Here is a 144,179-nt window from a genome sequence, read left to right as displayed (position 1 = left end):
AATATTTCGGTGCTTCATTCAAACTGTACAGAGACTAAAAGGAGGCCCAGGGCAAGGAACGAAAGAAGTAGAAAGAGAAAAAATGGCACAAGAGAAGAAATAAGTTACTGAAAAAATTATGATAAGAGACCCTTTCAACCCGTGATGTAGGCTCACTGCCACTGAAAACCATTTAATCATTATTTCCCCCAAAGATGATTCAGCCTGCTGCCTCTACCTGACAAACAGGAAAATTACAGAGATAATTAAGCTATCAGTGTTAATCGTCTTATTGGAGGATGTATTAGGCTAGTCAAGATATGACAGGTTATGCTATAGTAACAAAGAACCCCCAAATCTTAATGACTAAAAACCATGAAGGTTTATTTCATGCTCAAACCACATGTCCATCTCAGGCTGCCACAGCATTCTGCTCATCAGAGTAACCCAAGGACGCAGGTGGACAGAAGAGCCGATTGCCCTTTTAGAAGGAGAATCTTGCATCAGCAATTACACATTCTGGTCTGGAATTGAAGAGCACTGAAGACTACCACAGAGGCAATGCTTAAGACAGGTCTAGCTTTGAATCCCTCCCTGCTTCTCATTAACCAAGTGAACTTGGACACATCACCTAAACTCTTGGAGCCTCAGATTCCTTATCTGAAAAATGGAAATAATACAACTTATCATGAAGTTGCTCTGAAGAGTAAATGAGATAATAAACATACAGAACGAGCACATACTTGGGGCTCAGTAAATGATAGGCTTTTGTTTTTCACTACATTAAAAGACTTCCAATGAACCCAGTGAGTTCACACAGATGTGTGCTTTTGCTCATTTGCACATTATATACAAAATTCTTTAAAATATAAATTAAACAATTATATAGATATAGATATAGATATATAGATATAGATATAATCTCAAGGCTTTCACTGTCACCTACTGTGGCTCCTAACAGTTCAGTTTTGTACATGGGGAAAGGTGATCTAAAGGTGTTTGAAGTATTGAGCCAAAGTTGTTCTACAGTCAAGGAAGTGTTAACATCCAACTTTGTGTCTCCTGACTTCCAGTACAATCTTATTATCTCACTGCTATCCCCTACCCTTTGTGCGTGGGGGACAGAGGGAGGAACAATAAGCTGCACCCCAGGATAGCATCTTTGGCAGCAAACTTTCAGACAAGGATCAGGTAAATCAAAAGATTATTTTCATTATTCATATACCATGACTGTGCTTCACAATGATATTTCACATAATAACTAAAGAAAATTAAAGAGATTTAAAAAAGATCAAAATTAAATTGTAAATAATTATAATGTTAGCCATAATAATAGCTAACATTTACTAAGAATGTACCCTGTGCCAGGTCCTAGTCTATAAACTTTTAGAGGATTACCTCATTTAATCTTCACAGTAACACTGTGAGGTAGGTAAGTAATATTACCCCATTTCGCAGGGAACTGAGGCACCATGAGATGAAATACCTTGCCTAGGTATCCTAAATAGTAAGTGGCAGATTCAGGAGTCAAGCCCAGACAATCTTTTTCTGAAGCACATGCTCTTAGCTTCTTCACTATGGCTCTAATCAATACAGAGTCATTATTTTTGAAATCCTGCTTACCAGAAAAAGGGACTGGTGGCTGAGGCAACTGCTCCGTAAGTTCAAATGCTGTGTTAAGAACTGCAGGTTAATTCAGACATACTGTTTTACTCTCGTCCATGTTTATACTCAGCATCTCCCTAGCACCAGACAATTAACCAACAGATAAGTTCTTGAACATATAAAGAAAGAGCAGAAGAAAAGCAGCAGATTGGAGCATAGAGAAGGTGATCAAGTGATAATTACTAAATGAGTAAATAGCAATTCATCATCACCAACTGAAGAAAATTCAAATTAATACTCTTCCTGTGCTAGTTAACAACATCCCCATCATAAATGAAATACGAAGTTCATCATTTCAAATCCGTCAGCCCCTTAACACAAAATATGTGTGCCAGATTCTGAATTTGAACCTCATTGCACCACTGCCTTTTTATAAGCCAAGGAAGAGGGTTTATGGAACAAAGTGTTTTAGGGAAGTGTCGTAAGATAGAGGCAGGAGAGGGAACTCATGCTTATCTCCAGGGAGAAGGGGGAGAACCCAGGGATGGAGCAGGCAAGCTCCATCAGGCCTGAAAGGTACTACTTCTGTGCTATGGGACCAAAAAATTGGAGAGAGAATTTAGTACCTATTATTTTAATGCTCACCTAAAGAAAATTTTAAAATTTCATGTCTATGAATTTTCACAGAGGACCAAGTGATCTATACTAACCCCAAGATGTCATGTTCTGTCAAACAAAACAAATCTCTCTCCAGATAAAGACAACAACATTAAATGTAATTCTCCGTGTATCTTAAAATGTATAACCAATTAGTAATCACTTAGTCATGAACTAATAGAACTTGCTAGGTTCCCCTTCCTGATTTCTCAGAAATATTTGGAAATTAATGGGATATGATTTATCAGACTAAGCCCGTAAGCTATTTTCAAGCCCTTGTTCCCTTTTTCTTTCACATGACAAAGTGGGTTACAATTAAGAATTTCTGTGATCATAGTGTACGATCGCTATTGCTAAGTGAAAGCTGCAAGGGTAACACCAGTTGGCCAGGGTAGGTTAGTGTCACATGTAAGGCCTTGTCAGTCAGTAACTCTCAGATCACACACTTGCACCTGCTGTCCACACCTCCTCAACTGTGCCTGATGAGAAAGGCTCAGCCCCAGCAAGTTGGTGAATGGTCGGTCCATGGCATGCTCTAGCAAAGGGGATCAGAAATATATGGGCATTGAAGATTTATGGGTGAGGAAGAATCAATCCAAACTCATATACCCTAAAACAATTATGTAAGTCACCAACGTTTTCAATTTGTTATCAATAACTTTCAAATCAAATGGAACAGACCAGCTTCACTGAACCAACAGAGAGTCAAGATAACCCAAAAGGAAGCCCTTTGACTTTCTGACTGTCCAGGAGCCTTGATTCAGAAATGATGGAAGGAACTCTCCTGCTTAAATGCTGAGCAGAGGTATAGCTCTCAAGACTACAAGTGGTCTTCCTCACATCTTCGGGGTTTTCTGGGCTAGGTCATGGTGGCCATGTTGGAAATGGGAACTCGGCACCACCACCATACATAGAACTACACGCCTGCTTTAGGACTTAAGTTGTTACTTCCCTCTAGGCAGAAACTAACTCAAACTCCCAAATGGCCTTGGCTGGGAGCTATAGCGCCTGTATCACCAATATCCAAAACTGCTTTTGTCAAACTGATGATACATATATTCTTTAACGGTATCATGATCTTGCCAATAAATACCAAATATATCAGCTCACACTTCCTGCTAGCATAGTATTTTTTCGCTGTTCCACAAAGTGCCGGGGTTTCCCGGAACGGCTCATAGACTGTTGCCAAGACAGGAAGGGAAAAAGAGAAGGTCAAGAAGGTGGCGCATCTAGCCCACCTCCACAACCAAGGCCTCTGCTTTATCTATTTCATACAGCGGGGCTACAGTTCTCCACTTGAGAAAGGGTCTGCATCTCTAAAAAGTGTGGAAACCACTGTTCTAAATGCCCAGGTTATCAGAAAAATCAGTATCTAGTGTGCCCCATCAAAGAGAAGCAGCTATGGCGCTTCCATGTTTGTACCTGCCTCCCAGGAAGTAAAGTTCACGTGGTAACGGCGTTTCCTCCATGCCCCTCCCTCCCCCTCCTCCTTAACACCTGGCTCCCCTCCCTCAGAAGCTCTTGGAGAACCTTCCCTCCCTCCTCCACGCCCCAATTCTGACCCGAGCCCAGAGTGAGGGGAAGCCGGGTGCCCGGGCCGGAGTCCCGCACCGGCTCCGTAGACAGCTCCGCCACCATGACTCAGATCAGCAAGGAAGAGGTGCGGCCCTTTATAGGGCAAAGGTAACCGAGAGTCAGCCACTTCTCCGAAGCCCCGGAACCAGGCCATCCTCCCCGGGCTTTTCTGCTCTTCTCCCCACAATGCAATGCCCCTGCTGGTGGAGGAGAATGGCGCTGTCCCCAAGCCCCCAGTCCAGTACCTGCTCCCTGGGGCCGAGGCCCAGGACGCGGAAGATCTGTGTGGTTGTCGCCCCTGGCACATAGCTGCTTCAAGCCAGCGAACAAGGCCGACTTCAGCCTCCCCGCGGGCGCCGCAGCAAAGCCACCTGGTCTCGGAGCTGGCGCGGCCCCCACGCGCATGAGTTCCTACAGCCAATGGGCGAGCTGTTTGAGCACGTGCCCCGTCGCCAGTGCGCAGACTCAGTAGCGGACCTGCGGGACGAGCGCGGGGGCTTTCCAGGCGCCGCTCTTTCGTGAGCTGGGTGTCTGCCACCCAGGGAACCAAGGTGAAAGACCTGGGTCTCCAGGTTGTGGCAATCTAGGCTGGTAGGGGAGGAATCAGTCTCCCACCGCCTCCCTTGGAACTGATACCGATCTCTAACTAGGCGGGCAGGGAGGGGAGGGGAGAACTGTTACCACTTGTGAAGGGAGCAGGGGTCTGTCCTTCTGGACCCCAGAGTCCAGCTTCTCTAGGCTTATGAGCAGCTGAAGGCTGCTCCTCACATCACTGAAGCCCTGACCCCTCACATCTACCTTGACCACCCCAAGGCCTTGGGCCTTGGCTCCCCCAGCTCCTGGTGTGGGGGCACAGGTAGGACCCCTTTGTGGTGCCACTTAAATACGTATATGTGTACATAGACTTCTAGGGGAAGGGAAGAGACAAGGGCTGGGGTAGAGACACCCTTCTTTCATCTCTTTCCTGGGCCCATAAATTGGAGGGAGGGAAAGGATTTTTACATTTTTTTAAAAGATTTTATTTATTTATTTGACAGAGATAGAGACAGCCAGCGAGAGAGGGAACACAGGCAGGGGGAGTGGGAGAGGAAGAAGCAGGCTCCCAGCGGAGGAGCCTGATGTGGGGCTCGATCCCAGAACGCCGGGATCACTCCCTGAGCCGAAGGCAGACGCTTAACGACTGAGCCACCCAGGCGCCCCAGGATTTTTACATTTTTTAAACTATTTTCCGAATGAAACAGTCTAGGCCAAGGGGCCCCCGGCCCTGTCCCTTGTCCCTCACACCCACTTTGTTACGTTAATTCAAAACACATTTATTGAGCATCTTCTCTGTGCTCAGCAGCTGAGTGGGGTGGGGGGTGTTTCTACACTTATTTGATGCTTCCCCCACCCACCCCATACTTAACCATTGCCTTTAGGGGAGCTGTGGGAACTGGGGCCCTTCTCGTGGGATTTGAGGGTCTCCAGGAAGCCTGACCAAGCTGTCCCCCTCCTCTATGCCTACCCACCCCCTAGCCCCCTGCCTTTCCCCCTGCTGGCTGGGGGCAGCTTCCAGGACATCTTACAGCTCTGACTTATTTATCTGGAACCCCTTCCCCCAAATGAGGAGTTTGGAAGTCAAGGCCTTGGACTGTCCCTAGGGCTTAACAGTCAAGGGGACCCACATACCAGTGCCAAGGAGGATGTCAAGTAGAGATGTCATTGCCCCTCTCTGCCAGAACTGGGCATGGGAGGGAAGACAAGTTTGGCCTAAATCAGGTGACCTTTCCCTGTAAGTGTCTTCTCTGTCACTGAGAGCCCCAGAGTATTATGAGAACTAAAGAATGCCAGCACCTCCCCCGCCCCCAAACAGAAGCAGCTATGTGTATAGCAGTGTTCTGGGTTTTCAGAGTAAGGCATTTTCCTTTCTCATCAGTGAACATTAGTTACCCTTCAGCACTCCAGGAGGAACCAGCAACCCTGAGTGCTTCAACAGCCTAATGGGGCCCCTACTTGATTAACCTTAAAAAAGAAAAAATAAAAAAAAAAAGACATGTAGAGGAAGGAGAAGAGATATGAACAAAACAAGTAGTAAAACAGAGTGATGCCACCATGGAAATACTATCTTGTCACCTTGTTTCATAGAAATTTACCCAGCCATCTTTAAAGAAATGGTTCAACCCAACTATTAAAAGCTTTGCCCAGACTGAAGGAAGTCGAGAAACCAAAGAACTTGAGTAGAGGCTATGTCTCCATTCAGAAAGCTTGTGATGGCCTATCAGCTGATGGTCCTGCTGAGCCTACAGAGCAAGGGAAACCAGACCCTAGGCTGAACTGTCTGTAGTCAATTCTGGATGCATCTCCAGACAAAACATCAGTCAGACACTCTGGCACCAAAGATATGACCAAGAAAACGCTGGGAAATGATCTCTGTATACAGGTCTGTGATCCCAAAAGAATCCTACAGCAAAAAGTCCTAGACTCCAAATGCATCAGACTGTTTTCATCCTGGTTGTCCCTGCAACAGACACATCCATTGATGAGCTCCTTTCAGTGCAGGCCTAGGTGATTGCTGCTTCTGAGGCCAGAGACCCAAGACACCCAAATGGAACTTCTTGAAAAGCCCAGAGAGGATCACTTTAAATGCCTTTTCCTCCAAACACTGACTCAGGGGAGAAGCTCCAGTCTCAGTTTGAGGGGCATAGACCTCACACAGTAACTCTGCATCAGGGCTGAGGATTTTAAGGTGGAAAAGGACAAAGCTGTGGATTATGCACTGCTGGGCTGCTTTCCCAGCCCCTCAAAGACCCCCCTCCATCTTAGCTGCAATCTGACCCAGCCTGAGGAACTCTGAAGTCATGAACTAATCCTTTCTCTTCTCAAATAAGGCAGCTTCTTTCACACTGACATTACCAAGGCAGCCCCTCGTCATTAGCTTGGAACGGAGGTTCAGCAGCTTTGCTATGGGGTGGCTTTGATCTGATATTTTCATTATGATATCTACAGAAGAATTTGGGGACATTTTATAAACTCTAAAGACTTAAATTGGATTTTTAGAGATTCATTAACTCATGAAATCTTAGGTTATGTCATTGTTGTATGAGAGCCAGTAGAGAGGGATCTGAAATATGTGTCTCTAGTGACCACATGGCTTCTCACAGTGAGACTTGTCTACAGACAGGGCCAACAGATGACCAAGTGACTGGCTAAAGGAGGTGGCATTGTCAGAGGACACCAGGACTTCTGTCAGCATTTTCTTAGTCCCTGTAGGGGAAAAAGTTCCAGTTCTTACTTCTTTGTTTGCCAACAAGATGCTTAGTTGTCTAGAATTCATCTGTGAAGAGTCCCACAGGAATCTGGCAGTCACATCAGAGCAGGAATTCATTCCAAGTGATTAGAATGGAAAGTTATAATAGTAACTTGCTAATATCATTAATTCACAACAGAGATTTGCAGTCTTTGGGGGCTGAGCCATCATTTGGTTTATTAGGAAGGAACAAAATCAGGCTCACTCAGAGGAATTTAGATCATCTAAGTACAATAGATTTATTTCATTTTATTTTTTTAGTTATGTTGAGATAAAGTTTTTTTAAAAAAGTACAAAAGATTTAAAGGCTGAAAGCATACCTGCCAGTGCATAGACAAAAGAGAGAAGATGCAGCCTTATCAAGGCAGGTCCAGGTAAACAGCAGGGAAGTGAAAGATAATGGAAGAGGTCATAATCCTCTGATTCTGAATTCCCCATTCCAAACTTGCCATGGAGACACTGGAGATCAGTCTCCCTGATCAGAGCCCACATCTCCCACATAGCTGCTGGGCTCTGCTTCCCGTACTTTCTAGTCCATGGACAGTCCCTTCCCTTAAAACTGAATGGCACAGGACAGTGGCCTACATGAAAAATTCAGAAGAAACTTCACTTTGAACTCCAAAGCCCATGTTAGAGTACTCTTAGCCTAGATTCCCTGGGCAAGGATTAAAGGTTAATACTTTAGTTGGGAAGTTCAATGCCAGGGCAATAAAGTAAAGGGAAAGAAGGGCGAGTTAGGGAAGGATGGAAAATAAATGCAAGCTCATGTCTTACTGTTTTGTCCACTGCTTCCTGACATGTCTTAAAGAGAGACAGCTATTGTCCAATGGCTGCTTGGCCACACACGACATCTCCATTCAGGCTATAAAGAAAAAAAATAGGGGCACCTGGGTAGCGCAGGCGTTAAGCGTCTGCCTTCGGCTCAGGGCGTGATCCCGGCGTGCCGGGATCCAGTCCCACATCAGGCTCCTCTGCTATGAGCCTGCTTCTTCCTCTCCCGCTCCCCCTGCTTGTGTTCCCTCTCTCACTGGCTGTCTCTCTGTCACATAAATAAATAAAATCTTTAAAAAAAATAAAGAAAAAAAATAAAATAATGTACCACAGGGTTGTCCATCAAAGGGAAGAATAGGGAGGGAATTTACCCATCTCCAGTCTCACTGGCCAAAATGTGGCCCATTTAATTTCCCTGCATTTCTGAGTTGCACTGAATGGCCCCTACCCCTGAGAAAGCCAGGACCCCACACATACACACACACCCACACCCACGGCATGATGTTCATTTACATCCAGAATTGCTGGAAGGAGCCAGAAACTCTGGGCATCAGAACCACACCAGCGCCTTGCCAGAGTCAATCCCCACCCCAACAGCTGAGATGGAGTAAGCAAGCTGCATCTACAAGGCAGATGAGGCCAGGAGCATCCTGAGATGTGTCAGATAAAATGACATGATACAAACTTAAGGAAATCCTTACTCTTTGCTCCTAATTTTCAACATAGTTCTCATCGATTCTGAACCCATCACTGCAGTTGGCAAAATCTGGAGGTTGTGTGAGAGCCAGCAGAAAAGGATCTGAAATATGTGCCTCTAGTGACCACAAGGTTTCTTACAGTGAGACTCCTCTACAGCCTAAGGTGAGGCAAGGAACTCCCTGCCCCCCCCCCCACCTCTCTAAGTGACTTTCAGGAATGGAAGACTTCTGATGCTTTCTTACACCTGCTGAGACAAGCTTTCCACTTCCCAGCCACAAACGTAGCTATTGTGGGACTCCTCTCTAGTTCTTGATTTGATGACGCATATCAAGAAGCCAGAAAGGAGTATGCCTGCCCTTTTCCATATATTGAGACAGGCAGCATAGCATTAGGCCAAGGGTTTTCAGTTGGACGCTGGAGTCAGCCTAATGTAACTGGAGCCACCACTTCCCAGCTATGTAACATCTCTGTGAGTTTTCTCTGTATAAAAATGAGCATAAAATTAGAACCTCTTCAGGGGCACCTGGGTGGCTCAGTTGGTTAAGCATCTGACTCTTGATTTCAGCTCGGGTAATGATCTCAGGGTCTTGGGATCGAGCCCCACATCGGGCTCTGTGCTCAGCATGGAGTCTGCTTGTCCTTCTCCCTCTGCCTCTCCCACTGAGAGAGAGAGAGAGAGAGAGAGAGAGAGAGAGAGAGAAAGAGAGAAAGAGAGAGAAAGAAAGAAAGAAAGAAAAGAAAGAAAGAAAGAAAGAAAGAAAGAAAGAAAGAAAGAAAGAAAGAAAGGAAGGAAGAAAGACAAGTGTGGGGAGAGGCGGAGAGAGAGAGAGAGAGAAGCAGACTCCCCAGTGAGTGGGGAGCCCAGTGCAATCCGAGGCTCAATCCCAAGACCTGGAGATCATGACCTGAGCTGAAGGAAGACACTTAACCATCTGAGCCACCTGGTGCCCCATAAATAAAATCTTTTAAAAAAAAAAAATTAGAACCTCTTCATAGACCTTGGTGAGGATGAAATGAGACGTTCTCTGGCAAGTGTCTAAACACCTAGAAGTCAAGAAATATTAGCCATTATTATTAATAAATAGAAATTCTCTTACCTGTTATTATACTTCATTTTTTGTCCTAGCTGCCAAAAAATTGGGAGGTAAATTGTGACCTCATCATTTACAATCTTGTTTATTCCTCCTGACTTCCTGCTTTATTGTATTTGCAATGTCATGGGAATGGCCTTTATAATACATTGCATCTTTTACCTCCTTTCCCAGGAGCTGTCCTCCTTTACCCAGCTTCATCCCATTCCCATTTTTCCAGGTAAAGAAACTGGCAGCTGGTTTGTGTCCTGCACCCAGTACCCTTTCTAAGGTAGGTGTCTGGCTGCGAAATGGCTGCTCCCTCCATTAAAAGGTGAGCGCAGGGAGGCAGGACCCGGCTGTCATCATCTGGAGTGCTGGGGGGCAGCAGAGTGCTGAGGAAGAGGAGCTGGAGTAAGTCCTTAAAAGTAGACAAATCCCTGGGGCGCCCGGGCGGTTCAGTCGGTTAAGCATCTGCCTTCGGCTCAGGTCATGATCCCAGGGATCGAGCCTCACATCGCAAGGAGCCTGCTTCTCTCTCTTCCCCACCCCCTCGTGCTTGCTCTCTCTCTCTCTGTATGAAATAAATAAAATCTTTTAAAAAAAATAGACAAATCTCTCCTCAGACAGCTGCAAGCCCCAAAAGCCAGCCTCCCACCCCATGACCATCCTTGAGCCATTCAGTACTGGCCAACACTCTTCTGAGGATGTAGGAGGCATCCTATTTTCTCCTCCCCAAACCGTGCATTCTGTTTCCCACAACAGTGAGTCTTTTGGGTAATGGACGACAGTTCATTACTGCAGATGTAAAACTCCAAGCTTCAGAACACAAGCAGAATTGCAGTTTCCACAGGCTACCAAAGCTACAGATATCCCCATAACTTCCTTGGGTCCCCAAAATTCTCACTCACCTGTGTGATTCCTTCGCAACTACCAAAAGGCACCCAAAGGCTCAGAGCTAGTGGCTTTTCTGAGCTGCAGCCTCCCAACGCAGCCTTTCTGCAGAGAGTTTGTACAAGGTGCCGGGGAGAGGAGGGTGGGAGCCAGCAGCCATGGCCTACGCCCACCCTGCCTCCCCCGCACTCCGTGCTGTCCCTTCCCCCCCGCAGGTGCTTCACGCTTCCCCTTTTCCCAGGGTGCACCATGCTCGCTGCAACTCCTTTGCCCAGTGCTCACGTCTGAGCACCCCCACCAGCCAGGAAAGTTATTTGCACTACTGAAAGAAAACTGCAGCAAATGCTCCTGCTGTGTGGGATGGAAGAGAACCTCCTGCTTCTTCAGGGCTGCAGACTTAAATGTGGGCCCCTGTATCCCCAGGAGCTTTACAGTCATATCCATCATCTGAGGCCATGGGGCAGACTGAGAATAGGGAGTGAGCCCCGGAAATGTGGAAGAAGATCCACTGCAAACCACTCAGAGCCCTTCTGTGTCAGGAATCCCAGACAGGCCAGGAGAACTGGGCTAAAATAAAGGGTCTGGCCTCAGAGTCCTGGGAAAGCTTTTAATCCAGAACACAGCAGGCAAAGAAAATTCAGATGCAGTCCGCTCTTGGTAACACCAGAACATTGCCTGCTCATTTCTCAGGCCCCAGCTAAACCCAACAAAATAAATATAGCCATTCGAATTCCATGACCTTGACTCAGACTGTCAGGGTATAACATTAATTTTATATAAAATATTTTCAGTATCTGAGCCCCCATTTTGCTGAAGGCAGCAAACTTAATCTTGTCAAATTTAAATCAATGTCAATGCACACCATGTCTTCATCAGTCTGGACCTCTTTCAGCCCTTCCTTGCCCTTTCAGGGGGCATAGGACTTTCGGTATTCGCATTGCACTAAGATGGGATGCCAGGACCCCACCAGGCTGCCTCAGGGTCCCCTGGCTATCCTCCTGTCACCTACGACTTCTCCACCTCTGTGGTCTTCAAGGACAGGGAACACAGGTCACCCATGCTCTGGGATCACCTAGACTTATCTGGTGTTTCTATCAACATCTCTCTTCTGCCGCTGGGCTCTCATGGTATGATCCTTTCACTGAAATACTCCTAACATCAAATTCAATTTATCTACTAACCCAAAAAACAAAACCAAAGAAATTTCTCCAAAGCCAATAAAAAGTTTGCATTTGTCATGAAAGACTGTCCTTGCTTAGTTACTCATCTTTTCCAATCCTATTGTTTATGAAGTCAATCTTATGCTCCTCCAGGTTTTTTGACTTTTGGAACTCAAATAATAATAACAGTAATAACAACACTAATGGTATTTTTAAAAAGCAACAGCGTTTCTCCTCTTGGCAAGGAGCTACAGGTTTCACTGCCCATGGTACAGCCCAAGGAACTATGCATAGGACCTATTTACAGAGCCTCCCTTGTTCCAGGCATCTGCCCTGGGTATTCAGCCTGAAAGAGCAAAGAAAGGAAATGCTGGGTTTTTTAAATAAGCAAGCTTTTGGAACCCAAAGGAAGTAAAAATGTCTTACCCCAAACCAGTGCTATAAAAGCACTCGTCCAACAAAAACAGAAAGGGCCTCTGCCGTCAAAGGCTGTGGCTCTCCCACAATTGTCTCTCTCTCTCTTTTTTTTTTATGGTCAGTTGGCCACTGTATAGTACATCATTAGTTTTTGATGTAGTGCACATGAAAAAATGCTCAATATCACTAGCCATCCGGGAAATACAAATCAAAACCACAATGAGGTATCACCTTACACCAGTTAGAATGGCAAAAATTAACAAGTCAGGAAACGACAGATGTTGGCGAGGATGTGGAGAAAGGGGATCCCTCTTACACTGTCGGTGGGAATGCAAGTTGGTGCAGCCACTCTGGAAAACAGTATGGAGGTTCCTCAAGATGTTAAAAATAGAGCTACCCTATGATCCAGCAATTGCACTACTAGGTATTTACCCCACAATTATCTTGAAGGGAAACACCAGCTAATAACCCAAGTTGCCCTTCAAATTGCCATTTCTTGATGATTTTCCCTCTTCTTTGTGAAATCCTTGTAACCAAAACCTAAATCAAAGAAAACTGAGAGAGAAGATCAGAAAAGGAGCAAGTAAAGATCACAGGAATATTTACCAGCCTATAAAATTTGGAGACTTAAAAAAAAAAATAGAGATTATTTTTCTGAGACACAAATGCATAAATAATGAATGATTTTTTTAAAAGATTTATTTATTTATTTGGGGTGGGGGGAGAGAGAGAACATGAGTGGGAAGAGGAGAGAATCTCTGGGCTAAACACAGAGCCCGACATGGGTGGGGCTGGTTCTCACGACCCTGTGATCATGACCTGAGCTGAAACCAAGAGGTGGATGCCCAACCAACAAAGCCACCCAGATGCCCCAATGATGTTATTTTATTTCATTTTACTTCTAATTTTAACTTTTCCACTATTATACAAATTATAATTTCTAACATTGATATAATATTACTAGCCACATTCAAATTTCCTCAATTATCCTAATGCTGACCTTTAGAGTCTAAATTTTTCCCCAATATCCAGGATCCAATCAAGGATCACACATTGCATTTATTTTTTTTTAAGACTTTATTTATTGATTTGTCAGAGACAGAGAGAGAGAGTGCACAAGCAGGGGGAGTGGCAGGCAGAGGGAGAAGGAGACTTCCTGCTGAGCAAGGAGCCCAATGCAGGACTCGATCCCAGAACCCTGGGATCATGACCTGAGCTGAAGGCAGATGCCTAACCTACTGAGCCACCCAGGCATCCCATGCATTTATTTTTTAAAAAGATTTATTTAATTTTAGAGAGAGGACAGCATGGACACGCAGGTGAGGAGTAGAAGGAGAGAGAGAAAGATTCTCAGGCAGGCTCCAGGCTAAGTGTGGAGTCCAACATGGGACTCCATCCCATGACCCTGAGATCATGACCTGCGCGGAAAGCAAGAGTCAGGCGCTTAACTGACCGCACCACCCAGACGTCTCCATACATTACATTTAGTTAAAATGTCTTGTTAACTTCCTTTACTCTGGGATAGTTCCCTGATTTGGATGTTTCTTTCTTCTTGATTAGATTCAGGCTCAGTATTTTGGGCAAGAATCCCACGGGGGTGATACTGTCTCTTCATGTGTCACACGAGAGGCCATGAGGTTGATTTGTCCATTATTGGTGATGTGGTTTGATCACTTAGTTAAGGTAGTGTCCGCCAGATCTCTCCATCATAAAAATGTCTTTTTCCCTCTGTAATTAGTACGTGATGTAAGGGATGATGCTTTGAGACTGTGAGCATATCCTTCACCCAGTAGCTCTAGCATCCATTAGTAATTCTTACCTGAATTAATTATTACGATGGTGCTTGGAAAATGATGGCTTTGTAATTCTGTCATTCCTCTGGATTTATTAACTGGCATTCTTCTACAAAGAAAGGCTTTTCCTTCACCCTCTCTCTTTTATTTAGTGTAAATGTAGACTGGTAGAGGGGCGCCTGGGTGGCGCAGCCATTAAGCGTCTGCCTTCGGCTCAGGGCGTGGTCCCGGCGCTCTGGGATCGAGCCCCACATCAGGCTCTTCCGCTCTGAGCCTGCTTCTTCCTCTCCCACTCCCCCTGCCTGTGTTCCCTCTCTCGCTGGCTGTCTCTCTCTGTCGAATAAATAAAAATAAAATCTTTAAAAAAAAATGTAGACTGGTAGATTCTTTTGTTAATGTACTACATTACTATCCATTACTGTCATTATTATTTTTTAAAGATTTTATTTATTTATTTAACAGAGATAGAGACAGCCAGCGAGAGAGGGAACACAGGCAGGGGGAGTGGGAGAGGAAGAAGCAGGCTCAGAGCGGAAGAGCCTGATGTGGGGCTCAATCCCAGAACGCCGGGATCACGCCCTGAGCCGAAGGCAGACGCTTAACGGCTGCGCCACCCAGGCACCCCTGTCATTATTATTTTGATACTCAAGTTGCCCAAATTTGGTTAAGGGAACCCCCTTAAACAAATTACGTGTCCTTTTGACATGTCCCCTTCAGCTTTTCTTTAAACATGTAAGAGTAGTATTTAAAATGAAAGAAAAATGGGGTGCCTGGGTGGCTCAGTGGGTTAAGCATCTGCCTTCAGCTCAGGTCATGATCCCAGGGTCCTGGGATTGAGTCCCACATCAGGTTCCCTGATCAGCTGGGCGCCTGCTACTTCCTCTCCCTCTGCCTGCCGCTCTCCCTGCTTGTGCTCTCTCCCTCTCTGTGTCAAATAAATAAAATCTTAAAAAAAATAAAAATAATTTTAAAAATAAAATGAAAGAAAAAGATTAAGGGAAATGTGGAAGAAGGAAGAACCATGAAGGACTCGACAAGAGGATACTTATGGTTTCAACTAAAACAGAGATCTTATCTTCAGCCAGAGCTTCCCATTGTCCACCACAGGGGTCCAGACATGCTCAGTAGCCATAGGAACCAGTCTAACAATAGTTTATGTGCATGGGACGTAGTCTTGTGGGAAGAACTCAAGATTTGTCCTCTAATAGGTTCAAAAACTGTGTTATACCTGGCAAATAACCTGTTTTCAGAGGGGCGGGAAAAGGTAGGAATCATCCTAAGGGGAAGGGGGGATTCAACACAACTGATTGGTCCTTGGTTGTTAAAGGAGGTAGAGGTTCTCCAGATAAAGGTGTGGGGGCTGTTATATGTATCCACTTCCAGGCAGTCCTGAATGTGAGAGAGAGGCAACTCTCCATGGAAGCTTTAACAATACTGCCTTGGGAACCTTCTAACAGGTGGTAACACAAAAGTAAGAGAGCCACTCTTCCCTTCAGCACCAGAGCCCCACGCAGCTTTGGTTCCAGGGAAGCCACAGAAGAATCTACTTTGGCTGAGGGATCATCTGATGAAACAGAATAGATACTGCAGGTGGGCTTCTTCATGAGTACCTGGGGACTGAGTCCCAGAACTTCTTCAAAGTAGGAGAGCAGGTGGACTATTCGGATAATTCTGCATAAACAGCAGAGACAAGAGCCAGGTTAATATGGGATATGGGTTACAAAATAAATAGTGCTTTACCTGGATGGCAAACATGGAAATTATAATTACTCCTGAAACAAAGGCTCAGTGGGATTCCACTATGTCTCAAGGTCAACTAGCTAGTAAGAGGAATTCACCAGGCTTGAACTCCTAGTCTAACATTTTTTTCCACCTAGCAGAAGGGAGTTGGAGAATTCTAGAAGAATGGAAAGAGAACAAATCAAAGAGAAAAATGCAGATGACAATGATATAGAAATAGCCATTGAATGGTCTATACACAATAGTCAAAAAAAACAGGCCAGCTCAGGAGAACACCATTAAAGGGATGGGAAGGGTCAAGAATGTGCCTTACTGCGGTGAAATGAAGTGGAGAGAAAGGAGGAGAAGCTGAAACTCAACAAAAACAAAAATGATCACAAAGGAGACAGAAGGCAAGAAGTCAAAGAACGAAGAGAAAGAGTCAATTCTTTGCCTTTAATATCGTCCATTCATTCTGGGGGGCAATAACCACTCTTCGAAAGCATTCACAGGAGTCTAGGATGCCTTTGTGGAAACACTTCAACAAAAACACAACATCAAACCTTGATGAGAATGGCTGCCGGTCCCTAATCAAACCTTTCCTTTTCTATTTTAAACCCCTGAGCATCGTTTACAAGAAAAATACACTTTCCTTCCAAGACTGTTTGCCTATATGCGTTGTCTGTTGCCTCCCCCTAGTGATTGCTTATGTGATGTACACTAAGAATCCATCAACGGAGTTGCAAAATTAAATGACCCAATGATCACAATAATGCTTCTTACTTGGATAGCATTGCACGGTCCTCAAACTGCTTCCCCACACGTAGTCACTGTATCCCGACCACAGCCCTGCGAAATAGGCGGGGTGTACTCTACCACCAAATTTGCCTCACACTGACCTTGCTTCAGAGCCAATTCATCAAAACGGGAAAGAGAGCAGCCAGGGGTTTAGAGTCAAACCTCCCTGAGAAGCCTGGTGCTGCCTCGCATCCCTTTGCGATTTCCACCGGTGGCTTATGTGCTGTGTCTGATCGCTGCATGTGTGAAATGGGCTTGAGATGCGGTGAGGACTTGGCGAGTCATATTTGCACTGGCTTGTGCATTGTGCCTGCGGTGAGCTAAGGCCTGTACAAATTTTACGGTGGTTGCTGCTGCGGCTATTGTTAACGGCATCTTGGAGGAGGGGTTTCCACTTCCTTAGAAATCCATTTATGTTTTCTGGACCTGCTCAGAGGCATTTCTTCCTTGAAACTGAAAAACATGTTGCTACTAAGTACTTAAATATATTTTCTTTTGTTCAGGTATCCTCATCTTCCAGTTATTTCTCCCTTTTGGGCCTGGCTTATGACCTGTTACACATTTTACTTCTAAAGAAGAAGGTTGGCATTACAAGAGTCCCCTTCTGCCATCCTTCACCTTTGGTCTCAAGGCTAGAGCCACATGCAAACCCACAGGACACTCTTTCCTGCTGTTCCCTCAGCTCCTATGAGTTTCTCTGTCTACCCCCCAGGCACCCAGTTCCTGAGCACAACCAGAAGAGCATATTCAGACCAGGCTTTGTTCAGAATGGACTGTCCTACCCAAAGAGAACGTATACCCTGGAGGATAAAGAGGAGCCAGTGATCATGAGGGCAGAAAAATACACAGGGAGCTCTTTAAGACTCTCGATCAGGGGCGTCTGGGTGGCGCAGTCCATTAAGCAACTGACTCTTGGTTTCAGCTCAGGTCATGATCTCAGGGTTGTGAGATCAAGCCCCAAGTTAGGCTCGGTGCTCAGTGCAGAGTCTGCTTGTCCCTCTCCCCCTGCTCGCTCGCTCTCTCAGATACATAAATAAATAAATAAATAAAATCTTGAGGGGGGAAAAAGACTCTAAATAAGACTTACTATCTGAGCAAGGTTATAAAGTGCATGTGCACACACATAAGTCCACAGAGGTTCAGCGCAGTCACAGGCTCAGGAGCGCTATTTGGGGACAGTGTGGAGTAACTCCTATAGCTGGCTACCAAAAATAGGTCCTGCACCTGGAATGAGCAGAGGTCAGGACGAAGAACAGTTTGTTCCTGAACAAACACCTTTGACACCACAGGACCCACCCAGGCAGCCACCTAAGAAGGGTTACCTTCTGTCTCTACTCCATGGCGGGGTCAAGACTTGCCAGGTCTCTCTTATCTCTATGAGACAACAAGTTGGGAAGAAAGAAAAAAGGGAAAGCAGGAACTACAGAAATGCTTTTATCCTGATGCCTCCTTCCTCCTGCTAAAGAAAATACCTCACTTGCCCGTCCAACATGCAGAGGACTGGAATTCTTTCTACAGCACAGTAGGAAGATACTTTCTAAAAATCATGCTCTGGGACTCAGAGACATCAGTCACACAACCAAGCCCATGCATGCTTCTCAGCAGTGAGGTTAGCGATCTCCTGCTCCCGTCCCTAAAAGGGCCAGCAGGAAACTCCATCATGGTCTCAACTCTTTCAAAGCTTCGGACAGAACTGTAACAAACCGGAGACCCACTCTGCAGACCCACCCCCAAGGAGCAAGGGTCACTTGGGAATCAGAAGCCATCTATTTGCATACAACAAAAGTCTGTTAGATTGAACTGAAGTATTCAATTGACATGTATTGCCCATGATTCAGACATGATACAGTGTTTCTACTCTGCCCTTTCTAGAAGTAAACTTCCGGATTGAGTATGAGCTGAAAAGCACCTCCTGTAAGACAGAGGCAAGGACGCCTCCAATAAAATTCCTGAGCAGCAGGGTCACGAGTTACAACACAGTGAAAAGGAAACAGCCAAATCTTGGCCAGACCTGGTTTGAATCCTGGTTCTACATCTTCCTGGTTGGTGGGTCTTGGAAATGTCCTTTAATCTCTTTAGTCCTCAGTTTTCTCATTCTTAAAATGGGCATAATAATAGCAACTCAGTCTTGCAGGGAGATCCAGAGGATTAGGGGAACGTGTAAAATACTGGACCCTCTTAGGCATGCAGTAAGTGGAGCTTTCGTCCCTGCTCCCTTGTAACCTAATCAAAGGCCCCTGGTCCCATCAGCGAGAGCGTGGTAGCTGCCCCGCCATTTCACCCTGCCTGATCACACAAGATCCTCCACTGCCTCGAGGCTAATGGCCCTCACGCGGTGCCTCTTGTATTATTCTTGCTCTTAGGCTTCATTAATTGTCTCAGAAATCTGTTAGGCACAACCCTCCCGAGACTCCTACTGTGCCCCGGAATAGCTTACAATTCTTCTTATTGAGAATGAGCATCCCCCACTCTTCATTTCTTACCCCGAGCCCTCTGGGACATGTTTAAAACAATAATCAAAGCAGCACGATCAGTTGACACAAGTCTTGAATAAAAGCAGGCTGTACCTAATCCCATTCCTCTTGAGCTCATTAAATGACTTTCAGTCCCGCTTTAAATAAAGTCTTTCTTTCCAGGGGCTGAGACCGAGAAGTGGCTGAACATCTTAAAGTCCCTGTGCTAGCTACTTGGGTCCTCCTCCTCATTCTTCCTGAGTGCCACCCCCCACCCCCGCCCCGGCCCCTTCCAGCTCATCCTCACCCTTCTCTTTCAACACCCTGCCTGGTTTCTTGCTCTCCTGCCCCAATAGCAGTTTACACATGCTAAGCCATTTGCCTCCTACAACAAACCGACATGTCCATTACTATTATCCTTATTTTCCAGACGAGATGACTAAGGCACCCACATGTCTGAGTAACCCAGGACCACAGAACCGGAGGACACCCAAATCCACCGTGCACTTAAGAGCTCTTGGCCATCTTAGAGTCCTTCCTCTTCCCCAAGCCCTGACCGGGTCCTGTCCCTTTGCCTTCTAAGCCAGCCGACTCCATCCTTTCTCTCATCTGCATCATCCTGCTTTAGCTTGGGATCTCACTGCCACTTGTCTGGACTCTTACTGCTGCTACCTCTCCACTGGCCTCACTGCCACCAATGTATGTCTCCTTCCCCACACCACCCTCCACATGGCCATATCATTCATTTGGTCCTTCGCTCATTTAATAAAATAGTACTAAGCAGCTGTCATGTGCCAGCCACTGTAATAGCTTTAGGGTCAACCAAATGGCAAGATAGTCCCTGACCCCAAAGGGCTCTCATATTGGGAAAGTCAGACAGACAAACCAAAAATACTACTCAGGGATAATGGAAAGGAAGACTGTACGATAGGTAAGGTGGAAACTCAGAGGAAGGACTACTAGGTTCTGCCCAGCATTGTGTAACAATTACAATTGATTTCTACTGCAAATCACTACAGTGGTTTAAACATAATTGGTGTTTTGTTATTGTTTTAAACATACTCAGAAGTCTGGAGGTGAGAAGTCACAGGGATAGGTCAGAGTTTCAAAGATCTGGGGGTTTCTTCTTCTGCTATTTCTTTGGTTTGTCCTGCATGCCACAAGATGACTGCTGCATCTCCAACCATCATGTCTGTGTTCAAGGCAGATTAAAGAGAAAAGGCAAAAGGACTAGATCAGCTCATGTGTTCCTTTTCTTTCTTAATTATTCTTGACTCAAGAGATTTTGCTTTCCTAGGAGTCCCTCCTGTAAACTTCTACTTAGGGTTCACAGCCCAGATTTAAGCTACACCACCACCCTTAGCTGCAAGGGAAGATGGAAAAGTGAATATTTGGCTTTTCAGCCTCCGTAATGGGAGGCAGCAAAAGGAGGAGGTTGCATGTGGCTGTTAAGTGGACAGGCCACATATGCTCAGAAAGTTTCAGAAGATTATTTGCTATGGTCTGAATGTGTCCTCCCAAAATTCTTATGTTGAAATCTGCCCCCCAGGTGATGGTATTAGGAGGTGGGACCTGTAGGAGGTAACTAGGTTATAAGAAAGGAGCCATCATGAATGGGATTGGTGCCCTTATGAAAGAGGCCCGAGAGAGCTCCCTTGCTCCCACTTCCACCACGTGGGGACACAATGAGAAATATGTGACCAGGAAGCCAGCTCTCATTCCATCATGCTGACACCCTGATCTCCAACTTCCAACCAACTTCCAACCTCTAGAACTACAAGAAATAAATTTCTGTTTTCAAGCCATGGCATTTTGTTATAGGAGCCCAAACGGACTAAGATATGCTTAAGCTGAGTCTTGATTCCTAACTGACACTCCATAAATGAGTGCCATGACGGATGTGCTGGTTCTCATTCAGAATGCTCTAAGAGTGAAACTTTACGGGCAGAACTGCCTTGTAATCATTATCATGTACCTGCTCAACAGTAGGAGATGAAAATGGAAACACACCTAACAGTATCCATCACCACCTCCTGTACCTCCTGCTCCGAACCCTCCTCCCACTCTGCCACTCCCTGCCCTACATTCCCTTCTTGCCTGTGCACAGCTGCCATAAACGTATTGTAGCATACCCATATTTACAGGAAGTGCCTTTATTCCTAGGGAATGCCAAAAAGCAAACAAGCAAACAGAAACCACCCAAGAAGTGAAGCCAAAAGGAATGGGCTTAACCTTGATATGGTCCAATACCAAGAGGCTACTTCCTGTTGAGATCTGTAGAAAATCCTAACACTGGAACCAAAATTAGAATAAGACAAACCAATCAATTAGGCTGAGAGATGGTGCTCTAAGGATCTAAATTGGTTTCCTGGCAACAAGGACCCAATTACCCTGCCTCAGACAAACCTCAGCGCACGTGCCAGCTCCTTGCAAGTGTTTACTATATGAGGCTGATCTAGTTTACCATGGGAGGGAGGAAGATTACCATCACCCAGGGCACTGCACACGTGGCATCTCACTTTCCCCACCACAACTCGGGGGTAAATGGCTGTGCTCTATGCGGGACTATGCTCCAAGGCTGTAACATGCTGTGGGAACAAATAAGCCCCAGTGGTTAAACTAAGATTATTTCTTGCCCACCCAGTATGCTTCTGCACAGTTCTCCTCCAAGCACGGACTCTGGGACCTCCATCAACCTGATCCCGCATTCCCAGCCAAGGGGATCTCTCACCTGCACTTGCCTTGAGGGCAAGAGCATCTCTATTCCGACTTGCTGCTTACTTCTTCAACTCGTAGGCAGCTGGTGGTACCTTTAGCTTTTGTCTGCTGAGGTCTTTCCCTCCTTCCAATGGTCCTTCTGGACAGAATCCAAGGCAATCCCACTGGCTTTCTCCCCCCTGTGCCTCTTGTCTGGCCCATGGCAGATATCTACTATCTTCCATTCTGAAAAATTTGGGTAATGCAAGCCATTCAGCATAGCCACCTCTTCTCTAACCTGCCATCAAAGCAACCACATTTTGGCCTTTGGATTTTCCAGGAGTCATTCCCCAGCCCACTCTTTCCCAAGTGCAGAGGATGCATTACAAGCTCTAGAGATGGTCCCATGCGAAGCCCTCCCTCTTGACTGGAGATGGGGCCCCTCGACCCACCACCTATTTCTCCCCTTTGGTAGAGGTGGGACAAGAACAGCGATCTTTGAAAAATCCTCTTAACTCATTGCTAACTTCGAGCCCTTTTATGACATCAGAGTGGACGTGGAAATTAAAAGCAGTAGCACCATTTCCCCCATCTTCCATTTTCAGTCCTACAGGTTTCAGAATCTCACTTCACACATTTGCTTCCACTTTTAATCCGATTTGGAGCTCTCTGCCAGGCATGTGTGAGGGACAGGGGTATGGAACTTAGTTTATTACAAAAGAACCGGAAATATAATGGACCGTAGAGGAAGGGATAAAATCAAAAGGCGTAATTTTTTCAAATGTTGTCAAGAGGCTAAGGCCTCCATAAGGGCAAATGACAGGAACAGTGGCATTTAGAGGCCAAGAGATCTAAAACAATGTGGGATTGTATCAGAGAATAGGATATCGGAGAATAATTACAAGGTTCAAGGTGTGGGCGCCTACAGCTGTGATTAAGGATTCTGAGATGGGAAGATTACCCTGGATTACCCAGGTGGGCTTTCAATATACTCACAAGGGTCCCCATAAGAGGACGACAAGAAGATCAGAGGAGGAATTAGATGTGACAACAGAAGCTAGTGTTTGGAAGATACAAGCAAGGGCTGCTCACCAGCCAAGGAATGCAGGAGGCCCCCGGAAGCCAGAAAAGGCAAGGGAACAGATTATCCTCGAGAGCCTCGAGAATGAATCAACCCTGCTGACACCTTTCGTCCACTGAAATTGATTTGGGGCTTCTAGCCTCCAGAACTTTAAGACAGTTAAGTTTATATTGTTTGAAGCTGCTAAGTTTGTGGTGATTTATTATAGAGCAATAATCAACTCTACAGGAGTCAAGGTCTAAATCTTTATTCCAATGGATTCTTCCTTTAAGGAGAGAAAAATCCTAACATTAGTCAGTATGAAGAGTAACATTCATGCACATTCAGGTTTGGAGTAGTGGGGATAGAGAAATTCACCAAAGAGGAAAAAAGCTTAAGATAAACTTGTTTAAAAAAAAAAATACTCCTTGTGTGGCATAACCTGGATATACCAAGAAACACCAAGAACCCAGAAAACCACCAATTAGCACTTTCCATCTTTTTTAAGCTTTGGGAAAATTCTGTTTTCAAGATAGCAGGCTGACATGCTGCATTCTCTACCTCCCCGAATATGTAGAAATTATAGAAATGATATAATTAGTAAATATTTAGAAATGTTTGAAAACGAGAATTCTCATTTGACAAGAACCTGCAAAGAAACTGCAAAAGAAGAAAAGGAAATTAAAAACAATAACGCATGATTTTCAAAGTGTGGTGACCAAACCCACATCAGCATCACTTGAAACTCATTCCAAACTGCAAACTCTTGAGCCCCATTTCAGACCTAATAAGTTAGAAACATGGTTGGAATGTATCAATTATCAATTTGAATCTAACAAACAGAAAACATCCATTCTAGAACTTCAATTGCTTGGAATATTTAAAAATACTGACCACGGGCAACCAAGAATTGAAGAAAATTCATTGTTGCACTCGGGTTAGAATTTACTAGAGCCACATTATTACTTGCATAGCTAGCAAGGAAAAAAACCTAGATGTCCAGGGCTGAAAAGCCTGCACAATTTAGATGGTGATGGAGATATGATTGTCAACACAATTCATCAACATTAAGTAAGAACGAATTTCCATTTCCTACAACTATCATCTATAGATTACAATACCCTGTTTTAGACATTTTTAAATGAATACTGCTTTTGAGGAGATGAACAGCAACTCTGCATTTTGGTAATGAATGAAATCCCAAGAACTCTGTATTGCATAGCTCAGAAAGAACCTGCTCTTAACGCAACAGCTTGTAACTTGATTCTTCACAGCAAGAGAATACATAAATGTAAGTAAGACCTTCACCCACCTCTATGACTCTGTTTCCTGTGTTCCTGAGATCACCAGAAAATAAACAGTACCCAATTCTTTCTCATTTTCTAACTGAAGACGATAAGAACTAGCCTGGTAAAGTAATTTGAGATTTCAAATTACTTCATTTAAGGAAATCACTTCCTGTCAAAGCGTAGCATTCTTGCTGATAAATCCTCTTTTATTCTAAACGAAAACTTGTTTGTTTATAATTTCTTTCTTCTAAAGTCTCCACAAATTCAGGAAATTGGTGTCATTTAAGTCATATTCACAGACCAAATGCAATATTAGGAAACAATCCTTAAAAAATCCATGATGTTGGCCGCCTGGATGGCTCAGTCAGTTAAGCATCCAACTCTTTGATTTCTGATCAGATCATGACCTCAGGGTCTTGAGGTCAAGCCCCACGTTGGGCTCTGCATGGGCATGGAGCCTGCTCAAGATTCTCTCTCTCCCTCTGTTCCTCCCCCTCTTGCTTTCTCTCTCTCAAAAGAAAAAAAAAAATTCTGGATGTGAAAAATACACACTGCAAAAAAAATAATCTCTTACCTTAAAAGAAATAAAGTTACATAAAATTTTCATAAATTGGTGGTATTTTAAATGTCCCTTAGAGGAACATAACAAACAAATTGAGACATTTCCACAGTTAAAAAAGAAGTAATGCTCCAGGTATAAATTTTAAAGCTAATATTGAGCAAATAAATAGAATGATTTATATAAAGTTCAAAAAACGCAAAATATATATTGTATCTGGATACATGTATATATGTTAATTGCATAACATGAAATTAAATGATAAACATCACCTTTGGTGCAGTGGCTACCTCTGGAAAGGGAGGGAAATGGGATCAGAGAGGGGTATACAAGCTATTTAAACTGGACCTTATGTTTTATTAAAAAAAACCAAAACCTCAAGTTGGACAAAATGTTAGTATTTGATATTGAAGGGATACGTAGGTTTCTTTCCATTATTTTCCATGATTTTCTGTATGTTTAAAATACTAATTTTTTAAAAAATTAAGAACTGAAAGACAACAAAATCCCCACATATCAAAATCTGTGGGCTGCAAAGTAGTACAGAGAACTTACAGTCTAAAATGAATTAGAAAACAAGAATTTAAAATAAAGAACAAGTTGACAAAGTGCAACAAAATAAACCCAAAAAAGACTGAAAATGTTATTTTTAATTCATGAACAAATGAATTAAATATAAAAAAGTATATACAACAAGAAAGTGCCAACAGAGTTGCCCAGTGTTGGGGAAAAAACAACACGCTAAGACCAGCAGCTTTAAAACTTCTGGTCTCAGAAATGCTTTACACTTTCAAGTTTTTTTGTTAGTTCTATAATAGTCAACGTACTAGAAATTGAAACCAAGAAAAATTTTCAATGTTCATTTCTTATTTTAAAATAACAACAAAATGAACATGTTTTCGTGAAATATAACTTCATTTTCCAAAATAAAACCAACCAAAAAGATGTAGTGAGAAAACTGGCATTACTTTACACGTTTGCAAATTTCTTTACTACCTGGCCTAATAGAAGCCAACTGCTTCTGGGTGCAATCTGCTGAGATATGCTGTCTGGGGTGAAGTATATGAAGAAAATCTGGCTTCACACAGATACGTCATTGGAAAAAACAGAATAGCAGCCATTTCAGACCACTGTGGATATTCTCAGACACAGTAGCAAAACTCAACATGTTGTAATTACAGATGAACTGCAACATGGAGTCTGAAACCCCATCAAGTGAGCTTTTGGCACTGTTAACCCCGAAATCCATTAGTTTATCTTGCTTTTTGGAATGGACCTTGTTACCATGCATGATTTTGTGAACACTGTACATTGGTCATTCTCCCTTCCCTATAGGTTCTCCTCAACCTGAGTAATTTCCTTAACGCTTCCTGCCTCAGTTGGCTGCAAGTGGCAAGGGGAGTCACTAGAGACACAGGACACAGGACTCTCTCTCTTTGGATGTTCCTTTCCTCTCTCAGCAATCTGCTTTTAACACACTGGGGAAAGGTGGACAGTTGAGGACGGAAGAGAATTATAAAACTGTCCCAAATTGGAATAGGCCATGTTGTGAACTTCCTGCCACTTCAGAGGCAAAAAGATAAATGTGTATTTGGGTGGGATGTTAAGGGAGGGGACACAAATTAATGAGATTGGACTAAATCCTTAATTTAATAATTTAAAATTATTTTAATTTTTAAAAATGCAAACATACAAAGGTTGAAAAATAATACGATTATGCATTTCCTCTGAGGAACTAAGCTGTGAAGGGAGAGGAGACTGGCAAAAGAAAGGTGGGGTTTCTGTTTGCTTTTTTCACATGGCAGAGACCCGGGTACCTTTATAGGCAAGAGCCAAGGAAAAAGATGGAGAGATGATGACAATGATGATATGGTACCTGGCCTTCAGATCAATTTTCCAGTGGTTTGCTGAAAGCAGCCAGGTTAAGGTCTGGGGCAGTCCAAATCCTCAGGCCAGTCATCACTGCCCATGAGGAGCCTCTTCAGTTTATCTCTACATACCTTAGAAATACTATCTGGTGTACACAGGATGCTACGAAAAGGCACCACTTCAGATAATTCTCAAACTATAAAAACGAGTTTCATCCATTCATTCATTTCAATACCTGAGCACAAATAAGTGTCAGGCACTTGCTCAGGGCTGGGGAAAAAGCAAAGAACAGAAGAGAGGATTCCTGCCCTCGTGGAACTACTTTCTGGTGGGAGGAAGAGGTGTGACCAAGTATATACTGGAGGCTATAAATATTTTAACAAAAATAGGTAGGTGGATAGGGAGGCAGGGGGGATACTGGAGTCAAGAAAGACCTGATGAGAAAGGTGACATTCAAACAGATTTCAAAATGGTGAAGAAGCCAGCCAAGGCTGATATCCAAGACAAGAGAGTTTTAAGTGGAATCGTTACTGAAATAGCAAGGAGACTACAGTATGGCCTAACAGGCCCTTTCATACTCAGTGGCATAAAACAGCTTTCAGTGGTCAGTTAGCATCTGCAGGGTTCAGCGCTTGCATCAAATTTTTTAATTAATTGAAATATTCTTCAACAAAAAACAACATGTGCAAACTGTGTAACACAGTGCCTGACAAGAAGGACACTAAAAAGTCACCTATTATTGGTTAATAATAGTACATATAAAAGCAGAGCTCTTCCAACTGAAGCTGGAGTAGTGAGTTGAAAAGCTAAATTCTTGCCTCGTCCTTTCTGTAGCGCACAGCACTGTTCGACCCAGTTCACACCACACGGAGCCACTCAGAAGACCCAGAACTCTCCTTACAGAAGTTGTATGAGTAACAATACGTACCTTACCTTGTCCAAGCGTTGCAATTAATAACTGTGTTCTAAATTATGTTGATCTGTACTGCTAATGAGATCTGTTAAAGCGCAATGAAAATTAGAGCAAGTCTGAATAATAAGCATCCCTTTATTTGCTGACGCCATTACAAAAAACGGATTACATTAGCAACAAAAAAGTGTTTTCTTGAAGTCAGAGGCAGTTACTCCCCTAAGTGTTAAGTAAAACAGTGTACATCAGTATTAAAATGTTAAATTTTATATTGTCTTTACCACTTTGATCTTCTGAACAATTTTATTGAGCAAAATAAGATAAAAGATTACATGTTTATTTTATCTTCAGGAATGTAAAGGTCTAATTATTCAAACAGTTTTTATTATAAAACTAAACTCTGAAGGTGTCTACAGAGTTGGCTTTTTTTTTTTTCTCTCTTTAAATCAGTAGTCTAACAAGGATTAGAAAAGACAAAACTCTGTTCAGTGTTTCTGACAAAGTAGAAAGGGTGAAAACATAAATAAGGCTTTAATTTGGCAAAATATAATACAATGCCTTCTGTTATCCTTGAATGAACAGTTTCCCAGTTACTTCACTCTGTAAAAAATCAGAAAGAAAGAAATTCATTTTAAAACAAGAAACAAAAGGCAATCCGAAGACACTTGTCAAACACCAAAAATACATATTCTATTTGATCTCGTACGGTTCTTTCAACTAGGATCAAAGCAATTATACTAATTGTAATCAAAAATGAGAGAGAAATCACAGGATTCAGAAGCTTTTGAGGTGGATTTAAAAATATGAGTGAAAACCTCAGGACCAAACAGAATAATGTGGGGATTTGAAAATACTATTAGGAAATTTAAGAGAACACTGGAAATCCAGTTTTATTAGTTCTACTCAAGAAAATATAAAGCTAATAAGGTGACGAGCACTGAAATTTACAACTCTCCTCCATGAATAAAGTTTCAGACAGAAATTTTCTGAGGTCATGCGAAGCTTTCCAAGTCAGGTAAAATGACTGTAAGAAATTAAACTTCAAAAGTCATTACAGAGACTAAAAAGACTTAACCAAAATGCAACATATAAATTCTGACTGGATCCTGGTTTGGGAAAAACAGCTAACAAGGTATTTGTGGTGTAACTGGGGAACGTGAACATGGATTTAATAATGGATAATTGTATGTAATTGCTGGTTTTGTTCGGATGTGAGAGTGGTACTAGGGATTTATAAGAGAATGCTTTTGTTCTTCAGAGGTGCATACCCAAGTGCTTAGGATAAAATGTCATCTCTGAAAGTGACTTTCCAACAGTCTGACATTAACCAAATACGTATATACATGGAAAGAGATGAAGCATGTGAAGCATGTGTGAGTGTTGCACTATTCTTTCAACTTTTATGTGAACTTTTTCAAAATAAAAAGTTGAGGGGAAAAGAATGAGAAGGTGAAAAGCAAAGTTATCACTGGCTATCACGTTCGCTAATTAAAAACAAGATTAACAGTGGATCAGAAAGTCTACACAGCCCAATGGTATGGGACACTATTAAGTGCTATGTAAACACACCACAGAAAATGAAAACCTGAGCTATGTGATAGCCAATGTAAAGTGTAGAAATAAAAGCTAGTTTTTATCTGGAACACTAATCCTTATACTTCAACACCACTTTAAAAGAACATCTTTCTTTCAGAAACAAGAGACGACTACATCATAAAAAAATTTGTCACATGGAATAGGGAGAGCACATACATACAAAACACACACACACACAAACCTTCACCTCAATTTTTTCTGGATAACATTTAGAGCCTCTCCAACTCACTACTGACAAAATACCAACTTCAGGAAAAAGTCAGAATTGACAACACAAACTCTAAGAGGCTGGCAACAAAGGATTAGACAGAATGAGAAGGAAAAAAAGCAGCAACAAAAAGAGGTCAGGGCACATAATGCCTGAATTAGAGAAGAAAAATACTGACTAAGAGCGTAGGTACTGGGCAGAGACCACCTCAATTTAAATCCCAGCTCACCCAGTTACTAGTTGCATGACCTTGGGCAAATTATAGAACTTCTGTGGGTCTGTTGTAAAGGGGGAATAAAAATAATAATAATAATAATAACAACACCACCACCACCACCACCACCTACCTACCCACTGCCTTGGGTTGTTGCGAAGATTAAGCAAATGACCACAAGTCAGAAGCCTGCTCAGGCTTAGAAGGGTACTCATGAAGTGACTGCTGGTAAAATTAACCTCCTCCCTCCACAGGATTCCATAAACTGGTTCCAGGGTAAGAGAACCTGAGTGTTATGGTCTGAATGTTTGTGCCCACCCCCCAAATTCATATATTGAAATTCTAACCCCCCAATGTAATGGCATTTGGAAGTGGGGCCTTTGGAAAACTCCACCATCATGAATGGGATTAGTGTCCTTCTGAAAGGGACCTCAGAGAGCTCCCATGCCCCTTCTGTCATGCACGGACTGTCAGATATAAATGTTATTTAAGCCACCAGTCTATGGGATTTTTATTATAGCAGCCCAAACAGACTAAGATGCTGGAGTAATGAAATCTTCTGATATGGTCAGACATACAGTTTGAACACTTAGAAGACAAGCAAATATTAAACATAAGGAAAAATAGGTATCTGGGAACAAAAAAAACACACTAAAAAGTACTAGTGTTGCTAGTCCAAAGCTTAAAAAAAAAAAAAGTATCTTAATTCATACAAAGGAAGGGAAGGGATGACAATCTTCTTTTTGGGGGGATGGGGGATAGGAGATAGATAGGAAGACTTCCAAAAGAAAAGAAAGGTTAAGGTCTTAGAAATTAAGGATGTAAGATCAATACACATACCCATACAGCTCACAGAAATGCTGTGTATATTAGGATTTAGAAAAAAACTCTAAATTACTGCATTTCATCCCATTTTTGCCTTCTAAAAACGGTGCTTCCCTTATCAAATATGTAGAGCATTAAACGATTCATATGTACTTGTGGTATATACTAAAAAGAAGTTTTCCAACATCAGATATTAACCTATTACTTACATTTCAATGATTAAACAAGCTGTATTTCCAATTTAATCATCAGGTAGTAGTGGTTTTTTGGTTTTCTCATCCAACATAGGGACTAGTTTTAATAACGTTCACAATAGGGGCACCTGGTTGACTAGGCTGAATGTCAGACTCTTGATTTCGGCTCAGATTGTGATCTCAGGGTTGTGAGATGGAGCCCTGCGTTGGGTTCCGCGCTGAGCTCCTGCTTAAGATTCTTGCTCTCCCTCTCCCTCTGTCCCTTCCCACCCCCGCTCCCACAAAAGGAAATAAATAAGTCACTAGTTCACAAGAGGGAGAATATACCGAGCAAAAACGATGGCTGAAGTTAAAAATTGGGTAATAAACATTTAAAGGGCACAAGGAAGGCTGTGCGAACCAAGGAATCTGCAGGGAGGGGGTTCTCACTGCCAATGCCAGTAGAGCCTACAGAAGAGAGTTCTCGCGTGCCTAGTAGACCCCGATCTTCATACAACCCACTCTATCCATTCTATTCCTCACATTGCACTGCTGGTGCTCAACCACCTTTTCACCTGCCAAATTTGGAGGAGGATGTGCAGGGAAGAGAATAAGGTTGAAGACATGGGGAAAAGTTACCAGCGAAGCAGGAAGCAGATTATTTTCTAATTTGGATATGGGAGGTAATGTGACAGAAGTTTAACTACAGGCAATGGAGAGGTCAGCTTACCAAGGATAAAAGATTAAGGTGTAATTATTTTTGCTGACAGGTTAAAAGAATGAGTTGGGTTTGTCTACAAAATCTTGTGGAGGTAACTGACCTGAAATAGCATTTTAAAGGAGAGTTTATGTTAAGGCAGACCAGAAGACAATCATTCTATTAAAGTGAGATAGAATGCCCCTATAACCAAAATGGTGATCCACCCAACTTTTCCAGGACACCTAACCTATTTGGAGGGCAGTAAAATTTCATAATATGGTTTGGTTAATGATAGGTTTATCTATCTTCAATTAAGACTCTAACTTCAGGGATGCCTGGGTGGCTCAGTTGGTTAAGCGTCTGCCTTCAACTCAGGTCATGATCTCATGTCCTGGAATCAAGCCCCTCATTGGGCTTCCCTGCTCATCAGGGAGTCTGATTCTCCTTCTGCTCCTCCCCCAACTCATGCTCTCTCACTTACTTTCTCACTTTCTTTCTCAAATAAATAAATTAATTAATAAGATCTTTAAAAAAAAAAAAAAAACTCTCACTTCAGGAGTTAAAAAATGGGATTTGATTACCTTATAAGCAGACTTAAGTAAAACTCAGTTTCCAATTTAAAGAAATTGTGCTGACTTGATTTTCAATTCAGCATCTTCTCCCATAAAAACATTATAGTCATTTTATTTTACCAAGTCATTGAAGGAAAAAAAAAATCACATAGATACTTTACCAGATCAGGATAAACTAAAGCAGCATCTGCCCATATTATGCAATGAACAAAACCTAGGTAAAAGTCATAAGAGAGTCTGTTTTATAAGAAGGTCAAAGGGGGCAAAAACAAAAGGTTTTCCCCCTCCAAGCTGCAAGACCAAAATATGAAAGAGATGGAAATAAAACTCCAAGAAAGCTAAAGCTGTCATCTGCAGGTGCTGAGAGAGATAAAGAAGGAATCCTTCCAGTAGGGCAGCAAGAACTCCTGTAGTCCTGGTAAACCTACACTACAAATACATTCACACACACTTTCTCAATTACCCATAAACAGACAACAGTACCTCAGTTACTCTTACCTAATACCTGGTAGTGTTCCTTCTCCTTTGTGAGCTGTTGGTTTACTGCCTGAAGCAACTGCTGTAACTGTGTGACCGTCTGATTTAGACTTACAGACATCGTCTCCTTCTCAGAAGACTCCTAAAGAGAAGACGAAAGTGATGAAAAACTCCAAACATAAGGAAAAGGCATTTGCAACCCAAAACAGAAAATGTTTTACTGTTTTAAATCCAAACATGAAAAATCTTGAAAATGACATAAAAATTAACAAAAAGCACCTACAGAAACAGTGTTTGCTATCTAGTGATACAAACTAGGTTGCACCAAAGAAAGCTATGTTCTGTCACTAGGCCAACAAAGGCAATAATCTAGACCCTGAACAATAGTTGTAAATCCATTTCTCCTTTCAGAAAAAAAATCTGCCAGATACCAAAGGAGAGCACATTCATATCAGTAAAAATAAGTTCACATATATTGAGCTCTAAGTGGTAGGCAGCACTGCTGTGTTACACACTATTCTAAGCATTTTATATAGTAACTCATTTACTCCCTTCAACAATCCTACAGGATTGGTACTATTATCACTGCCTCTCACAGATGGGGCAACCAAAGCACACAGAGGCTAAGGAAAGTTGTCCAAAGTCAGACAGGTACTAAGTAGCAGGGTCAGGATTCAAGCACAGGCAGTCTAACAAAGTACACATTCTTTTTTTTTTTTTTTTAAGACTTTATTTATTTATTATTAGAGAGAGAGAGAGTGAGAGAACAAGTGGGAGGAGAGGCAAATGGAGAAGCAGACTCCTCACTGAGCAGGGGTGAAAACAAACACTAATAAAAACAGTGCATTTCAGAGATAAGAGATCGGGAAGAAAAGACAACCTTCAGTAAGAATGCAACATAACTGATGGAAGTACATTACAAAGGCATTTTTTAAAATCAGAGACAGATCTCACACATTTTTATTCTTCATATACTTTACAAGGTAATTAGCCTAGAGATTTGGGGTAAAAGAAAATGCATACCATTTCTGGGGAAACATCACTATTCTCAATAACAGTAGTGTCTCCAGCAGCTTTTACTATTTTTGACTGGATAAGATCCAGCGACTGTTGAGCCTGTAAGGAAAGCAATATGGTAGCCTCTAAATACAACAATGGAGTATTATAAGAAAAAAAAATGAGTGATTTTCTTACATATTTTGTACAAGATTAAAGCTCATCTCAAAATACAATGGACAGGCAATATATTTGGTTTTTTTCTCCAAAATGAAAACAGTTTCCTCCCAGACCAGATTATAAAAACATATGCTGTTTTAGTAAGTTCACACAATAGAGAAAATGTATAAAGAAATTAAAAGAAGAAATAACCACAGTTGATATTTAGGTTAACATTTGTCTAGCTCAAGCATCAGCCAAATCTGGCCATAGCCTGTTTCTGTACAGTGCACAAGGTAAGAGTGGTTTTTACATTTTTAAAGGGTTGTGTTAAACACACACACAAAGAAGGGTATGTGAGAGAAACCATATATGCCCCACAAATCCTAAATAGTGGCTTTGCTCTGACCCTCTTGTTTAGATCCCTCTTGTATACATAAATGTGCTAACAGAAAATTTGGGCAGAAAATTTCATACAAAGGGGCTTTTAACATACCTGCTATTTTACACCTGCTTGTTTTACAAAGTATTTTGTTAACTGTTTTTATCAGTAAATATTTATGTGGATTTCTAATCCAAGTGTTGCACAGTATTTGTGGTCTACATACATGGGGCAGTTCACCATCTTCCAACTGTTGCGTCAGCAATCATAAATAAGACAGCAAATACGTATCTTTGAGCACCTGTTTAATATCCTTAATATCTGAGAAACAACACTGCTAGGCTAAAACTGCATGGTTTATATTTTGATCAAGAGGTCAGAAATTAAAATCACCTATCAAAGATAAGTCAGATTGCTCATCCTTAACAATGTATCATGAATCTACATTTGAGCTCTGAAACAAACATCCTGAGTTCACATTTTATCTACTGGTAACAGTAACACCAAAATAATCTGAAGCAATTCTGGATTCCTACACTTATTTTTTCATCATGCTAAATGTACTCTTCATGGATTCCTAGGCTTTTACATAACAATTAGAAGCTATATCATACAAAACAAACAAAAATATTTCTTTCAACTTTTAAAAAAGTGACATATTTGTTTTGGTAATGACTCCCACAAATACAACCATAGCTCTAAAGCAGCTGTGATATAAGCATATGTGACCTGCACTATTAAAAATATCTAAAACCAGAATTACAAATAACTTGCTATCCTAATGTAGGGAGCAAGAAATGTAATCTTAAAAACTCCCTATTTATATATGAGATTAAGAAAGTTTATTTCCACAAAGAAATAAATGAAAGGAACAAATTTCTGAAACATCAGAGATCTATACAAAATTTGGATCTATAAAAATCAAAAGAAACATACTTTGTAAAACTACATAAGAAAATCCCAACAAAACAATATATGGATGTAACCAAATTTTTAAAAAAGAGTACCTTCAGTTACATTTAAAACTCAATCTATACTTTATAAAGCAATTACTTATATAAATGTGTTGAAATAAAGAAGCAAATTAACAATCGAAAAAAAGCCAAAAAGTTTAGTTCCAAAAAGGCAACTGTAGAACAAACAGCTTAAATCTCTAAACACATTTATATGTAAAAAAACTAAATCCAGAATTAGCAGTATGTTTCCTTAAGAATCAAGCCACAACATAGCATGATGATGGCATCTTCAAGACAAGCGATGTCTTACCTTATGCAAGTCACCAGCTACCTTCTGTCTTTCACTTTGTTCAGTTCTAAGCTTTGTGAGTGTTTCATTTAACTGTGTCTTTAACTGTAAAAATAAAGGAACACTACAATTAACTTAATCTGCATCCTTCTTTGATTGCGCTGAGACCTCTCCAAGAATGAATGAGAAAGAATGGGATGGCTAACAGTTACTATGCACAGTGGATTAGCCAGTATGCCGCACCAGATGTATAGAAAAGCTAAGCAGTGCAGGTCCCCATCTGGAAAGCTAACTGTAAGAAAAGCTACAGAAACAAACTAGGGTTCAGAGTAGAAAACTGTAAACGTAAAAATAAAACCACCACATTCCAGTAATGTGCCTTTTAAAAGTATTACTAGTCACTATCCATAAAGTTCTTCATTCATATTTAAATTAAATTAAAAGGCAAGTAGCCAGAAATTTTACTGATTAGTTTTTTAAGGCCTTCTGACCTATACAGTTAAAGTCAATTGTGTAATATTTTAAAAGACATTGAATGGAAGATTACAAATCCAGTAAAATGAAAACTTCAAAAATTTAAACGTTGATCATCCTTTAAAACATCACTAAAGAGCACACAGGCCTAATTATACAATAAGCGATGTCTTAAGATACACTTCTCAAGAACCACTTTGTCCAAACAGTCGTAAAGTTCTATAAACTCTAGTGCCAATATATAATACCTCTTCTCATGTTAAATGCTCCAATTAAATATGAATGAGGAAAATGGACTACACTGACAATAAATAACTTTCTTATTAAACTCATCAAGTTAATTGATTTTTGCCTCACACCGATAGGCATAACATCCCAAACAGTTTCTAGAGATCCAAAAGGGAGAAATATAAGATACTAACCTTTTGAACTGAAGAAAGAATTAGTAAGGGACATTCCATTTGGAAATTTTATTTGGGGAACTCTATCTAAATACCCAAATGCTTCAGTTTCTGCTCTTTCACTTAACTATATAGTACATCAGAGAATTATTCCTTTGGTTCCCAAACATACAATGTACGTATAAGTAAACAAAATTATTTTATCTTAAAATGTGGCAAGTCATCCTGAGCAAACAGAAAGACTAAAATAAAGATTACGAATTCAAGGCAAAAATAAGAAACAAGAACCATTTAAAATGGCCCCTTAACGTAGAGAGGCAAAAATACAAAGAGAACATTAGGCTGAACTCAACCATAATCCTATGGGTTTGATGCTACTGTTGGAGTGAGCTACCAAGCATCAAAGTTAAAAGTAAAATCTCCAACAACTGTAGTTAAAAATGATTTTTTAAAAACACATTATAGAGTAAGGCTTATGGCTTATAGCTATGGCATAATCACAGTCCTGATCTGTGCAATATATGGCAAGCGTATGTATAAAACTAGTCACACGCAGCAGTGGGAATGATTCAATTAAATAAAATGAAGATAAAACTAAAACCAAAATTTTATCTCAAAAATAAAGAGGGTGGGCTCTATGTGTACTTTTCAAAGAGCCCTACCTTGAAAACTCATTCCCATAAATCACTGCCATAACACGGAAGACCAACCACAAATGAGTGAGTTAAGAAGTTTTCTTTGATACACACAGCAGAAGAAAGTTCCAGAACAGGGAGGGTTAACTTGGGATAAGGAGAAAACGAACTATAATCTTCCTAGTTTATTCAGATACTTTCAATTTAGTCATGTGTTATAACAATTTCTCGGTCACAGGAAGACAAAATGATTGTTTGAAACATACAACGAGATAGTCATATTTATCTACCAGCTAAGCTTGCCAGAATCAGTGTGAATTTACAGAAAATCTAAGAATGGGAGAATACAGGGTACTCTATGTCATTAGAAAGCATTAGCTACCTTAGTCATCTTTAAGTCTACAGTTTTAGAATTACCATGTTCTAAATGTTATGTTGATGATAAAGAATTTCACAAGCTTTTTGTTATTTATAATCTATAGAAAGACCAGTTAAAATAAGAAGCTGGAATGAATTATTGCCCTTGAATGAAGAATACATATCTTCAACCTTCAATAATCTCCTTCCAGGTGAGAAAACAAGAGGTCCAGTTAACTATAACTCTAAGAATAGACAATCTTCACAATTCAGCCAATCTTTACCTATTTATTTCACTTCTTTATTCACTGAAAATAATGCTGCCCAAAGAATTAGGTTTTATAAAACATGAATTTTTTTCTGGAAAAGAGTTGCAAGCCAAACATGCCATTGTTAGGAGCTAAGAAAAGAAGGATCGTCTTAGGAGTCAAGAAAAGAAAGATCATCTTAAGAGTCATCAGAATACGAAGATTATCTTAAACTTACAAAAATGCCAAGCTAAAGATGTTATTAGCAAGGAGAAAAAGTTTGGATGGTTTCTCCACATGTCAACACAAGTGTTTTCAGAGCCTACTTGATACCCAGTGGAGAACAAGCTTCTTACCAAATTTAGCTCTTCATTCTGTCTTACTGCTTCAGAATATGAATCATCAAGTTTTTTCTGCAATTCAGTCAACAGATCTTTCAGCTGCAATGAAGTTTAGAGTTTAAGATTGATCTTATGATAGCCCATGTTTTGTACGCTACTTGGAAGCTCTGCCACAAACAACTTACACTAAAATATTTTATCACTATTATAAACTTAATTTAAATTGAGAAGCAAGGTCAAAAAAATTCTAAGTACCTCTCTGACTTCTGTAACATAGGTAGATCGTTCAATTTCTGCCTTCTCTAGTTCCATTTCCAAATGCTGTCGTTCTCTTCTCAGCTAGCAATGCAACAAAGAAGAAGTTAACACATTTAAGAATTCCATTCATGATGCTCCCCCACAATGGAAAGTTATGACACTTACAAATACAACACAGTATCATCTCAAACACTACCCAAGATATTCTTAAAAGCATAACAACTGCATCATTAAAGAAATTTTAAAACACAGACCTTAAGACAACGCTTAATGCTAAAAATCAGTCCATAGGTTATAAGTCAAGCGATGAAATAACATACATTTTCAATATCTTTATTTTCTCTTCTTAATCGCTCTAGCTCTTGTTCTGAAGATGTGAATGACAACTGCATCTGAAATGTGAAACAATTATATGACCAAGTAAATCAAGGATATAGAGCTTCTATCTTGTAGAATTTTAATCAGACACTTCAGAGGTTTTGAAATGCATCTCATTTTAAAGCCATACTGAATTTTAAAAGACCTTGAAAATGAGAGCATGACATTTAACTTGATTTAAACTGTAGTCAAAACCTACCCCGTTGGCATGATACTATATTAAGGCCCAACTAGAAGTGCTTATTTTTTTTTCATAACAACCAACTAATAACTGGCTGTATTTAATCCCCAAATGCATTAAGACAGAATACCACCAGCAACCCTAAATTCTGCACAGGTTGGCCCAGGAAAACAAGTAATTTATTTTTATCGAAGTATAATTGGCTACCATATCCTGTTAGTTTCAGATGTACATCATAGTGATTCGATACTTTCATACATTACAAATGATCCCCACAGTAAGTCTAGTTACCACTTGTTGCCATACAAAGATGACTACCACACAGATGACACTCTTTAACATAGCCAAGTAAATGGGAGAAAAATTAGGAATGCACAAGAATATTCAGAACACATGAAGAGAAGGAATCATTAACTTTTTCTTGAATACTATATCATGGGTCACATATCAACATTGCAAAGCGTGTTATGAACCCCAAATTCTTTGCCTTATTTTATCACATAGTAGTTCTACAACTTCCAAAGCACTTTACATTCTAGATCACTACCTTTCAGTCATACTCTAAACCACTGGTTCTCAAATTTGGGTGGGCATTAGAACCAGTTGTGGAACCTCTTTAAAACACAGACTGCTGTCCCCACAGAGTTTCAGATTCAGAAAAATCTCAGGTGAGGCCCAAGAATGAGCATTTCTAACAAGTTTCCAGGTTACTGATGCTGCTGATCCAGGGCCCACACTCTCTGAGAACTACTTGCTCTGTGCTTTTTTAGATACCTGTTTAATAGTCTTCTGTGATTCATCGACTTTAACTTTCCATTTATTTTCTTCTTGCTCCACACTTCTCTGTAGCTTCTGTAAAATTCCTTCCTATGGGCAAAAAGTAAAGTCGTTTTGAAAAATTCATGTTCTCATGATGAGATAAACTATTCAAGCCACTAAGGAAAAAGTTAATAATTTAAAAATAAACCAAAATGTAGATTAAAAATCATTTCCTACTGTTTCTGCTAGGACGGATTTATATTTTTCACACTCGAGCTGTAACAATGTGTGCATTTCATCAGCTTCTTTCAACTTGTGCTCTAGAACCTACAAAGAATGAAATAAAGAAAAATTCTCTAGTTTTACCAGTTTTGTGTGCTTCAAATTTGTTGCAGTATTTAATGGTATATTATGACAAATGGTTTCTGTTTGATACTGAGACACTACATTTCAAACTTTCTTAAGTAACAATCAAGTTCAATGACCTTTTTGGTCATTCAGTCTTTACTAATAAAAACTCCCTGAGCCTGATTACTACAAAATACATCACACAATTTATAATAAATAGGCTTATCACTCTTTAGCAGGATGGTAAAAAATCAAAGCAGAACCACATGTGAAGTCAAGTCACAACACCTGTGCTACACACACATGGAAAAAGAGGATTTTATTCATGCCAGTTGAGATACAAAAAAATTTTCCAAATTTCAGCAAAGATAAAAACACATCTAGGTTCTGAACACTCTTAATGATGTATTTGGGGATACTTTAGCAAACCAGTCGGTTTCTACCTACCTACCTCAACTGATCTTTACTTTTTAAACCCAGGCTAAAAAGAGAGTAAGAGATAAATATACAGTTTTAGAAATGATTATGATACAGAGTTAAAGAAACAGCAAACATTAGCTTTGTATACTTATCAAATGCAATGGAGACTTGTAGCATTTCTATCAAAATTTATACAAAATGAATCACCATCTTATACTTTCTCAAAAGGTCATTATTCTACTTATAATATATACTTTATCTTTCCAAGCTCATAAAGACGAATTGTGATTCTTCCACATCTGGTTACAACACAGATACTTCATTTCTTGAACTAACCTTAACCTCCTCTGAACCTGAAGTTTCAGCCACACATTCTTTTGCCTTCTTTTCAAATCCACGCAACCATTCACTATAACTCTGTAAAAAAGAAAAACAATTTCCAAAAATATCTAAATGAAATAGGTAAACATTTGAAACAAGCAAATTAGATGACTATGAAAAAAACCTATAGACTAAATGTATACTATTAAAATCCTACTTAGCTTCAAATACTGCAATTCAATAAAAGTTAAAAGTCAGCTGAAAAGCTGATTTAGTTGATTTAAGTCTGTTAACATTCCTCTAGGTCATATAGTTTAGATCTCTCCTATACTGGTTTGCTTAGCACAAAAGCAAAAGGAAACAGTAAAAAGATTTTACTTCATGTATAAAATTCACTTTATATCTACTGACTATATTAACTTAAGAATAAATTTAATTAACACTGTTTTATTATAAATTATTCCTTCACATTTTTAAAAACCTAAAAATGCTACACTTTAAGTAGCAGAGTCAATATATTTCTCAAATAAGAGACTACATGCAGAAATATTCAAGTTTTAACAAGTGGATGAACAAAAGCCAAATATCATCACCCAAGTCTTATGGTGATTTATAAATATTTATAGTGTCAATACTGCTTTTAAGAATGAGTCTGTTACACTAAGAATTTTTCATGCTGGTGATCTTACACAGTCTTTAAAGAATAGATATTATAAATCACTAACTCAATACTGCCAAATAAATAAATCCCCCAAATTTATTTCCATTAAGTAACAAAATTAAAAGCAGGAATAAAGAAATAAAAACAGGTCATGGCCACAAAAGAAAAAATATGAAATAGATGAATGGCAATGTCTTTTTCTAGGCTTCATGTATGACCAGCACTAGAACTAACAATATATCCTTAAGCCTGTCCAGTATAAGTTGGCTCATCAGTTGAACCCATAGCAGTATTATCTATAGTGATCAAACCTGAATGTAACCCCAACAGTTACAAAGCTAACAAAAGAATTGTTGCTTCTTGTATAAGTTAAAAGTAGTCTGTGTGTGGATATAACCTGAGAGCAACAGCTAAACTTAGACTACACATAAAACAGGCTATTAAGTTTACTTATACCACACCTAGTACCCACAGAAAGAAGAGGCAAGAGCTCCTTGAAGATACAGCGGATTCCAAGTTTGGGGCAGAAAATGTAAACGATAAATCAGAAACATCTTGTCATACCACAAAGCAAAGAAGCTATGAGAGTTCAGCAGTGCTCTGTCAAAAAGGACTTGACAGCCAGCCTAAATACATTCCAGTGGACCAAAGAAAGACAAGCAGACATTCATAGACCTCATGACAGAAGTCCACAACACTGCCATAAAGAAGTCTTGCCCCACTCCATCCTACCTCTAAACTACTGAACGTGAATCTCATCAGGCATCTGATTACCAATTTATGGGATATAAAAAGGACAGAGAACACACTGACACCACAGGGATGCAGTTAGTTAAATCCAGATTGGGGAATTTCATATGAAACCACTAGGTTTAAAAAAAGGGGGGGGCGTGGCACAGTTGGTTAAGCATCTGACTTGATTTTCAGCTCCGGTCATGATCTCTCGGTGGGTATGGAGCCTGCTTAAATTCATTCTCTCCCTCTCCAAAAAAACAAACCAAACCAAACCAAAATGGGGGGGGGGGGGTTGCTGACATATAGGAGGGGATCCATGGAATCAAAAGGATCTAAGAGACACCTTAAACCAATCATATATTGACCTTAGTTAGGTCCTGATTACAACAAACTACAGCAAGTGGTTGTTATTTCATTAAAACTGAAAATTTATGACAAATGGGAGAAATACACTGACAAAATGTATGAAATTAAGGATTTTTAATGTGACATTTAAAGGAATCCTTATCTTTTAGAAATACATACTAAAATAATTACAGATGAAATGCTCTGATGTTTGACTTCCTTCAAAATAATCTAGGAAGTACATGAAAGGAGGTAAAACAAGACTGTGTACTGATGTATGAGGTACATCAGGCTCACGATACTATTCTCTCTACTTCTGAGTGTTCATGCAATTTTCCATTAAAATAAAATTTTAAAGAAAGACCTACAACACCATTTTAGGAAACTACATACACTTTCACCGGCTTTCTCTGCCCTCAAATATTCACTGTAATTAATTCTCTGAATCAAAGCAACTTTTCTCTCTCACTTAACCTCAAGTAAAGCAAGCTATTCTGTATTATCCTCAAGCCTTTCTTTAAAGAAGTTAACAGGTGACCAAAATCTTGAGCTTTGAAATGAAAAATGCCTTGTTCAAAGTATTAAACACATTTAATTTAAAAATAAAGTGTTCCTAAAACTAGAAGCAATCATTTAAAATTAAGTTTTACTTTGGGGAGCCTGGGTGGCTCAGTCAGTTAAGTGTCCAACTCTTGACCTTGGCTCAGGTCTTGATCTCACCATCATGAGTTCAAGCCTCATGTTGGGTTCCATTCCCAATGTGGAGCCCACTTAAAAATAAATACGTACATAAAAAATAAATGTATAAATACATAAAATTAAAATAAAATAAAATTAAGCTGTTTTGAATAAAGTTATTAAAAATATAACTGGTTTATTAAACATTAAGAAATATGTCTTGCCCAACTACGTTTATGCTCCTCTAAATAATATATATTATGTACATTTTGTAGCATACAACAGAAGTATCAGTTGAATAAACAGAAATTAGTTGTTTTGGTTTTTTTTTTTAGAAGATTTTATTTATTCATTGACAGAGAGAGAGACAGCCAGCGAAAAAGGGAACACAAGCAGGGGGAGTGGGAGAGGAAGAAGCAGGCTCCCAGCAAAGCAGGGAGCCTGACGTGGGGCTCGATCCCAGGACCCTGGGATCACGCCCTGAGCCGAAGGCAGACACTTAACAACTGAGCGACCCAGGCGTCCCTAAACAGAAATGAGTTCTGAACCAAGTTATTTATCTTACCTACTCAAAAGGACTCTGTGTTAAAAACAGAAAAGATTAAGGAATAGATGTACTTCTAAATCAAGTGTAGAATGCAAATGCTGCTTATTTACAACTTCCTTAAACAATGATAAGAGGACTTGTTTAAAGAAATATAAATCAATCTTACCAAATTAGGAGGAACAGACACCTTTGGAAATAATTTTTTGAGAACTTCTTTAGCTTCTAATTCAATAGCTTCCACATGTTGCTGTCTTTCCTAAAGCAGAAAATGAACTAAGTCAAACTTAAAAGATTATAAAAATTTTTAAAAAGTATCTCAAGCTCTAAGGGAGGAAAAAGTCACAGTATTTTTAAAATACATCTTAATACTGACAAAAGCTAAAATTTCTGATTTTAAAACATTAAAATGCTTCCATAAGAAAAAATCTGCAAAATCTCTAAAGCTTCCTAAACAACAACGTCTTAAGCTAATCAAGCCAAGGCAGTATCTGATAATATGGACATTTTCCTTGCTGTTAGAAATCAAGTGATTTGCCCTTTTTTAAAAACAATTTGAAAAACAAACAAGAAGAAATAAATTAAAAATACACTTCCTACAGCTAAAACTTAAAACTACATGCAAAAAATATGCACCTGGGCAACATAACTGAAGCTTATTGGCTGGCAAATCTCTATAAAAAAAATGCATCACTGATGGACTATAACACCATGGGATTAAAATGGCAACTTTCACATTTCCAGCTTCAAGGTCAAGTGAAGTTACAAAGAAAAAAAAAGGGCCACCAAAATTTGATGGGTGGTACATATGGGAAAAAAACAGGAACGAAAATGGATGGCAATTAATTCACCAATACCGAGCATCAATAAGGCTAATTCTGACACTTACAGGGACTCTGTCAGCTGTAAATATAAAGGCATTACAAATGCATGTCTAAATTTGGTGATTTTAAAACCAACTATAATGGATATCTATTATTAACTCAAAACCATGGTTTGTCAAAATTAGGGTAATGATTTGATCACACGCAAAATAAAAATCTAACAAACTACCTCTACAAAATCAAAAAATGACACCCAAAAAAAGCACATCTAAACCAAGCCAAGAAAAAAACACTTGTGAAGTTCAACAGGTGACAAGAAGGCAAGCGAGCTAGCAACATCTCAACCCTACCTTTCCTGCACCATTTAGATGTGACTTTTGAAATCCATTACTGATTTAAGATGCATACACATCAATTTAGAAAACCTAAATAACATGAAAATCTAAAATTACACAATAAAAAGCTAGAGATTCATCACATTCTGTACACACACAAAAAACTTACTTTATCCAAGATTAGTGGCAGTATTTTACTAGATGTTTAAATGGAGCATTTTCAGTGATTCAAAGGTCCACTATCTTTCAGAAATACACCCATCTAACTGCATAAGATACATTCATTCAAGGAAAATGATTAACTGCTAATTCAGAATTAATTCACAATTAAGAGGTCATTTTTATTATCTGACCATACAAGGGTAGAACAATCACTGAAGAAAAACAGGAAGAAAGCACTGTGCAACAACTTTGTGCAACAAAGTTTTTTGGAAAACTTTCCAAGGGAAAAAGAATCTAAGTAAAAGATAAGTGTCTAATTTATAACAAGAGGCAGAAAAATGAGAAGTTGATTTTGATTTGTACTAATTTTGCTAAAAAGTTTCCATCTGATATAGTAGTTCAGTTGTGGGCAGCAATTTCCATTCCACTTTAATACCTGGAAAAGACTAATATTGAAAATTGCTATTTATATCTAAGCGTAATATTTATGAAGTATCTGTCACGTGAACCTATCACTTACAGTAGCTCCTCCAGAATATTTACTACTTTAAAGATAATCCTGAAAAAGCAATGTATCACCCTCTCTTACATTTCAGATAAGTTATTGTTACTTATTTCTATCATCCAAAACATTAAAGGAGTTCTACGTAGTCCTTTCTCCTTCTAGCATAACTTGTGGTTCTGAGTCAATCAGTCAACATCACTTTACACCTAGGCTATCTAAAAACAGTCTATATTCCATTAAAATAGAGAATGACTGTAAATTCTTTTCTATGCAAGAAGCCACCATGCATTTGGTGTTGAGTTTTGAAATAAGGGTCAATTTTTATACTCATCACCAAGCACATGATGAAACATGGATAAAATCTAGTTCTCTTTTGGAAACAATATGCAAGAATGCCTAGAACAGCAGCCTATAATTTCTTGCAGGAACGGCATGATATTAAGAGATTCGCACTTCCCAGAAACCCAGTCTCATGAACAAAATAAAAGTTACTAGGCAGGTGTTAACAGTGAAAAACAAAGTAACAGAAACAACCAGAAACTACACCAGAACCCCCACTGCTAATGGAACTGACTGCAACCACTCACAATAAAATAGTAATGTTCTACCTGGCCTCACTTATTCTTTTCCCTGGCCTAGAACTCTCTAGTCCCAGGATCTGCCAGCTATCTCAAATTTAGGTTTTAGTGAAAATTAAGGCAGGTGAATAGGTACAGAAGTAAATACAAATCTATTACACTAGAGAAAAAATAACATATACTTGATTAAAAAAAATTTTTAACTATTCAACTTAAAAAAAAAAAAAGTCCTTCAAATGTCATTAAGACCTACATTTAAAATTCAAGATTACCATGGTCCACAAAAAACTTACAGAATGCTCAACTAAATCACATAATTAACTTTATTAACCCATCTACAAAATTCGATACTCCCGCGCCACATTTATTCTTGGTAGAATTTTTCAAAATGCTTGACTGAACTGGTACACTCATTTGTCTCCATCTTTAAAAACAACTCTTCTCAATTATTAGTCATTACAATCTTCAAACCCGTGGAACAACTTCTACTCATGGAGAATATCTTTTATTGTTTTGAAGACAGAAGAAGCTGTATGTTTCAGGAGTACTTTACATAGTCAGGTCAAGAGAATTATCCCTTCTATTAATATTCCACACTAAACATAACACATGCCTCATTACTGTTCGGCCATTTCAAAACCTGAAGTTTAATTTTAACTCCATCTCTTCTAAGGAACAACCCAGAATTGATCCCTTCCCTGTACTTAACACTTTGATCATCTTGGTGTGCCCCAAAGAACCTAGTAGAATTCATGTACATCTAGGTATTCAAATGTGTTTGTTAATTCAGTTAGATTTTTTGGGGTCAGGGTTTTTACCAAAGTGCCCTTAACCAACCCACGAGGCATACAGTGACAAGAGCTTACACGGGTAGCACAGGTCTCCTGAGATTCTTCAGCTTAAAGCAGTAATCACCAAAGCTCAAACAATCAGGTAATCACAACAAACTGCATGCTCAAAATTAAAGCTTCAAAGAGTAGATGAAAAAAGCAGAGATGACAGATGATAAATGTGGATGATAAGGAGATTTTATATTTAAATTGCAGTAAAATTAAATGCTTTAGTCTGATTTAACTCAAGCTGCAGATTTTCTCTGTTCAGTGGATTGCTTCTAGGAGTTAGCATTACAACCTTGGAAGTCTTGTTCACTTTGTCCTGCAGCATTTTTTCAGTTGATGCCAATGCTTCCATTGCTTCCCAGTTTTTCTCCCGAAGGTCCTAATCATTTTTAGAAAGAATGATTTCAGTTTATCCATTATTGAAAGATTTTTGCTTTTTACTTCATCAGTATTTTGCACTGCATTTAAATGCTGGTTACTGCAAAATTATTTCAATGGGAAATATGTATATTAGCAAAAAAATAAAAAGCAATGTTTAGAAGTCTGAATGAGAAAATAAAGATGCCCACTTCCCATGTTTTAGTATACACACCAGATATGCCAGCTATAGAGTAATTACTGTGCACATGTGACAAAGAAGAAAGCATTCAAAAGTAAACACACAAACCAAGATAAAAATATGATTTCAGGTACACCAAATATTAGGGGATTAAGGACGGGGCAAATACAGAAGTACTGCAAAAAGCTTTACATGTGATTCTTAAACAAGGCCCATGATCACGCAGACTTTCCACTGCAGCATAACATATTTTCCTCTAAACAGGTTTTATTGAATTAACGCATTTCAAGTCTACCTTGGAATAAAAGAGTCACTCCCAGTGCTTGCCCATCTTTTTTGGCATGGTCAAATGTGTATGCCATAAAGCAACCTGACATGAATGTATCAGCTACTTAATTGAGGCTGAAAACAGGGAGGCTGGAAAGCTATAAGCCACATTCTCTTAGAAGAGAAACAGAAGTCATAGGAAACTGAGCTCTGAAAGATCTATTTTAACAGCATTTCATTAGCAAATACCAGTAAGGACAATCTGCTATATTTGTCTTTCTTCAATTTAGAAATCTAAACATTAGATTAAAAACAAATAAAAAGCCAATAATCACCATTTACTGAATGCTTACTTATGTGCCCAACACTGAACCTGGTGCTTCCCATAAATTCTCATTAATCCTCACAACAACCCTAAGAGGCGTTTACTCCCATTTTATAGATGGGGAAACCACAGCTGGGGTAGGTTAAGAAATCTGGCCAAATGTACACAGCCAGGGAGGTGGCCTAACTAGAATGGACTGACTCCGCAATCTGCTGGCTCTTTTCACACCCATCAATGCCTGCAGCGATGCTGCTGCATTAGACTGGTATAACTATGTCCTTCTTATCTCAGAATCTGGATAACAAAACACAGTTGTTAGCAGTATATTGGCAAATTCACCTCAGGTTTTGTGGCCAAGCAATGCTGTTAGTGATGTTACACAAACATACAAAGGGCAATTCACATACCTAATTTTGACAAACTCAGGGGTGCAAGTACATGTCAACTTGTTAAATTAACAAATTAATGCAAACTTTGAAAAATTAAACTTTCATTAGAAAACACGTATCAATTTCCTACCAATATCCCCTTAAGAGATTTCAGTAACATTTTTAACCTTGCTTAAGTCTTAGCAATCGTACTTTTGTGTGCAAAAATTCCTTCTCTAGCAAGTTTGGATTCTACCTACAGGTGTCACCTTCTAGTCAGAATTTAAGAAAATCACCTAAATTCACTATTTGTCTATTCAATAAAAGTATTAAGACTTAAATTTCTTAGGGCTCTATCCCTTCCCATTCTAGTATAAATGTATTCAGGTTCTGAGGTCCCTAACATGCTTAACTATCAAAATTTGAACCACCTCTCATTTTAAAAAAGGAGGTTCCAGAAGGCCCTGAAAGACTAGGTTTCAATACTGGGTTACCTTTAGTTTACAAAATGGCTAGCCCAGATGACACTGATTTTAAAATACTGAGATGAAAAAATAATTTTTTCAAATAAAAGTTCAACAGAAACTCAGTTATGTTTTAAAAAAATAAAAAACCTGAAGCTGTAATAATTATAGTTTCAATATCTAAAATGATAATTGGAAGTATACAAATTAAGTCTTTTCATTTATTCATTAAAATCTGTTCTCCATAAAATGATTACTCTAATAATCCTCCCAAAAAAGGTACACACAAAACAGTACTTTCTAATAAATATTAAGAAAACTAACTAAAAGTAAATTTTTAAAAAATGGTGAAGCATGGTATTTCAGTGAAGTAATAAAAAGAAAAGCTTTATTCTGACAAAGATTTGCTTACATTGTTTTTCTTCCTCTGGTGTTCAACAGCCTCCTTCAAAGAATCTAACTCATTCTGAAGACCAGTTATTTCTTTCTCTCTTTCTGAAATTCTAAACCAGAACATGAATACACATAGCAACATTGTAGGTAAACAGTGAACACGGTTATTTATTACTACAAAATAAAAACAGCAAACAGATGATGCTTTGTAAAATGTATTAACTTAATAGGCAAACTCTTTTAAGCTAGGCTATTAACTGTCACCGTAGAAAACCTATTTGTGAGGCATTCTTATTTTCAAAAATGACTTTTACAACATGGCATGCTGATATTTGTGCTCAAGAGAAATCATCCCCTTAAGAAACAGTTCATGAATATATGAACTTCTGCAGTTATAGTTGTTTCTACTTTTATCTGTGGCAGGGAAGTAGCTATTTTCAGAAGAGTGAAAACTGATGTAGATGCATTCCCTTCAATATTTTTCCCAAAAGGTAATGAAATCAATTATGACTTTCTTTAAATGGCTAACCCACAACAAAAGTATGATGTTAATGGGAGGCAGGTATCATTATTTCCATAACATTCTCAGGATTAAGGTTTTTCTAATTCTAATGCATTAGTTAATTGCCAGAAATACAGAAAGCAATGGCAAAGAGTCACAATTCGATTCCATTATAGTTGAGAGCAGCTTGGGTAGAAAGTTAAATTACAAATAGCCTTACCTTAAGAATAAGGCTCTATATAAGAGGCTGGCAAATCAGGGCTCTGGGCCCAAACCACAGTCTTTTTTTGTCTGGCCCTTGAGCCAAGAGCTGACTTTATGCTTTTAAAGAATTGTTTAAAAAGGGGGGGGGGGGATACGAACCAGAACTCTGTGGCCCACAAAGCCTAAAATATTCACTACAGGCCATTTACAGAAAAAGTTTGCTGACTTTTGCTCTATACAAACTCCAGACTCAATTTATGAGTAAATAATTCTTAACTAGTAAACCAACATCCTTGTAAACGAGTCAAGATGAAAAGAATAATAACATTTTCCACCTAATACACTTAATGTAGTTGACGTCTAGAATGTTCAAACTTAGCCGAAATGACCTTAAATACACCCTCTTAGAGAAAACTACAAGCCAACAATGAAAGAAAAATGCTTCAGTAAAAAAAAAGTCTCCCTAAGGGGCACCTGGGTGGCTCAGTTGGTTAAGCGTCTGACTCTGGGTTTCAGCTCTGGTCATGATCTCAGGATCTTGAGATCGGGCCCTGCATCAGGCTCAGAGGGGAGTCTGCTTTTCTCCCCCTCTCTCTGCCCCCCTCCTTTTCGAGCTCTTTCTAAGACAAAAAAATAAATCTTCACCCTACCCCCCCCAAAAAAGTATCTAAAAGAAAGCAACCATAGGAGTGCCTGGGTGGCTCAGTCAGTTAAGCATCTGACTCTGATTTCAGCTCAGATCACAATCTCAGGGCCATGAGATTGTGCATGGGGCTCAAGGCTGGACGTGGAGACTGCATGGGATTCCCTCTCCCTCTGTCCCTACCCCTCTCAGTTCATTCTCTTAAAGAAAAAAAATTAATAATAATAATATTTTTTAAAAAGCAAGCAACTATAGAGTTTTTTTTTTTTTTTTTTTTTTTTTTTAACGCAGAAGCAGAAACTTATTTGCATCATTCAATTCCACAATGATACCAGAAGGGTGACTGAGATAAGGTAAGTAAGTAAAGCCTTAAATATCTATTTTAACTTTATTAGATGTTTTCTAAATGGCTAAAAACCTCAAAATCTCCCTCAGCAAAACCCCAAATACCATAAAAATGTACATCAGTTCAGCCAAGGGCACAGCTAAACATAGTGACCTGTAGTTCAAGAAATCCAAATAGAACTGGAAAAATTAGGTGCCATTTGAAGTTACATTAAATTCTTATCTGAGAACTGTTTAGCACATAGAAAATGATTACCACTTTCCAAAATGTGATTCAAAATTATTACTTACACTTTTAATAGTTCTTCGTGTGGGGGAAAAGATGATGCCTATTAAAAGAGTTAAATGTTATTTCAAAACAAAGCTTTTCTACAAGACTACAAAAAATTAAGCTCTTCTCAGATATAAACAAAGGTAAAAATACTATATATTCTGTATGCCTGTCACCAAGTACTTTTAATAAAAATACGTATAAATTTATAAAATGTACTGAGTATTAAATCAAATCTTCCTTCTCACTACATAAACTCTTCATTTAACATTTATTTATCAATTTTCTACTATGTATAAAGCACTGGGTTAATGCCCTAAATCTTTCTACTGTACAATTCTTATTTGACTATATTAAGCTTCCAAAAGCCCCCCCAAAATACCATAAGCTGAAGTCAAAGGAAAAACTAAGAAAAGTTAACTTGCATGTAAACAGAAATTTTACGTATAAGTACACAGACCTTCCCATATAGTATTTACATTCCTTAATGACTACAATCTCCCAAACCGAACTACTATACTATAATCTTCTTGTTGAGAACACATTCTTTGGCTCCTCATAATACTCTCTAGTTTATATACGTTCAGAAAAATCAAACTATATTGTGGTAATATCTTTAAAAAAAAAAAATTACACATTTCCATTTTATTTTCACCAAGCAGAATTATACCTTGAAAAAGCATTTTAAATAGTGGTCAACTATTATTTGTAACATTACACATTTCCTAGTTTCTCTCCAAATACTAAATCTGGGGGGCAGGGGCGAGGGAAATACGGTATACACCTACATTTAAACTGACCTCAATAGGATTTTAACTGACTTGCTAGTAAGAAAAGCATCTGGAGGATCTGAAAATACACAGATACATAGAAGACTGGAATACAGACAGTAATATTATTTGCATATGCCTTATAAAAGATTATTTTATCTTGGATGTGGCATAGCAAATTATTTTTTGAAGGACATCTTCTAAATACTTCTAAAAACTTATAAATAAAACAAGATACTTTAGTCTCCATAAAAAGGCAAAATGGTTAAGAATACTTATAGACAATTGAGGGTTATATAACTTTTTCCCACATAAATGAAAGGCAAGCTACCTAATAGTACCTACCTGTTGGTAGTTCTGTTGCTTAAGTTGCTCGATTTCAGATTTGAACAATTTGTTTTCATCCTGTACTTCCTATTTAAACAAAAATTAAACATGAATACCTGCAGAGAGATTATTTTCCACACAAACTTTTGAAATATACCATTCAAGCCAGGGAAATTCTAAAATAGTTTTTTTAAAGTGATCATTTTAAAAGTAATAAGCCCTATATTAAAACACAGTATAAAATTAGAATAAATTATTCAGTACCAATCTGGGAGTATGTCTCAATGGAAGAAAACAGGATCCAGAAACAGATCTAAATACCTCTAAGAATTTGGTATAGGGTGACGTTTCAGATCAGTTGAGCAAGTTCTAAGTGACATTTTGGACTGGATATTTCTGTTAACAGGACTGTCCTGTATACTCTAGCATGTTTAGCAGTATCGATGGCCTCCATCCTCTATACGCACTAGCACCCCTCCACCTGCTGTGACAACCAAAAATGTCTCCAGAAATTGTTCCCTGGAGAGCAGAACCACTGCAGTAAAGTAGTAATGGATTCTTTAATAATGTGGCTAGCTTTTTCTCCCCCCAAGGTTAAAATGTTATTCTTATAACTTACTCAAATGAATTACATATGAATAAGACATTAAACAAAAAAGTAAATTATAAACATATCGAAACATGAAAATATTTTTATAATCAGAGTAAGAGATACCTTCCATTCCAAGACTTCTCAGGAAATTACTTATATTTGAATACATAAAAGTTTTAAACTTCCAAAAGTGGGGAGAAAAACACAAATGAAATAAAAAGAAAAATTTAAGAAAACAAGTCACTTCTCAGGTGACAAAAGGTTAATTTCTCTTATCATGTAAAAAGAAAAGTTATAGGAAAAGTCAACCCAGAAGAAAAATATGGGAAAAATTAAAGACCAATTAATAGACAAATGAAGTACTTAACTTCTCTCACAATCAAATGCAAATTAAAACAATCCAACCATCTTTCAAGCATAATATCAAATGTTTTCATCTTTGTCAGTGTTGGGAGAGAATGAAAAGGAAATGGCCCTCTATTGGTGTAAATTTGTAAAAACACTTTTGGAGGGTGATTTAGCATTATCTAACAATATTAAAAATGAATCCATTTGGCAGAGAAAAAGAATGTAACAGAACCAACACTTGGAGCAAGAAACGTGAGCAAGAGTGGCTGGAGACAATGCAGCCATCTAAAATTTGCTATCATTTCAAATTAGTGTTCTGTGAGTACCTTCAGTATTAACATGGAGATGAGGAGATACAGATTTTCAATTTTAACTACCTCTTTTCAAAAAGAAAAAGAAGGTGCATAAACCTTTGACCCAGAATTTCACTTCCTGGAATTTTAAATACAGATATACTAGCAGAAGTATTGAAAATGCACACACAAGGATATTCACTGTTGTAATAGGAAGCACAACTCTAAATCATCTAGGCATCCATAAACCAGGATTGGTTGCATAAATGATGACAGATGATAAAACAGAATACCACGAAACCACTGAAAGTTGAAGACAGAAATGTGCTTATGTGGAAAGATCTCAAAAACATTAACAACTGAGGGAGAAAAGCCAAATACAAATGTGTGTATGGTTAAATCCAGTGTATTTAAAACAAATACACACACATATTTTATGCATGGGCACTTTCTCCAAAGATAAACAAATAATTAATAGTTTTCTGAAGAATGAGACCCAGTGTCTGGCTGGGAGGAAAGAGTACACTATTTTCGGGTAGTTAAAATTGTTTAAAATATGCAAAGACAGTAATTCACACAATCATTAATTTTAACTAAACATATTCACCTGTAACAGCTTTGTTTTGCTAGAAAGATCACTCTCCCTCTCTTTTAGTATAGCTTCTATTCTCTTCATTTCATTTTCCTTTTCTTTCAACCTAGAATTTTTATAAAGACCTTATATTCAGTTATACACATAAAAAAGGACAACCAGACTTCAATATCACCCCTAAGGGAAAAAAGCAGAAACAATGTCTAACCAGCTCTTTCTTCCCAGATTACACCAACTTACAAATTTATTTTTAAAAACATTATTTCTAGAATCACTCAACTCAAAGTACATCACAAAACTGCTACAGTTTATTTCATAGTTAACATTTCTTAAGCAAGTATGGCTTTATCTATGAAGAAAATCTAAAATAAAAAATAAAAAAATAAAGCCATAATTAGTTGACCCCGGAATTTACAATATGCCCAAGCCTTTGTGAAGCAAGGCTACGTCTAATTTAATCTGGTTCTCCCTTACCCAACATAGATTTAAGTCTTACTCTTATCTAGCTCATGTGAATCCCAACTGACCTTGTCATCCTAAGCAACAGACCTCTAGCTTAACACTCAACACTATTAAAATGATCTGTTTACCTATTTCCTCAGGGCAGGAACCCATTTTAGCCACTTCCGTATTCCCGTGCCAGAGGGCACAAAACAGGCTCTCTCAAATATTTGCTGAATTGAAAGTTATTTTTATCCCACCTTAATGTACAAAGAATTTCAAAATGTTTATAGGTCTACATGAAAAATGAAAAAGGAGCACACATGTAGAATAGGATTAAAAAGTTGGTGGGAAAATCCCAGTAAAACTTAAATACATATTGTTAAGTGAAAGAAGCCATTCTGAAAGCCTATATTCTGTAGGATTTCAACTATATGACATTCTGGAAAACACAAAATTATGGAGTCACTAATTATGGAGATCAGTGGTATCCGGAGATTGGGGGTGGTGGGGGAATGGTGGTTGGAGGAAGGAAGGGATGAATAGGTAGAGCCAGGAGATTTTTAGGACAGTGAAACTATCTTGTATGATACTGTAATGATGGGTCCATGTCATTATACATTCCTCAAAACCCACAGAAGAGTGAACCCTAATGGAAACTACAGACTTTAGTTACTAACAATATGTGGACACTGGCTCATCAACTTGTAACAAATGTACCACACTAACGCAAAATTTAACAAGAGAAACAAGGTGCGGGTGGGGGAAAATAGAACTCTGAACTTTACTCTCAATTTTCTGTAAATCTAAAATTGCTCCCCCCATCAAATGCTATTTTTTATATTTTTTTTTCAAAGATTTTATTTCTTTGAGATAGAGAGCACACAAGCAGGGGGGAGGGGCAGAGGGAAAGGGTCAAGCCGACTCCCCCGCAGGGCTCCATCCCAGGACCCTGAGATCGTGACCTAAGCTGAAGGCAGACACTTAACCCACTGCACCACCCATGGGCCCCTATTAATTTTTTTGAAAAAAGAAAACTGTGATGCAGAAATAGATCTAAAATCACATACTTTAATGATTTACATACCTACTACAAATGGACCAGAAATGTGTCTCTACGCTTTCTACTAGTAATGAAACAAAAGTACCTTGATAATTATATAATGCCATGATAAACAATTAGCTGTACAAATGAGAATTTTAGTGTCAAGAATAGAGACATCTCCTTTGTCTTCATAAAGACAATGACCTAATATCCTCAATATCTTACTTTTAAAGACACAGTTTCAAATGGCCAATTCTTAAACATCCATAAAGATTGATGGTATCACAGCAAAGCAAAATCTCTTAAAAATAATTGTATAAGCATGCCAAAAAGATGTCCAGATAGCCTTCTCACCACTGTGAACTGATTTAATTACCTTAAGAGAACAGACTTTTTAAGACAAAAATTTTCTAGGATGAACATCTATTAAGACCGATCCCTCCTACGCTGATCAGATTCAGTATTTTTACTCTTTAGCACAGTAACTGGTATGACAACAGATACTGTTCTCTTCAATAAGTTACTTTCTTAGAGATTCAATAATCTTCATCAGGGTTATAACTAAGATTATCTTCTGGTTGATGGGTTTGAAGGGCTTGGAAAGGATAAAGTCCCCAGCCATCTGAAGGCACTGAAAGAGACTCTATTTTTACTATACCAAAAAGAGACTTATTAGCTTATTTGCTTCTGGACTTTAATTCCTATTTTAACAAGAAATGAATAAGAAGAAACTCATGATATTCAAGTACATTCTGCAAAATAATGAGAAGTTCCTCTTTAAAATGCTGGCTAAAATTATACTTACACAGTCTCAAGTTCTTCAAATCGTGATGCAGAACATGCCTAAGAAACGGATTCACATTTTTAATTCTAACATCAAAAAGATCAGGTACTACAAGGTATGAAGTACATATACTATATATAAAACACCAATAAGATAAAAACAAAAATAACATAATTATATGTTAAAATTAGGCCATTTATAAAACAAAGATAGGATGAACTTTAACTGAATTTTTTATATCAATTTCTTAAAGGATTACAGATTAGTATACCAATTAAACACAGATACTTAAGTAAGTTTAAGAGTCAACCTCAAAAAGTAAGGACAATAAATGCTTTTAGGCTTAGACTGACAAATCAGGCAGAAAGACTTGACAAAGATAAAATTTAACTTATTTTATTAACAACAACACAACTATGGTACAGTAATTTTAAGGCAAGTAAACTCAGAGAACATACTAACTTCTTTATTTTCTAGCACAGTGAAAAAGAGATTCCATATTTGTTATGTAATATGCTGGTCATCTGTTTATACTATACCTCTTTCAAGTTACGTTGTGCTACCTCCTGAACATGAGCTTTTAAAGATTCATTTTCTTCTTGAAGATCCTGAAAAAGAATTGGTATGAATTGAATTGATATTCAAGTATAAAAAAGGTGTTTACTTTTTTTTTTTTTTAAGATTTTATTTATTTATTCGACAGAGATAGAGACAGCCAGCGAGAGAGGGAACACAAGCAGGGGGAGTGGGAGAGGAAGAGGCAGGCTCCCAGCAGAGGAGCCCAATGTGGGACTCGATCCCGGAACGCCAGGATCACGCCCTGAGCCGAAGGCAGACGTTTAACCGCTGTGCCACCCAGGCGCCCCAAAAAAGGTGTTTACTTTTGTTTTTAACTTCTCACCTGTAACCATTTCCCTCGACTGGCTAGGTCTTTCTCCTTCTCTTCTAAAATAGTCTTCATGGCATTCATCTGTTCCTCCTTTCCTTTTAATCTAAAAATAAGTTATTAAGAACTATCAGTGAAAATGTTACAGAACTATACAAACCAAAATTACTGGCGACTGGAAAAGTAGATTTTAGGTTGTACTTACAGCCCAAACTGACAGTAAACTATGAAGTAAATATTTTAAGTATAAAAGCATACAAGATTTTGCAGATGATAAATTAAGAAGTATAGGACGACTGGGGCGCCTGGGTGGCTCAGTCAGGTAAGTGTCTGCCTTCAGCTCAGGTCATGATTGGGATCATGGGTCCTGGGATCGAGCCCCACATCAAGTTCCCCGCTCAGTGGGGAATCTACTTCTATCTCTTCCTCTGCCCCCACCCCATGCTCATCTTGTGTTTTCTCTCTCTCTTTCTCTCTGTGTGCTCTTTATCAAATGAAATCTTACAAAAGAAAAAAAAAAGGTATAGAACAATTAAAGAAAAAAGTTCCATCTATCACTGCAGATCTGGATCTGAATAAATTAGGGTAGCCGTACTCTCACCCCATACCATCTTGTTTAAATCAATACCAGCAAATTTAGACAGCTTATTACCACGGGTTTGGCTATGAAATAGATAAATTAGTTTCACTGTGACTATTAAAATTTGCAAAGAGCAACATCTCAATCCAAGATCATATTCAGATTATAAATTATGAAAAATAAGACTTTCCACTCTATCCCCATTCCTGTCAAAAAGCTTAAGTTAAATCCTAATGAAAAACCTAAAACCATAATAACTTTTTGAGATATAATTTCATATTCCTAAAAATACTACTTGAAATTAAATTTTAAAAAGCTATGATTTTCATTATAACTGTATTTGATTTGTATTTGACTTGTACATACTTGTATTTAACTTGTGGAAAAGAGAGATTAAAGGGAAATGAGAGAAATGGTACTTACAAGTTCTGAAGCTCCTGGATTTGAGAAGTGATAGATAACTGAAATACAAAGAAAAAAGCAGAAAAAAAGCAATTTATACTCCATTCAATTTACCTTAAGCTTTATGATAAACTTTAAAATGTGTACACTTCAAATTACAAAGATCCTAGCTGAATTATTCATGCCAAAATGAGATGTGTTTGGATTTTGCCTTCTCTTGATTCCAATGACAGTAAGAGTAACAAAATAAAAATATGAATAGTAAGTCTAAAAAATGTGATAATTCTAAAAGTTGTGAAAATTAGAGTATTAATTGCACATATCTCTCTACTGTATCAGAGCTCTTCTTTCCAGTCTTCAAAGCCATCTGCTCAACACTGTCCTCATTTTTTTTTTTAATCATACACAGTAATCCAACAGCACCTTTTATCCCCCATTGTCTTCTCATAGTTCCTTCAGATTTTGGCTTAGATGTCCGTTCAAGAGATTTTCCTCACCTCTCTATCTATATTAGAGAACTGTGATCTTTTCATCATATCCTCTTTCGTTCAACACATGATCTTAAATCATTAACACAGTACTTTCACAAGTAGAAGGAACTCAGGAAATATTGTTGAACAACTCTGTTGAAGAATGGATGAATCCTCACTTCCATGCAATCTCACTACTTCTTCAATGAAGCCTTATCACATTAAATTCACCAAAACCCATCTATGTCCAGTAATCCCTGGCCACCTTTGAAATCCCCCAATGAAGTTTGTACTTTGTTCTATAAGCAAAGGTTGGGCAACACATATTCTATAACAAAACATGTTAATCCATGCAATTAAAAAAAAAAGGTTAAAAAAAGATTTACCAAACTGTTTTAAGTTGGCAAACTAAAATGAAACATTAATACAGAAAACTTTCTAGAAAAGAATCTTTAAAAGTTAAATAATATATTGAATAAAATATCAAGAATTCTCAAATCAGGCAAAAATAAATAAATAAATAAATAAATAAATAGCACATAACCCAAAATACTTACAGCACACTACTTAAAGTTTTTTTCTGAGTAACAAGAAAAAAACCAAATAGCTCATAAATATACATACACTAACAAATCTGTCATGCTATGGCTCTGGGATTTTTACCTGTTGAGCCTTTTCAAGCTGGATATTTCCTATTTCTTCTTTAAGAGCCTCTATTTCCTGTTTCAAATCCTTGACAATGACAAAACAGACAAGATTGGACAATGGAAACACAGAAATTGACATAAAATGCAATGTACAGACAAACACATGAAATTAAATGATATTCACTAAAGTTGATAAACACAAAAGAAAAAAAAAAAACCCAACACACAGCTTTCTCTCTCCCAATACCTGAATAGTTTTCTCCTTGTTAGCAACTTTGAGAACTTCTGCTTCCAGAAGCTCTTCCACAGACTTGATCTTTCCATCCTTTTCATGAATCCTTAGATGAAGAAATGCAGTATTAAGCTTTAACAGAAATCACCAAGATCCACCAAGACAAAAAAACAGCACCAACAGGGGTCATCCAAATCAACTCTTCCCACTTTGAGTAAAATAGCAACATATCTTGCAGATAAGAAGGGAAAAAAATACTAAAAAGTCTTCCTAAATGAGGGGCGCCTGGGTGGCTCAGTCGGTTAAGAATAGGACTCTCGATCCTGGCTCAGGTCATGATCTCAGGGTGCTGGGATCAAGCCCAGCATTGGGCTGGGCTCAGCACTAAGTTTGGAGCCTGCTTAAGATTCTCCCTCCCTCTCCCTCTGCCCACCCCCTCTTTAAAAAAAAAAAAAAAAAAAAGACGAAAAAAAAGTATTTCTAAATGAGACTTCATCAGTAAATACCAGATGGCTAAAGCTGATACACTCAAAGAGAAGCAGGTGACCTGCTTTGAAAGTGCCTAGAGAATGTTAAGACTTGAACCCAGAAGAACACTAGGAAGAACCAAGTTTATCTCAACAATATTGGCTTCCAGAGTTCTGAAAGCAGTGGCAGAACGTATACACAACTATGGCATCAAACTTTACAGAGATCAAGAAGAGGATACATGATCTCTATATCCAGTATAACCTGTTTTTTTTTTTAATAGTTCTTACTGCAAAAACAGAAAATCAACAATTTGATGCCATAAGTTAATAAATGGAATCAATTCTAGAAATAGATGTTTTAGCAATCATACTGCACTAGGAAAGCATAGCTACATTCCCTTAATTCATCAGTGAAAAATTCTAGAGTGAAGGTTAAACTAACATACAGCTGTCTAAACTGCACAAAACAAGATTTATGGGCACTAAGAAAATGGACCGCAAGAGAAAAACCAGTTTAAAAATCTCATCACTTACACTTTCTTAAGTTCTTCAACTAGAGATGCAAAAGAAACCTGGAAATGGGAAAGTATCCTACTTAGTAATTTGCTCAAAATATAAATGAAGTCAGAAATAGAAAAGTATACTACCCTTAAATTTTCCACTATACCAAAATCCAAATGAGAACAGTAACCCAGGAACTGATTCTTTCTAGGTTTTTTTTTTTTAATGTCATAATTATGAAAATGAAAAGCACTCCGAAAATAAGTAGCTTTAAGGGTACTATGGTAAGTGTAGGCCAAAAGAAAAATCAATAGATACATGTTACAATTAATTTAATTAATAATTCTAACCAGATAAGAAGAAAATACAACTAGGAAATTGCCTAATTTCAGAGAACTTCTTCTACTGTTATTTAGAGTCTTTCTTTATATTTGTACACTCAAAACTTTTATCACTGCAGTAAACAGCAATGACATCCTATCTAGAGTACTCTACTCAGGGCCTGGCATACAGTCAGCACTCAATAAATTGCAGCTTCTAGTACTGTTAATCAAGTCACTAATCATTCACAGATTAAAACTATGATTGACAAACTCCACATTGGTGAAAGGAGGAATAAAGAGACTTGCTCTACTCAAACATAACAGGTTTGTGCATTGTTTAAAAGAGAACAGTTGCAGGATCTACTGAATACATTACCTGATCATTTTGCTTTGCCTTTAAGTCTTGAACTTCTTTCGTCAGAGATGAATTTTCTGTTCTTATTGCCTTTTTCAAAGATACAGAAGCATGACACACTTTTACTTTCTAAAAAATGAGTTATCTTCAAAATATCCTAACTTCTCAATTTTTTTTTAGCTGCTTCTTTCCCTCTCTGGAAGGCCCAGAAGTCTCCTGTCACACATAGCTACAATTCTATAACTTCTAGAGATAGCCAAATGAATTTTCAATTCATTTATCCCCACAAGTATTTCTACTTACGTTTCTACAACCTCAAAAGCACACAGTATACCACTTGTCAAGTCATTTCTCCCCCTAAACTCAAATACATCTTTTAACATTTCTTCTAGCAACCCTGTCCTAATCAAGTTAGTTAGGACTAATGATAATCACATAACAGAACTGGAGTCTCTCCTTTCCCTGGCCTCCAATACTATTTCATGAACTTACAAAGTCTGTTAGTTGTCATTTGGTTATAATTTGGGCATGGTGGAGGTGGGGAAGCATAAATTACAAACCAAAAAAAAAAAAAAAAAGGTATCTATTTCATTAAGACAATGAATGTTACAATCAAATATGCATTTTTGTATTTCTAATAAAATGTTAAATTTAATGGAAAAAAGATATATACTCGTTAAATGTGGATAACTAATATTAAGTTTTAAAAGTTATGGGAAAAATCTTAAATTACAGTAATCCTCTTCATGTTCACTGACAAACCCACAAAGAAAACAAATGTACAAAATGTTTTACATTCAGTTCCTCCTCTTTTGTGGCCACTTGAATAAGTCCAGTTTCAAGTAATTCTTCTACAGTCTTCAACTTCTCATCTTTTTCTTGAATACTGAAATCATAAATTTAAAACATATTAGCTATTTTTCAAGGTAAATGCTATCACTGCTAAATACTTTGCATCAATCAAACTCCTGTGTCCCTCAGTTCTTATAAACTTAATTCTAGAAAGGTTTCTGAGGATCTTTGCTCATGATCTAAAGGTACTTCTTTACCAATAAGTAAAATGTGTTCAAGTAATACATGCTTACAGGCTAGCCTAAATAAATAAAATCACTGCCACACCTAACACCACAAACCTAATGTAATCCCAAATCAAACCAGTCAACAGCATACCACCCTCTTCCATTATTAAGTACAAAAAGCACTTTAAGAATCTAGATTAATATAGTTAATAATTCTGTTACCTCAAATTTGGTAGAAATGAGTCATTAAAATATAAAAAGAAAAGTTTAAACTCTTACCATTTTTCCATTTGTTCCACAACATCTTTATTAGGCTAAAATGAAAATCACCCAAAAAAAGAAAAAAGTTTAATTTTACTAAGTTTGAATGAGATAAAAATAGTTAAAAATTACAATTCTATGAAAATTGTTTAGTTTTAATTAGATTCAAAATTTAGGAAGGTGATCCACACTTGAAGACTGTTATTAAAGAATTATTTAATTCAGAAATCACAAGACAGAAGAGAAGCAGCTACACAAAAGACAAAGAAAAAGATGAAGCATAATATGACCTAGCGAAATGAATTAGTACCTTCTGAATAATTTTTTAACTACTATAAAAGAAAATCTTAAGAATAAAGAGAATTTGCCTTAATTCTATATCAATTCCGTTCTTCAAATATAAAAAAAAATCCAAGGCTCTAAACCCTGGAAGACCAAGAAGGAGGCTTTATTCTTTCTTCTTATAAATTGATTTTGACTCTTTAAAAACTAAGGTGTAACATTTATATGGGCAAGTGCAAAAATCCTGTATACAACTCAATTAATTTTTAACATGTACATATTATGTGACCACCACCTAGACCAAACATATAGAATGTTTTAAAATTGACCATAAATTGCAGGAGCAACACATGAATATATTCTCCTTGTAATGCATTAAAACATGACATGTAAGCTGACCCCCCCCCACTTTTAACCACTTCCCTTCTAGCATCTCCCCAGAAACACAAAAGTCCCCACGGCTATAATTTATTTTGTGTCCAGAAGAGGGGCTCCCCCTTAGCATTCCCCAGCCTTCAGGAAGCTAAGCAGCCTACCAAAACAGGCTTGGGGTTTTTCTTTGAACATTTTTTCTGCCTATCCCATTCAGTACTCCCCTAAATTTGCCAGTTTACTTCCCCCCAATTTTATTATTAACTATTTTCACAAATACTATTAATCTTTCCATTGCCAAATCCAAGTCCTAAGACTCGACTTCTTACATATTTCTAAAATTAACCCCCTTTTTTTCAATGCCTTAGGTTAGGCCCTTGGCTTTATTCATCACAAATATCACAATACCACACTATTCTTCTGCCTGCTGCCTGTAAGGAATATCTTGTGAGGGGTCCAGGAAGAACTTCCCAATGGGAAAAATTTCCCTATCACCAGAAAGGAGACTGGAGCTGTCAAAAGTATATTAAGTCAGGTTTATAAACTATGAAAATAAACAATGCATTAAGTCTACAAATCTTTCATCAAGATGGGTTTTTGTCCATCTCTATTTTTGATGAATGCCATCTCAGGTAAGATTTAACAGGGGCACTTGGGTGGCTCAGCAGGTTAAGCATTGGACTCTTGATTTCAGATGAGATCATGATCTCGGTTGTGAGATGGAGCATGGCATCGCAGCGCCACGCTGAGTGTGGAGTCTGCTCGGAATTCTCCCTCTCCCTCTCCCTCTGTTCCACCCCTACCACCTCCCCCCATCCACTCCCACCCAGCTAGCACACACTCTCTCTCTTAAAAATAAAAAATAAAAAGATTAAACAAAAAATCTGTAACTATGTTGGTGATGAATGTTAACTATTAACTAGATTTAACTGTTGTGACCATTTCACATTATCTACAGATAAATCAATATGCCGTCCATCTGAAACTAATGTTATATGTCAATTACATCTCAATTTAAAAAAAGACTTAACACTATTAAGTCCAAGTTATCTGTACCTTAATCATATATTGTATTATACCTTTAGTCCTGCATATTTCTCCCCCACACAAATTCAAATACCGTATTGTTACCAGAGTGATCTAAAACACTAGACAAAACACTTACTCATCCTTGCACTATCCTTCAGGGATTTACCAACATGCTAGATCAAGTTCATGGTCCGTACACAGCATACAAAGTCCTTCATGACTGGGCCCTAGCCAGTCTTTCTATACTACTTACACTGCATACTTTGCACTTCTGCAACATGCCGATAAGCTCTGAGTACACCAGTCTGGCCACACACTGCCATGACTTTTAACACTGTATTCCCTCAGCCTGGATTTCCCCTTAGCTGTTGGGCAAACTGATGGCCATTTTTCAAAATCAAGTTTAGCAGACCCTTCTCTGTGGTGCCTCTTCACCCTCACTGTCCTTCAGATAGAATTCATTATCTCTTCCTCTAACCCTGTAGCACAGTTCAAGAATTTTATTCATCATACTTTTCTGTATTACACATGTATCTCCACACTAAAAGCCATATTCCTGAGGGCAGGAACGAGAAGTCTCACTCATCTCTGTAGCCTCAGCATGCAGCATAGTATATAGCATATACTCAATTCGTAAACATGTAAGGAAATTATTCCTTTAACGAAGTTACAGTTTAACATGTACTCTCGGTCATCAGTTTATCAAATATTCAACTGCAGAAAAGTGACCAGTTTAGCATCCATCCAACCTTTTTATTTTATACATTACTGGCCTAACCCAAACCAATTTTGTTCTCCCTAGACGATTTCCAAAACTACATTTTATATAATAATAAATTCTTCTGCAATAAAACACAAACAGGCAATAGGGCAAAGAGAAAAAACTTCCTACTTCTATAGTTTTTACTTAATAAAAATCTACTAGAACAAGAATGAAAATGCTGCTTTGCTTTAAAAAAAAAAAAAAAAAAGGATAACTCAGAACCCTACCTCCCCAGAAGTTTTATTTTATTCTGAATAAATGAGATCCTATTAACTGATTTATTTGCATCACTGGGATTATCATACAGGCTTATATCCACATGGAGCCTTCCCATCTTTAGTGGATAAACAGGTTACCTTACCTGGTATTTGTTGTCTTTCTGCCTCTTACACCTGAAGAAACAACAACTTGGCACCATCACTGGTTTCTGTTTCAATAAGCTCAATCTTTTCCTCCCAGATAAAAATCCATGGAGCAAAAGGTCTGAATTTTTTTTTTCTTACATAACTAAACTGTTCATCTCTCAACTGTCACTTAGAATTCTAATTCTGACTGCTGGATAGGAAGGGGTTAAAGAAAGGTGGAAATCAAAGAAATTAAGATTACACTAATCTTGATTTCTTTTTTCACTACTGACAGCAATAAAAATGACCAGAGAAGAAGCCAGAGAGATGGTTCTTTGGTCTGCCAAGATGAGAGAGCTCAGTCACAACTACAACCAAAACATACCATCATAGTTATATGCTTTCTAAACTATTTTTAAAAGAGAGAGCTTTAAGAACAAGAAAATTTCTAAGAATTACCAAAGGGGCAAACCTTAAATTAGTACCACAAAGTATGTTTTCCCTACCAAATTCTTTTAAATAAATTTTAAAAATATGGCTATAAAATTTTGTTCTGTGGACCGTTCATTAAACTTCCAAACTATTCTTCATTAAAACAAAACCTATCTCATGCAAAAGGTTGTTATTTTAACAGAGTATCTAAAAGTACATAGAAACCTTATTGGTAGGTAGAAGGCTGATTCGGTTAAGGTAGAAATTAGAGGATTTTCTTTTTTAGTATTAACTTGCACACATATGTTGCGGAATTTTACGTAAGATATTAGAATGGCCATTCTTAAATCACCATATTCTCTTTAAAGAAAAGAAAAAGGGTAGTGGTTTTGTTCTTGTCTAATGATGGAGAACACATTTTTAGTACAGAACTAAAAGATTAAAAAATTCTAAAAGTTAAAAGATTTGTAAAGGTTCCAGTTTTCTATTTAAATGTAGAAGTTACTAGCACCTTTAATACTGGAATTCCAGGACAGTCATACATTTCTAGGCATTTGTTTTACCTCCCGTGAAGTTAATTTTAGGAAGTATTCAAAACCTTACACACTGAAATAAGTGAGTTCCAGAATCTCTATAACCAACCCACAACTTCACATTCTGCTTTTCTGGGTAAGAAGTAACAGAATCAAAAATTATCAATCACATTTTACCTCATCCAAGTCATTAATGTTGCATCTCACACCTGGTATTTTATGTAGCTACTAAAATTTTAAATGCTGTCAGCGTTAACTATAACCAGAGACTGTAAGATACATCCAGACTTCAGAGACGATAAATTGAGGGGGAGAATTCTTACAATTGATGAAATGTATCTCTTATAAGCTATACCACAACAAAGGGAAACGAGAATAAGATTTAAGAATAAGACTTAAATATTATTTTAGATTACAGTGGCATGAAGTCATGCCCCCGCACTGCACTAGATATCATCAGTTTAGCATTATCTCCTCTACTGACTTTTGTTTGTAAGGGTAAAGCATATACAAAGTAATAAAGATTACACAAGGCTACTTATTATCACATTCAAGTGGGGGAGGGAATAAGTAGACTATTTCTTGAAAAGTAAACAGATGTTAACAAACACTTCCATAGTATTTGGCACAGCTACTTACACCAATTCAATACCTGCACTATGCAAATTTTAATATAAAAAAGAAAGCATGCATCTGTGAAAGGAAATGCTATCATTTGCTTCTAATACAAGTCCCCAAATTTAACACTATTAGAGAAACATTCAAAGCTTCTAATACAAGTCCCCAAATTTAACACTATTAGAGAAACATTCAAAGCTTCTACTTTAATGTGTCATCTAAGATCAAGATGTCTAAAATATTTTTAAACACTGGAATTTGAAGAGTTGTGTAGGAGAGAAGAGCAATAGAATGGACATTGCCTGGGGCTCTAGTTTATGGAGCCATACTTACTAAGGCTGCTATAGTTTTGATGGCCTGCTATAAACACAGAAGAGTCTGATGACAGTAAGGGGTAAAGAGGAGATGAAAAAATAAATATTCTAAGGGAAAGGAATTAAGGTTTAAGATGCCTGCTTAATGCCAATCACCAGGCAAAGCACTATACATAAATTTCCCCATTTAAATCTATCAAGCTTATGATGTAAATAAAATCTTAATGTGAAAGACTTAGAATGAAAGGTCTCAGAAAGGTTAAGCCATCTGATCAACATCACTCTGCTTTTAAGTGCTGGTAACAGGTTTCAAACCCACTCTCTTTTTAAGAAACCATGTTGCCTTAGAAAAGAGGCTCCAAAAGTGTGAAGACTTTCATCCTGACAGCCAAATGTATCAAAATGACTTAAATGCTTTTCATGTATTTTATTGCACTTTTTTTAAGTGCTTATAAACAGGAAGTTAGCATTAGCTTCCCCTCCGGGAAGAAAAAATTTTTTCCTTAGACGCCTGATAAGCACAAGATGAACAGAAATGCAATGAAAACATATATCCATCCTTCAGCAAAACTCCTTAAAATGAATGAGTTGATTAATATTTAAGAAGAACCAGATCTTGTCAATATTAGATATTTCTGCCTTGTAATTCATGAAAACCCTTACCTGTTCAGAAACAAGAGTCTGTAGCTTTTGAACTTCTAATTGTAATGCTTTGTTTTGGTCATTTAGAATCTGAAAAAAAAAAAAGAATCTCAATTTACTGTTTTATTAAGATAACAAAGCAATCATTTGAATAGATTAAAAAAAAAACCATTCAAACCCATATTATTCCTTCAAGTATTCTTAAAGTGACAGGTGAATTATATACTGACGTAAGAATCCAAATCTCACATGGTTTTTCATTTTTCATTTTCAGTGAATATATTTCCAAAATACAGAAATACAGTACTAATATAAATTACATGTACAATGATCTGTAAAACCAGTTTTGACTAAACCCCCCAATTCAGTCATGTGCTTTATCCCAAGACAGTGTATTTCAAAGAACTGAAACAGTTTGTGCCAAGGGATTCTGGGAAATACTGCTTTCATAAGTAAATATTTACAGGATTCCTATTACAAAAGAGCAAAGAAGAAGAAGAAGAAGAATGCAAATCTCATACACATGAAGAGATGCGCCCCAGCAATATGACTGCGTTCCAATACTCAAGCTGAGTGACCATGACCAGAAACTAGCACTGCACCGACAATGGAGGCAGATAAAACCATCACAAACTGCCAAATGAAAACTACAGTAGAGCAAAGACTAAGGTAAACCAAATTGCAAAATTCTATTTTAAAAACAGACAAGATAATCTAGGCAAAAAGCATATGGTAACATTCACTGTCTGTATAAGCCCCAAATAAACTATAGAAACATTGCTTCAGGGCGATTTCATATAAAAACTAGTATTTCTAGACTCATTTCAACTGAAAACTATAGAAGGTTGTTCTAAGCTCAGTTGACAGGCTTAATCACACACCTTAAATTCTTCCATTTTATTTGAAATTTCACACTGTAGCTGTTCTTCCAGCAATCTTATTTGATCATCCTTAACATGAATACTATGAGAAAAAAAAATCAATTAAAATAATTCATACATTCAAAGGTTTACATAAATTATGTGCACTACTATCAGTTTTGAGTAGCAATAATTTCTGCAATTATACTTGAACATGAATGTATGAATGGCTCCATGTACAGCAACGCTTTAATCACCTTTTTTGCATCTTCTCCAGTTCATGTGCAGCAGCAGCCTGTGTTTGGAATGGGATGAGAATTGTATCATTTCTTAGGAAGCACTCAAATCTATTTTTTCCCTTATTTTTTATATACTGAAAAGCTACATTTCCATATATTTGCAATAAAAGTTAAAGCAATATCTACACATTTGCTGTAATACTTTTTACTGCCAGTATTTTGTGCTTCTCACTGGTCAAATTTTATCCAAATAAAAGTACATTTTTTTCTGATTAAATAGCAGAAGGCTAAAACAAATCAGCACATTAAGAAGTTTTAATGGATTCTTCCGAGATCCTAAATGGGATCAATTCATTTGCTCAAACATGAGTTTCAACATAGAAAATAGTACTATCGAGGTGGGTTCGGAGAGTCATGGTCAAACAGAAGAGGCTTTCAACAATATCCTATGCAGCCAAACACAAGTAACCATTGTAATTTACTATGTATATGAATGTAATCAGGGCTTGCAATACCAATGAAAGTAAGTACAGACAAGGTCAAATTCTGAAGTAAATGCTCAACAGCAATAAAGATCTACCTGTTCATTTGCCAGGGCCTGTAACTTTTGCACTTCAGCTTTTAATAAGAAATTCATATTCTGTATATCCTAGAATAAGAAGAAATAATAATATGAGAAATATTTAATGTAACTGACTTAAAAAGTTGTAACGCATCTCGTATCTAAGTAAAGGTCTCAAATCACAATTTCTTAAATAGGAAAAGGAAATCATCAATTCCTGTTACTTAGCATATTTCCCGAATTATCGTGAATTATATCATGTCCGAAAAGCCAACTGAACTTCTCTTTTTGGAAGGCTAAAGAGGATTTGTAGTTTAATAAAGAGACAGTTTTCAAATGACTTTAGAGGACTTTCCAGTCTTCACATATGGTCATACTGATTACCATATCAAGGTAATTTAATGCTTATGAAGTACTGTCGCCCTTTATCAGAATTACTGTACCTTAAGTTCCTCCTCTTTACTTGTTAAATGATCATGTTCATTTGCTAAAGAATCTTCAGTCTGTTTTATCTGCTTATCCTTTTCAGCAATCCTGTACCAGGAAATACATTTTTACATTCAATAAACATTCTGAAGTCAAGTCACAAATCAAGGGATTAAAAGCCTTAAATATGGTCATGCTTACTTAAGTAGTTCCTCACGCATCTGTACCCTCCATTTCTGTAGCTCCTTTCAGTTCAGCACTATCACATACATCACTACAACTCCCTAAAATACATACCCTGTTTTAATAATTTGTTTAACTTCACAAACCTGGTAACGCCAAAGCCAGATTTTAGGTCTTCTGAACTCAAGTGAGCCATGTCTATGCAAACTGAACAATACACTAAAAACAGAACCTTGTTTTGGGTATACCACCATATAGTTAAAATACAGAGTAGGTATAACTACTTATTAGGCACAAAAACTAATTTACTTCCGGGGCGCCTGGGTGGCACAGCGGTTAAGCGTCTGCCTTCGGCTCAGGGCGTGATCCCGGCGTTATGGGATCGAGCCCCACATCAGGCTCTTCTGCTGTGAGCCTGCTTCTTCCTCTCCCACTCCCCCTGCTTGTGTTCCCTCTCTCGCTGGCTGTCTCTATCTCTGTCGAATAAATAAATAAAATCTTTAAAAAAAAAAAAAAACTAATTTACTTCCATTAATCTCAAATCACAATTCTCCCACTGCTAAACCCCAAATAAAAAAAGGTTCCCCAACTCTTTACAATGAAGACATAAAAACACAAAATGTGCAATGTTTAGGCACTCAACTCACTGAGGGAGGGAGGAGAGCAAAAGTTGCTCCAGATCTAGTTAAGAATATTTTCTGAACAAGTTAGAATATAGAGTAAAGCATAAGTGTTGATGGAACAGGTATCATTTAGTGGTGACTAAGCAACTATAAGAGAAGTGTAGAAAGGCAAGCTTACACTTTATGTAACTCTTCTGCTAGAACTGAAGCGGAGGTCTAAGAAAGAAAAACAGTGTCAACATAAAAGCATTTTAGAAAAAGTCTAAAAGTTGTACGATAATCAAACAGAGCTTTAAAACTTAAAAGAAATTAATGTATATCAAGTTAAGGCAGTGTCTGGCCCATGATGAGTGTTCAATAAATAGTAGCTATTATTCTGAAAGCAGCTTTGATCACCAACAACCATTATTAGAGAGTTACATAGCATAAGACAGTTCAAATGAAACAAACTGCCAGGCCTGGAAATTATATAACTGACAAGTAACAAATATACAGGAAAACACCTACAAAGGCCATATTTCATCTTTATCTTAAAAACAATTTCCAATAATGAAATGATACAGAACCATGTGCATCTTAATTTTCAAAAACATACTTACAGAATTCTCTAAGTATTTAATTACTGATAAATTTTCTACAGCTACCTCTCAGCTAATAATTTAAGATTTCAACCCACTCTGAGTTGATCATTTATATATACATGTACACTCACATACACACAAACATCATCTTCTATAGTAAAAAAATTCTTACCCAATTCATTTTAAACTATAGTCTCTACAAAGAAAACAACTAGGAAAAAATATGTGCAATATCAAAGTTCTGGGAGTTTGAAATTGCCTGACCCTTAAAAACAAGTTTTTAATGTTAAAATTACTTTTTAACATAGAAAAAGCCAATACTTTTTCTACAATTTTTAGAAATTTAAACTTGAGAAACTGAAACTGAAATGAACAGTATGTATATTACAGAAGAAGTACTTAGAAGTTTTTTTCTTTTCTTCTTAATGTTGTATTATATACACTTTAGACTATATCTATGTTACTCAGCAAAGATGCCAAAGAATAACAGGTCTAACAATACAACTTGCAGAACTCTGAAGGTGTTCCTATTTACTGAAGATTTAAAATGATCTTGTTGCATACATAATCTGAGATTACGTATTAACATATAGTATTATATTATTAAGCTACTGCTACCACCTGAGGGTATATAAAGTTATCCCTTATGGTTTAGTCAGCATTTAGTAAGCATTTTAAATACATAAACCACTATTCCTAACACCATTTGGCCAATTTCTGTTTTGTGTCAAGATTATGAACATGTCTTCCTCCTACAGTAAAAACTCTCCATTAGTTGGATTTAGATTTCGTTCTTGGTGTTTTCCTACAGCACTATACATAATTATCAGAGTGCTTAGCTACCAGGATCATCACTGTTGATTCACTGACTAGTTTCCCAACTACTAATCCGTGCTTGGCACTCAACAGGCATTCATGTGATTAATTTAATGGCTAAGAATATTGTATCATAGCATAGCATATATCATATCATATTATATATCATTAAACTGTATGTATTTTATGTTATATATTAATAATAATGTTATTATTATAATATATATTAGTAATGACAAGCAATATGAAAGCACAATTACCTGGGCGGCTATCTGGGAATGGAATTGTTGAATTTGAGCTTTCAAAGCCTCGTTCTGCTCCAAAATATCCTTTCATAAAATAACAACCAAAAGGGGGGGGGGGGGGAGAAGTGTGCTATTAACAAATATACCAATGGACATGAACAAAATGAGGTACACACTTCTGTTTATCTTTAAAAAGGCATTCTTAGATTCCAAAAAGCATAATTTACACAATAAAGACTAGGCACTCCATTTTGAGAGTTGATGGAGAAGGTAAAAATTAAGAGTAAGTTGTGCTGCCCCTAATCGAACACAAAGATTTTAAGACTGTGAGTGAGGACATCTTTAAAGCACATATTCAAAGACACCATACTGTGACAACTGCTCAAAGATTAAGTTATAATTATTCATCACCACTCCACAAGGAGGATAGGGTAGACTATCTGCTCTCCTCTACAGAGACACATCCAGCCACTGACTACCTTTATTTTTTAAAAAAGACAGAGAATTAGATACCTGAACTTGCATTTGTAAAGACTCTTCTTTGGTCACCCTTTTTTGCTCCGATTCCATTAACTGCATTAGTCTTTGCTCCAACTGTTGTTTTGATACCAAGGTATCTGTGAGCTTACTATGCAGACTCTGTACTTCATTTTCTTTGGCCACAAATTTACTCTGTAGATCTGTAATAAAACAGAGCATTTTACAAAGTTCTCTCCCTTTGCCTGGTTACTACCACTCATCTTTAGCATAGGCATTATCTCCTCTACGAAAAACTCCTTGAATCTCTCCTCTTCTTCCCCTCCTTGAATCTCTCCTCTTCTTCCCCTCTTACCCATGGCTCCCGAGCAGTCTAGGCTTACCTTTCTCACAGAACCTGCCACACTGTACTAATTCTTCTCCTCGCCCAGGAAGTAAGGTTTCTGAGATCAGAACTGCCTTTTCTCTATATCCAGAGCAGTGTCCAAGGCTTGGTGCATAGTACATACTCAAAAATGTGTTAACTGAATGGTACATGATGTTTAAAACTGTTGCATCATTTCTTGAAAGCATTCTTTATTTCCCCAAAGACACTTCAGTAAGTTATCTAGTGAATTTCTTATAAATTCCCTATACTCTCCTACCTGGAAAACAGAGAAAGACGCTGAGGGCTGACCAATGTCCTGGTGTAGAATGAAGTACAACTTTTCTGTCTGCTTCCCTTCTTAGCAATGACCCCAAAACAACAAAGAAAATGAGAAACACAAACTACCTTTGATGCAATCAGAAATTAACTGACTCCAAATCCAGAAATTAAGATAAAAATGAATGGAAAGATAGATGATCACTAACTTGGAAGGGGAAGGTGATCAGAAATCTGGAAAGGCTCAGGAAAAGGAGATCCTAGGTATTGCTACCTCTTGGCCCCATAACATAAACAAGTTCACCACCACTACCACCAAGGAAGAGAGGTAAATATAGAGAAAAAGAGAAAACGCAAGAATGTGCACATTTTAAGAAAAGATGTTACTGCCATAACAAGACACTAGTAACAGAATGAAACACAACGCAAAAAAGAACTTATAATTAAACATGATAGTCATATCCAGGATTACTCAGAAGAGCATAATATTTCTTTACCAGCAATAGTGAAAGTTAATACACTGAATTAATGCCTTCAAACTTCTGTGGGGAAAATGATTTATAAACTAGAACTTTCCAACCAATCAAACTACTAATCAAGCATGGAGGTAGAAAAAATAAAAACATTTTCAGATATTCAAAGCCTCAACAAATGTACTTAAAGGCATACTCTCGTGGGACTAAAAGATATGCAATTAAATGAGGGAGGAAAGCAAGAAAGATGGTGGTGACATAGTACCCAGAACACAGGTAGTCTTCAGGAAGACAGCTTTGGAGCCAACCTAGAAAACAAACAAGTCCTGAAACAGGAAGACGGAGGACTCCAGAGGGATATCCCGAGGAAAAACTAAAAAGATTCTCCAGTACCTCATATGTTGAGAGGTGGGCAGAGAAGAGAGGGTAAGAGTTTAACCATAGGTAGAATTTTAAATCATAAAATAAGGATCAAACAAGTTAAAAACATAAAGAAATAATTAGCTCTAGGAAATTAAACAACATTGTTCATGAGAAGAATTGCAGTTTTAGTATTATCTTGGCTCGGGACTGAGTTACACTGCCATAATGATGTCAGCAAGGAATACTGACATGATCAAGAAGTATGCGTAACCATATTGGTAGAATGAGGGGAAGGTGGGAGGAATGGTGTAGGAGTTAAGACCTCATTTCCTATAATAAAAGTCAACAGATACCTATTAAGAGAAAGCAGCATGCGTACAAATAATAGGTGTGTTTAGAAATATGATGGAGAGGGGCGCCTGGGTGGCACAGAGATTGGGCGTCTGCCTTCGGCTCAGGGCGTGATCCCGGCATTATGGGATCAAGCCCCACATCAGGCTCCTCCACTATGAGCCTGCTTCTTCCTCTCCCACTCCCCCTGCTTGTGTTCCCTCTCTCGCTGGCTGTCTCTATCTCTGTCAAATAAATAAATAAAATCTTTAAAAAAAAAAAAAAAAAAAGAAATATGATGGAGAATGCTAAAAGCAAAAACGACTGCTTCTGGTGAGACTGAGGTTTTATGGTTTACAGTTACATAGTTTAGAGAGAAATATATATAGTTTATAGCTCAATTCTTTTGTCAAAATTCGTATGTGCTCCACTGAAGAAATATAAAATATAAATTAAAAAAATAAGCTAATATATCTTAACATAGAAATAATCTTTATATATATAGAAAAAGGCCTTTAAGTATCTTGGGTATATTTAAATATTGAACCAAAGGCAAATACAGGAGTGGAGGGATGGCAGGCATGGGGAATCAGAGAAAACCAAAGGTCTAAAAGGCCAAAACTGTATGATCTATCCTACTGTTTGGAATTCTATTTTACTACACTGACTCTTATGGGAGAAAAGGAGTAATAGAGACAACTAGTACACACAGTACAAGCTCCATTATCTCCCAGATGGATTCATCAAATTAAGAATAAGTAATGAAAGTTAACATTTAAGTAGACGGTTTTAAGTCAACTATTTGAAATGGTAATGCTCTTTCTCTTCACAATACAGAAAGTAAGTCCTCCCTTACAAACAAAAAATAAAGAGGTAATCAAGGAACCAAAGGGAGTAACTACAGAAAGGAAACACACACAACTAGTTCCTATTACCCCATTACAAACTATAATTTTATGTACAACTTAATGCTTCAGGATTAAGCTAGTAGAGAATTTGTTTTAGAAACTCTAAGAAATCTGAAATAAAACAAAGGTACTCCGAAAGCACAAAAGCTGTTTTCATTGGCCTAAACAAAAAGGTCAAATCATACTTTCTTCATATATAGAGAGGGGAGAAAAATTAACCCAGGACTATATATTAAATTTACATGAATGCCTCTCCCCTTACCTTGTTGTGCTGCCTCATGCTCTGCTGTTCTCTTCCTGATATAGCTCTGGACTTCTTCCCACCTTCTCTCAGCTTCTTGTAGTTGAACCTGGAAAAAGGGGTAAGTCAGCATAATCACGGGATTTCAAATTAAAAAAAAAAAAAAAGCATCCTCTTTGCTCTTGTCATAAAACTGCTTATTCCATCCGTCTCCTACATTAATAAAATAGGCAGATATGCCCCAGACTTATACAACACAAAGATATCAGCCACAGTCATTCTACCCTCCAATATGCAGGATTTACAAAAACCAAATATCTGGCAGGTAGATCACTACAGCTACTACTATGCATAATCTGATCTATTTAGCTATAATCTGCTGTCCATTTTTATTTTCTTCAGCTGATAGGTTTTCAAAAGACAGGATGTTATCTTTACTGCTAAATCCCAGTAGGTACTTAAAATTCAAATTTTGAGGTGTAGCACAACACTTCAATGATGACTACAGTCTTTAGTATCATTTATCTGCTTATCTGTATCCATAGGAACTTCCATATTTGTTAAGTGCCAGCAGTAAACACACCAGCAAGACAAATTTTGAATAAAAGAAAGGACAATTATATCAATCTCCCATAGGAACCCATGAAAACTTCAAGAAAACAAATTGCACTATTTTCCACATTCAATTATTCTCAAAGTCCTTTTAACCCCTACCACTCTGGAACTGGTATTAGGTATGATTCTATCAGTGACCTAGGTAGGAATCTAACACATTGGACTTACACAAATCGAACTATATGTTCCATAAATCCTCTCTCCAGTAAAAAGAGGAAAGGACAATTCTATTCATCACTCTACTCAATGCGCATATGCTATAAGGTGCAAAAGAAACAAATCTGTTCTTCTGTAGCCTGAGCAACCCCATGCATCACTTCTCAGCATGAGCTTCTCATGGTACTAAGTACCATTCTGGTGTCTAAAGAAACTGATCTTTTTTATACTATGGCTCATGTGAAAGCTACTGAAGCATTTCTTGGTCTTGTGCTAAAGCAAAGGAAAATCACCTATTCCAATGCTGGAAGAAAAATATGTTCTACTGAACTTACTGAAAAACCCAAGTTACGGATGATAAATGATATTAAAGTTAATTTTAACTACTTGATTTTTGCCTCACACATGTGAACCCTAACCACCCAAATAAGAAACTGTTTGTTATCAATCAGCAAATTTCATTTTTCATATCTTCAAACAGCTTTTAACTTCAGACTCAAGCCTATAGTCAATTCTCTCATTAATGCCATGCTGCTACACAGGCAGAACACTTAGCCTACCGGTTCGTTTAAGCCTAAAACTACATTTCTCAAACCTACACGTACATTTAGGTCCCTGAACTGAATATCTACATTATTTATGAAATGATAAATAAGGGTGGGAACAGATCACCTTCAACTGAGTAACTGCTTGCTCGGCATTCTTCTTTTGGACTTCCTCTTGCTGTAGCTTCCCTGTTTTCTCGGTTAGCTCATTAACCAACCTAGCATAATCCTGGCGTAGTTTATTTAGTTCAGCCGACTGCCTGAAAACAGTAACTAGATTAGGAACCTTCTATTATTACAAACACATAAAAAGAATAAACAAAACATATTTGATATTTGTTTTTCTGAGCAATTTCACTTATAGCCATTCAGAAAATGTTTTAAGTGACTACTAATAATGAAGCCTGGTTGACTATAATCTCTGAATCATTCTGGTAACAATTACGCAATTCAAAAATCACCATAATCAAGAAAAATGGATGACCACACACTCATGAGCATAAGTCAACAGTGTCACTCTCCAACTGGTGTTCTGAAAATCTATTAAAATCAGTCAGGCAGAGTGCTTATTTTGTAAGCATGGTACTTACTAACTCTTCTCTAAGGCACAGTTTCTCAAAGTATAGCCCAGAGCCAATTTCATCACTATCACAAGGCATACATCTTAATACGCAGATTCCTGGGCTCCAGACCTCAGAGCCACTGAATCATAATCTTTTAGGAGTAGGACTCAAGAATATGCTTTTTTAATGAACATGCCAGATGCCCTTCAGAATAATGAAGTTTTAAGAACTACTGTTAAAGGATAGATGTTTTAAAACTTATAAATTCAGTTTCATAAACTTGTAGACAATGTTGCACCACTAACACTAGTATTTATCACACAGTTTAGCTGAAGTGGTTCTTCACATAGCAAGAAAATTGTTTTTGAAAATTAATTCATTTTAGAAACAAATGTAAAACACAGAAGTCTAACCAATTACTATCAAACACCATTTTGATGGTTCAAGAAAATATTCTGCCATTCAATTAAAAATAAAACATTTGGAAACATACTTGCTTTCTAGCTGGTTTGTAGTGTTGCTGACAGCATCTCTCAGTATGCCATTCTCCTGCTTCAAGTGAGCTATCTCTGCCTCCATCTGCTCACGAACTTGCTGGAACTGAAAGTATTTTACAAACATAAGATTTAGAAACAATGACTGCCAAAGCTAACTTAAAAGAAACTTTATTATAATGAGAATGTAAAAAGCATCAATAGAATGAAGTTTGGACCATCTTTCTCAAATAAATATAAACAAACTTAAAGGATGAATTACATTTTGATTGTGGTGAATGCAAAGTAAATACAAGCTGCCACAACATTCCAGAATGCAAGTAGACGCTAGCTGCTATCAAACTGGAAATGGAAAATAAATACAAATAGAAATGCTGTTTTAGAAATAAAGGACTCAGAATTTCTTTCCTACCCGAGACTCCTATAGAATAATCTTATCTTGATCCTATATCAATTTTATGTCAGCAGTCTTTAATGAAAGATTTTAGTAATCACAAGTTTAAAAACTGAAAATATGTCTAACACATTTATATTAACTTACAAATTGAGCTGTAACCAAATAGATGGCAAATTCATCATGCAAAAATCTACTCACTAAAATATTCTGGCCTTTTATTTATTTCAGAATTACAGAACCAAGAGAGAAAGAATACTGAATCTTATATTCCCATAAGTATAGGTCTTATTTTAGAATGTGAAATAATCTTAATAATTTTAAGAAAACCTATTCAATTGACAGAAATTAAAGTATATGTATCTATTTTTCAGACAACATATCACACAGAACCTATATCCTGGCTTCTAAAAAAGAAAAATGATAAATCACCTTCCACCCTCAATAAGAGTATTACAAATACTTGACTAATTTCCAAGTTAAAAGCAGCAATTAAGAAAAAGAAAAAAAAAATCACCTGAGTCTAGGAAAATCCATTCTTCAATAACCTATTTATCATTGGGAAAGAATATCTCAAATGGCTGGGGGTTGGAAAGACAGAGGACTGCGTCAAATGAAAGCACAAAGCAGTGGACACTGTAAGAACCTGACAACAGATTCATTCACTTCTTGTTTGTTGTTAGTGTTATTTCTGTGGAAAACACTGGGACTTTGATAGCAGTGAGGAATAATTTAAGATTTTTCAGCAGACTAGCAATGTGATCAAAGTAGTATCTTAGAAACAAAAATCTGACACTATTTACGTGTTCGAATGGAAATGAGAGATTAAAAAGCCACTATAATTATGCCAGTATGAAATAATAAACTAAGGTGATGTCTAAGAACTGAATGAAAGAAGTACCTTGAAATAAAGTATTTTAAAGATTTCAGAAAAAACTGTAAACTGGGCAAGAGAGAGAAGTCAAAGGATTCAAGCGTAAGGATAATAATGCCTCAGATGTTGGAAAATAAGAACTTGATCAAAAGCAAGAGCTTGATTTTAGACATATGTTAAATTTGAGGTGATGACGAGAGCTTCCAAACTGAAGCATTAGCTAGCAATGGAAATAATTCAAAAGACCACTGGCCCAAAAGTTCAAGTAGGAGGAATATCAGACACCCACTAGATTAGCCAACCCAAACCATGTTCTTCAACAGCCTCTCCATCAACGATAAAAATGGTATTTCAGGGGTGCCTGGGTGGCTGAGTCGTTAAGCGTCTGCCTTCGGCTCAGGGCATGATCCTGGCGTTCTGGGATCGAGCCCCACATCAGGCTCCTCCACTGGGAGCCTGCTTCTTCCTCTCCCACTCCCCCTGCTTGTGTTCCCTCTCTCGTTGGCTGTCTCTCTCTCTCTGTCAAATAAATAAATAAAATCTTAAAAAAAAAATGGTATTTCAATCAGAGAAGGCGAGAGAGAGAGAAAAATCAACCAACCAACCACTGGTTCAGACTTAACTGGAATTATGAAAACGAGTATTATGCAGAAAAGACAGTAAGAACTGAACCTTCTGAACACTGTAAGAAGAGAGGTGAAACAAGAGACAGGTCACTTAGGCCAAAACCTTAGGAGTCATCCTTCATTATCAGCTCTCTTTTGCTCTCCTCCACTCCATCACCAAGCCCCATCTACTTACTCTTCTATATCACTCAAACTCAACCCCTCGTTGTCAACATCTGATTTTATTTTATTTTTTTTTAAAGATTTTATTTATTTATTCGACAGAGATAGAGACAGCCAGCAAGAGAGGGAACACAAGCAGGGGGAGTGGGAGAGGAAGAAGCAGGCTCACAGCGGAGGAGCCCGATGTGGGGCTTGATCCTGTAACGCCAGGATCACGCCCTGAGCAGAAGGCAGACGCCCAACGGTTGTGCCACCCAGGCGCCCCAACATCTGATTTTAGGCCCTTGTTTTCAGACTTGGATTCCTGCAAAAGCCTTGCAATTATCTCATTCCACTCTCCACACTGCTACCAGAATAGTAATTAAAAATACTAATATAATAACTGCTGAGTTGCTTAAATTCTTTTAATGGCTCCCCAGTCTTCAGGTATATAAGGCCCTTGAAGACAGGGCCTCTATTTACACCTCTCGATCTTTTCCTCATTCCAGCCCTGATTTCCAAACACAACTCCTACTGCATTTCTCACAATCATCACTGGGGCAATCTCTTAACAGAAACACCTGGGATGCACTCATTAAAAAGCTCCATCCTGGGCCCCAAAATAGACCACCACACAATCACCTCTAGGAATGGGACTAAGGAATCACACCAAGTAATAACCCAGTGCCCATTTCTTCACTCTCTTACCTAATAAGGCCTAATTGTTTTAAAACACTGAACATAGTTTGCATATCATTTCTAATAAGTCTTCCTTATAATCCTCCTCTTCCCTATTGCCCATCCCAATGGTTCCAAAGCACTCACTGCTTACCTCTACAGTAATCCCCCCTTATCCATGGTAATACCTTCCAAGACCCCCAAGAAGATGCCTAAAACTGCAGAGTACTAAACCATGGGTCTACTATGTCTTTTCCCTATATATACATACATATATATCACAAAGTTTAATTTATAAGTTAAGCACAGTTAAGAGATCAATAACTAAAAACAGAACTATAACAATATACTGTAATAAAAGTTACATGAAGGTAATCTCTCTCAAAATATATTATACTGAATTTACCCTTCTTATGATAACACGAGATAATAAATGCCTACACGATGAGATGGGAGGTAATGAAATAGGCACGGTGACACAGCGTCAGGCTACTACTGACCTTCTGACAACGTGTCAGAAGGAGAATCATCTGCTTCCAGGCCGCAGTTGACCATAGGTAAGTGAAACCACAGAAAATGAAACGGGAATAACGCGGGACCACTATATTACAATGGAGTATTTACTTGTCAGCTTCCAGCCTCTGCCTCAACCCCACTTCGAAAAGGTGCTTACTTACAGACAAGGAGCCAGTTTAGCCATTGTACCATCGCCCACCACACAGCCTTGCACATATTAGGCACTTGAAGTTTGTTAACTGATGAATGCAAAATTTCATTTTGTTTTCAAAAAATAAAAAGTTACCTTCATCTGCATCTGCTGAGTCTCTTGATAACTAACATGCATTTTGTTCTGAAATACATTATGTTCCTTTTCTAATGTTCCAATCCGATCTTTCATCCTTGCTATAACCACATTGCTTCTTTCTTTCTCTGACATCATTTCCTAGAAGAATAAGCCAGAAAAAGTTATGCAAATTTATTTAAAAAAAATAAGTACTATTAGATTATAATAAAAAAAACATTTTTAGCATCAGCCAAAATGATGTTAGTAAGACAATAATGAATTTTGAGGTCAAAGGTTTAAAAAAGAAATTGTCTCTGCATGTTACCTGTATCTACCTTTATACCAATTACTTTCATAAACACTTTGCTGTTCTGTTTACCCTTATTCCAAATGCACTTTCTGGTCTAAGAGTTAAAAAGCTGAACCTAGAATAAATCCTACATTCTAACTTGATTATAAGAATGAAAAGTTTTAAATAAATAACCTAAATAAATAAATAACCTAAAAAAATAACCTAGCAGAGAAAAGAAGAAGTCTCTTTCCTAAGAGAAAAGAAAAAGACATGTTTATAGCAGAATGGAAGATGGAATAAGGGAAAGCAAAAAATCAGAACTCCAAGTTTTATTATCCTCCCAAGTCAAATCTTAAAAGGGTGATTTCATTTTGTGTTGAAACTATCGTGAACTCCTAGAACAAATATTATCGAAGTAAAAGAGAGCCAACCAACTTTAAAGTTATCTGCAGGCATGATCAGTTTATATCCCCTTCTCTAAGAAACTGAAAAAATTTAAAACTTTTTTTTTAAGTGAGTATATGCGCACATATGGGGGTGGGGGGGGCAGAGCAAGAGGGAGAAAGAGAATCTTAAGTAGGTTCCACGCCAGCGTGGGACCCAACACTCAATCTCACAACTCTGAGATCATGACCTGAGTCGAAATCAAGAGTCAGATGCTTAACTAAATGAGCCACCAAGGCACCCCCAAAATTTAAAACTTTTATGTACTTGATGGTTTCCTCCCATAAGAGTTTACTTACATCTGCAAAGAAAAAAAGTACACACATCTTATATAGCTCAATGAATTACTACAAAGTGGATACCTTTTTAATTTTTTAATTATAGTCAGAAAACTATAGCCACATGAAACTATACTAAAGTGTGTGATCCTAAGGAAACACTTAGTAACAACGTTGACTAATCTTAACCTAAGTTTTTTCATTAACTTTATTTGCTTCAAATTCACATAAAAGGTTTTATATTCAAATGAGGCCATCCTCATAATGTCATCAAGTAGCTTCATGAATTATAAAAAAAATAAACCTCATTTACTGTATTTAATTCCAAAAAGGAGAAACAAGTACCTCAGGAGGAATAAGACTACATTTTCTTCAGAACTTCAATTATGTTCTCAGTCTACATAATTTTTTTTTAGAGATATAACAGACATAGAACATCACACAAGTTTCAGGTATACAACACGTTTCGGTATTTATATATTGCAAATTGATCACCATAAGAAGTCTAGTTAACATCACCACTATGGCTACAAATTTTTTTTCCCATGATGAGAACTTTTAAGATATACTTTCTTAGTGACTTTCAAATATATAACACAGTATTACTAACTACAGTCACCATGCTGTACATTACATCCCCAGGACGGATTTATTTTCTAATTAGAAATTTTTATCATGACATGATTTTTACATAATTTTTTAAAGATTTTTTTGGTTTGTTTTTTGTTTTTTAACCTCTCAGAGTAAAATTTCTGGGGTTTGAAGAACTTCATTGATTAAAAATTGTAAATATTTATCACAAGGACCTTTGTAAATAAAATTACCTATTAAGAGTTCCACATTTATCCTATTGGATTTAAACAAGATCACACCTAGTTCTGTGCTTCCTTAGAGACTAATTTTAGGTCAGATCCAACTGAAACATGCCCCCAATGCCCGAATGCTTCTGTTATTTGAAATTAATATATTTAGGAGCACTGTTATTTTAAATTCATAACTCAACTGTAGGCTATAACAACATGAAAAAGTGAGACACCACCACCACAATTCTACAAGAAACTGACTTTTACTGGGTATAAATTTGCTATACAAATAATTAAATCCGTAATTACAGACAATTTCTGAAATCTTTCACTGCTTCTGATTCAGAACATATATCCCTTAAATACAAGAATGTCATCACCTGAGTTAACTGCTTACACCGATCCTTAATAGCAGCAGCATCTTCCTTCACAGCAGCAAGTAACTTGTCTTTTTCTTGAAGCTGATGTACAAGTGCAGTCAATTCTCCTTTACTTGACTACAATCAATACAGAATTAGTAAGAGTTAACATGAGCTAATGAAAATTATGAAAATGAAGTATCTAGTATCAAGTGTTCTTAAGCCAAAGCAAAGATCACAATTATATATAAATTAGAATCATGGCCAAGTACTAGTCAGTGAAGTATCATTTGTGAAAGTCACTGTATCATTCTATATTCTGATGCATGCAATAGGATACATATCAACCAAGAAATAAATTTTTTACAAAGAATTCTAAGACTCCAGTTTTAGACCCAGAGTCAAGATAGCCATCTCCTTCTTCTCCTCCTAAAAGATCAAAAGAGGACTATAAAACCAAAATGAAACAATCATCTGTAATATCAAAACATGAGAAAAGACTGCCAAAAGTAGTAGAGATCAAATACAAGTGCCTGACAACCCTGTCAAAATATACAAGACTGTAGAAGTGCCCCAGTGCCTAGTTCTCTGAAATTAACTGGCATGTTCTGAAAGGAAAAAACCAATAATCTTCCATTTGACGTAAGGAACAAAGACAGAAGGTAGGAATCTTCTTGAAAGGAGAGCTCAAGCAAGAAAGAAGAAATCATACAAACTTTACAAAGAGAGCAGCTAGTTAGGAAGAGTTGTGAGAAAGTCTCTACAGTAAGACTTCATAGTGAAGTCTTTTTTTTTTTTTTTAAGATTTTATTTATTTGACAAAGAGAGAGCAAGAGAGCACAAGCAGGGGAAGTGGCAAGCAGAGGGAGAGGGAGAAGCAGAGTCCCCACTGAGCTGGGAGCCCAATCCCAGGAACCCTGGGATCATGACCCAGGACCCTAGGATCATGACCTGGGCTGAAGGCAGATACTTCATCTGAGTCACCCAGGTGCTCCACAGTAGTGAAGTCTTTTATCTGGGAAGATGAAAGGCTAGAAGAACTTATTTTCACACACAGCCTAAGGAAAACAGCAGTTAGACTTGGTCCTTTGATTATTAATCTCCAGGCACACGGTTGATCCAAGAGGAACACCCTCACTAAAAGAGTGCGGATTAAAAAGAAAACAGGGTCATGGCTCCTGGGTGGCTCAGTCGGGTAAGCATCTGCCTTTTAGCTCAGGTCATGATCCCAGGGTCTGGGGATCCAGACCCACACTGGGCTCTCTGCCCTGCAGGGGGCCAAGCTGCTTCTCCCTCTTCCTCTGCTCTCTGTGTCAAATAAATAAATAAAATCTTTTAAAAAAGGGGGGGGGGGGTCGATGCAAGATACCTGAAAAAAGGAAAACAATAAAAATAAATGACAAGTGAAAAAAAATCACCAAAAAGGGATTGTCAAAAAGCAGACAAAATTGTGTTAAAAAGTATCACCATGATTTTTAAAAATCTTACAGCAGTCATTTCTGGAAAAATAAGAGCAAAGAACAGAGCTCACAAGAAAAGATAAGCTCAAAGAAAAGACCAGAGAATGAGATGAAATATGAGCTGGCAAAACCTGAAGTGGAAGTACAAGTAATACCACCTCAGAAACACAATCCAATCAGAAGCAGAGAACAGAAAAAGACACACTGCTGAACTATGGTAAGGGAGAATCCACGATGGAGAAAAGTAAATAAGAAGAAAGAAAACCAAAAGCTTTTTTTTTTAAGGATCAAAATGTGAAAAATAAAGACAATAGGCAAAGATTTAGTATATGCTTAATCGATACCCATTATTTCAATTATGCTAAGGGACAAATTTCATAATTGAAAAGACATGTTTTATTCAGAGAAATACTGAGAGAGGACTCACGAGTCAAGGCCAAAACCATATTAAATTTACTGCTGAACTGAAAAGAAGCTGAATCCCTTGATGTTTGTACAGTAGGGTGGACACTGGAAAAGTCCAATAAACAATAAATACTTGGGTAGATTGCCCCATAGGATGTTTTAATTCTGAGAGTGTAGTCGGACAAAAATACATGAAAAGAGTGGAAAATTCAGTATGGTCTCAGACCTCTATCCAGCTACATGAGTAGAGAATGGTAAAGCAAGCGTGAAAAATTCTCAAGAAAGTGAAACCCCGAAATATTATACCCCACCAAATATCATTCAAATATAATGACAACAAAAAAGCATTTTAACTTGCCAGAATTTGGGAAATATAGTTCCTATGAGCCCTCCTTAAAGAAATTCCAGGAAAAATAACTTTATCCAACCAAGAAATGAATACAGAAACTATGGCAAAAGAACGGTTATCAAGCTTTAAACCCACCATTAACCTGTAAAATTATGACTAAAGCAAACATGAAAATTACAGTCACAAAACAAATATTAAATATTCTAAGTATCTGATAAACGATGTTATTATTAACAAAAGTTGAGAGGCAAAAAGGAGAAAGTGTAGGAAAACATTTAAGTAGGCAGACCTCCTCCTGTTATACAGCAGAGTCAAAAGAGTTAATAATTTAAAGCTGAAAAATCACATAACTGAGGCAAGTATATTTAAAGGCCAACACTAAGAAATTAATAATCAACTAAAATATCAAATCAAATATTTTCTTACTAATAATTACATTAACAGTTAACATTTTTGAGCAATTACTGCATGCTAGGAACTCTGAGCACCCACTATGTATTATTTCATTTAATTTTCAAAACCTGATTATCATTCCCGTTTGGGAAATAAGGAAACTGAGGCACTGGGGTTAAGTCACTTACCTAACGCGAAACAAATTTCATGTAGCAGAACTCAGATTTGAATCCAGGAAATCTGACTCTAGAACCCAGTATATTAACCTACGTCTAATACAGAAGGCAAGTGTGTTATTGTTTAAAGACACATGCCTGCACACATGCACACAACATAAAATCTCCTCAACTCTGCAACCCCTTTAGTGTTTATCCTCCTCTTCCCATCTAAAGTTACTCAAACTGGACACACCGTCACCTTTCCTATTTATTACTTACTTACAGTCCAATACTCCAATGAAACTGCCTTCACTGAGGATATCAAATCCAATTTTTCCATCCTAATCCTCCTTGATCACTCTAAAGCATGTCCCTGTTGACTTTTCCCTCCCCCGTGAACTCACTACCCTCCTTAAGCGTCTGGGATTCCACGGTCTCCTGCTGCTGCTCCTCCTCTTCAGTATCCTTTGTGGTGGTTTTCCCTGACCTTTAAATGCTGGTGTTTCTCAGGGCTCATTCTTGAACTTTCTTAGCATTCCCCACATCCTCTCCGGTCTAATACACATTTATCATGTGTATTGGTGATAGCAGATTACTTTCCTAAGTCACACACTAAGTGATCTTTTTTCAACTCCACAGAAATATGTATTCAACTGTGAAATGAATATACCCACTTAAATGATCCAAAGGATGCCTAGAACAACTTCCTAAAATTTTTCACAACCTTCTACTCTCTCCTCCTCAGCGAAGTGTTCATAAATACCACTGTCACCACAATCTATCCAGTTACTCAAGAGCAAAAACAAGCATTCATTCTAGACTCTTCTTTAGCTACCGTATCTAACTTGTCAGCAAGTTCTCTAACTCCTGTATCTCCATCCTATGTTGGTGCTCCCGTACTTATCTTCACCCTTAATCTGGAACAATCTTCATTAGGTGGGGATTTATTTATACCTGGAACTTTGCCATCTATTAAAAGGTCTGACCAAGACAGTTTCTATGACAGGAAAAGGGAGAAACTAAACTTACTTTGGAGATACAGAGGACCTACAAAGATAGTGAGTGAGTCCCTGCAGATGAGAACAGAATCACTCCATGAGAAACCCAGAACAATAAAATTTTAAAAGAAAGCCAAAAAGTTCCAAAGAGGGGGAAAATGTTAAGTTGCAAAATACTCTACTTCAAAATGCTATCTTTAAGAGTACCCAACTTCCTCCTTGGCCTGCCTAAAATAGCTATCAAGGGGAGGCTGATTTACCACCCAGTCTCTAGAGTTCAAAGCTATCGCAGACAACAAAATAATTACTTTTGCCCCCATAAGCCACCACCAACATCCTCAGAAGAGAACACTTAAAGCAATTATTTTCCATTTTAAAAAGCAGTAATTTCAAACTTCAGGCAAACTTCAACTAGAGGCTTTTCCCTTATCCCCACAAATAACTAAGAACCCTTTTAAGATACACACTTACCCAATAAAAAAAAGTAAATCAAAGGCAAATTCTTCAATTAAGAATTTCAAGAAAGTTTCTTGCAACAGAATAATCTGATTTGGTATCCAAAGTCACATGCAGTTACCACACGTACCCTGATTAACCCCGGAATACCTTGTTCACTCTGCACCATTGCTAGCACCATGTGGAGACCGTCCAACAAGCAAACTACATTATAAAATGCCAGAGTTATAAAACACACTGTCCATAGATCTTCGGAAGTACAGACAGACTTAATATGCTATGATAAATGCTATGACAAAAAAGTCCAGATGATTAGGAGAAAGACCAACAGAGAGAACAATTTAGACTGAATTCGACTACTGAAGGTAATCAAGTGAGGGGGATGGCTTGGACTGAAGAAAAAATGGAAGCCACTCATGGTTTTAAAGCAGGTAAGTGGTTAGTGTGTGTTAGTGTGTCTATGTGTGTGTTTAGAATAAGAACAGTTAAGTCCAGCATCTAATAGTGAATACCAGACATGATGTCATCTTATCTCACACAAGTAACATCTGAAAACTTATCACCTTTCCCAGTATGACATAGTATACACGATAATATAGTGGGCATGACCCATGAGAAATTAAATATTAACTCCATGGACTGTCTTTTGTTTTGGGAGGGTTGTTTTTTTTACAAATCTTAGTCAGTCATAGCAGTAATTCTACTATTCAAACCACTTATTTTAGAAGGATGATCACACACACACTCCCAGGTTCTTTGAAGTGTGCTATACTGAGTCACAGAAACATTCCATATAGTCTATCCAAAAATCACCTGACCTTGCCTTCAATACTTCCAAGCAGAGCAAAGCAAGGTTAAGTGCCAAATGACTTTAAAGTCCTATAAATCATCTTACTCATTGTAAGCACTTCACTTTTGTCAAAGTATCAGATGACTCAGACACCTGACTGAATAAGTGTATTGATTAGTATGGCTATAAGAAATAACTTCTGAAGCCATTCTGGAATTAAATGTGACTATGTGCTTTGGAATATGAATGATGGAAATGTGAATTTATTCCTCTAGCAAAAGTCTTGTTATTTTTTTTTTCCTTCAGAGTGTGAGCAGAGAAGGAGGGGTAGAGGGAGAGAGACTCTCAAGCAGGCTCCACACCCAGCACCGAGCCTGACATGGGGCTCCATCTCACAACCCCAAGATTACGACCTGAGCCAAAATCAAGAGTTGGACACCTAACCAACTGAGACACTCGGGCACTTCTTGTTTGATGAACTTAAATCACTATTCCCAAATATCCCCATAATCAAAAATATGCTTACCCTCTTTAAAGCATCCTGTATCACACCAGACTTCTCCTTTAACAGGTCTACAACACAAAGGGCCTCATCTTCAGAAAACATCATAGTCTTCAAGGACAGAAGAAAGTCTTTAAATTTCACTTCAGCATTTTCTTTAAAAAAAATAAAGAGTTGGCATTTAAGAAACACAAGTAATAACTTCAGCAAAGGTAAGCATCAAGAATTCTTGACCCAGGGGCGCCTGGGTGGCACAGCGGTTAAGCGTCTGCCTTCGGCTCAGGGCGTGATCCCGGCGTTATGGGATCGAGCCCCACATCAGGCTCCTCTGCTATGAGCCTGCTTCTTCCTCTCCCACTCCCCCTGCTTGTGTTCCCTCTCTCGCTGGCTGTCTCTATCTCTGTCGAATAAATAAATAAAATCTTTAAAAAAAAAAAAAAAAAAAAGAATTCTTGACCCAGAAAGTCAATAACCAAGAGAAAATAGATTTACAATTCAGGTCAAACAACAAAAAATGTTCCAGTCAAGAGAGAAAAAAGTGTTCATCATCTTTAATATATGATGGAATAATTACATTAACTAAAAATTTGATCGAACTGCAGAATACTTTAAAGTGCCAGCAACCCCCACTTTATTTTTTTTTTAAGATTTTATTTATTTATTTGACAGAGAGAGAGACAGCCAGCAAGAGAGGGAACACAGGCAGAGGGAGTGGGAGAGGAAGAAGGAGGCTCCCAGCGGAGGAGCCTGATGTGGGGCTCGATCCCAGGACCCTGGGATCATACCCTGAGCCGAAGGCAGACGCTTAACGACTTAGCCACCCAGGTGTCCAGTAACCCCCACTTTAAAAACAAACATTCAGGGGCTCCTGGGTGGCTCAGTCGTTAAGTGTCTGCCTTCAGCTCAGGGCATGATCCCAGTGTTCTGGGATCGAGCCCCACATCGGGCTCCCTGCTCAGCGGGAAGCCTGCTTCTCCTTCTCCCATTCCCCCTGCTTGTGTTCCCTCTCTCTGTCAAACAAATAAATAAAATCTTTAAAACAACAACAACAAACATTCAAATGTCTAGTATACTAGTATCTATACCAGATATGTTCACAAATACTCTCCTTTAACCTTAGTACTCATGACATATAAATCAAATTTTATAGAGAAAATAAGCCCAAAGATAATTCTAAAAAGGAAATCTGGCTTGATAAATATCAAATAAATACAAACAATCTTGACATTTAAAAAAATTCATGCATCAAGCACCCCCTGATTCACCCAATTTCCCCAGGGGGATCTTAATTTCAAGCACGAACCTCCTCTTCTTATAAAGCAACTGCAACCCATTAGACCCAATGAAGCCCAGGGTTTTGATAGTTCAGTAACATGGTAAGTTTAAAAAATCAGATGAGTGAATGTGTGAGGACAAGGGGTATATGGGAATTCTCTGTACTTTCCACTCAATTATGCTGTGCAGCTACCACTACTCTTTAAAAAAAAAAAAAAAGTCTATTAAAAAGGTAATAATAAAAGGTGGTTGTGAATTAGCATAGAAACCTCACAAGTGACTAACAGCCAGAGAGAGAGAGAGAGAGAGAGAGAGAGAGGAAAAAAAAAAATCACCAGACAGCAAAATAACCGTGAGATCTTGGGAAAGTCAAATTCAAGGGTCCAGCTCCACAAAACTTAGCAGGCTGGACTAGAAAATTACCAATAAACCTTTTACTACAAAGATTCTTTTGTTCTTTTACAATTCACTGTTTCTATGAGAAAATTTACTTGACTCCACCCAGAACTCAAAAATGTGTTTCTCCAATATAACAAACTATTGCATGCCATGTGTTACCTTTGTCAGTTTCAGTCTTCAATTTTTTAGCCCCCGTTTTCTGGATTCCTTCTACTTGGTCAGATTTAATTAGATCAATAACCTCTCTCTTATCCAGCACAGGATTTGAATCAGCATTATCCATCAAAGGAATATAAGTAGTGGGATGAATAAGGGGTTCATCTACCAAGACTGCAATTTAAATTCAACAAAATTATAATTACTCAGGGCTTTATATACTGGAGTAATTAATAACATGCACACACACTTAAGTTTAATGATAAATGCAGTTATTTTCAAATATCTAACACCAACTTGGCTTTAAATTCCTATTTTATCATTTAACATGTCAAAACATTCTAATTAAAGCAGTACCCGTTTAATATTATTTTACAGTAAATCATTTAAGTTATCTAAAAGTGTGTTAGCATATCTCCTCTAATGCATTTGAAGATTTCTTCTTCTACATCTTTACATTTTAGTTAGTTCTCATTTTCTTCCTGTTTTAACTAAAAATCCTTTCACATTTAATTAGTGCTCAAGGAAAACTATTAATCTGTATTTATGTTGGTACTTTACTGAATTCTTACTGCAAATGCTAGTTTTTAATTGAGTCACTTTCTAGGTACAAAAATCAGTCATTGTTCCTTGCAGATATCGTCTCATTTCTAAAAGTTATGCCTGTAATTTCCATGGCACATCTTACTAAACTGATTAAAAATTGCTAAACAACATTAGAAGCGGAGGTAGGAAGCCTCCTTACACTTTGTTCCCAATTTTAACAGGAAGAACTTTAAAAGTTTGAACATTAAAGTCTGATGTGTGCTGACTAGAGATATAAACTTCCACACACATATGAAAATCTCTATTACTTTTTAAAAAAAACTTTTGGGCACACAGTTTTTATTTAAAATTTTAATAAATATTTAATATCAACAAATGTTTATGGGTAACATTTTTCTATACCTAGTTGCTTGATACATCATAATTTCAATACAAATAACAGAACTTCAGATTTCCCTTTGCAATTGTACTATTTTCTAGCACTAGTTGATACCACAGCCCAGCATTATTTGAATATCACCATTTAATCTACATTCATTTCATAACTGCTTTCCCTAGACAATTCTGAACATATAAAAATTGCTCCATCACTCTTAATTGGATGCTTCCTAAATGTACATGCAAACTATGTTTAGGAAGTAACTGGAAATACAGGGTAATGACAGATCTGGCCAATGTCCTCCAGCAAAATCTTTAAGTGATATTTTAAAATACAAATGTTTCAGGAATACTTTTCTTCTACAATTTGTATGCTATTTACAATATTTCCAAAACTCAAATAAGAATAGAATATTTAATAAATGGTTTGTCCTTTTTAAATTTCAGATAAACTTCTTCATCACAAACTTAGACCCTGGCCATCTGTCAAAGCACTATGAAATCCCAAGACTCAAGAGATCTCTGGACTTGTATTAGCATTAACGATTGTTATAGTACACATTAAGCTGGGAATTAAAGAGCATGTGAGGTCTCCAGGGTCCTTGTCCTAGTGTACTTCTCTAGAATTAGTACTTATAAAATACATATCTACACATTTCACCGTTTTCTGCCTTTTGCTTCTTTGAAGATACTTTCTTCTTTCCTGATCCACTTTCTTGTTTAGTCTCTTGATGAAGGGGTAATGATTCTTGCTTTTTTGAAGGTGCCAGAAGAGTTTCCACCTTCTTATCCTGATCATCTTTATAGAAAATAAATGAAAAGTCATCATAGCAAACAATGCAAAAGATTCATTTACTAATGAATAATCAGCAAACACAGAAGATTCAATTACTAATGAATAATTCCCAGAATGCTTTACCTTCAAATTTTTTAACTTTCTCATAACATCATTCTACCTTTCTTACTCTGTTACACCTGTTTTTAACTTCGTCAAGACTTCTAAGTACTCGCTCCTTTTATATCCCATTTCTCAGCCGCTCAAATCTCTACCACCTTAAAAAATAAAACCCCTCCCGTAGTGCTTGGGTGGCTCAGTTGTTAAGCGTCTGCCTTCAGCTCAGGGCATGTGGGATCGAGCCCCTCACTGGGCTCCCTGCTCCACTGGGAGCCTGCTTCTTCCTCTCCCACTTGCCCTGCTTGTCTTCCCTCTCTCGCCGGCTGTCTGTCAAATAAATAAATAAAATCTTTTAAAAAAATAAAACTAAAAAAATAAAACCCTTCCCACCACTGTAATTCCTAGCTTCCCACACCCATTTCCTTCTTATATTGACGAAAGAATAATCTGTACTTCCTTTTCTACCAATCGTTTCTCAACTGAGACCTGATTTTTATCTCCTCCATTGTATCTATGAAAGGATTTACACAGCAACCTAACATCCCAAATGCTGTACTCTACCAATATCCTTTAATTCTTCTTTGACTCCTATTTCACATTCCATACTACTGATCTCTACACCTCCTAAAAATTCTCTCCTCTTCATAAGTGAAATAACACAGTCACAAAAGGACAAATAGTGTATGATTTCACTTATATGAAGTACCTAGAGTAGTCAAATTCACAAAAACAGAAAGTAGAATGGTGGCTGCCAGGGGCTGGGGGAGAGCGGAAAGGGTAATTACTGGTTAATAATGGGTACAGAGTTTCTGCTGGGAAAGATGAAAAAGTTCTTGAGACAACTGGTGGTGATGGTTGCACAAGAATGTAAATGTACTTAATACCACAGAACTATACACTTAAAAATGGTTAAAATGGTAAACTGTATGTTATGGTTTACTGTACCACAATAAAATAAATAAAATTTAAAATTCTCTATCAGCTCCCATAATTCTTTCTTACACTTGAAATATTCCTTTTCAGACTCTTTTGTGAGCAGTTCCTACAGAATACCTCATATGCTGGTATTCCTCAGGGTAGAGTCTTTAAATAATTTCCGTGGATGCTCTTATCTACACCCATAACTTCAACTACTACTGTCATGCTTAAAGCTTCTGAATTTATATTCTAGCCTTATGCCTCTGCGCTTACATATCCTATTGCATCCTAAATCGCTCCCTATGTACCTGGCCCCCCATAGGAACCTGAAACAACCTGAAAGCATTCTCCTCTCTATATATCCACTCCCTCTCCGATATTCCCCATCTTGGTGCTACCAACCATCTACCAATCAGGGGTTGGCAAACTTTTCCTGTAAAGGGCCAAATGTTACATAGGTTAGGTTCTGCAGACCACATAGACTCTGTTAAAACTATTCATCTGTTGTGGCAGTATGAAAGCCAGCCATAGACTTAAGTTAATCAATGAGTGTGGCTGCATTAAAAAAAACTTTATTTATGGACAAAGAGGTTTCAATCTCATATAACTTCCACATTTAACAATATATTAGTCTTCCTTGAATCTTTTTCAAATCATTTAAAATATAAAACTATTCTTGGCTCATGGACCACAAAAAAAACAGAAAGTAGACCAGATTTGGCTCAAAGATTTTAGTATGCCAACCCTGAGAAACTTAGAACTTGGGTAATTAGCTTTGATCCTGCCTTCTCCTAATCTGCCATACCTTATCTAATAAGATGAGTCATGTCGTTTTTTTACTTCGTAGATCTCTCTAATCTACCTTCTTTTTTTTTTCGAGGTAGGTTCCATGCCCAATGTGAGTTGGATGCTCTACCGACTGAGCCAACCAGGCACCCTTCTAATCTACTTCTATTTCTTCTGTCACCACCATAGTTCAATCCTCCAATTTAACTTTGGAAAATAACCTCTTAACTAGGCTAGCTACATCAAACTTTGCCCCATAAAACTCGTCCTCCTCAAGTTCTGCCAAAGATACAGTTCTAAAATATAAATGTGACCATGTAAAGTGACCTGCTTGAAAATCTTCAACAATGGCTAAACTATAGCATCCCATCTCCTTAACACTGTATACAAAAACCATCATGATCTAGGCCCTGCATATCTTTTCATCTTTGTGTCCTACTGCTTCCAACCTCACATTTCATGGTCCAACAATACACTGTATTCTTCTTTGTGTCTTTCCACATCATATATTGCCAGTATGGAATGAGATCCACTAGTTGCTTGGGTGAAGTGATTCATTCTGGAAGACCTCAGCCACTGCCTCCTTGTAAAGCTCTTCAACCCTGGTCCCCAAAAGTAGTAATCATTTATGCTTCTTGCATTTCTTCTATATGTCATACATCTCTTATGCAAGTCACATTTTATCACTGGCTTACATGTCCTTCTCCCCCACTAAAATAGAGGTGCTTACTTTTATTTCTCTAGTACCATGCCTTGATCATGGCTGGTAAACAAATATTTAAAATCCAATATAACTCCGTAAGTTTTTTAACACTCCATAAGTTTAGACACACAAACAACTTAATGGTAAACACAAGTCCTTTCATACAAACTGTTTGCAGTTTCACACATCATGACACCATTTCTTTCCATTACATCTGTTTGTTTTGTCTTGTTTTTTAAGTAGGCTCCACAGCCAGTGTGGAGTCCAACATGGGGCTCAAACTCACAACCCTGAGATCAAGACCTGAGCTAAGATCAAGAGCCGGACGCTCAACGAACTGAGCCACCCAGGCGTCCCTCCATTACATCTATTAACCCCTCTACCCGGTATACCCTATCCCACACCTCCCCTACCACCCAAAAAACTAGCTAGTCTTTACATAACCTCTAAGATTAATTTTAGGCATTACATCCTTTAAGGGATCCACCTTAGAACTACTACACTCGTTTAGACATACCAAGATCATTATTCTAAACATTTTATAAGAGAGGCACCTGGTGGCTCAGTTGCAACTCGATCTCAGGGCCATGAGTTCAAGCCCCATGATGGGCTTGGAGCCTACTTAATTTAAAAAAAAAAAATTGAAACATTTTATAGTAACTATGTTCATGTCTACAGCTTAAAAATGCACAACTTTCATCTCTGTAGTCCTGGTACCTAGTATAATGCCTAGTTTAAAAAAGCTACATGATAAATGTTTGCAAATTTAATCAAAGGCAAAAAACAATATCTAATTTATCTTAATTCATCTTTAATTCCTATCACGCCGATTAGAAAGTATTGGTTGAAATAAAAGTTTCTAACTGCTGATATTTACAGGTTGTTAGTGGTTTTAGTAAAACAGTTGGATTTTATATATTTCCATTTAATGTCTTTTCTATATTTCTAATATAAAGTTTAGTTTTGAATACTGTTTTATGATCAATACTAATTATTTTATCAGCAATTAATGTTAATGAAAGCAAACACAGTAAATTGACAACATTCTTGGTTTATAACTCAGTATCTAATATAGTGTACACCCCTAACAAGCTACCTAAATTTCAAGCTCTGAAGTTATTAAAACAAATACAATCATACAATATAGTTGAATAGATTATAATACCGCTTCCATTTTTAGACTTCTTCTGTCCTGGTTTCTTCTTTGAGGCAGCTGCTTCTGAGGGGGGGGTGGGCTGTTTAGTAACTGGGACAGGTTCTACTTTTTTGCCTGGAGTCTTTGACACATCACTTTCTTTGGTGACCTGCTCTTCTACTACAGGCTTGTGTTTCTTCTCTTTCTTCTTTCTTTCTCTGACACTACTTGAAGTTTCAACTACATTCAGTGGAATAGGTACAACTTGCTCATCTTCTACAGCCAAGGCATCAGATAACTTAAAGTCCCGGGGTACACTCTCAGAATCAGATTCATGGAGGTTCCCATTCTGGATTTCTTTCTTTTTATTCTTTTTCTTTTCTGCCTTCTTTTTATCTGTTTTGGTAGGAATAAGCTTTTGTTCTCTTTTCTGCTTTGCAAGAACTTCATCATATAATGTTTCTTTCATAAAAAGCCAGAAGAAGAGGAAAATTACTGTAATAACTACTGAAGGAATAAGGACAATAAAATATGTTGACTCATAAAACTCCATGGTGCTTTTGTTAATGTGATCCTATAAAACCTAAATGTGGGGGGGACAAAAACAATCTTGAGTCAGTATTATGAAAATTAAACACGCAAAACTTTTGCTCTTTCAAGTAGTATTTCAGATCTGACCTGATGTACAAATCTAATCAGGTTAATCATTTAAATTACACAATTATTTTGCCATCTACAATTCAAATACACTATGAAAGAAAAATGTGTGGCAATAACTAAAAAGAGTGTAACACAGCATTCTATTTTTAAACCACGTGAAAAGATCCTCACATGGGAGGAAAAGAACCTAGACATCCATTACTTTTTTTCCCAAATATCGACTTTTGACATTTTATTAGTATTTAGCTTTTTTCCTTTTATTACACTTTAATACAACTATATGTGGAAATAGAGGCATTGATTATTACCGAAACACTGGGTATTGATTAAAAGTACCATACTTTGGGAAAAAAAAATAGAGGTGGTTCATTCCTTCATTTAGAGATTTAAGCCCATTCACAAACTCCTAGCACCTTCATTTCAGGGACTAACAGCTTCATGATATAATGCGATACATCACAAATATGGAAATATAACAAAGTCAAAATCAAAATGTGAGCCTGTATCATTCGGTATTAAAATAAATTATAAATTCGATGCTTTTCTCGTTTTTTTTCATGGTATTCCTTATTGCAAACAAAGTATATACTGCAAAAACAAAGCTGGCCATCATAATCTTTCCCAAATGCTAAAAGATAAAAGGGCCCTTGCCTCATCAATAGAGTAAATCCTACTTTTAGATTAACTCAATAGTTACAGAAAATAAAGGTATGCTGTGATTATCCAGATCTGCCTTGAATATAGACACTATATCTCTCATCTGAATTGTAGTTAACAGCTAAAATTAAACCTCAAAGAATGATTCTGATGTTTAGACTCTAGATATCCTTATTCCTATAAATATGTATAAGCCACATAAATATGGTTTTTATTCTTGTGACTCATATCAAATTTCTTGTGCAAAAAGGCAAGGTATTGAATGTAGATGAAATTAAGCCTGCAGACATGGTTAAGATAAAGCTACTTAAATTCAACTTTTGTGCTTTTAATGCATAAATGAATCTGAGAATTTTAAGTTTTTAAATGATTCATCTGAAGTCTCAAAAACAGGTAATGATTAAAGAAACAAAATTCCACCTAAACAGAGGAATCATTCTAAGAATTATTTTAGACTTTAGAAAACATCAGCTTTAAAGCTGAATAAATCTGATTTTGATGAATTTAAGACCACCAGAACCATTTTAATAGGACTTGAATTTTCCAAGACAACATAAAGCTACTCACAGTGACCTTTATTAACTGCCAGGATAGACAGACCTAGAAATCTTATATTGATAACATAATAAACTTAAGCAAATTATTTAATTGTCTTTCAACTTGCTTGTATCTCATTTTAAAATGTGGGGTATACTTTTTTCAAGTTACACCAGCAATGACTTAAGTCTGCAAACAGCCAGAAATGGAAAATGGAACCTGAAAACAAAGCTGTTTATTAGGCACACTCTTGATCTTTATGATTAAAATGCATTTGTAGGGACCCATGGGTGGTTCAGTTGGTTAAGCCTGAGCCTGCCTTTGGCCCAGGTCATGACCCCAGGGTCCTGGATGGAGTCCCATATTGGCCTCCTTACTCAGAGAGGAGCCTGCTTCTCCCTCTGCCTGCTGCTCCCCCTGTTTGCATGTTCTTTCTCTCTGTCAAATAAGTAAATAAAATCTTAAAAAAAAATAAATAAAACAGCATTTGTTAACATTTCATACTTCCATAAGCAATTTTTAATGGTATTAACACAAACCCTGACTTACTCAGACAAGGTTTTAACAAGTTGAGGGGGAACAAGAATCACATGCTAACAAAATACTAAAAGAAACTTTATACAGAATTGTTCTTCCCTGATAATTCATGAACCCTCAGGTTTTTAATTGATTAGACATATTTTACTGTGTCTCTAAGTGTTACTGGTCAAGCAGAAATGCTTTCAAGGGGGCGCCTGGGTGGCACAGCAGTTAAGCGTCTGCCTTCACACTCAGGGCGTGATCCCGGCGTTATGGGATCGAGCCCCACATCAGGCTCTTCCGCTCTGAGCCTGCTTCTTCCTCTCCCACTCCCCCTGCTTGTGTTTCCTCTCTCGCTGGCTGTCTCTATCTCTGTAGAATAAATAAATAAAATCTTTAAAAAAAAAAAAAGAAATGCTTTCAAGAAGCAGAGACCATGTTCTATTTTTGGCTTTTTTGTTTCTTCGAACATTACCATCCATAGCCTGTACACGCAGACTGTCCAACTTAGCTGGGGAGTTGGGGGGAGAAAAAGGACAAAACAAGTCAGTACTCAGATTTTTAATCTGGGGAAGAAAAGATTCAAAGGCACTTAGCAGCAGCCATAGAAGCTGGAAAAAAAGGTCAAGTCAAAGAAAGAAAGACCCTGATGAACAGCAAACTGCAGCCATGTGCAGCCTAGGTCTTACAAAAGCAAGCAAAGCAAGAAGCAAACGTTCAGGGAAAAGAGAAGCCATGAGACCACAAGAACTCTGAAACACACATTCCTCAAATGTTCTAATGATTTTCTGATTTCCTTTTCCAGGTCCCACATAAGCCTGAAGAATCATGATTCCCATCTTTGGATTTTCAGGAGATTCCCCCAGCCAATTCAATTCACCTTCTCTTGAACTTGCTTTCCACATCTACAGAAGCCTAACCATAACACTGAGACAAATTTAAATTCAAGAAAATGGTCACGTTTCTTTAATCCAATAATCCTGATCCTTTAACCCAAGACATTTGCAAGGAAAAGCACATATAAAGATGTTCACAGCAACATTATACATAATATGAAAAACCGAGACATAAAATATCCAACATCAGAATGGGTTCAATTAGCAAATATCAACTCAATAAAATATTGCTATTAAAACTGTAAATACTTAAAAAAAACTAAGATTTTTGTCAAATTCAATTCAATAAAGCTAAATAGTCAAAATCATAATTTTACTTGTATGACCAAGACATTTTATGTATAATAGGATATATCAAGATGATTTTTTATTTTTTTTTAATGATTTTATTTATTTATTTGTGAGAGAGACACAGAACACACACAAGCAAGGGGAGTGGCAGGCAGAGGGAGAGGCAGGCTCCCCGCTGAACAAGGAGCCTAATGCAGGACTTGATCCCAGGACGCTGGGATCATGACCCAAGCTGAAGGTAGCCACTTAACCAAATGAGCCACCCAGGCGCCCCTCAAGATGATTTTTTTAAAGAGCTGTGCCAGAATCATGAATATAGTCTCACCTGCCTTAATATTTTAGTTTTACACTTTTTTTTTAAAGAAATTCATAAAAATGTTTAACTCTTTGCTTATTTTTAAAAATAGCAAATGAATAAGTACTACAATATCAATAATAAACTAATAAAAATTATAAGAAACTTTACATTATATACACAGGTAGAAGAGTAATATAAGGAGAGGGGTGCCTGGATGACTCAGCTAGTTGAGCGTCTGACCCCTGGATTCCTTCCGCTCAGGTCATGATCTCAGTGTTGTGACATCAACCCTCACAGGGCTCTGGGCCAAGAACTTTGCATGAGATGCTCTCCCTCTGCTTCTCTACTCCCCCCACCAAGTGCATGTACGCACATGCTCTCTCTCAAATAAATCTTTTAAAGGGGGGGGGGTTATTTAAGGAGAGAAAAGAGGCAAAAAGGGACTGGGAATGAAATCCAGAAAAATACAGAGAAGGGCAAAGGCAGGAAGAGATTTTAGGTGTGGGCAGGGGAAGACAATGGAAAAATAAAAGGAAGGGATAGGAGAAGTTGAGATAAAGTTAATTTAGCCCAAGGTGATAGGAATCAAGTTGCTACAATTTTCTCAGTCCACAACATGCAATTCAACATAATGTTTGTTGAGTTGATAAAACATGGAGACTAGCAACTCAGGTTTTGAGATGACAGCAAAATTCACCAACAATAATTTCTCCCCTATTATTCCCTTTGTAATATTAATGAACTTTGAACGTAATTATACCTTAAACCTTAACAGATTCCAATCTGAATGTAATTAACACCCAATCGTGGACAAGTAAAGCAAGAATGAGATATCCATGGGATCATAATAAAAGGACCTCAAACTATTCTCAAACCAAATTCCATACCAGTGGCTTTAATATTTTATTTATTCAAAAAACTGATCAAAGACCAATCCACTTACTCAAAACAAAAAAGTGTAACATGCTAAGGTGTACAGAAGGTTTCTGGACCCCCTAAAGGGTATACATGAATCCCACATTTAAAATCCTGGTCTAGAATAAAAAATGAGTTTTCATCCCTGCCCTACCAATAAAGGACTTAAAATTTTTTTACAAAAGTTAACAGAACGGAAAAACAATATATAAAAATTCTGTTTCATCTGAGTATGTATGATTCTGTGTTTCAACTGAGTATGTATTATGAATGCTAATCAAATAATTTTAAGATTCCATTTACTTGTCTTCTTATAACTGCATTTGTTCATACAAAAATTGAGCTGCATTACTCAGTTAAATCTTGTAAACTTCAGAAGACTCAACAACCTTTTTGTATTAATAATGTAAAACCTAAAATTTTAAATGATATAGAAATAAAATCTAGGAGCAACTACTACAATTTCAACAAAACCGCTTAATCAAAAAGGATAAAAAGGTACACATAATAATAGATTCACTGTTTATAATGGTAAAGCAACGAAATTATCTAAGTGTGGACATCTACAGAAACATCACACATTTAAACATCACACCATTTGGGGTGCCTGGGTGGCACAGTCTGTTGAGCGTCTGACTCCTTTCTGCTCAGGTCATAATGGGGAGGTGAGATCAAGCCTGGCTCAGAGCTCAACGCAGAGTCTACTTCCGACTCTCCCTCTCCTTTTGCCCCTCCCCCTAGCATTCTCACCCTCTCCCCTTTCTCTAAAGTAAACCTTTTTTTTTTAATCACACCATTTAAAATAATTAAGACAGTGTAAAGCAACAAAATACATTACAATAACAAAAAAACTAAAAATTATGTTGAGCACAATTATATACATATAGATACAACCTGAAATTATACAGAAAAATGATCATCATTTTTTAGAGATTACAAATATTTTTAATGTACACCTGACCCTCGAACACAGGTTTCAACTGCGTAGATCCCACTTACAAGCAGCTTTTTTTCAGTACATAAACTTTCATTACCGATAACTAAACACAGTGTTATAAATGTATTTTCTCTTCCTCATGATTATCTTAATATTTTTTCTTTAGCTTACCTTACTGTGAGAATACAGTATATAATCATATGTTACACAAAATATGTTAATTGTCATCAGGAAGGCTCCCAGTCAACAACAGGCTATTAGTAGTTAAGTTTTAGAGCAGTCAAACATGGATTTTCCACTGCCTCTAACCTCCGCGTAACTGTTCAACTTTTTAAATTCTACATTAAAAAAGAAATTTAAGTAACCATCCTGAATGCACATTACGCTCTTAAAGGTTTAAATAAACACAAATAAAAAGGAATTGTTTACATGTTATAAAGAAGGAAAACTAAAACAATTTGATCAGTATACTACTGAATTTCAAGTAAATGTTAAGATTTTGAATTCTACTTTCTTACTACCATAACATTTCAGTTATTCTTGCTTCTGCCATCATTTTCTTTAAACTAAAAAAATTTAGTTTAGGAAAAATACAACAAAATTTTGACTAAAATCCAAACAAACTGAAAGTCAATTTTTTTCCACTGATGTACAGCAAACATACTAATAAGCAAGCACATTTGTGAAAAAGCAATCAATTGAGGGAAAGGTAGTTTTTGACCTAGGAATACTAAATTTCATAAAAGTTCCTATATAAATCAATACTGTCTGGACAACTAAATGAACACATCTTTTAAAGATACAGAGACACTCAGAGTAGTTTACAGGAGCTTTACTCAATACACAACATAGCTACAATTCTGTAAGTAGCTGTGAAGCCTAAACTGAAAGCTCTTATTACAGGCTCTTTGTAAAAGAATGTTCGTTAAAAAAAAAAAAGAAAAAGAAAAAGAAAGAAAGAAAAAGGATCTGTAACCTGATCGCACTGAATCTAAATAGTCTGCATTCCAAACGTGCCACTACTCATACCATGTTTCCCTTCTTTTAAATCCATGATAACATTTTATGTTTTTTAAATGAACAAGTTAATCGTTTTATGAAAAATGGCTTACAGAAAGTACAGTGATAAAAAGTCTATTATTCGTGGACAAAAATCATTTAATCAAATTTCCATTCCATTGCAGAAGTATCTATAACACTTTCTGAACTCTTCTTGCTAAAATTTAAGAGTAGGCATTGTATTGTTGCTAAGCTTCAAATACAGTAAGCATGTTACAGTCCAGATATATTCTAAGCCAAAATAAATGTTAAGACCAATGAATAGCAATATAATAAAGCACTAAAATGAAATTGAGAGTCTTAACTTTTGGTCCCTATTCTGCCTTGGCTCCAGGGATATTTTCTTACAAAGCTCTTAAGGTCCAAAAAACCTGCATGATCTTGGAATACCAAGCCAAAAAATTTAAGCGGTCCCAAGATGGTGGTGCCCACAGTGCCTGTGGACAGAAGTAAATGCACACCCTCTCTGGTGGAATGCTTTCTCAAGCCAGGCTCCTCAAGATACCCAAAGACTGTCATCCAGATAAGAGTTCACAATACAAAATGACAGAACACAAGAGAAGCCACCTGGAGCAACAGGCAACAAAAACAAAGTAAGGAATTAGATCCCTAAAAATTTAAGATACTGGAACCAATAGATTACAACATACACATAAACACATAAGAGGGAATTGGGAAAATAAGCAAAGAAATGAAACTACCAAAAGTAACTGGGCTGATATGAATCGATCAGAACATCTACAAATAAAAATATAACCAAAATTTTAAATCCAATGGATACATAAAACACAGATATAAGGAAGCCTAATAAAATTACTATTTTACTAGGCCAAAGAGATCTGACGAGAGTGAATCAAGACAATGCAGACAGGGACACACCTGGGTGGACCAACTAACAGGGACAAGGCAACTCTTAGGGCATAGTGAAAGTGAGGGAGAAGACTCACACACTCTTCATTTCTAGCTTGGAAAAGTCCATAAATGATCACTTGCCAAGATCAAGAATACAGGGGTAGGTTCATGTCTGGGAAATTTAGATTTGATTTTGAAGAACATAAAGCACAACCAGACAGAGAAGATCAGCAGTCAATTGAGACAAAATCAGCAGTAAGAAACTACCACAGGTTCTGAATTAAGAAACTAAAACGTCATTTTTTTTTAAATTCCTATCTCACCTCCTCCCTATCAAATCTAAAAAAAAACTCTGCATTATCCTTTATATAAAATCTTCACTTGCCCTTCAAAACCCAGTTCAAATCATACCTATATCCTTTTAACTACGGTCTTCCATAATAGGCTGTTATTCATTCATACAGTTACTTAGCACCAATTATATGTCAGCACTGTTTTCTAGGGTTTTCTGAATAAACAACAGTAAAAATAAAAAAAATTTTAAAAAGCCACAATCCCTGACCTTTTATGGCCATCATTCTACTAAAGGGAAGACGGGCCAGCAATTAATTTACAGTATAGGAGACAGGAAAATACATGGCCTATTAGAGCAAGAACAATAAGGACAGTGGAATTCAAGTATAATAAACAAGATAAAAAGTAGAAGATGAAGTTAAAGAGATCATTTGAAGGTGGCAGGGGCAGTGAACAAATCATGCAGTTTCTTAAAGGCAACTGTAAGGACTATGGCTTGGACTCTGAGTAATACAGGAAACCAGTGGAAGTTTCTGAGTAGAAAAGGACATAGAGGAGGCTGAAAGCAGGGAAAACTGTTAAGAGATGAATGAAATAACCTAAGCAAGAGATGATCAGAGCAAGTTGGTGGCATGGGGGTATTAAGAAGTTGTCAAATTATATACATTTTGAAGGTAGAGACAAGATGATTTGCTGAGGACTAAAATGTGGGGTGTGAAAGAACAAGCAAAGACAAAGTCAACTCCAAAGATTTTAGACTACGCCAAAAACAACAAAATTGCCCTTTACTGAGATGAGGGAAATGTGAAAAGGAAATGAATGGGGTTGAAGATCAGGAGGTAAGTTTTAGACAGGTGGAGATGTCCAGCAGACAGCTAAACAAAACAGTGTGTGACAGGTGAGACATGCAGGCTGGAGATACAAATTTAGGAGTATTCAGCACATGAATCATATCTAAAACCAATTAACAAAAATCAGCAGCATGCTACCTTGGTGGCTTAAATGAAAAGCGTATGAAGAAGGACAGCCCGATCAACTTTATCAAACAGTGTTGGTAATAAAATATGATGAAAACTAGAAAGTAACTGTTGGATCTAGCAACACAGACATTAGTGGTGATTTTAGCTGAACAGTAGGGTAGTTGTAATCAAAACCTGACTGAAATAAATTCAAAAGTGAGAAGGATGCCAGCAAGTGTGGACAGCTCTTCAGAGGAGTCTCTACGAAGAGGGCAAAGAAATGAAATGGAAGCTAGAAGGAAATATAAACTTGAGAGTTTGATTTTTAAGAATAGAAGAAATTACAGCATGTTAGTACATTGACAAAGATGATCCAGTAGAAAGGGAAAGACTGATGATGCAGGAGAATGAAGGGCAAGGTTATCAAAGAGCAAGAATAGGATTTGGTGTACAAGTAGAGCGGCTTTAGATGAAAACACAAACTTCTGTAAAAGCAGAAGGAAGGAAGAGATAGGCACAAACACAAGCAAGGAGGTAAATATGGTATCAAAGTTTGTGAAAACTCTCTTCCTCAGTGCTACCATTTTCTTAATGAAATGGTAAATAGTTATTAGTCCAGAGTAAGGGTAAAAATGGTGGTATTGGGGGGCACCTGGGTGGTTCAGTTGGTTAAGCATCTGCCTTTGGCTCAGGTCATGATCCTGGAGTCCTGGGATTGAGCCCCACATCAGGCTCCCCACTCAGCGGGAATCTGCTTCTCCCTCTGACCCTCCTCCCTCTAGTGTTCTCTCTTACTCACTCTCAAATAAATAAATATAAAATTTTTTTAAATAATTTTTTTAAAAAAATCGTGGTATTTGAGGTGCTATCGAACACACTATAATTATTATATTGTTAACTTTTTATTCTTTGTAAACTGTCCACTTAAATTTAAAATGTGAATGGAGAATGCAGGATGCTTTAGCAATGTTGCACAAATTGATTTGCTGACTTTAAACGAATTCACGATCTTGCTGAGGAAGTTAAGCACACAGTATCAATAAATCAGAGCATAAAAACCAAACCTGAGTCTCCATATGGTTCTACTCTTCCAGCTCAAGTACCATTCCTACAGCTAGTCCCCCTTCTCCTAAAATCCTAGAACATTTACTCTCCGTGTACACATTCACAGAATTTTATGACATAGGAGACAGTCCATCTAACAATTAAAGGGAGGCAATCTACTGCAGTGTGATACAAATAAAAGGACAATAGAACTCAAAATCTAAAATGGATCCAAATAGACAAATATTTAGTTTACTGTATGTTATTTCAAGTCAAGAGAGGAAAGACTAGATCATTTACATCAAGTGAAGACATCAGACAGATTAAAGTTTTAAACATTTAGAAAATGTATAAAGTACTAAAGAAAACACAAAGAAAAAAAAGGCTCACCTTATTTTGTACAGTTGTATATGGTTAAAAGTTTACAAGTGAATTATACCTGCAGTAAGAATTTTTAAAAGTTTGAGTCTACATATCAGTAAGAAAAAGACACCAGTGAGAAAAACCAAGCCATGAGCCACTTCCTGAAACGGCCATCAGAATATAAAAACTCATCTAAATTTCCATTCTCTAGTCAGTTGCTACACCAAAGCATAGTGGCCCCAGAGTCCACAGTAAAACCATATATTTATCTTTTAAAATAAGAGGAAAAAAATTCAAAGTAACTAAAAGATAATCTAGTAAATGAAACACTGAGTTCCCTGACATGGGAATTCCATTTACAACAGCTTTCTAAAATTAACTTTACAAACTACACTGAAATCTCAAAGCTGTGGTGCAACTTCTCCTTTTAAACTGCGACACACAGTTATTTCTGTGACTCATACCTTATTAACACACCTCTTATTTCAAGCAATACCCATTCTAAAGTGCTGCTACCCCAATCTGAAACAAATCCAACTAATGCCGGAGATGAGTAATAAAATTTAATTTCTCCATTACGTATCATGTCACAATACAAGAAACTTCTATGGGGGGGGGGCAAACTTACTTTTTCCTTAATATAAGAACAGATAAATCAGTTTGAACAGACTCTTCAAGAAATTAAAAAAGAACTGCATGACTGGTAGGTGCTGAATGTTAAACCAGTATCTTTCAGACTTCTGCTTAACCATCAAGCCCAAACTAGTACATTTTCTCAGGAAACAACATTGCATAACACCTCCATAGGTGGTAATCTGGTTAAAAGTTTATTCTGTAAAGAAACCTAACTTTTGATAACTAAACAAATCAGAAACTTTAACACCAAAAGCACACTTTAAATACGCTGTATTTCAAGTAGGCTCCACACGCAGCATGGAACCCAACACAGGGCTTGAACTCACAAACCTGAAATCAAGACTTGAGAGGAGATCAAGAGTCAGACACTCAACCAACTGAGCCACCCAGGTGCCCCAAAAACTCAGTATTTCAAACCAATACATAGTTTTCAAAGACAAGAACATAAATCATCAAAACTGCTCAAAAATTAACACCCAGGTGCCCCAAAAACTCAGTATTTCAAACCAATACATAGTTTTCAAAGACAAGAACATAAATCATCAAAACTGCTCAAAAATTAACACCCAGGTGCCCCAAAAACTCAGTATTTCAAACCAATACATAGTTTTCAAAGACAAGAACATAAATCATCAAAACTGCTCAAAAATTAACATGAGGACATAAAATTCACATCAATAATGTAAAATAGCTATACCATATACAGACGACTTCCTTCCCCTAACATCTACAATCTTGACCTACCTTTTACTTTCTCACAAGATTTTTGGGTTAGAAAGGGCCATCTAATCCAATTAGCCATTCAAAGATTGGACACAGCTGAATGGTCAGTGAGTCTCTGTTTGAAAACGTGGGATGAGGGGCACCTGGGTGGCTCAGTCATTAAGTGTCTGCATTCGGCCCAGGGCGTGATCCCAGGGTCCTGGGATCGAGCCCCGCATCAGGCTCCCTGCTCCGCTGGGAAGCCTGCTTCTTCCTCTCCCACTCCCCCTGCTTGTGTTCCCTCTTTCCCTGGCTGTGTCTCTCTCTGTCAAATAAATAAATAAAATCTTTAAAAAAAAAAAAAAAAAGTGGGATGAGCATTTCCCATTAGTCCCTTTCATAGCTTTAGAAAGCTGTTAGAACATTTTTCCCAGTTTTGATCCAAAATCTTATCTCCCTGTAACTTCTTCCCATGGTCCTTCTTCTGCCTAACCTCACCAAATAGGTCCAATCCCACTACCAAAAAGTAGTTCTAATAACTGATGTCTGGTATCGATTCAATTTACCAGCCAACGGAAAACCTACTTCAAAACCTGTCATCCCCTAGGAATGCCTGATTAGACTGTTAACGTTGCACCTAAGAGTTACTTTATCAGCCTGTTATGTTCATCACTTTAGGTCACTGAAAAATAAAAACACTAAAATGATAAAATGTTATATTTATTCTTGCCTATTCCCAGGAAACACATAATACTAAAAACATCATTTCACAAACCAAACATGAAATGCAAATGATGAGACAAGAATGTCAAATACTATCCAAAAAGACTTGAGGGTACTATTGGAAAAGCTTCACTTAGGAAACAATTTTTAAAATTTGCCCAAGAACAGCCAAATAAACACAGAAGAAATAGACCAAATACATATGAAAACTGTGGTACATTAATCGACAGGCCATTTCAAATCAATACATAAAAAACATAGATTACTTACTAAGCAGTACTGACACAAATGACAGCCACTTTCAGGGGAAACTAAGCCCCTACACCTCAATACTATATGGATCAAAGTTTTAAAAGATAAAAAAATTAAACCATGAATAACTAGAAGACACAGGTGTATTTCTTTGCATTTTAAAAAAAGCCTGTTTTGTAAAAGGCTTTTCTGTGTCTCAAGTAAAACCAAGCACCATAACGGAAAAGACAGAAATCTGACTAGAAAACACTGAAGATTTTTACGGCAAAAGAAAAGAAGAAAAGTGACTAAATCCCACAAAATGACCAAGGTCTGATTGCCTTAACTTACAAATATCACTAAAATGTGATAAAAAAAATAAACCCAAAGGATATATATTTAGAAGGTTCTCAAGGGAAAAAAAGATATCCAATTAATGTATTTTTAAAAATGCAACCTCAGTCACATTGAAGAAATGCAATTTCTATCTTAAGTTGGCAGGGCAGGAAAATGTGAAAATGAGGAATCACAAAGGGGTACAAGGAAATTCTGGAGGTGATGCACATATGTTCATTATCATGACTGTGGTGGTTTCAGCAATGTACACATGTCAAAATGTATCATATTGTACACTTTAAATGTTTGAAGTCTATTGTGAGTTTTAAGTTGATAAAACTGCCTAAAAAAATTAGGCATGGGTCAGAGAGTATGAAAACCAGTACTCTCATTTAGTGTTAGTCTGATTATAAATAGTACAATCTCCTTAGAGAGAAATTTGGAAAAATAAAGTACAAATATAGTGCATACTCTTCGACAGAGAAAATTCCTTTTCTAGAACTACTAAATATCCATATTCTATAGATATAACCACACAAGTAGGAAGATATACCCAAGACAGTTCACTTAGCAATGTACTTGTAAAAACTAAAAAGAACTGTATGTCCAGCATTAGGGAAATGACTAAATAAGCCTATAGTAGAATTTCACATGTAATATGGTAAGACACTAAAAGAAATATTGTACATAAATCAAACATACATAAAAAGTAAGTTGCAAAGCAGTATAGAGAGAAAATTACCTTTTATGTGACAGAGTCATGCTCATACATGCTTAAAAAACTCCTAGGACACGTCAGAAACCATTAACTCTATGGTGACTTCTGGGCACTTTCCTTGGTAACTTTTTGCTTTATATCCTTCAGCATGTTTACATTTTCCCATCATGCACATATTACTTTTATAACAGAGTTTATATTTAATTATATTTTTAAATTATGAATTATGACTTAAAAACCAAATTGAGGAATCCATGTCTAGCATTATGAGCAAAAACTCTTTCAATCGAATATAACAAAAACTGTTTTGCTCTAAGATAAGTAAGTCTTCTGGCATTTAAGGGAAATCCTAAGAAAGGGGGAAAATCAAATAGGAAATGAAGGTGTTAATGGCTATTTGAGGCAAGGACAGAAGATTCTGAGCTGCAGCTGGGGGAAGTGGAAATGAGAGAGGTATTAAAACTGAGACTTTCAAGGGCTCCACAGTCACAAAGGCTAAATTAAGAGGAAGAAATTCCCATATTAAACAAGGAAAAGAGAGCTTGTCCCACTTTTCCTACCATTCAAAGCTAACAGAAGGTTTTCATAAAGATCTTATAAACGATGGGTTCTGAGATTTGCATCCAGTCTCTGCCACACCAGAATACTCCCACCTCTTCAATCAAAAATAACACAAAAATGGTGCCAACATCCTGAAATCCTCTGGAAAAAAATTCCTTCTACCCAGTCTAGCCTGCACAGTACAGTATTTACACATACACTTCTGCTGAAGGTGAACTTACAAACAGGGAATATACCTCCAAGAATTCCAAACAGAATAATGTGATAGAGTATAAAAAAAACTTTCATTTATTAGAAGCATAAAAGAAATCACATACAAGAAAAATAACTCATAAAAAAAGACCAGCAAGATTAGAAAGAACTGAAGAAATTGTGTGTGAGAACCCATACATATATACATATACAGATAGAGACTTTTAAGACAGATAATGATAACTTAAGAATTATAAAACAGAAAGATCTGATCAAAACTGACAACGCAGGGCAAAAGAATACATTAGAGAAAACATGAAAGAAAAACTAATAGACATGAAGGAAAGAATGAGAGGGTCCAGAAGGTCAAATGGGAATTCAAGGAGAGAAAAGAACCAAAAAAGGTGGTATTTGATGAGATAATAACTGAGAATTTTCAAAAACTATTGAAAAATAAGAAACTTCCAATTCTAGAAGGGCAATAAAATCTAAACAGAATAAACATATTTAAATGAATATATAGTAAATAATATAACAAAAGATGCAATGGTCTTAAAGCAATATGAAAACAATCTATAAAGAAATTAAATTAGACGTACATATTACTCAGCAATAGAAGCCAAAGAATGGATTAAAATCTCCATAGAGGGGCGCCTGGGTGGCACAGCGGTTAAGCGTCTGCCTTCGGCTCAGGGCGTGATCCCGGCATTATGGGATCGAGCCCCACATCAGGCTCCTCCGCTATGAGCCTGCTTCTTCCTCTCCCACTCCCCCTGCTTGTGTTCCCTCTCTCGCTGGCTGTCTCTATCTCTGTTGAATAAATAAATAAAAAATCTTTAAAAAAATAAAATAAAAAAAAAATAAAATAAAATCTCCATAGAAAAAATCACCATTAACACAGAACTCCAGATCCAGCTAACCATTGGAATATCTAGTTTTCAGAAGCAGAAAAGACTATAGCTATGTGTACAAAACCAACTGCTAATGTTAGCAAACAATTAACAATACTGATATGAAATTTAATAATCCAAAATGTAGTTTTTAAAATGAGCAATACTTCCTATCAGAATATGACTGGGAATATTACAAACCTCTTTCAGTACCTTAGGGATTACAGCTGACCTTTCTCCTAATAAACTTTTCAGGAAGCCAGGGAGAAAAGTGCTAGCAAACAACTTTCTCTTTCTGGCCCCTCAATTATAGTGTTCAGAGCTTCCAAATACGAAACCATATAAAATTAGAACAAAACTTCACAGTATTTTACAATCAAGTGCACCAAACAGTAAAAGCCTGATTATTTTTTCTAAGACAATACAATCTATTCTTCAGTCTACATTTCAATTTCTATACTTCTGCAGTCTGTATTTCAATTTTTTAATGTCATTCCACAAACTCCCACCTCTTGTACTTAAGAGAAAGCAAAGATATAAAGTCTACACAAATAGCAAAATTGTGAATAGCAAAATCTTACACATATCCAAACTGCAAGCACATATAAATTGACAGAACCAAAAAACGGCAAGGCAACTACTTATATTTAATATACTCATATTTTCCTGGAACATCACCTACATAATAAATTATTAACCTACATTGGAGTTAAACAATCTTTAAAAAATTAAGAATATTCTCCCATTCCCATTTCACAATCTTATATAGTCACCCTTCTCTGAAATTGTACCTTGAGAACTACAGTTTAAAAAAACATTCACTTAAGATTTTTACTTACTTACAAAAAGGTTTACTTTATACTACTGAAAGTTTAACATACCGAAGGAGTGACTTTCCTACTAATCTGTATGTTCCCTCCTACCTACTGTTTGTAAGCCCAGTGTGGTGCTCAACGCATTGCACTGTCAAATAGTAAATGACTAAAAGGCAACCAGCCTAAATCTGGAAAGAAAAAAAAGGTTTTCTTCATGACACAAATAATATCAAAACATAAATAACTTTATACATGTAGTCCTTAGGAGCTCCTCCCTCAGGATTTTCTTTCAAAATAAACCTTCATAAATATAATACACATTAATCCTCTCTGTGTTCACTAGTACTCCGGAAAACAAAAATCAAGGACTTTTTATCATAATACGGACTTCATTATAACGTTCTTGAAGCTGCAAAAGGAATATATAACAGAAAGTTAAAAATTAAAAAGTCCAGATAAAACTACCATAAGTTGGAAGTGCAGGTTATGTATTTTAACGAACATTTAAATCTGGAACACCTAAAACAAAAAACAAAAGAAACAAGTTTTGTTTCGGGTTTTATTTTTTGTGTTTTTTTTGTTTTTATTTTTTTGTTTTTGGTTTTGTTTTGTTTTGTTTTTATTTATTTTATTGTTTTTTATTTTTGTTGTTTTGTTTTTTGGGTTTTTGTTTTTTGTTTTTTGTTTTTTTGCTGTTGATGCTATTCTTTTGACTTCCAATAAACAACCTAAACAAAAAAGTGAGAAAAGTTACCTTACTAAGAATAGTCTCCAAGAAAAAGTCAAGTCTCTGAGATTTCACCAACTGAACTTCCACACTCAAAGCTGCTTTGTAGGTTAACATAATCAAAGCTTTGAATAGTCAACCTTCAAAATTGTGATTACCAAGCCTCGCTTCCAGACAACAGAAATATTTAAGAGCTTCAAAGGTGATATCAGAAATCTAAAATATACCCACAAGAAAACAATCCCATTGATAACAGCACCAGAAACACTACTCAATAAACATAAGCAATAAGTGAAAGATGTATACACTGAAAGGTGGAGGCCAATGAAAGAACTGAAGATGATACAGACAAATGGAGACATATCAAATGTTCACAGAATAGATGAATATTGTAAAATGCCCATACTGGGGGCACCTAGATGGCGCAGTGTCTGCCTTCAGCTCAGGTCATGATCCCAGGGTCCTGGGATCCAGTCCTACATCCCGCTCTTGCTCAGTGGGGAGCCTGCTTCTCCCTCTGCCTGCCACTCCCTCTGCCTGTGCTCTCTCTCAAATAAATAAAATCTTTAAAAAAAAAAAAAAAGATTCCTAGGGGCGCCTGGGTGGCTCAGTTGGTTATGCGTCTAACTCTTGATTTTGGCTCAGGTCATGATCTCACTGTGTGGTGAGGTCGAGCCCGGCATCAGGCTCCATGCTCAGCAGGAGTCTGCTTGAGATTCTCTCTCCCCCCCACCCCTTCTCACTTGCTCTCTCTAAAATAATTCTTAAAAAAAAAAAAAAAAAGACTTTTTATCCTTTGCCACTAAGCGCTTTCATTACCTTTTCTAACAATGGTTTTTCTTTCTTTTTTTTTTTTTTTTGGTATTAGTGATTGTTCACCTAAAACACACACAAAATCAATATTTTAAAATGAAATTTCAACATTATGATTTCAGCCAAAGACACACTCAGAAACTTATTCAACATAATGGTTTCCAGTTATATACAGATATCCACGTACTACATACAATTGGATAAACCCAGAACATTTTGCCTTGCATACATATCAAGGGGAATGCAAAGCTATCATCTCCTAGAACTCTTCAGTCTTTTCCGCCTGTGTTCTATTTCCACGCTGTTTAAAGGACTTCTGTTTGGCTTTTATTCCCCTGAAGGTGCTTATCTGTGCCAAATTTGACTTTTAAGTGCAGGTAAAATGCAAGATAACCCTGAGCATCAAAAAGGCTGACATGAGTGAAGAAAATGGTACAAAAAGAATAAACTTTCCAGGGAGTAAACACCCCACTGACCACCACCATCACCAAGTTTTCTCTTCCACTTCTGGCAAGTACAGTATACCTTTATCAATTACACTTTACATTCAAAGTATAATTATTTTCAAATTGTTTATATTTACAGAAACTCACCTTCATTGCTAAATTAATATTTTCTTATGTGAGAAGTTGGTCGGTTGAGATGGAAAACAGCATAATTTCCCATTAAAATTAACGGAGGGGCGCATGGGTGGCTCAGTCAGTTAAGTGTCTACTTTGGCTCAGGTCATGATCCCAGGGTCCTAATATCCAGTCCCACATCAGGCTCTCTTCTCTCCCTCTCCCACCCCTCCTCCCCCACTCTCCTTCCCCGCCTCTGCCCACTACTTGTGCTCTCTCTCAAATAAATACATAAAATCTTTTTTTTTTTAATTTTTTTATTAATGGAAATACGTTTTCATGTAATGGCTTTTCACTTGGCAGCAGGGTTTTCAAGAATGAATTCAAGACATTAAACAAAGCATAGGTAAACTTAATTCTGAGTTTGAGGCAACAAGCAACAAGAATTAAGGCAGCAAGAGATACCAGTTCTACCTTGAAAAGAAAAAAATTATTCAGCTTCAGTTAGACTAGCAAAGGATATCTACACTCCAAAACAGACTAAAGAAGCATGGGATGAGTGATATCAACTAGCAGGAACAAGAATCACACTTCAAGGCTTATGAATTTTAAATGATTGCAATCATAACAAATTAGTATGATACTAAAATCAGATTTGTTCTCTATTATAGAGTTGAAAAATACCCAACAAGATTAAAAGAAGGCAGAGTTGCACAAAGCAAGAGAACAGATAACAGAACTAGAGCAGTCAGGGTACTGTGGGCTGAGCATCAAAAAACAAATTAGGATTATAACAGGTAAAAAAGAAGATGAAGACTTCTGGTAAGGATGGTTCTATTCCAAACATTTGAAATGATAGATAAACACAAAAAGAGATTAACAAAAGATATGGCTGAACTCAAAACTAAAATAACATCTCCCTGAGTCAGAAACAATAAAAATCCAAAACAGTAACCAATACCTAAATGCAGTATAGGAAAGAAAGAATGGGGAAGATGACCAGATACTGACTCTAGGAAGCAAAAGGTCAGAAATTCAGCTCCTGCAGATAACAGCAACAGAAGTGAACCAGATTCACTACTTGACACTAAGGGGTAGGAATGGGAGTAAGATTTGCACAGGTTGTGGGGACAGGGAGGAGGAGAAAATGGGAAGGAGAGGAGAGGAAGAGAAAGGAGATGAAAAATAATCAGGCTGCAAACCTATTACCTAGAGTTACAGCTTTATAAAAGCTCTGAACCTGGAGAGGAAAGAAGACAAAACATCTAGTCTTACAGCCAATTTTAAATTAACAACTCCTTAATATCAAGTAGTAAGCCAGTATTCACATCAACCCAACTACTTTGTAAATATCTTTTCAGTTATTTTATGTTGACTGATTCATTTATCATCTTGGTTTCTCTTTTTATTATTCAGTTTATCATTCTTAGAATTTGGGGTTAGAAAAACCAGTTGGTCCTATAGGGATTCCCAGTATGAATTTTGCTGATGGCTTCTTCATAGTATTTAACAAGTTTTTTGTCCTTTTATTTCCTATAAATTGGTAAATGTAAAGGCTACATCAGGGGGCACCTAGGTGGCGCAGTCGGTTAAGCGACCAACTCTCGGTTTCCGCTCAAGTCCTGATCTCAGGGTCATGAGATGGAGCCCCGCATCAGGCTCTGTGCTCAGCATGGGTCTGTTTAAGTTTCTCCCTCCCTCTGCTCCTCTCTGCTCTGCTCTATCTCAAATAAATAAATCTTTAAAAAAAATAACGCTACATCAGATTAAGGATTATGAGTTGAGTGTATGACTATGGCATAGACAGCGTGGCATACTTCTAGAAGTACGTATCTAATGTCCAGACGTCTCCCCCTTTGTAGTGACAATAGCAGCTACTGGTGATCTTTGCCTAGACAGTCTTAAGAGATACAAAATGGTGGTATTCTATTATTCTTTCTTGATTAGGTAGAATACATCTATAGAAATTTCTCTTCTGATCTATTTGGTTACCCTGAGACACAAATCATGTGAGTTGGACAAATGTTTATTTTTCTTTATTTACCAGTTGTCAAAATAATAAGCTGGTCTAATAGCAACTAATTAATGGGGTTTTTTTTTTAATGTTTTAGTATCTTGAATTCATAGATTAAACATCTGATTGGTCTTAATTCATTAATTACTATCTTTATTAATGTTCAAATTCCCCCCTTTTTGGCCAATGGGATATTATTCAGGATGGCTCCTGCGTTGTTTTGACACTACTCTCATAGTTTTGGACCTCTCTATTACTTCGGATATGTTCTAGGCTGTGGCAAACAGACTCTAGAGTGGTCCCCATGGTCCCTGCCTCATGGTGTTCTCACCCTTGTGCAATCTCCTCCTATTGAGAACTGACTTGCTTCTAATCAGTAAAGTAGGGCAAAAGTGACAGGATCAAAAGTGATTACATATACATGATTACATTACCTAAGACTGTAACCGATGTTACTAGGACACACTTTCTCTTCCTTAATGGCTTTGAAGAAGCTTCCATGTTATAAGCTGCCTATGGAGAGGGACATATGGCAAGGAGATAAGATGAGAACATCCTCCTAGACAACAACCAGCAAGAAACTGAGGCTTCCACTTAGGCAACTTTCAAGGATCCAAAAGCTACCAACAACCACATGAACTTGGAAGCAGATCTTCCCCCAGCTAAGCTTCCGATGGGGCCCAAGCCTTGGTCAACACGGTAATAGCAGCTTTGTGAAACACTGTAGACCCAGTTAAGCAGAGGACCCAGTTAAGCAAATTCCTGACCCATAGAAACCATGGTATAATAAATGTATATTGTCTCTAACCTTGCAGTAATATTGTAACAGAAATTAATCATTAATCTGTAGGTTTGTTTCATACATTTCCTGCCTTAGAAAATGGCCATTCTAAGCACTAGTTTACTCTTATTGTGAAAGGTATTTAAAGACCACAATTTAGGGACCAGGAATGTTTTTTTGCTACTAGGTTGATCATTGTTTCTGGGTCTTTGGGGCCAGAAAATGCATACATTTTTAATAAGCTAAATTACTGCATGACTCATACAGATCCTTTCATTCAAATTTAGTACTACGGAAATTTTACTTAATTTCACTGACCTTAACACTACATCAGTTTTCAACAATGCTAAAAATCTCAGTTTTCAATAATACCAACGTAATCACTCATTTCATTTAGCCCGTAATGTACACATTACTACCAAAATTATGACTATAATAGTCAAAGATTTGTTTTCCTTTTTTGCCATCCCTCCTCCACTCTCTTCCTAGGGTATATTCTAATTGGGACATACAGTCAAATTACCACGTTTTAAAGTCACATGGCATAGTTCACTCTGGTGTCCACAAGTGAATACAAGTAAGATTCAGTGGTTTCATTTTACTTTTGATTTTTGGGATTTTTAAATTTTTTTTAATAATTATGTAAAATATTTAAATGGCTCCAAAGTCAAGTCTTCAGAAAAAGAAAAATTCAAAGCACAGATTATACCCTTGTGCTTTTCTATACTATGCTTCTCTCCCCCATGGATAGTCATCATTTTTCAGACTTCATTCTACTTTTAGTAAGAGCAATATATATATAATCATCTCCTTCTTAGTACATGATTGCATATTAAAAACATCTATCCACTTTGCTTTTTTTTAAATACTGTGTCTAGAGGCACAGTGGGCCTGGTAGAAACTAAATAACTTGGGAAGAGAGGTACAGGGCGTTAGCAATGATGGAAAAAAAAGTTTAAAATAATCTCCACTCAAAATAAGCCTAACCAAAATTTCAAACCACACATCATTTCAATGATGGAGGAGGGAGGGGAAGATCAATAAAAAAATTAATTAACACCAAATGGTATTAGTTTTATGAAACAGTCTTCCCAAAGATTTTTAAATTTGAACATGCTGAAGATGTCAGAGAGATAAGAGACCCCTTTTCTAAGTAGCAAAAAGATAACAGAACAAAAACAGGAAGAACTGAAATAGGTGTATATGAAAAAGCAAGTCCAAATATAAGAAATGAAAACTGTAGATACTGGCATATAGACTCAACAGACAAAATAAAGTCTATACTGAATAGAGTAGAACTGGTAAACTGCTACATAGTAGTACTGAATTCACCTAGTATGAGGCATAGAAAAATAAAGAGAAAAAAACTGAAAGAACAATTAAGATACAAAGACCCCAACTTAGGTCTTTCAAAAGAGAAATGAAAATAACACACACCGAATTTAAAGAGCTGAGAATTTTCCTAACTTGAAGATTGGATTCCTCAGAGTATACGTATACTCTTAGTACAAAGACATATAGAAGTTTTTCCACTCTTACAGTGCACTGAGGTGAAATTGTAAAATATCAAGCACAAAGAGCTGCTACTTCAGGAAATAATTAACCAGACTGCTTCACAACAAATGTCCGTAACTTAAGGAAACTACATGCTGCAAACACTACCATTGCTAAAATATTTACAAATCTCTTATAAAGTCACATGGGGTGAGTGGAGACTTCAAAGTTATCTAAACTTAAACTCTATCCATATTTTAACATTCTTACATAATTATTTTCTTACCACTCTATAAAAGCAAGCTGTGGACACTGAATAAAAACTGGTAACTCAAAGACTTATTTCAAAGCATCTAGTAAATTCACACATTTTAGCCTTAAAAAAACAAACTGAAATGCTAAGTAGTAAAATTTTAGAGAAAACAGTAGCATAAAGAGAAATAACAAAAATCAATTCCAGGCAAAGAATTGTGAAAGGCAACATAAAAGGACATGTAAGAATATCTTTATAACCTTGAAGTAGGGAAGAATTTCTTAAGACACAAAGTATAAATCATAAAAAGAAAATACTGATAAATTGAACTACATTAAAATTTTTAACTTTTACTAAGACAATATATAAGAAGACACACACACACACAAAAGAAGCCACAAAGTGGGAGAAGACATTTGTGGTACTAGTCAACAAAGAATATTCAGAACATATACACAGAACTCCTCTCAATCATAAAGAACAACCCAAGAGAAAAATAAACAGCCACTGCAGAGGAAAGGGGGAAACACAGCCAGCCAACATTAGAAAAGATGTTTCCTCTCAGTAAACAGAAATGCAAAACCTACAAGGTATCATTTCATTAGGGTATCTAACTGTAGTATTTGCCAATTATCAAGTATAGGCAAGAATGTGAGCCATCACATGTATATATTAGTGAGGGGAATAAACTGGTACAAAAACAATGGAAAACATCTTGGCACTACCTAATAAAGCTGAAAATGAACCCCTCCTACAATTCCGCAATCCCACTCCTAGTGTAAACAGGAGCTCCAAAACAATATGCTTGAACTGCAAATCTCAGCTCATTAGTGGATAGCAAAAATCAACTCAGTGGGTCTTAATCACTATTCTTATCTTTAATGAAATGGACTAGAATCACACAGGCATTTTTTTTAACAAACTTTTTTTGTTATAGATGTGGCACATCTGATAATGTACTGAGTCTCATAATGTAAAATTTATTAAAGTAGTAACAAAAATGTTTTTTAAAACACTATCCTGGAGACACTTAGGCATGCAAGTGTACCAAGAGACCTATGCAGGGTGTTCACAGCATCCTTTTTTACAATAGCAAAAGAAAAGTGGAAACAACCTAAATGCCCATGAACAGGTAATAAAGTGAAAAATATTCATACAATGAAATTCCACACAGCAGTGAAAGTGAATGAAGTAGGGGCGCCTGGGTGGCACAGCGGTTAAGCGTCTGCCTTCGGCTCAGGGCGTGATTCCGGTGTTATGGGATCGAGCCCCACATCAGGCTCCTCCGCTATGAGCCTGCTGCTTCCTCTCCCACTCCCCCTGCCTGTGTTCCCTCTCTCGCTGGCTGTCTCTATCTCTGTCAAATAAATAAATAAAATCTTTAAAAAAAAAAAAAAAAAAAAAAGAAAGTGAATGAAGTAGAGCTATATATAACATGGTTGAAGAATGTCAGGACCATAAAGCTGAGGGTAAAAAGGAAGTTGCAAATAAACTCATACAAAAGAATCTCATTTATAAAGTTCAAAAACAAAACAAAAAAATATTTTAGGTATACAAATATATGTGGCAAAACTAAAGAAAAAGCAAATAAAATGGTTACTTCTGGAGGAGAAGAGCACATAAAGAAATTAAAAGTCAGGATAATGTTCTTGAACTGGGGATTAGGTACAAAGCTGTTTACTGTATCCTTACTCTTTATCTTACATGTACCTTACTTATAAATACTATTTTTATGTACTTAATTTTAAAAGAAAAAAATTTTAAACAAAGTTGAATGAAAGGTACACAGGTATTTGGTACAGGGTATTTTTTTTTTATTTAATCTTTAAATTGTACAGACACATTCTATACTCTCTTGTACACCTGAATCATTCAGTCTTTGTTTTATTTGAGAGAGAGAGAAAGCCCACACAAGGAGGGGGAGTGGTAGGGAAGGGGGGTGGAGAGAAGCAGTCTCCTTACAGAGCAGGGACCTTAATATGGGGCTCAATTCCAGGACCCTGGGATCATGACCTGAGCCAAAGTCAGACACTTAACCGACTGAGCCACCCAGGCACCCCTCAATATTTGTTTTAACTTTCAACAAAATAAAAAGATGACAAGTACAAAGAGGTAAACGTAAATTTAAAACTAACAAGCAAACAGGCATAGCCTTCCCTGCTTCTTAAATTTATACAACATAATTATGACAGTGCTGAATACCTCTAGAAAGTTATACTTTGGAACAAATCCCTCCCTCCCAAAAAAATAAAAGCAAATACTTCAAAATATAAAATAAGAAATTTCTAAAATCTTTACCAAAAATACCCAGTATTTTCTTGACCTAGCACAAAGCTATCTTAAGAAATCAAATATAGTAACCCAAAGTAATAACTAAAACTCCTTACACAAAAAGTAGTGTGTTATTTTAGGGGCACGTGGCTAGCTCAGGCAGTGGAGTGACAGACTCTTTATCTCGGGGCTGTGAGTTCAAGCCCCATGTTGGGTGTAGAGATTACTTAAAAAAAAAATAAAATAAAATCTTAAAAAAAAAAAATAGTAGTACGTTATTTTTAATGCTGCTGGGATGTCTGCTCAAATAAAACTGAAAGAATATGGAATATAATTCCTCAATTTATGCCAGATAAATAATGCTAGACAGGCAGACTAGAATTCAGCCTTGCTCATTCTACAGTTATTTACTATTTATGAAGTATTTCTTTTCTCCCCTGCCCCTATCAGACAAGGTAAATGCATGGGTTATATTTAACATATAATTCCAAGGCTAATCTTAAATGTGTATTTTACTTGAAAAGTGCTCCAAAAATTTCAAGTTCAGAAAGACTTCATTCAGGTTAAAAATAAATGCAATTTTTTGGACAATGCCCCACCCCCAACCATCAAAGGAACAAAAGAACGAAGTCACTCTTACAAAGGATCCAATTTAAACTTAAAATTACAGTTAACATCTAGGTCAAACTGAAAGCGATTTAAAAAATTACTCCCATTCATCAGCAACAGTGTAACAACCACAAGTATTATATACACCACAGTACCTGAAACTGTACCCAGAAATGAAGAGTACCAAATGATATGACAAGCTTGAGAAATTCACGTCACAGAAATCATAACTGTCAGTCAACCTCAGGCATTCAGGTTATGAAAACTGTAAAGGAATTATAGAGCATATTTCAAATAAACATGACTTCCCAATAAACTAAGTAAGTACAGGTCAAAAGCAACATAAATGAATTCAACCTGTGTGTGGATATTAAAAATATAAGGTAATATCTTAAATGTTCACCAACATAGCGTTCAGAACACTTGGGAGCTTTCATCGTACAGCTTAGCTTGTTCAAGTTTATTTCAAAGATAATTACATCTAAACACATATAATCACTAAACTATGTACGCAACACTTACATTACTGTCAACAAAGTTAACTGGTACTACACACAGATCTATTTCTGCCGAAATACGTGTATTAAACAGCTTTCCATTCCGCTCTCAAGAGTAACCCTGAAACCCTTATTCTTGAAGTCTCATTTTACATGACATTTCATGTAAATCAACTAGCCATGCTAACAGAGGAGAATGGCACAAATGACAAGCAGAAGGCTCAGTGAGCCCTAACCATGTTCAATCAAGCAACTCATTTATTGAACACCACCTAACCAGAGATATCATTAAGTGGTAAACAAGACAAATTCCCCACTTCATAGTGCTTATATTCTTATAGGTGAGACAGCTATCAAGCAATATAAATAAGCATATACTATAATGGTAGGTAGTAACTGATCAGTGAAGAAAAATAAGGCTGGGAGAAAGAATAGAAAGAGTATTTTAGGCAGGGTGATAAGGGTTGGCCTTTCTGATATAATCACTGAGCAATGCCTATAAGATCACACAGCAGTAACTCATAATACACATTCACAGGAATTGAAACAAAAATTTTCTTAGAATCTAGAAAGATCATAATCTACCTATTTTCTACATAAAACATTTTATAGCATTTGGTTTTAAGTTGCTTTTACTATTTTCTCCACTTGAAAAATTTCAAGTTCTCAAATTTAAGTCACTAACGTTAAGAGCCAATCCTCCAACTCAGGGAGAAAAAAATCTGTATAACCTTAATGTAGCTTTCTAACACCTAACAGATAATTGCACATAGACAGCACCTTATTTTAATTTTTTTAAGTAATCTCTCTACCCAACGTGGGGCTTGAACTCACGACCCCAAGGTAAAGAGTGGCACACTCCACCAACGGAGCCAGCGGGCACCCCATTATATTATTTTATTTTATTTATTTATTTATCGAAAGCATACTTACAAAACAGCTCAACGAGTGAGGACAGACTCTAGAGTCAGAATACCTCAGTTTACATTCAGGTTCCTCCTCTTACTTGCTCTTTGGACAAATTATTTAACCTGTCTCCCTAGTTTCCACTAAATAGTACCTATCTCATAAAACTGTTTGAAAGGATTAAATATGATACTGTACATAAAGTGTTTACAGAGACATACAGCAAATAAGCACTCCAATAATTAGCTATCACTTATGCAGCAACTAGTAAGAAAATACAAGCAAGGCAAATGAGCCTTAGGCAGGTTAAGTAAGATAGTTTAGTTCACACATACAGTAAGTGGTACTAACTAGCAAAACCAAACCTAAGCTCTGCAGACTCCCTACCATGCTTTTTCCATTACATCACACATTATATAAAGTACTGAGAAAAAAGAAACTTACATAAAATCTTGGAGTTATTAAAGTTTAGGACCTGTAGGTCTCCTAAGTATTGACTTCCAGCTTATTACACCAGGCCAGACTGTTCCCCTGACAACTTAAATGACTCATGTGCAAAAGTAAGTAATAACTGTCCCAAATTTTCCAGTGAGAATGTAGCATATCATCAAGTCTCTTGATAGACAATTACTGAAAATCATTTAAGTTCTGATAACTAATCATAAATGTTACTGACCAGTCAAAATAAAGAAATGTAGATAAAGGACATTTTCTTCCAGTAAGAGTAGGCAGCTAGGATCCTATAGCCCCCATGAAACCTATTCAATATGGAAGCTATCTTAAAGGACCTCTCTCACTAGAGTAAATGACATTTCTCCCCTTGGTAAAAATACATGGGCTAGCATCTACAGAAAGCTAAAAGTTTCTGGTGAGCAGTCTACTCTCCTATATACTCGTTTATTTCTATAAATTCATTAAATAGAATAAAAACAGAAGCTGTTATTTCTATAAAAACTAAGTTACATCCTTTGGAACGCTTTAATGAATGAGTGGAAAATCTAGAATGATTTTTAACTTGGAAAGTTTCCCAGTGCCTACATTTTCATTCCATTTTAAAGAAACCAATACTAGAAACCATAGGCAATGCTTTTAGGGTATAATTTATAGAAAAAAGATCAGTAACCCCTACTCAAAGACAAGAAATTGATCCAAATAAAAAGACAAAAATAAATGTTTTATGCTAAAACGAAACACTTAAGGTACACAGATATTTGAGTTCTTGTTTTAACCAACTTTTTAAGTTACCTAACCAATAGTCCTAATCACACAGGGAAGGTCCAGAAGATCTCCACAACATTCTAACATCACTACCTCCAACAAGGGGTTCCCAAAGGCCTCCTGCCACTTTTCTTCTATTCTCTGTTCCTAGGAAAGGAGGAAACTAAAAACTCCATGTGTTCAAGAATGCGGTATCCATCACAGTAAGAAACTGCAGGATAGGATTTAAATCACTTATAATGAACAGATATTTAATAAATCTTTATTGAACACCTGCCCGAGAGCCTTAGGATCCATCAACAAACAAAACAGACAAAAAGCCCTGCCTTCAAAGAGGTTACATTATAGTTTGTGTTGGGGGCAGAGAGGAGAGACCATGAACGCAATCAACAAGGAAATTATATAGTATGTAGGAAGGTGACAAGTGCCACAGTTAGAAAATAGAGCAGGATACAAGACTCATTAAGTAGGGGAGTGCAGCTTTTTTTTTTTTTTTTTTTTTAAGATTCATTTATTTGAGAGAGAGAGGGAGAGAGGGAGAGAGAATCTAGAGGAGACTCCCCAACTGACCTCGGAGCCCCACTAGGGGGCTGCATCATCACCCTGAGATGAGGACCTGAGCCAAAACCAAGAGTTGAGCGCTTAACCAACTGAGCCACCCAGGCGCCCCAAGGGAGTGCAGCTTTAAATAAAGCAGTAAGATAGACATTTTGAAAAACATTTGAAGAACAAAGATTTGAAGGAGACTAGAGAGTCGGCCATGCTGATATCTTAGGGAAAAATAACCAAGGAGGGACAACAGTCAATTTAAAGGCCTTAAGACAGCAAGTGGGGCTTGAGAGAAATAAGCAGGGGGCAGAGTAGTAGCTACTTGAGAAGTAAAGGAGAATGGGAAGAGTAGATTCTGTAAGGCACTGCAGGCCATGGGGACTTTGGCCTTTACCCTGCATATGAGAAATCACTGCAGTGTTTTGAGAGGTGATAGGATCTGTTTGCTGAGTTGAAAAAGACCACAGGGGGCTAGGGAAGAAGGCCAATCAAGAGGCTAATTGCAGAAATCTATGCTAAAGATGGCTTGGACCAACCCAGCGAGCAATACAGGTGGTAAGAAGTGACTTGATTCTGGATATATTTCCAAGCTAAGATAGAGCCAAGAATGCCAAGTGTAAGAGATAAAAGAGATAAGTCAGGAATGACTCCGACTTTTCTTCTGCCGGAATGCTGGATAGAGCTGCCATCAAATGAGATGGAGCCTACCACCTGAGGCAGGTTTCAAAAGGGAAAAATGGAAGTTCACTTTGAGTTGACTACTTCACCTACAAGTGGAAATGCAAAACAGGTTGTTGGGAGTACAGAAGGAAAGCCTGGGCTGGAGATATAAATATGGAAGCCATCAGCATATAGGTATTTAAAGCCATGACTTGGATGAGATCACCAGGGGAGTATAAAAAGAAAAGTGAACCAAGGACTGAGCACTTCTACTTCAAGAGTAGAGAATGAATCATAAGGCAGAAAGAGCAAAGCAATTAGTGAGGAGAGAAACCCAAAAAGCAATGTCCTAGGAGAGGAGTATAAACTAATTAAGTTCCACTTAGTGTACAAATCACTTTGCTGAAACCAGATTTGAAAGTTCTTAATCCGCTTGTAATAGTAAAGGTGCTACGTGAAATACTAAATCACAACTTTTTCAAAAGAAGTGGAACATTTCTTAAATTCCTAGGAATACTCTCCTACTGGAGTCTCTACTAAAACTAGTCTTAGTACTAAAAGTACATTTTGCCTATTTTATCTTTTTAACATTAAAGCCTATACTATGGGGGGGTGGGGAGCCTAAATGGTTTGCACTGCTACCACTCTCAAAGACCAAAAAATATTTAAACAGCAAGTCAAACAGCCTGGCATGCAAACAATTATAAATTGTCATTACTTTTCTTTTTCTAGAGCTCAGATACAGCAGGTTAAGTTAATCAAATTCCTTAGTTCACAGTAGTTAAGATTTTTCCCCTATTTAATTCTGTTTATTAAAAAAGTAGCTTATACTCTTATCTAAACCAATGTTTCCCCTATGATTTGCACATAAACTACATTTTTAAGATCAGATCCAAAGTCATGTTCACAAAAACTGAAAGAGAAAGCAATAAAATTCAACTCTATTTATGCATAAGAGTAATCAATGTCATTTATAAAGAACAAGTTACTTGCTTCTAACCTCTAAGTATACTATAGATTTACCTTCGAAATAATTAAAAACATAAATAGTACAAGAACAAGCAGCTTCTAAGATGTTATCCTCGAATATTTGAATGTTTCTGCAAAGCATGATCTTTCTACATTTCTTTATTACATATTAGAGGTCAGATCCCTAAAAAACCCAAAACCTTCCTGGAAACATTAAGTTTACTAACAATTTAAATTTTTACAAAGTATTGAGATCTTTTAGATTAAAACTTTGCTATACAAAAATTATAAAAAACATTTAATTAAAAATACATCTTCCATATCTTTTCAAGTAAAATTTAATTTTTACTTCAATAACAATAACAATCTTAACGTCAGTCCTTTAGAAATTAAGCCTCAAAAAAGCCTTCACTTCTTAGGCCCATTAGAAAAGCCATATTGACTGTTATTTAACATCTAATTATTAAAATGTTTTCCCTACTGAAAGTAGATTAAGGCCTACAAACTGGAAGGAGACTTGGGGTAAGAGACCCAAGAAAACACTTGCGTGGTCAAGCAAAAGAGACACTGATGCTAAGGGATGATACAGAAAAACTAAATTGGGAACAAAATGTTGACCCTGTCACCAAGAAAGGGTTAAATAATACTTGATATCCTTTATAATTCTAAAGTGCTTGATACATTTAAGAAAATTTTTCATCAGGCTTTCTTACACTTTAAGTTTCAGTATGAGTCTCAAAAAGGTAAACAGAATACCTCATTCTCTAAGCACACCTGACACAGATACTGTTAGGACTGCTCATGCTGCAACATTTGAGAAGTCCTTTCTAATTCAATGTTAGAGGAAAATGAATTTTTCTTAGAACCTACAAACAATAAGCCCAGCTATTTCTTGTCAGATCCTAAACTAAAAGAAGGGGGGGCAGCTTGTTTATCAGATAACACAGTAAATATGAAAGTCTATAGCAAAGAACGTCTACCCCAAATACAAATCAACTCCAGAGTACTCAGTGTTATTCTTGGGAAGATCATCCCAATCTCGTCAGCAACCGTTTTAGCCAAGCTGGGGACAGTGTTGCCATTTGTCGGCTAGGTGAGGTAGAGAGAACAAGTGCGACCTAATAATTTAGCAAGAACTCAAACTTTAAATCAATTCCTACGCAATTCGAAGTGTTTCGTACACCCTAAGGTATTTACCTATAGCAGGGTACCGGTGTCTAAAATTTTCAGGACTTTCCACAAATCATCTCGAAAAACCCCAGAACTTTAAACAGTTAGCTCTTTAGGCAGTGTCATGTCCACATGTCTGCTAAGGAATCCTTCTCTGATACAGGCCCAAATACGAGTTTTGATTCCTCCTTCCTCCCGGGAGAAGGAATGGCTAAAATTAAACAGCCCGCTCTTTAACCTAATCAAGCTGCAGCTGGACGAGGTTAGGATGCCGCTCCCCGCGTCGGGAGCTGCCCGTCTCTGGTGCACACATGCTCCTTCACGACAGACGTGCGGGGCTGCACATCCCACACCAGGTGTCTGATTACCGAACGACTTTTCTAGGCTGCGGGTTTGGGTTTTCGGCCGAGCTCCCCAACGCCAAAAATCTCATTGTTGGAAACCGAAGGGGGAGGGGGAATTACTAAGGAAGACACACCCCTCGGGGAGAGGAAGGGATAACTTCCCTGTCTCGAGGGCGGTCCACACATTTTTCCAAACTCCCCTCACGCCGCTTTCCCAGACCCAACCGCCCCTCACCGCGACCCGGGGCACACACACGGCGGTGGGAGGGAGCACTGGGAAGGGGGCCAGCGCCGGTTCCCTAAGTATCCGGAGGGACGGCGAGAACTGAAATTCCAGCATGGCGTAAGCATGGCCCAGCTCCGGCCCAGGGACGCCGCCGGAGACGGGCTCCCTCTGTCCACCGGCCGAGGAGACGGTAATCCGCCTTCCTCCTGGGGGCCCTCAGGCCCAGCTAAAAATAGACGCCACGGTCACCCCAGGGCCCTCTCCGGCCAACCTCGTACCGGGAGACGTCCCCAGGGGACTCCCCGGCCGCGCTCGCAGGCGCCGCGGCGGAGCCGGGGTCGGGCCCTGGGCGGCCCGGCGAGACCAAGCGGCCCCTCGGAGACCGCCCGCCGCGGCGGCCCGTCTCAGGCAGGAGCTCCACCGCGGCGACCCGGCGCCCGAGGCCTACCCGGCGGGCACCGACAAGCGGCGGGAGGTGTCCGGGCCCCGGGGCCGCGCCCCCCGTCCGGCGGGGCCCTCCGGCCCGCTCTGGGACACCGCGGCTGGCACAGCCCTCCCCCGTGCGGCCAGCGCCCGGCCCACCGCGGCCTGCTCACCCTTACCCTGCGCAGCCGGGGAAGGAGACCGGGAAGACGCGGCGGCGCGGGCAGTACAGCCCGGGCCGCCCTCTCCGAGGCGCCGCCGCCGCCGCAGTTGTTCAGGTGCCGTCGCGCCGCCCGGCAGGAAACGGGCGGCTTCGGGGCGGGGCGGCCCCCGGCACGTCCCGGCGTCTGAGCCGGCGGTGCCCGGAGACCGGCCTCTTAAAGGGACAGGCGCCCGCCGCCTCGGCCCCCGCGCGCCTGTCCGCGGGCTCCGGTAAGCCCCAGCGTGGGGCTGGCTCGGGATTCCGGGGCTTTCCTCCCGAGGCAACGTCCCGGAGCTAGGTGGGGGGTGGGAGCACAGGGTTTGGAGGCTCAGCGGAATTCCCTTCATTCATTAGCCCTGCTCTCGTTCTCTCTCCCTCTCCCTCCTTTCCCCAAATCTGGTTTCGTCTTGCGTGGCCCTCCCACTAAAGAACCACCTGGCCCCCCACACTGGATGATTTTTTTTTTTTAGACCTTAACCAAATGGTACCCAATTTCACCCTGCCCCTCCCAGATTTCCTCCCAGAAATCACTGGAAAACGAAATCTTCCGCTCGTCTGTCTCCAGAGTTTCTCTGAATTCTCCTTCGGGTAACCCCAGCTTCAAGCGGAGAGAGAAATTAAAAACCGACCCAAACAAATTGTTTGCAAATATTATGAAGCTGTTGTGTCTGCCAGCTGGTGGCCATTCATTAAGCCAGAGTAAATAACAAGAAGCTGCAGCGGAAAGGAGAGGTTGGCCCGAATCCCTGCTTATTAGTTTGCTCTTTGCTGAGAGGATAGCAGCGATCTTCCCGGTCTACTGGCAAAGGAGATGTGCTGATTATCATTACTTATCGCTCATCAGTCTCTTGCAAAATGCCAGGCACTGCCCAGAACATACTTAAACACCCCAAGCTCCTCAAACCTTACGGGAACTCAAAATGATTTAAACCCTTTTAGAGTGTGGACTGAAATAAAGAAAATTAGGGACTCATCACTAATTCCTCCCCCTATATCCTGACCAAGGGGGAACAGGAGCAATCTTTAAGGAATGAACATCAGAACAGTTCTTAACACCAACAGAGAATTTCCTGTATATGAGCTGGCTAAAAACGCACTCTACAGTTGAATTCTAATTATTTTTGTCCAAGTTTTCTAGAGCACCTCCAAAATACAAATGAAAACTGAAGAAGTATGTGTTAGCCTGAGATGTTGAGAATTCTGCCAGTCGCCAGCCACTATGTCCTCCAAAGATGCACTGTCTTATTTTAACTCCAGAAGTGTCCTCTTTTTCCTTTCTCAGTAGTGTTACTCAGCCCCTCAGCTGCTCCAATGCCCTCAAAGCAATCTGTCTCTAAACCACTGGCTGTCTTCTGAGTGTGTGCCGAAGGACCCGGCTTTATTGAAGAGTGAAGCCATTAGACCCAATACAAAGGGGGAAGTGCATCATTTGTATAATGGAGTTTAAGGACTCTTGATTGGTTTACAAATAGCCACCTAATTTCCTCTGGTTAGTACTAAAGCACGTTTTAGGCTAGAATAAAAATTTCTATCATTTTCCTGACTTCAGTAAAACCTCAGTGTCATTTTAGAGACGGTAATATTTAAGTACATTTGTACATAAGACAGTAAGTGGAATTTGGGGACATGTTTACCCTAAATATATTGAGTTTTACAGTCAGAGTGCACACAAAAATAAGTGTTCCACAGTTTGAAACAAAGAAGCACAAGTGTATCAGCTATTTCAGTTTTTCTGGGTGATTGAACTTTGACTTTAAAAGTAAAGTGATTAGTTGCTTCATTTTTATAAGCTTCTAATTTATTCACATCTAAACAAAAAGACTGACTACAACTGTTATGCATGGTAAGCCCTATTAGGAATTAAGACCTACCCTCTAAGTTTTGAAATATACTATAGTATAATTAACTATAATTAACACATATAATTAACCTAAAATATAATTTATCTTGCTTGCTGCTTACCACCTTCCAAAGCAGTAACTAACCTGCTAAAAAGGATTAGCATCTGCGGTATCCTGTAACAACTAAGAAATTAAATTTGATTGAAAATTGTAAAGTGTAACACTGTTACCTAAAGAGTACTTGTGTCTCTCTCTCTCTCTCTCTCTCTCTCTTTTTAAAGAGTTTATTTATTTATTTGACAGAGATAGAGACAGCCAGCGAGAGAGGGAACATAAGCAGGGGGAGAGGGAGAGGAAGAAGCAGGCCTCCAGCAGAGGAGCCTGATGTGGGGCTCAATCCCGGAACGCCGGGATCACACCCTGAGCCGAAGGCAGATGCTTAACGACTGAGCCACCCAGGCACCCTGTCTTTTTTTTTTTTTTTTAATTAAACAAAGTGCAATTTACTGGAGGGTGCCTTCCGATAATAATTCTTTTTGTTCCAAATTTTGGAAAAGTTTTAAAGACGTGGTACACACCTCTCCAGCAGAGAAAGAGAAAACTGGCTATTCCTGTTTTGTCTAGGGAGGATTTCCCAGAAGTGGTGAGTTATGTAGAGATCTGAGTAATATGTAACAGATTACATCTCCTACTCCACCAGATCAGGAATGGCAGAGATGAAAGTATAATGAAGCAATTCACAGAGCTAAAAGTGAAGGACAGATTCCAGGTATACCTTCTCCTCCCAAATAATGGAATGCGGAAGTGCATAGAAACACCTGCAGCTGCAGATCTACAAGTAATCAGCTATTCCAACAAAGTATCTGGCACATAACTGTGCTTATTCAAAGTCTGCATTGTGCCCTTTGACATCTAGTCGCTTCAAGCATATGGTATTCGAGTGCTTTCATGACAAATTATTTGCCACCCTTTGCATGGAGAGATAGTGTCTGTGCCCAGACTCTTGAATCTGGGAGGGCTTTGTGACGCTGTGACCAATAGGATATGCTAGAAGTAAATATCCCAGGTTCTGGGCCCAGGCTCTAAGAAACAGGCAGGTCCACTTCCTGTCCCTTGGAACCATTGCTCTTAGAGCCCTGAGCTATTATGTGAGTCCAGCTACCTTCCTGGAGAGACCATGTGGGGAGGTCCTGAGAGTACATGGGGAGGAAGAGAGACCCACCTGGGCCTAGCCTTCTAACTGTACCTACCACCGTGCCAGATATATGAATGAAGACTTCTAGAACCCCAGATCGTTCACGCCACAAGTTAAATACCACCAAGTGGCCCCACTCAATACCACATGGAGGAGAAGAATCCACCCAACCAAGCCCCGATTGAATTTCTGACCCCATATAATTTTTATGATTTTTAAGTGGCTTGTTAATCAATAATAGATAAGCAGAATAATCTTTCTTCCACTTCTAAATAGCTGTAAGAAATATTAGAGACTCATAGAAGCAGAAGAGATTTCCGACTTTATCCATATAACCCAAAGACTTCACTGGGGACTTTCAAGGGAAACTTGGGCAGGAATGGGTAGTGACTTAGAGCTACTTTGTAGCATAATTGAATATTATTGAAACCACCTTCATGTCTCCCATCTTCAAAGGCTTGTCCAATGATTGAAAACTGGTGGATTAATTAACAAAAGACGAACCAGTATTGATTGTGCCTATGCACTGTGCAGATACTTAATGTACACTAGTTCAAACAATTACCAAAACCACCTTATAGTATAGTACTAGGCTTATACTGAGTAACTAGCTCAAGGACACAGAACTCAAAAACTAGCACCTAAACCCAGACTCCAATTCCCATGCATGTGCCACTGCACTATGTTAGCTCCCAAGGTATCAACCCTTAGATACATAAACTTTTAAAACACAAGTTTTCATTTATATATAGGTTTCACTTATTCATGATATCCTTTCTGTCATAAATAATGAGCACACGTATAACATTCAACTAAATCAGCAATATGAAAATGGCTACAGCCACCATCCTGTAAACTCTAACAGAGTTCAGTATTGAAATGGAAAAAGAACAGTCTCTTCAATACATGGTGTTGGGAAAATTGGACAGCCACATGCAGAAGAATGAAAGTGGACCATTCTCTTACACCATACACAAACATGAATTCAAAATGGTTGAAACACCTAAATGTGAGACAGGAATCCATCAAAATCTTAGGGAAGAACCCAGCAACCACTTTGACCCCAGCCTCAGCAACTTCTTGCTAGACATGTCTCTAAAAGCAAAGGAAACAAAAGCAAAAATGAACTATTGAGACTTCGTCAGATAAAATCTTCTGCACAGCAAAGGAAACAGTCAACAAAACTAAAAGGCTACCTAAGAAAATATTTGCAAATGACCTGTCAGATAAAGGGCTAGTATCCAAGATCTATAATGAACTTATCAAACTCAACACCCAAAAAAACAAATAATCCAGTCAAGAAATGAGCAGAAGACACAAACAGACACTTCTCCAAAAAAGACATACAAATGGCCAACAGACACGTGAAAAAATGGTCAACATCACTTGGCATCATGGAAATACAAATCAAAACCACATTGAGATACAATCTTACACCAGTCAGAACGGCTAAAATTAACAAGACAGAAAACAACAAATGTTGGTGAGGATGTGGAGAAAGGGACACTGTTGGTGGGAATGCAAACTGGTACAACCACTCTGGAAAACAGTATGGAGTTTCCTCAAGAAGTTAAAAACAGAGCTACCTTACGACCCAACAATTGCACTACTGGGTATTTACCCCAAAGATACAAATGTAGTGAAACAAAGGGGCACTTGCACCCCAGTGTTCATAGCAGCAGTGTCCACAATAGCCAAACTATGGAAGGAGACGAGATGTCCATCAACAGATGAATGGACAAAAAAGATGTGGGATACACACACACACACACACACACACACACAATGGAATATGACTCAGCCATCAGAAAAGATGAATACTTACCATTTACATCAACATGGATAGAACTGGAGGGTATTATGCTAAGTGAAGTAAGTCAATCAGAGAAAGACAATTATCATATGGTTTCACTCATATGTGGAATATAAGAAATAGTGCAGAAGACCACAAGGAAAGGGAGGGAAAACTGAATGGGAAGAAATCAGAGAGGGAGACAAACCATGAGAGACTCTTAACTATGAGAAATAAACTGAGGGTGGCTGAAGAGGTGTTGGGTGGGGAAATGGGGTAATTGGGTGATGGGCATTAAGAAGGACACGTGATAGGATGAGCAGTAGGCGTTCTACGCAGCTGATGAATTACTGAGCACATCTGAAACCAGTGATGTACGTTGTGTTGGCTAATTGAATTTAAATTAAGAAAAGAAAAGAAAAGAAAAGAAAAGAAAGAAAGAAAGAAAGAAAGAAAGAAAGAAAGAAAGAAAGAAAGAAAGAAAGAAAGAAAGAGGGGTGCCTGGGTGGCTCAGATGGTTAAGCGTCTGCCTTCGGCTGAGGTCATGAACTCAGGGTCCTGGGATCAAGCCCCCACATCCGGCTCCCTGCTTGACAGGGAGCCTGCTTCTCCCTCTCCCTCTCCTATCCCCCCTGCATCTGTTCTCTAGCTCTCTCTGTCAAATAAATAAAATCTTAAAAAAAAAAAAAGAAAGAAAGAAGAATTCAGTATTGAAAAATGTACACTTTGTCCAAATATATGTAGTAACTGGAAGAAACAACCTTTAAAGGTAAAGCCTCTTAGATTCTTGATTCCATGATTGTATACACTTCCTTATAAGGATTTTTGTTAAATATTGAATTTACAATCAGAGAACCTGGTCGCTGGCTGTGCTCCTTCCTAGCTGTGTAACTTCGGATAAGTCACTTTACCTCTCAGAGTATTAGTTTCCTCCCTGATTACAGAGGATAAGAGTACTTAGCTCTAAGAGTTAGTGTGAGAATTAAATGAGATTGGGGGGAGGTTTGTTTTTAAGTAATCTCTACACCCAACATGGGGCTTGAACTCACGACCCCAAGATCAAGAGTCATATGCTCTACTGACTAAGCCAGCCAGGTACCCTGAGATCATGTATTTTTAAATATTTTGAAACAAAATGGTAATATAACTACTATATTATTATAGACTAACCACCTTATGACAGGTTCTTACTTAATATAAATATTAAATAAGGTACTGTTTAAGCTAAATTATATCTGAATTATAACTATGATATCAGCTACTTTTTATATACTGCTTATAATTTCTAATTCTCACAACAGTTGAGTGAGATGTAATTTTGCCCATTTTATGGTTGAGAAAGCAGGTTCAGTAAGTCAAGTAACCTGCCTAGGCCAAATAACTAGTTAGTGGCAGAGCAGAATTTCAAGCTCCCAAATCCAAGCTTCTTTTTTTTTTTTTAAAGATTTTATTTGTTTATTTGACAGAGAGAGACAGCCAGCGAGAGAAGGAACACAAGCAGGAGGAGTGGGAGAGGTAGAAGCAGGCTCCTAGCGGAGGAGCCTGATGTGGGGCTGGATCCCAGAACGCTGGGATCACGCCCTGAGCCGAAGACAGATGCTTAATGACTGCGCCACCCAGGCGCCCGTCCCCCTCCCCCCAAAATCCAAGCTTCTTCCACTCTACCCCTGACATGCCAACAGGCTAGTGGATAAACTGCTTGAGCAGCATAAAAAAGAGAGAGCTGACACCTCTCCTTCCACCTTAGGCCAAACCACTCCTACCCCCGCCAGATAGGTAGAAATCGTTCTTATCTCGAGAAACATTACATATAATTCAACATCCTTCCTCAAACAGCTACTTCAATGTTAAAATGTTTAGTGTCCCTGCCTCCCACACTCCGTGTAATCCTGTTAGTCTAACCTCCACCTTGGACACATTTTTAATTACACGTTCATTGTTAAAATACACTTGGCAAAGAAAAAGAAACAAATAAAAAGAAGTAAAAAAAAATTTTATTACCTGTAGACCTACATCCAGAGGTAAGATTTTAAAATTTCTTCCATTTTAAAAAATCCGTGCACATTTTTATCATAAGTATGGCTGTAAATGCCAAATGAAGTAACATATGCAAACATTTCAGATAACATCCTATTTTTTATCATCTATTTTTTCTGACTTTGACTCAGGAAGTTGGCAGGACTGCCACATATTAAAGAGATAGAGCAGAGAAATGTGATAATTTATCCTTGATTGGATCATCATGCAAAAAATATTATGAAAGACATTTGGGGTACAAATTGGGGTTATCTGTATATGGACTGAGTACTGGATAATACTAGAGGACCATTGTTAACTTTCTTGTGTATGACAATATATGTGATTGTAATAAGTAACTATGTCTGATGCCTTTATTTTTCAGAAACACCTATTGAAGTATTTAGGTAAAAAATCATGATATGTATAACATACTTTCAAATGAGTCCCCGAAACTACATATGGATAGAGGAAATATGGGAAAATGTCAACAACTGTTGAGTCTGAGACGTAGGCATGCAGGTATACATTGCGCTGTTTTTCAACTTTTCTGTATGTTTGAAATTTTTCCACAATAAAATGCTGAAGAAAAAAAAATCCAAAAGAAACATATGGTTGTTATAGAAAATTTGCAGAAAACAAAAATGTAAGGACAAAAATTAGTGTGGTTTTAAACATTTCCTTGTATCTTCTGTGATGGTCTTATTTCTTTGTAAGTACTTGAAGAGTTTATGCAAATCACCCTCACATTGTTCTCCTTTCTCTAATCCAGTTACTACCCAGTCTTACTTTCCAGTTCTCTCCTCATCTTTGGGGTCCTCTCATACCATTTTCATGGCACTCTTTAATAGCAGATGGTACACTTTTACTAATCAGAGACCTAAATAATGTTCAGAGTCGAAGAAGATTAATTCTTCATTCTTGAGTCCTCACATGACAGGTGTCATTTGGTCAATAGGTTAGATCTGTTCATTAGTATTAGCTATTCAATAGGGCCTAAAGCAAAAATGTGGTCAATACGCAGGCTGCTTCGTGTCACATAAAAAATAAAAATAATAATAATAAAAAAAAACCTCTGTTTCACCACTATTGCCTACAAGCTTCATTCTAACCAGCCATGCTGCAGGGATGAACCATGGCCTAAGGAGTCAGACAAGAGGACATGGATATTTCAGCATAAACCATCACCACTACTACCCAAATAATTCTTGAGAGTGTAATCTGGTGAGGGCAGATCAAATCAAACCAAATCAACAATATTTGCAACATGCACAGCATATTAGATGTTTAAATATAAAATGTGTGTTTAAAAAATTTTGTCCTCCAGGGGCACATGGGTGGCACAGTCAGCTAAGTGTCCAACTCTTGGTTTTGGTTCAGGTCATGATCTCCAGGTCCTGAGATTGAGCCCCCACATCAGGCTCCAATGCTCAGCACAGTGTCTGCTTGGGTTTCTCTCTCCTTCTCCCTCTGCCCTTCCCCTGCCTCTCTCTCTCTCTCTGTCTCTCAAATAAATAAATAAATCTTTAAAAAAAAATTGTTTTCCAGGATGCTTTTTAAACCACACTTCTATTTGCTGGCTCATATTCAGCTCCTCATCATGACCCTCATCATGACTCTTAGATCCCAGCCAGTCCTTACTGGGTATTTTCCTCCCCATGGTATAACAACCCTGTAATTAATCTTCCCCAGCTTTGTTCCATTTATTTCTGACCACGTCTCCAATTTACCAATGTCCTTTGATCCAACTCAACAATTTTCAAAAGCCACCTTTTGGTACTACCAAATAGTGTTTTGGAAATTTTATTATTTTTTTTAAAGATTTTATTTATTCATTTGAGAAAGAGCAAGAGACAGAGAGAAAGAGAGAGAGAAAGAGTATGAGCGGGGGCGGGGGGTGCGAGGGAGAGGGAGAAGCAGACTCCCCACTGAACAGGGAGCCCTGATGCGGGACTTAATCCCAGGACCCCAGGATCATGACCTGAGCTGAAGGCAGACGCTTAACCGACAGAGCCACTCAGGCGCCCTTGTTTGGAAATTTTATATTTATGAGATAAGGTAAAGAGATCGTAAGCTCCATTACGAATCATCATTCTGTGAAGGCTATATAAGAATTCCTCTGGGGGCGCGTGGGCAGCTCAGTCATTAAGCGTCTGCCTTCAGCTCAGGGCCTGATCCTTGCAATCTGGAATCGAGCCCCGCATCGGGCTCCTCCTGAGAGCCTGCTTCTTCCTCTTCCACTCTCCCTGTTTATGTTCCCTCTCTCACTGGCTGTTTCTCTGTCAAATAAATAAATAAATAAAATCTTAAAAAAAAAAAAAAAAGAATTCCTCTGGATGCCGACCCTCATAACACAGAACCCTGGCCTCCTCAGGGACCTCACTCAATCAGCAATACCCTTTCTGTCTGTATCTTCACTCTTTCCCTCTGTCACCCATTCATGCGTTCAGGGCTCTCTCCACTCAAATGGAGGAAGAAGAGGAGTTCCTTCAAACTCTGTACCACCCCATCTATCCATCCCTTGCATAGCCAGGTTTTTGATTGTTTGGTTGATTGCTTGGTTAAGAGGCAACTTACTTGACTGTATTCTTTTTTTTTTTTTTTAAAGATTTTATTTATTTGACAGAGATAGAGACAGCCAGCGAGAGAGGGAACACAAGCAGGGGGAGTGGGAGAGGAAGAAGCAGGCTCATAGCAGAAGAGCCTGATGTGGGGCTCGATCCCAGATCGCCGGGATCACGCCCTGAGCCGAAGGCGGCCGCTTAACCGCTGTGCCACCCAGGCGCCCCTTGACTGTATTCTTACTACCCATTCACTTATTCCTCATAGTACAGTAACCTGTTCTGCAACCACAGCTGGATTCTGAAACACTTCTCATCAATGATCTCTCCACTGCTAACCCCTCTTTGTCACTTGACACCACTGATTACTTCTGGAAATGCTTCTCTTTCCTTGACTTCAGGGCTCTTCTGCCTCCTCTTCTCCTTCTCTGTACCCCAAAGCTCCTTCTCAGTCTCCTTTTGAGTTTCTCTTCTCTATCACCTTTGTGTTGCTGGCCCTCAGGATTTCAGCCTTGTCCCTTTATTCTCTCATTTGTAGTTCTCTCCTCATCTTATATTATAATCTATATTCCCAAGCGAGGGCCAAGTTGATCCTCTACCAACCTCTGCCACTAAGGAAAAGGCAACTGTATTAGTCCGCATTCTCCAGGGAAATAGAACCAAAAGGTTGAAATATATATTGAGACAGAGAAAGAGAGAGAGAGATTTATTTTAAGGAATTGGTGATTCCTTAACCCACGTGATTCTGGAAACTGGCAAGTCCAAAATCTTATGGGTGGGCAGGCATGATGGAGACTCAGAAAAGAGTCAATGTTGCAGTTCAAGTCCCAAGGGAGTCTAGTGGCAGAAATCGTTCTTTCCAGGGAGGTCAGGCTTTTGCTAGTAAGACCTTCAACTGATTAGGTGAGGCTCATCACATTATGAAGGATAATCCCCTTTACCCCAAATCTGCTGCTTTGTATGTTAATTCCATCTAAAAACTACTTTCATAGAATCATCTAGAATAATGTTTGACCAAATATTTGGATACTCTGGCTTAGTCAAGTTGATACCTAAAAATAACCATCATGGGTACCTTGGACTCTCTGGGCAATAGATACCACATTTGGGTCTGTAACTAATTTACTGAGTGATTTAGTTTGCTAACTTCAGGTGGGGCCCAGAACAAGAAAGCACTCTGTCCAGGGCTTTTGTGCCCTATCATTAATTGAACCTCATGACCCAGCAGATTCAATAATGCTGGAGGTATCTACAGGAGATTTAAAAAAACTGTATATAGCCTCTGGCAAGTCTTGATAGAAGAATCAAAGTGCAGACAGCTAGGTTTTGGGATATTCTGGATGCCACTGTGCCCTAATCAAGTTCAAGTAGCCGACCATGAAATGACACCAAGTGACCAGGTGACCCGAGCTACCCGTTATAAATTGGATGTAATCCAACCCATCAACCCATTTTGGGTTGGTTTATTGATGAACGTCAAAAAGATAATGGTTTATGTAAGATCTAGCTTGAGCGGTTTCTGAAAGTACAAATGAATTACACAAACATGCTGTCTGCTCCAGTGCCACCTCTCCTTCACTCACACCTAATGGACTCATTCAAATTTCCACTTGATCAAGGAAGCAGAAATTTGAGCCTGGTTTAGAGATGCAACTATTCAATACATGGGCACTAGCTGAAAGTCAACTGCTGCAGAATCATAACCCCATTCAAGGGTGACCCTGAAGGATGATAGGGAGGATAAATCTTCCCAGTGGGCAGAAAGTCAAGCCATATATCTGGTGTGCACTTTGCCTGAAAGGAGAGATGCTTATATATTTAGGTCTACACAGATTCATGGGCTGGAGGTTAGCGACCTAGAAGGTGCAAGATTGAAGAACTGATAACAAGGAGATTTGGGAAACAGGCATGTGGATATGTCCACTTAATAATTGACATAGAATGTAAGGACATTTCTTTTCCATGTGAATGCTCATCTAGGGCATAAGATTGCCGTTCTCTATAATCAGGGGAGTAAGAGGAGCCATTATGGGTATACCAACCTCTTTTCTTGGCCAAGCTGCAACTTGTTAAATGAAGTCATGAATAAAATAGCCGTAGTAAGTAGGGATGGAGATTACGGAAGGGTTCAAGCATGTGGACTTCTCCACAAGACCAATCTAGCTACCACCACTGCTAAGTGCCCAGCCTACCAACCAGCAGAAAGCTACACTGAACCCTGGCACACAGCACCATACCATGGGTGGAACAGCAACCATCAGATAGCAGGATGATTTTTATTAAACACCTTCCATCATGAAGGGAGCAGTGATTGGCCCTCACTGGAAGAGACACTCATTCTAGACGGGGATTTGTCTTCCCTGGAGGCAATGCTTCTGCCATCACCACCATCTGTGTACTTACTGAATTCCTATTCACTGTCACAGAATCCCACACAATATTGTTCTGACAAAAGAACTCATTTCACAGCAAAAAGAGTGAGGCAATGGGCTAAGACCCAAGGGATTTGCTAGAAGTAGCTGACATTATAGAATGGTTAGAATGGCTATCAAAGACACTGTTTGGGTGACAACTGCGAGACAAAGATGATGCCTTGCAACATGAGGGTGCTCGTCTACAAAGTGCAGTATATACTCCGAATCAGCTATCAAGATGCATGGCGCTTTTTTGGTTTTTTTTCACCCCACAGCTTATATAGGTGCAGAATCCAAGGGGAAGACAGGAGGGCAGCTTTCCTTGTTATTATACCTCATCATCTACTTACAAAGTTTTGCTTCTGCTCTGGTCAGGTTTAGAGGTCTTAGTTCCCAAAGGAGACACAACATAGTTCAGTTTGAACTGAAAATTGAGGCTTGCATCAGGCCATTTTGTGTTTTCTCAAGCCACTGAACAAGAGGAGGGATATACTCTACTGCCTGTTGGGATGGATCTGTACCCAGAGCATCTGGCCTCGCTTAGTTCTCTTATAACTACAGTGACCAACGTGTACAAAATAGCCTGAAGTTTTCCCAACTTTATCACTCAAAGTCTCCCACCCCAGAAAACTTTGCAGTCCTAGGCAAACTGGGGCAGTTGGTTACCCAACTAACTTCCTTGAGACATTGAAGGCATCAGTAAAATTGCTTTAGAGTGGATCTTGTTTATATCAGGCTAAATTCATCACTACCCTCCCAAAATATATCCTTTTTTTTTTAAAGTAGGCTCTGTACCCAGCATGGAACCCAGCGTGGGGCTTGAACTCATGACCCTGAGATCAAGACCTGAGCTGAGATCAAGAGTTGGACACTTAACTGACTGAGCCACCCAGGTGCCCTCAAAATATATCTTTGATGACACCCAAACTTATTTTGCATCCCAGGGAGAAATGTTTGAGGGTAACATTGGCTTGTCCCTCCTTTCACTCACTTCCCACAATTATCTTCAGTGGCTTACATGCTTTTGAGGACAGAGTTATGCTTCCTTGGTAAGTTGAAGAGAAAGCCCTGGAAGTCACACCCTTCAGCTCAGTTATGCTCTTCACTCATATTTTCCCATATTTTCTAGGGCATGGCTGTAGTACGTTGATCTTTATCTTTTTTGGTGAATTCTCATTAATCTAATTTTTTTCAGCACTGGGAAAAATTTATGTTAGATCTGGAAGAAACCATAGAAATCATCTCATCCAAACCCAACATTTCATGTTCATTTACAATGCTCTGTGATTTTAACTTCTTTATTTTTGTTTTAGTTTATGATTTGTCATGTTCACAAAGCATTCATTTCCTTAAGTGGCCAAAATTATACTTGTACATTTAATCCAATGAGTAATTTATTTTTTGCATGTAAAATGATTATGAGCTCTGACTTTCAAAACCTAGAAACAGCTCAGTGTTTTTTAGCATCTCACCAAGAATCACTACTCAATGAGGGTTTGTTGACGAGGGACCCTGGTCTTCTAAGTATTGCACTCAGTGTCATTTTCTATTGTGTCTGGATAATGACATCAGTGATTGTCAAAAGATCTGTTTGCAGATGGACTTGGCTTACAGCCCCAATCACAGAGTCGAACTCAAGATTAAGATGTATTTCGTTCCAGGTCAGCAATAACTTAGGTAAAACAATACCCTCCCACAAAACCTCTTTTGGTGCTTCTCTCCACCAAATAACAGGGCAAACAGATCATTAGTTTTGTGTTATGTTCTTATGAATCAGTTCTAATATTCCAATGACAACAATAAAGAAGAGCAGAAGTCGCAGAAACAACAAACTGAATTGAAACACTGACCAAGAAATATTCATCATGCTTAGAAACTCCTGCAAGGGTTTATCAGAGTCCACTGGCTATGAAATTGCCAGGAAAGAAAGGAGATTCCTGCTGTCAGCTAAAAGCCACAGAAAGGGGTTTTTTTAAACCACGTTTTTCCTTCTTTGACTTTAAAATTCATTCTTTTATTACTTTATTTCCTCACTTTGAGTGCACTGGGACTGTTATGGGAGATCTGAATTCCCGCTGGTGCCAGAGATGGAAAGAAACCAAGATGACAAGAGTAGGAGGGTCAACAACACCAAATTCCTTTCAGCGCCTAACCTGACAGTAGAGGATACAATGTCAAGATTAGTAAAAAGCCCAGATCCAAGCACTAATAATATTAATAATGCTCCACTAAGAAGTTCTATAAATATTTTGTCAAAAGTTATTTAATATTGAGAAAAGAGAAATAATGGGTATCTCTGAAAGAAAAAAACGTTTTGGGCACTTGGGTGGCTCAGTGGGTTAAGCGTCTGCCTTCAGCTCAGGTCATGATCTCAGGGTCCTGGGATCGAGTGCCGCGTCAGGCTCCCTGCTCAGCAGAGAGTCTGCTTCTCCCTCTGCCCCTCCCCTACTCATGCTCTCTCTCTCTCTCTCTCTCTCTGTCACTTTCTCTCTTAAATAAATAAATAAAATCTTAAAAAAAAAAAGAAAAACATGTTTTGATTAAAAGGAGTTCAAATCAGCAGGTGAAGCATTACGCAACAGCTTCAAGTTTGAATGATCCCTCAACTCTTCCCGGGGTTCTTCTCATAAATCCTGCAGTTAATCTGGTCTCATCAAGCCGTAGGAGTGTACTGTAAGTAGCAAACAGTTCTCAAAGGGCTCCAGAGCAAAGACCAAATCCAGGATAGAGCTGTAAGATCCTTTATTTAGAAGTCAGGGAGACTTAAGGTGGTGCCTCATAGATCGTGCAGACAGACAGAAAGGCTGCTAAGGATTTAAAGAGTGTATCGTGCAGACGTCCTCTGTTTCAGCACCAGGGCTTCTACGAATCTAAGGGCATGTCCCACAGCAGGTTTACGGGGAGTCCAAGATAGAGAGGAAAGCTTATTTCAAAGAGATTGGTGCGTCTGACTTCCATAGGATGGAATGGATTATAAATTGACACTCAGGAATTCCACAAAGTTTTTAAAGTAATTATATGAGCATGATGTGAAAAAGGCGGACATACAGCACCGAGACATACAGCGTCGAGACATACAGCGCCGAGACATACAGCACCGGTGTGCTTTTACCACCAGTTCTCAGAGTGCAGCTCAGAAATTACGTGTGATCCACATCAGACCTGATCTGAATTGGGGGAGGGGGGGCATATCCAGGAATCAGTATTTTTATTTAATTTTTTAATTTTTATTTATTTATTTATTTATTGAATCAGTATTTTTAATAGGTAATACTATGGGTGTTAAAGTTCGATATTCACCTCACACAGACCTATTTACTCATTCCTAAATATATTGTTCCTTGTGGCACTGCCTTCCATTCTCTCGTCTTGGAACACTGCTGCCTTCCATTCCTCACATAATATCCATAGTTTAAATTTAATGCATTCTGTCCCTTCAGTAAATAGTAGTGGATCCATTGAACAAGGAGAACGTGATGCTTCTTTCACGTCAGACACACAAAAACTAATTTGAAATGCATTGTAGCCCTTTATATGAAAAGTAAAATAATGTTTTTAGAGGAAAACATAGGAGAATATCTTCATAATCTTGAGGTATCAAATATCAAATAAGAGGAAAAAGTATAAGCATAAAACAAAAAAATAAAAATTACACTTAATTAAAATTAAGACCTTCTCTTAGTCAAAAAACAACATTAAAAGAATGAGATGCAGGGTAGAGCTGGGAGG

The 144,179-nt window shown here is 37.8% G+C and overlaps 1 protein-coding gene and 1 pseudogene across 5 annotated transcripts; one reads left to right on the top strand and one right to left on the bottom strand.

Annotated features, from left to right (window-relative positions):
* Positions 1–4,411, top strand: part of LOC113242314 (carboxy-terminal domain RNA polymerase II polypeptide A small phosphatase 1-like) — a 6,943-nt pseudogene extending 2,532 nt beyond the window's left edge.
* Positions 4,412–27,378: 22,967 nt separating this feature from the next.
* Positions 27,379–128,766, bottom strand: KTN1 (kinectin 1). Of its 5 annotated transcripts, none has more exons than XM_026480324.4 (44): positions 128,609–128,766; positions 95,891–96,443; positions 92,085–92,222; positions 90,503–90,673; positions 88,694–88,824; positions 83,180–83,296; positions 81,001–81,141; positions 77,485–77,591; positions 76,556–76,688; positions 75,134–75,221; positions 72,191–72,357; positions 71,693–71,761; positions 70,214–70,251; positions 69,247–69,337; positions 68,822–68,890; positions 68,260–68,297; positions 68,024–68,105; positions 67,164–67,232; positions 61,832–61,866; positions 61,329–61,419; positions 60,555–60,623; positions 59,889–59,926; positions 58,900–58,990; positions 58,669–58,737; positions 57,557–57,594; positions 56,569–56,659; positions 56,207–56,275; positions 55,689–55,726; positions 53,413–53,503; positions 51,591–51,659; positions 50,496–50,533; positions 48,530–48,620; positions 46,427–46,513; positions 43,061–43,150; positions 39,944–40,024; positions 39,077–39,166; positions 38,855–38,947; positions 37,842–37,913; positions 37,519–37,602; positions 37,279–37,362; positions 34,829–34,912; positions 33,049–33,141; positions 32,047–32,167; positions 27,379–27,860 (listed from the first exon to the last, which is right to left on the bottom strand). In XM_026480324.4, exons 2-44 carry the CDS (start codon positions 96,411–96,413, stop codon positions 27,856–27,858), a joined length of 4,074 nt encoding a protein of 1,357 aa, XP_026336109.2. In that variant the 5' UTR covers positions 96,414–96,443; positions 128,609–128,766; the 3' UTR covers positions 27,379–27,855. The 5 variants fall into 5 exon arrangements, with proteins under 5 accessions (XP_026336109.2, XP_048076105.1, XP_026336112.2 ...); XM_048220148.2 differs by lacking the exon at positions 128,609–128,766 and adding an exon at positions 110,840–111,045; XM_026480327.4 differs by lacking the exon at positions 37,279–37,362.
* Positions 128,767–144,179: the final 15,413 nt, after the last annotated feature.

The sequence above is a fragment of the Ursus arctos genome, unplaced genomic scaffold (genome assembly GCF_023065955.2).
Source record: "Ursus arctos isolate Adak ecotype North America unplaced genomic scaffold, UrsArc2.0 scaffold_25, whole genome shotgun sequence".
NCBI classification, from domain to species: Eukaryota; Metazoa; Chordata; class Mammalia; order Carnivora; family Ursidae; genus Ursus; species Ursus arctos.
The sequence above is the reverse complement of the archived record's forward strand: the minus strand, read 5'-3'. Positions and strand labels throughout refer to the sequence as shown.

Coding starts and splice junctions, on each gene's coding strand:
- KTN1 (XM_026480324.4), bottom strand. CDS start 96,413: ATGGAGTTTTATGAGTCAACATATTTTATTGTCCTTATTCCTTCAGTA. Junction 90,674..92,084: donor GAAGCAAAAGGCAGAAAACG/GTGAAATGTGTA, acceptor TTTAAATTGCAG/TCTTGGTAGATGAACCCCTT. Junction 57,595..58,668: donor AGCTTGAAAAGGCTCAACAG/GTAAAAATCCCA, acceptor TTTGTATTTCAG/TTATCTATCACTTCTCAAAT.